Below are 144,179 nucleotides of genomic sequence, written 5' to 3' on the forward strand. Positions count from 1 at the left end.
TTAAAAAAATAATAATAATAATAAATCCCTCAGCACTATTTTAAAACAATATGTGTTACGTTTTATCAGCAGTGTATCACTTCCCATCATGCTTTTATTTTGCGCAGCTGGTAAACTGCATACCTGCATCTTGCGAAATTACTGACACCACAGCAAGTCAGAGTTTTGAATGAACTGGTTTTGTTCTGTTTCTGCAGATGGTTCTTCATCTGTGCGTCTGCAGTACTGATAAATAAAGGTGAGTATCTGAACAAAATGTATTTGAAAGATAAATTCATGCAACAACATATTTATAATCTTTTTTTTTCTGTGATTTCAGTCTCTCTGCAGGTCAAAGTAGAGGGTTTCATCGGTGGTTCTGTTGTCCTGCCGTGTGCAAATGAACATGATCTTACCCTTCAAGATACTGATGTGCATTGGAGAGACAAAGACAGCAAGATTGTGTTTGATATAGTTAAGGGTGAAGATTCAGTAGCAGAACAAAACCTACAGTACAAGAACAGAGTTGAAACTTTCCCTGATGTGTATAAGAGAGGAAACTTCTCCATAATCCTCACCAATCTTCAACACACTGATGCAGGAGAGTTCAGGTGCTTCATCACACCCTCAGATGAACAGAAGACTGTGGAGCTGATCATCACAGGTGTGTAAAAAAAAAAAAAAAAAAAAAAAAAAATATATATATTTATATATATATATATATATATATATATATATATATATATATATATATAAAGATAAAAACAATTCCAGTCTGAATGCTACTGTATATAAATTAGAGGCACATCTCTTGTCTTTATCACAGTGCAGTAATTTTATTTTTTAATATTCTGATTTTGCAGAATCAACAGCAGAAAAAGGAAATAACTTATGTACTATCTGGATGACGATATTGACCTGTGTTTTTCTCTGTTACTTGCATCAATTGTTCTGTCAGTAACCTTTTTTATGATTAAATGGAGAAAAGAGCTCAAGCTGCCTCAGAAGGAACAGTTGCAAACTTTTAGTTACATTTAACTAAATTAGTACATCTTTCATTGTTTCTGTATGGTGCACACTAACTTTAAGGCATGTATTACAAGTTTTAAACCTTTTGTTCTGTTATGCTCTTACTGTTTTGCAATACATTTATTTTTATTTTTATTTTATTTTTTGCTTTAGGGCATTTTTTGGATGAATTATATGTTGAATATTAACATTATTATAAGGTGAAAGAATAGATGTATATGAACGGCCAAAAGAACATGCTGTAAATACCAGATGATGGTTTTTTTTATTGAAACCTTCATATCTTTCACACACCCTTGACCAGAAAATCAGCTCATGTTCATTTTCAGTGGCTTCTCTCATGTATTATTAACTTTGTGCTTTTAATGCTGACTTTACCATGAGATTTGGTCAAGTTGCATTTCAAATGTCACAGTGAAACATTTTCAGTAAACATTTTGTGATGCAAAAGCCACAGGATGCTTTCTAATTTATTAGAGACTTATTTTGTTCCTCTTGTACATATTTCCTCTTGGTCAGATAATTAGTCAGTTTAGTGACATACCATCTCCTCTCGATTAGACTACTGTAACAGCCTTTTTATCTGTTTGAATAAGAAGGAGCTTTATCGTCTCCAGGCTGTCCAGAACTCTGCTGCAAGGCTTTTAACTCACATTAAGAAAAGAGAACACATCACGCCGGCTTTAGTAGCACTTCACTGGTTACCAGTCCAGTATAGAATTCATTTTAAAATCCTGGGCCCTCATTTATCAACAGTGCAGGTTCTATATTTTGTCCAACGAATGAAATTTAGAATGTGCCTAAGTTAGTGCTGTCAACGTTAACGCGTTAACGCATGCGATTAATCTTTGTCTGGTTTAACGTGTCAAAATATTTAACGCAATTAACGCAGCATCCGTATTTTCTGCCATCCGTTGGCTAGCTTTACATTATATGATCACGCTCTTATTCATTTAAATGCTTTTAAACATTTCAAGCGCGGCAAGACAAAAGAGAATGCGCTGTCTGTGAATGCCCTTATGTGACACACACACACACACACACACACACACACACACACAATGCATAGACAGGGCGCCAGAATCCAGTTCTCTTAAGTGCTTGAACTAACAATAAACATCCCAAAATGCCAGTTTTGTCGATTATCCTCATAAGAGCAATCTTAAATGATTTATATAAAGTCTAAAATGAACAAAAAGAGTTGTGAGAGAATGAGGCGAGATCCATAGACAGTATATAAACGGTGAGATCCGCATGTCTGTCTGCTCTTAAAGGGACAGCAGCCAATAAAGCTTCCTGTCAGTAAAGTTAAAGAACAAAGGGAACAGAGAAAATGACTCGCTGCTCTTGACTAAATAACTTTTGTAGCTTTAATAAGGATTAACTATTTAATTTATAGTTTATGCAGTGCAGACTGCATATAACTTTGATAACTTCATTAAATTTCTGTATATTTCCTAACTGTTAAGACAGGAAGGGCAGGAGTAAACATGACATTTATTATGGGTTTATGTTAGCATTGTTTTAAGTTTACTTAAATTAAAAACTGTTATATTTTTGAAGCCATAACCATAACGGGGAAGTCGTGGCCTAATGGTTAGAGAGTCGGACTCCCAATCGAAAGGTTGTGAGTTCGAGTCCCGGGCCGGCAGGAATTGTGGGTGGGGGGAGTGCATGTACAGTGCTCTCTCCACCCTCAATACCACGACTTAGGTGCCCTTGAGCAAGGCATCGAACCCCCAACTGCTCCCCGGGGGCCGCAGCATAAATGGCCGCCCACTGCTCCAGGTGTGTGCTCACAGTGTGTGTGTGTGTGTGTGTGTGTGTGTGTGTTCACTGCTCTGTGTGTGTGCATTTTGGATGGGTTAAATGCAGAGCACAAATTCTGAGTATGGGTCACCATACTTGGCTGAATGTCACTTCACTTCACTTTAAACAAGTATTTAAATTTAACTGTGAAATTATTACATTAAAAAATATATTAAAAACGTACAAAAACATTTCTTTTTTTATTGCGATTAATTGCGATTAATCACAGAAAAAATGTGTGATTAATCTAGTTAAAGTTTTTAATCGATTGATAGCACTAGCCTAAGTACAAGAAAATCCGCATTTATCAAACGTGCGCACGCAATTCTTACGCACATGAGTAAGCAATCATTGTTGATAAATACCACATGTGCGTAAGTACCATGCTCATTCACATTCATGGTCATTAGCATTCGGAAACGCCTCCAATTAACCATATATGGTGACAACACTTCCCTTTAAAAATTACGTGATTGTGTTTTTTCCTCACTGCAATAATGGCAAAGAGAGCAAAGAAGAGGAACTTCACAAACACAGAATTAAAGATACTTGTAAATGAAGTTGAATCAAACCAACAGATATGGTTTAGTTCATTCACTGCAGGAGGAATTACAAATAAAAAGAAAAAATGCTGCATGGGAGAATGTCACCAATGTAGCTAATTCTGTTGGGTCTGAGGAGAGAACTGTCCCAGAAATAAAAAAAAAAAATGGTTTGATATTAAAGTATTGGCTAAAAAAACGTGTCACAGCACACAGACGAGAAATGTCCGCAACTGGAGGAGGACAGACAACAACGGAACTTTCCCCATTGGACAACCGCATAGCCTGCATCATCGGAGACACGGCTCTGTCCGGGATTACTAAGGACGGTGACACTGATGCTCTTGCGACAGAACAAACCGAGCCATCTAACACCCAAAGTGAAGGTAAAATAAACCAACTGGAATAGGATATTGTGTTTGCATACATTTTATTTCAATTTGTAAACTTTTAATGAAATCATTCATAGGATAAACTCAATTAAATTAATGTGAACATGTGTTTCCTTAATAGCGACACCCGTTGTGCCTGAGGAGCCGGGCCCATCCATTGCCCCTTCCAGTGAGGCGGTGCTACAAAATCAAGAGGAAACAACAAAATCCATTAATGACCTAAAGGATCAACTGAGTAACATAACGAATGTATTGATTCAAATCAACGAGTCTCTGAAACCGATTGCCTCTTGCGCAAATATAATTGCTAATAAACCATAAACCGCTGACTAATTTGATTTCAGTTATTTGTTTCCACGAAGCTGCAAAACACAAAAGGAAATCGCTGTAATGTTTCTGCACTCGACCAATGGCCAGACTTACCTAAAATGTCTGTATGATCCTCGGTCTTGTCTGAATGCCAGCGGCATTAGGAGGTGGCAGCATCGGGCATAGGGCCGTCTGGTCTTGGGGGTTCCTGCAGAGGGATGCCCTGTCTGATGGCCAAGTTGTGTAGCACACTGCAAGCCATGATGATTTTGCATGCTTTTTCTGGCTGATACTGCAGTGTCCCTCCCGTGCTTGACAGACACATTCATCGTCCTTTCAGCAGGCCTATTGCGCGCTCAACTGTGCTCCTTGAGCGCGCATGGGCACGGTTGTAAGCCTGTTCCTGCTCGGTCCTCGGGTTGGTTAGGGGGGTCATTAGCCACGGCTTTAGCGGGTAACCTTCACCTAATGATGAAATAGTTTTAAGTAATTGTACATAGCCCTACAATAGCATTTTAAACATGTTGTAGCCTTAAATTCACCAATGAGCCAGCCATCCTCAACAGCGCCTTCTTGGACACCCACAGAGCGATTCTGCAGAACGAACGAGTCGTGTGTTCCTCCAGGCCACCGCGCAACGACGTTTAATAACAACAAATTTGCATCACAAATTATTTGCACGTTAACAGAATGAAACCCTTTTCTATTTACATAATTAAATTTGTTGGTTGATGGTGCTTTTATGGCGATGCGGGTGCAGTCTGTAGCTCCAATTATGTTTGGGAATCTAGCAATGGCATGAAAGTCCCGTTTTATTGCGGCTTGTTGAGGATTTCGATAAGGGAACTGGATGTAGGTTGGGGCCAAGGAAATAACTGCATCCAACACTGCCGGCATGATCCTACTCACTGATGGCTGGGATATACCACATATGTCTCCAACCTCACGCTGAAATGTGCCAGTAGCTAAAAATCCAAGGGCGGACAGGAGTTGAATGTGCACGGGAATGGCTTTCGTGCGATTTGTTTCTCTCTCCAACACTGGTCCTAAATCACGACACAAATCCAGCAGTACATTTTTGGGAAAGCGGTACCTACTTAGAAGCCACTCTGTGCTCTCGCCAAGCAGATCAGCGCGATCTTGGAAAACGCGCTCTCTGCGGAGCGCATTGTTGTCACGTTCGCTGATACAAGAAACAAGGAGAGATCCAATTGCAGGTGTGAGATTTATTACAAGGGCAAATCCAACGGGGTAAACAGTCCAGGCAGGGTCAAAACCAGAAAATCCAAACACATAGAAACAAAACAAGAACACATGGGAATAGCAGACTCTGGGAAGTATAAAACATACAACAAGGACTCCGTGACAAAGACTCAGACAGACCAGGTATAAATACACAAAAGGATAATGGGAAAACAGGAGAGAGGTGGGGAACAATCAATTAACTAAACAAGGAGGAAGGTGACCATATAAGGAGACAGGAAGTGATAATATGATAGACACCGTGGAAAAGGAGGACACCTAGCACCTAATAAAACACCTAATAAAACTCTTGAATCTTGAATCTAGTGGAAACCCAGGGAACACAACCCAGACACTGTGACAATTGTTTGCCACTCTTCCAATAACGCAAGATAAGACATTGCACTGAGACAAATATATTTCACATCTGTCTTTTATAGGGTTTGACACCAATTAAGCATCGTGTTTAAAACTAGACAAATTATAAATTGAGTGTTTTAAATGAAACACAGGACATATGTGGATTGCTTAATGCTTACTGTGACACTCTTAAATGCTTTTTATGTGTAGTGTTGCTATTCTACCACTAGATTATCTGCGTAAGCATGCTAAGAGGTGTGCTTATATTTACACACATTTCTACGTATAAGTACAACTTGGTGAATCCCACACTTTGCGTGAAATTGTTCTTACGCACTCACTACGCACAAATCTGTCCGTACGCACCATTGATAAATGAGGGCCCAGGTCCTTACTTTTAGAGCCTTGCATGGCCAAGCCCCCACATACGTCACTGACCTGATACAGCTTCATACTCCTACCCGGAGTCTCAGGTCATTTGACCAAAGGCTATTAGTCGTTCCCCGTACTCATTTTAAAACTAGAGGGGACCAGTCATTCCAGGCAGTCGCTCCTAGGCTGTGGAATGCTTTGCCTCTTTCTTTGCGTTGTGCAAACTCTGTTGATTCTTTTAAAAAACAACTGAAGACTCTTCTCTTCAAGCAGGCTTTTGGTTAGTTGAGGGTATTTTTATGGTTGTTTGTTGTGTTTCCTGTTTGTTTTTGTTTTTTTATATTGTTATTGTATTACACCTTATTGTGAAGCACTTTGTGATTTTTATCTGTGAAAAGCGCTATATAAATAAATTTTACTTACTTACTTAATTTCCACTTCTAAGATCACTTCAAAAAAATTTACTGACCCCGCTATTGTAATAACTTAGTACTCAGAAACTAGATTGTTAACTGTATTTATTGAATGAACTATGGCTGTGTGGTATGGACAAAAAAAAAAAAAAAAAAAACTATCGTGATGTCTATAATCAATTTTGCGATTGTGACACACAGCGATATGCTTTTACAGTCAGAAATCAGGATTAATTTGAAACATATTTCCAAAAGAAAACCAATTAGAGCTTTATCAAAAAGTTGTATATATATTGTATAGACTTATGGCAAAAAATAAATAAATAAAAATAAAAAAATCCCGTGTACAGGGACTTTTTTTTTTTTTGCCATGCATTGTTCATAGAGCTCAGGTGTTTGCAGTGTGTATACAGTATGTGTATGCGGTCAGCAGCGAGAGCGCATAAATATTACACGAAAGCACATTAAAATAATGCACGAGCGCAAATCTCTCTGTTCGTACGCAGATTTCCTTTGCTCTGTCACAAAACCAGTCGTGGTTGCTCAGATACACACTGCTCTGTGCGGAGAGAGTGTGCGCACTTAAAACGTGTCTCCTCTCACTTAAACTGCGTCCTGTGCACTCACAACTCATGCTCATGTGTTAGATATAAATTATTTTCGCACGTTTTTATTTCTAGCCTTTTACCGAGTGCAGTGTGAACGCTCTGATCTGTTAACATTGGCTCAGAAAAGAGGCGCATCACAGACAGTGTGTGAACCTGGAGTTAGGCATATGCCCAGTCTGTTCTGATCTCGCGCTAGGCGCAATGCATTCTGATTGGATCGGATAGCATACTACAGGAGGTCAGGGCCCCGGAAAAATCGTGGTATAAAACGATTTAGAAATCGCGCACGCTCAAATCGTGATTTTATGATGATTTCTTTTAATTGCACAGCCCTAGAATGGACTGCAAATGAACAGAAAATAATTGGCGGCCCACCTGCAATACCACCACGACCCACTAGGAGGCCACGGACCACAGGTTGAAAACCACTGCTTTAAGCATTGTTCACAATGAGGCTGTTAGGAACCTATAATAATCATCAGAAATACTATGTTTCAGAATAACACTATGTCAAATTAAAACTGTTTATTTAAGGCTTCAGACAATATTTATTACATTTAAAACACTGCCACAGTATGTTAGACTAAAGCCATATTGCTTAATGCTTTTTACTTGAAAAAGACACTGCACTGTAATAAGTTTCAGTGACTTTACAAACTAGAGCAATTGATTCAATTAGTTTAAAAACAGTAATTCTGATATAATTATGCCACCAAACCAAACTAAATGACAGTAAGATTCTGTGTGACAAAATTCCCAGTAGTTATTTACCAGAGCAAATATTTACCAATGAATGACTCAGTCCATTAGGTATATTTCCTTATCACGTGTCTCTCACATGTTTTTTCTTTTTTTTCTTTTTTTTGGTGGGTAATATGAGATTTAACTGATGTGCATAATCACACAAAATGGACAATTTGATAAACAATATTGTCTGAACAAAATATCTATATCTACAGAACTTCACAAGGAATGGACTGAGGCTGGGGTCAAGGCATCAAGAGCCACCACACACAGATGTGTCAAGGAATTTGACTACTGTTGTCGTATTCCTCTTGTTAAGCCACTTCTGAACCACAAACAATGTAAGAGGCATTTTACTTGGGCTAAAAAGAAGAAGAACTGGACTGTTGCCCAGTGATCCAAAGTTATCTTTTCAGATTAGAGCAAGTTTTGTATTTCATTTGGAAACCAAGCTCCTAGAGTCTGGATGAAGCGTGTAGAAGCTAATAGCCCAAGTTGCTTGAAGTCCAGTGTTAAGTTTCCACAGTCTGTGATGATTTGGGGTGCAATGTCATCTGCTGGCATTGGTCCATTGAGTTTTTTGAAAACCAAAGTCACTGCACCTGTTTACCAAGAAATTTGGATCATTTCATGCTTCCTTCTGCTGACCAGCTTTTTGAAGATGCTGATTTCATTTTCCAGCAGGATTTGGCACCTGTCCACACTGCCAAAAGCACCAAAAGTTGGTTAAATGACCATGGTGTTGGTGTGCTTGACTGGCCAGCAAACTCACCAGACCTGAACCCCAGAGAAAATTTATGAGCTATTGTCAAGAGGAAAATGAGAAACAAGAGACCAAACAATTCAGATGAGCTGAAGGTGACTGTCAAAGAAACCATGGCTTCCACCACCTCAGCAGTGCCACAAACTGATCACCTCCATGCCACACCGAATTGAGGCAGTAATTAAAGCAAAATGAGCCCCTACCAAGTATTCATTGAACATACTTTCCTTAATGGGGAAACAGTAGCCCTCCCTGGGCTTGGATGTGCATGTGGCATAGAGTGCATGTGCAGCATAGAGTGCAGTGTGCAGTGATCCAGAATCCATCTTATATCTTTGTAATCCCTTAGTTAAATTTGATAGTGTACTAATTTTTGAATCAAACTCTACTTGGGCAGCTTCTCCTTTGTCAATTTGCGGATTACATCACTATTGATAGGTCTTTTTGCTGCAAACAAACTCAAGAGGCCTTTGGGCCATCAGGCCTCAACAGGACTAAGAGCATAAATACATTCTAGCATCGTCGTCCTGCATCATCCACTATTGGGAAATTGGGGTAAGCACAGTATTAGTGTTAGACCATCATTGGGGTACATCGTGGTAAGAATATCATGCCTCCCAAAAAAAATACGTCATCATGTGAGGATGAATCTGCTGCTACCATGGCCATGGTCACACAATTGTTGGAGCAGCAAAAAGAATTCTACAAGGAAATGCTAAACCTGCAGCAAGAGAACTTCAAAGGTTTCATTCAAGTGATGATTGATGGAACTAATAAGAGGCTGGATGGCGTTATGAAAGATGTCCAGGAGCTGAAGACAAGTTTGGAGTTCACACAAATCAAAATGGAGGAGGAGATGTCAGGGCATAAGGAAATTGTAACTAAAATAAAATCCTTTGAAAGCGATATTATGAAGTCAAAACAGAACATTGATGAATTGCTTACAAAGTTGGATTACATTGATAATCAACATAAAAGGAAAAATATCATCATTGATGGGATACCTGATGTTGGAGGAGAAAAATGGAATGAATTGGAGCTTAAAGTTCAACAAATGTTCTCTAGTAATTTAGACCTCGATTGTACTAAGATTGAGATGGAGCGGGTACAGAGGATTGGTCAGTACCAAGAAAGGGGAAGGCCAAGAAAAATCAGGGTGAATTTGCTGCGGTTAAAAGACAAACAACATATCCTCTCTTCTGTTAAAAAGCTGAAGGGGACCAACATCTACATAAATGAGGATTTCTCTGGGGCAGTGCAACAGAAAAGAAAAGACCTCTGGCCAAAGCTGAAGGCTGCGAGGGAAAGGGGTGAAAGAGCATGGCTGAGGTATGACAAGTTAGTTATTGGGCCAAAAGATGGACATACAGAAAATTTATAACTTAAAGGGCATTTTAGAACTTGAAGCATGTTATTTTAAATTATCTGTACATTTTGACATCCTTAGCTATGAAAATAGGCAGAAAGAAAATCCAATCATCTTTGCTAAAGTTTTCTAAAAAGGGTCTAGTCCTGGCCCACTTAAACATATGTAGCCTCAGAAACAAAGTTGAAAAAATAACTACACTTTGTCAATCGGAGAATATTCATATCTTAGCAGTGACAGAAACCCATTTGGATGACAGTTTTGATAACTCTGTTGTTGCAGTTGATGGCTATAACCTGTACAGAAGAGACCGGGATAAACATGGTGGAGGTGTAGCATTATACAGATAATATTGTAGTCACGCAAAGAAATGATATAATGTGTGTTGATGTTGAAATATTATGGATACAGATACACATCCCTCACTCTAAGCATTTTTTAGTTGGATGCTGTTATCGTCCCCCAAGCGCTCATGTAAGTTACTTAGACAAAATATGTGAAATTGTAGATAGAGTGTCTGATGAAAGTAAAGACACTTTTCTGTTAGGGGATTTTAACATAGATTGGTTCTCTAAAGTTTGTCCATTACGCAAAAAAACTGTCCTTAATGGCCAGTCTCTGTAATTTCACCCAGCTTGTTATTCAGCCCACTAGAATCACTGTAGGTATTGATGCCAGGAATACATCTACATGCATTGATCTGATATTCACTAATATACCAGAGCTTTGTTCACAAACAGTTTCCAAAGCTGTGGGGTGTAGTGACCACAATCTGATTGCTTTATCAAGAAAAACTAAATTGCCTAAATCTGGAGTCAGAATTGTTCTCCGCAGGTCCTTTAAAAGGTTCAACCCAGATTTATTTATATTAGACATCAATAATATGCAATGGTCAGATGTTCTTGAAGAACAGAATGTCAACACTGCTTAAATATGTTTATGGATAAATTAATGAAATTGGTTAATATGCATGCTCCCCTTAGGAAAAGGTCAATAAGAAGTAACAGCGCTCCATGGCTGGACAATGAATTGAGATCATTGATGCTTCAAAGGGATAAAGCCAAAGCAGTTGCTCAAAAAACAGGGAAGCCTGAAGATAGGAAGACGTACTGCACATCAAGAAACAAAATCACTAAACTAAATCATAGTAAAAAGAACGGTTATTTTAAACAGAAAATTTATAACTCTGTGAATGATGGGAAAAAACTGTGGAAAATACTGAATGTATTAATGTGTAAGAAGTCAAAGTCATCCCCAAAATTTGTTGAATGTGAGGGGCAGTTCATTACGAAGCCACATGATATTGCAAATTATTTTAACAATTTTTTTTTACAAGAAAAGTGGATATTTTAAGATCTGACATGAACAAAACTGACAGTGATGCATGCCAGAAATTGGTTGATAACATAATGCAGGGCAAAAACTGCCATCTCCAATTCAATACTGTAACTCAGGATGCCGTAGAGAAGCTGCTACAGGGTCTATCTATTGATACAAACGCAGGTATAGATAATTTGGAAGGAAGAATACTTAAAGTAGCTGCGACTCAGCTTTCAAAACCTATAAGTCACATTTTTAATAGATCCGTTTTGAGTGGTACTTTTCCTGAGCTTTGGAAACAGTCAAAAATTATACCCCTTCTTAAAGATGCAAAAGTGGGCTTTACTGGACCAAATAGTAGACCAATCAGTTTACTCCCAGTGTTAAGCAAAATTTTGGAGAAGATCATCTTTAATCAAATAATGGATTATTTCAATACAAATGAATTGATGACAAAGTTCCAACATGCATATAGACAAGGCTTTTCCACAAACACTGCCCTAGCACAAATGACAGAGGAGTGGCTAACATGTTTGGATGAAGGGAAACTAGTAGGAGCTGTGTTTTTGGATTTTACAGCAGCTTTTGATGTAATAAACCATAGTCTTCTCATAGCCAAACTTAAAGCATATGGTTTTTCACACTCAGCACTAACTTGGGTGCATAGTTATCTTTCCAATAGGACGCAACAGGTTTATTTCAATGGTAGTCTTTCCAACTGCTTAACAATATCATGCGGCATAGCACAAGGAAGCTGCCTGGGTCCACTTTTATTCTCAATATTTATAAATGATTTTCCACATGTTTTTAGAAAGGCTAGTGTTGTTATGTATGCTGATGATGCAACTTTGTTCACTGCAGCATCAACATTACCTGAACTCAATGAGAATCTCCAGCATGAGTTAAACACAGTAGTGGACTGGGTGAAAAAGAATAAATTGGTACTGAATATTTCCAAAACTAAATGTATGATATTTTGCAATAGATACATGTTACCAAGTATCACCCCACTTAATCTGCATATAGAGAGCAATGTGGTCGAGCAGGTTATTAGATTCAAACTGCTGGGTGTTAGACTAGATAATTTATTATCGTGGTCAGACCAGATTGACCACATTGTCAGTAAGATGGGTAGGGGTATCGCTATGTCCTGAAAATGCTCTGTATATTGTCCAACTGCTACATTGAAAAATGTCGTCCAAAGTCTTGTTCTGTCTCACTTATATTACTGTCCAGTAGTTTGGAGTAGTGCGGCCCAAAAACATCTAAGAAAACGTCAAATTGCACAGAATAGAGCAGCCAGAGTAGTTCTCCACTGTTCTTTTCGCGCTAGTGTGCGTGAGATGCATATTAACTTATCTTGGTTAACAGTAGAGGCAAAAGTAAAATATAATCTTTTGTTGCTTATGCACAAGGTCATGGCTAATGAAGCATATTACTTTATAAAAGAAAAAATATTGTTTAGTGGATATGGTCATGAGCATGTGACACGCTCAGTCAGCAACAAGATATTGATTACTCCCAGTCCAAGATGTAATTTTATGAAGAAAACTATTGCATACAGAGGGGCTGTAGAGTGGAACTCACTTCCATCCAGCGTCAGGGAACTCAAAAGTACATTTTCTTTTAAGAAAACAATAAAACAGATATTACAGGTGTGAAAGTATTATTTATTTGTATTTTTGCATGTTTTGTTCTAAATTGTTTGAATTGCATGTTGAATAGATGTTGCTTTTTGGATAACTGCATAATTTGTACTTCTTTCAAATGTGTGTCATGGTAGCTAATATATCATATAGTTTTTATAGATTTTATTGATGTATTGATTAATTGAATTTTGTATTTTTGTATTGTGATTTCAGTGGACCCCAGGAAGACTAGCGACCACCATAGTGGGAGCTAATGGGGATCCAAATAAAACAATAAATAAAACAATAAAACAATAATGGGGGACCAGGAGTCCTCTCTGGGCTTTACAGGAAAACAGGAGCCCGCCCTGGACTTAACTCGGGTTCAGGAGCCCTTACCGGACGGAACTTGGGATCAGGAGCCCTCCGTAGGCTATAGTCGGGAAAGGGAGCCCTTCCTGGGCTTGACTGGGGAATCGGGAGCCCTCTGTGGGCTACACTTGGTAACAGGAGTCCTTCCTGGGCTTCATTTAGGATCAGGAGCTCTCCGTGGTGTGTACTCGGGAATAGGCCGACACTGGAGTGAACTCTGGGGCTTGAGCCAACACTGGATCAAACTCTGGGGCCTGGGCCAACACCCTTCTCCTTGCCCCTAGTTTCCTCTTCTGGATCAGGGAGTAAAGAAATTGTCTGGGCTGACACTGGAGCAAACTCTGGAGGAGCGGACACTTGAGGGCACTATGAAGGGTGTTTTAGAGGATGGGGCACTGGAGTGAGCTTTGGAGCTGGCAGGCTTGCCACATTAACATTCTTTGGGCTTGCCATATTAACTTTTCTTTGTCCTTGCCATTACGGTGAGCATGCCATATGAGCAAGCGGTGGGCTTGGGTTAGCCGCGGATAGCAGTAGGCTTGATTTGGTAACGGATTAGCGGACTCAACCGCAGAAGGGTTCTGGCTCAGGACTGGACACTCCTCAGAAACTGGAAGACACCTTCCCTCCAATTTAGTCATGTGATGTCTGGGAGTCAATCTAACACACATACTTAGGCCCAATCCCAATTCTATTTTATACCCCTGTCCCTGCCCCTGTCCCTGCCCCTTCCCCTACCCCTCCGCCTAGCCCTTCCCCTTGTCCCTTAAAACAGAGTGTCAAGGGGTAGGGGAGAAGATATTCCCCTAAGGATTGGGACACCATTACCATGACGTCACACGTCATCATCGTTCGTCGTCTAGCTCTTACATATACTGGTGTGCTGGTGTGCATTAGAGCCTTTAATTATCGTCCTGTATTATTGAGCTGCTTACTGACACACACACATATCGGAAATCGCGCAGCTCACACATCTAGAAGAAAATAAACTTGTCAACGCTGCCCCACGACTTTTATTAAATACTGTTTAAATACTGAATTGCTACATTATATTTTCCAGCGACGAGAGGACACAATCACTGTTTTTAAGTAAACTCACTATAAAAAAGATAAAACGCACAGACGCGAATACATGCAACCTCCATTTCTCTCTCTCTCTCTCTCTCTCTCTCTCTCTCTCTCAAATAGGCAATATTTGAGAAAATGGTTTAGGTTTCTAATTATTGGGGGGATTAATCTACGGCAGTCATCGCCCTGATCAGACATATGCTGTGGCACTATCATGCAGTCTGTAATGATATGACGTTAGCAAATATTAGCGATTTTTTGCAAATATTTCTTTGAGTAACCATTGACCATGACCATTAATATGAACTCACAATTGAATGTAACATAAAACAAATGATTACTTTTCGTTAAAATCTTTATTTATGCCAAAAAATGCTTACATTTATGTGTCTTTTTGTTCGCTGTAGCAGCCATGTTGCCAAGATAATTCATACCCCTTCGTTTGAAGTGTGGTCCCAAAAAATCTTCGTTTGAAGGGCTATCTGGCCCTTCCCCTTACCCCTACACCTCAAACCAAAAGAGAATTGAAACAGCACTACCCCTTCACGTGAACGCGCGAAACGGAGGGGTAGGGGAAAGGGGAAGGGCTAAGGGGTAGAATTGGGATTGGGCGTTAGTCTACATTTCAATTTGCACATAATTGACCTGTACGTACAACTGTCTATTATTATATACCTGCACATACAATTGTCAATTTATATATTTTTATTACTTATTTACTTGTTTTATTATTATTATTATTTATTTATTTTTTTTCTATTATTTGTGTTTTTTTGTTCTGTCACTGTCATTCTGTTACACTGTGGAAGCTTCTGTCATAAAAACAAATTCCTTAAATGAGTAAACATACCTGACAACAAAAGCTTTTATGATTCTGATTCTGTATATGACAAAATTCTGGGTGCTGAGGACACGCAAACACACAATCACTCACTCACTCACTCACACACACACACACACACGTGCAAGCACAAACACGTTGTTATCTTTTTCACTTCGGCGCTCTCCGTCTCGGCAGCCGTAAGTGTGTGCGTAACAGTTTACCAGTTACTCAAATCCGTGCAAATGATGAGTTATAACAAGTGTTCTGAGTATGCTGCTTTATTGGTCTCTCTGGCATGCATCCACATGACCCACAATGTTGCAGTGAACACAAATACTCAGCGCATCTCTAATGAAAAAAACAGAAAACAAGGAAACATACATCTCCGCTCGATTCAATGCTGTACACACAAGCATGCGTGTTCCGGACTACCCTACCCATAATTACCTTCCGCTCATACTACAATTTACGTCCTTACGACATTAAAGGAACAGCTCCCTATTTCCCCTTTGTTCCACAACACTACCCCCACTCTGGATGGTAATTAACTACAATACCAATCCAGCAGCCCTTGCATAACAACATAAAATGTATCAACATTTCACAGTGAAAATAACAGAAAGAAATTCATCCAACATACTGCCTCCTGTTTCTTTTTTTTTTTTTCCCTGAGGCAACTCCACTTGATGGAGCACAGTCCATGTTAGCGAACTCCACTCAATAGAGATACTAGCCTTCGTAATCCAGCCCCACGTAACAGGGTAAACAGTCCATAAGGCAGAGGGTAGCACGGTGCTTGGATGGGAAAAAGGATGGCATAAAAGTTAATTGCACACAGTCCCTTTTTGAAGGAGGGAATAGCAGCTGAGCGTTTGCACACAAAAATGTTAATAATAATAATACTTTGTTGTTGATGAACTCACCCATAGGCACAACAAATAACATCCACAGGGTCAACATAGAAAATAAAAAAAACATTAATGCAACATTAATTCTCTTTTAACAGTAGAACAGTTGGTATGCTTGTCAAAGTCTCTTTTCCTCAAGCACCAGTTTGTCCAGTCACCAAACCACTTTGGTGGTCTCTTAACTCGTTGCGGCCTACCCCCGATTTGGCCGTTAACAGTCCATGGTTGACTTGGTTGCACCGTGCTACCTTCTCCACACTGCACATTTCTATCCTCCTGTTTAGCCATTGGCACATCAAGTACAGGCACCTGCTCCATGCCGCTGTCATTTACAGTTTCCTCTGCAAAGAGGTGAGTGAGGCCAAGGTCAAGGTCACTAAAGTTAGCTCCAAGACTGGGAGTAGGAACCTCCTGGGGTTGCCAGGCTTCCAAACTTTTAAACACCCAGCTATTTTCCAGGGGTTGTCGGGAATGATACAGCTTGAGCTTATCGTGATGAACGACCTTCACTTTTGTCTTTGGACCTTTCTGGATTCGATACACCATATCATCCAAGTGTCCTAGAACGAAGTAAGGACCCTCATAAGCAGGTAGGAACTTCCTGATCTTATTTTTCCCCCTTTTAGTCCCTTTTATGAGGTACCAGACAGCATCACCGACCTTATAATGTGTCCTCGCCACATTCTTGTCATATTGCTTTTTGGCACGTTCAACGGAACGACCCAGTTGTTCTCTGGCAATTTGATGTGCCAACTCCAACCTTTCTCTCATTTCAGCAACATATTGTGGGGGAGTTGGAGCTGAGGTTTCACTAAAAGGCAGCCCTACAACTAGATCAGCAGGCTCCGTCAACTCCCGGCCGAATAGCATCATGTTTGGGGTGAAACCAGTGGAGCTATGCTTGGTAGCTCGGTAAGCCATCACAGCCATGGGAACCATGAGATCCCAGTCCCAGTGACACCGCTCTGAAGTGGTAGCCAGTATTTTCTGGAGGGTGGCGTTAAATCGCTCCACTTGTCCATCCGACTGGGGGCGGAAAGGTGTCGTTCGAGTCTTCTCAATTCCTAGTAATTCACACATCGCTTGGAAAACACAAGATTCGAAGTTGGAGCCTTGGTCACTATGCAGTGTCGCCGGTGCTCCGTAGCGACAGACCCATTCAGTAACTATAACCTCCGCAACAGTGACCGCCTGGTCGTTGGGTAGGGGGTAGGCTTCCACCCACTTAGTGAAATAGTCCTGCACCACAAGAATATAACTGTTGAATCGTTCTGTTTCATTCATGGGGCCCATCAAATCGACAGCAATCCTCTCCATTGGAGCCCCCACCCGAACAGTGCCCATTGGCGCTTGCGGGGTCTTTGTGGGTCGAGCCTTCGCAGCACAGCTGGCACACGTGCGACACCAGAGTGTAACATCCTCCCGCATCTGGTACCAGTAATACCGTGACTGTAATCGGGACAGCGTCCGCTCCACCCCGAAGTGTCCACCCACTGGTCCATCGTGCATCTGATGCATGACATCCCTCCGAAAGACTTTTGGCAAGATAATTTGAGGATAAAACTCTGGGCCCTCCATCAGGTAGAAACGCCTTACCAAGATGCCATCTTTTAGATACAATCTCTTCCACTGGCTCCAGTAAGCTTTAGTCGCCGGTCCATAAGGCAACACATCACCCCAGGGGGCCCGTTCCCCACCTTCCTCCATCCACCTTTTGATTGGGGCAATATCACTGTCAGTTGCCTGAGCGGAGCGAAGTTCCTCAGCAGTCCACCCTAGGAATGGAGCAGTATTTGCAGTCATGACAGGCTGCACTACCCCCACTGGACAGAACTCGGGATTAGCATTTCCAGGTCCAATGTCAAAATCACACTGAACTGCCTGATGACAGACCTGAGGGTTACTGGAAGAGGGTTCTTTAAGGCTGCAGGCACAATTTGAACGACATGGTCTCCTGGATAGCACATCTGCATTTTCATGTTGGCGCCCAGGCCGATGCACAACCTTGAAATCATACTCTCCAAGCTTTTCCAACCACCGAGCCAACTGTCCTTCTGGTTCTTTCATGTTTATCAGCCACTGCAGACTACTATGATCTGTCCGCACAACAAAAGGTCTGCCCAAAAGATATTGACGGAAATGTGCTGAGAACTCCACTACAGCCAACAACTCTCTCCGTGTGGTGCAGTAATTCCGCTCCGTTAGTGTCAATCCTCGACTGCCATAGGCTAGTACGCGTTCCTCGCCATGTTGGAGTTGGGATAACACAGCTCCGATTCCAAAATTGCTGGCATCCGTATCGAGAATGAGGTCGCCATGATCCATAGGATACCCCAGAACAGGAGCGGTGGTGAGTAGCTCCTTCAGTTTTTCAAATGCTTGATTACTTTCAGGGGTCCATTGAAACCTGGCATTCTTTCGCAACAGATCATGAAGGGGCTTGGCCACTGTGGCAAAATCTCTGACAAAGCGCCGGTAGTAAGATGCTAAACCAACGAATTGTCGGATTTCATTAACACTTGTAGGTTGTGGCCATTCTCGAATCTTCTCCACCTTCTGAGGATCAGTGGCGATGCCTTCCTCTGAAACTACATGACCCAGATAGATCACCTGGCGGCGGAAGAGGCAGCACTTAGCAGGTTTCAACTTGAGGTTGGCCTGGCGCAACCTTTCGAATACCTGTGCTAGGCGCTGAATCATTTCTTTGGCATCCCTCCCCAGAACAATTATGTCATCCAAATAGACTAAGCAAATTTCCCATTGTAGTCCAGCCAGGACCCGATCCATTAAGCGCTGGAACGTCGCTGGGGCGTTGCACAGCCCAAATGGCATCACGTTCCATTCGAATAGCCCCTTCCTGCTGCAGAACGCAGCAGCCTGCCGTGCCCTCGGAGTCAACTCCACCTGCCAATAGCTTGAAGCTAGATCCAGGGTGCTAAACCATTTTGCCATAGACAGAGTGTCCAAGGTATCCTGGATTCGCGGAAGGGGGTAAGCATCCTTAATAGTGCGTTCATTCAGGATTCTATAGTCCACACACAGTCTGTATGTCTGATCTTTCTTCCGGACCATAACAATTGGCGAAGCCCAGCTGCTATGGCTAGGGGCAGCTAAACCAGTGTCAAGGTTTTGCTGGATCTGTTCGTCTGCACTGCGCTGTTTCTCAAAGGCCATTCTTCGGGGTTGCTGTTTTACCGGTGGACATGGTCGTGTTTGGATGTCATGTTGTACCAGGTTGGTGCGACCAAGGTCCATCTGTCCAGCCGAGAAAACGTCACCATAAGTGCTCAGGAGTTCTGCTAGCTCTTCTTGATCCGATTTCCCCAGATGCACTATACTCTCAGCATATAAAGACTGCAAATGACTTGGAACAGTTGCGGTGGTTGTGCTTGCAGTTGGCAGCTCAGAATTGGCAACCTTTACGACATTTGCAGGCTGTAGAAACCCGGCAATGGCCCCCTTCCTTACTTGCACGGCATCGGTGCCTGGGTTATACAGTCTTATTGGAATCTGTTTATTGGGATGAGCATCAACTACAATCCGTGCCACCAACACTCTGTGTTTCTCCATAAACCCTTTTGTTGGACTCAGTAACACATTGCCCTGCACAGGCTCTCGGAAATGTGCATTTCCTGGCACGATATATTCACGTCCTGCTTCCAGAACAGCGGTGCGTGCTATTCTAACAACGTGTGCCCTGGGTTTATTTTTGGGATTAAAGTAAGGTATCTGCTCCCCGAACAGTACAATTTTCTGACTGCCAAAGTCGAGACGTGCTCGTGCTTGTTCCAGGAACGGGTGTCCGAGAATTGTTTCTGTGTCCTCTGTTACATCGGCTACAATGAAGTTAACGCTGACTGTGTGTGTTCCGACCTGTATCGGCACGTGGACCTCCCCAAGAACATTCACATTTATAGGGCCTATTCCTTGCAGAGCCTGTACTGTCGATAGTTCAAGTGGGGGTCGAACTCCTTCATTAATAGCCTCATAGCAGTGACGGGGTAGCACATTCCTTCTCGCTCCGCTGTCCAAGAGAGCACATAGCTCCATGCTGTATAACAGTGTGTGTATACACATCTCAGGACCAGCGCCCTTTACCTGGAGAACGGTGGAAGTAGGTTGGATGTCAGCAGAATGGTGTAGTACTGGAGTTACACGAGGCAGATCGAGCCTGGGTGAAGGGCAGTTCCGTCTCATGTGTCCAATGCCTTGGCAGTTGTGGCATACAATCTCTCCCCAATTAATTTTCCCTCGTTTGTTGAATCTTAATTGGTGCGGTTTGGATTCCATTCTGAATGCTTTCTGTCTCTGATCAGAGTGTGGCGACACTGAACCCTCTCCTTCACTTTCACTCGGTTCGGGGCATTCACGGACTGCTGCAGCTCTGGCTCTCCGTTCACTTGGCCTTGTGGCTGACTGCATGAGTTGTGTTACACTGGCGGCAGTTCGTCGTGTGGTCTCGTATCTATGAGCAATATCGTAAGCACGACCCAGCGTACGTGGGCGCTCTTCCAGCAGTCTTTGCACAATGTCAGCGTCCCCCATGGCATTAGTGAACACTTCAACGCTGATGGAGTCCTGCTCTCTTTCAGAGCGATCTGCATAGACAATGGAGACTTTCTCATAGATATCATCTCTTAGCACATGTAGCGGCTCACCTGCCTTGCGGACCCTCTGCCTTAGCTCTATCCCGATGGCAGCTGCATGCTCGGATGACGGCCCGTACGCAGCATCCATTTCCTCCACAATGCGAACGTAATCCCATCTACCCGACCTGGGGTTTTTATGTATCACAGCACCTGCTGCTCCGACCAAACAAAACCTCATCTGCACAGTCATTGTCCTTTTAGACCAGTGATTAGCTCTGGCACAATCCTCAAAACGATTTAGGAACTCTCTCCACGACATTGAACCATCAAACTGACCTGGTCGGAGAGTAGGAATTCTTTCTCTTGGGGTACTGCATTCCTCTCCACTGTCAGATGATAGATCGTAACATGCCTGACGTGGTTTTCTTCCCTGCAGGCTGGGTCTAATAAACTCAGGAAAACAACTCCCATCAGCATTCATATAAGCAGTTTTATTTTCAGCCTCATGAACACTATGCTGGACTGTCCCACTCTCATGTGGAAAGCGATTAATTGGTGACATATATTGTGACATTGGTTTAGCAGTTAGGTCTTTGTACACTGCTTGTGGGTAGTAGTTCAGATTTGCTGGCGTGCTCTGTATGTAACACGGTGTGTCAATTCCACTGTCATATGTAAACTCACTTTCCACAACACTTTTGAAGGGGTTGGTTTCACTCATGGTCTGTGGTGGTATTTTTGATCCGTTAACTGTAGCTGATTGAGGGCAAGGGACAAAACTTTGCTTGAACGGATTATTTTTACTTTCACTATTGGACACTTGAACATCCAATTCATTTAACCAATCCGCGAATGAGATGTGCGTCCGTTTTTCCTCATTCCCCGTCATTACAGACATAGCAGGGTTCAATTGACTGCTCTTATTTGTATGAGAGTATTTTCCCGTCATCCCCGCTCTCTCACGATCTGTCATGTTGCTCTCTCTCTCTGATAACATCTGCTTCAGTTTACAGATTGTCCATATAACTCACCAAATGCGACGAACAAGATCCCGGACGATGCCCCCAATGTTATCTTTTTCACTTCGGCGCTCTCCGTCTCGGCAGCCGTAAGTGTGTGCGTAACAGTTTACCAGTTACTCAAATCCGTGCAAATGATGAGTTATACCAAGTGTTCTGAGTATGCTGCTTTATTGGTCTCTCTGGCATGCATCCACATGACCCACAATGTTGCAGTGAACACAAATACTCAGCGCATCTCTAATGAAAAAAACAGAAAACAAGGAAACATACATCTCCGCTCGATTCAATGCTGTACACACGAGCATGCGTGTTCCGGACTACCCTACCCATAATTACCTTCCGCTCATACTACAATTTACGTCCTTACGACATTAAAGGAACAGCTCCCTATTTCCCCTTTGTTCCACAACAACGTACATATAATATCAGTATACAAGCATACTATCCATTATATCAAACCACATAAAAACAAAGTACAACTGTAATGATACAAAAGGCTCCAGTTTTATCAAAAGGCTCATATTTCCAGAATGAATAATATGTTAAACTGAAGTAAAGATTAAAAGGATAACAATGAACAAATATAGATAAAAGTAAAAAAAAGAGTTCAGAAGAGTTCAACTGAATGAGAACAAACAAGCAACAAGCAACCAAACCTGTTTACTTATAAGCACTGTTTGAAAAAATACATAAAATCATTACAAAACTAAATGTTTGTGCCTTTGTTTGTGCAGTGATCTCTTGTATGATTGTTCTCCTAGGTTTATCTGTATTCTTCTTGTTGATGAAAAAGAAAACTGACATGACAGTGTGATAGCAGCTCACTCACTTGCTCTTCTGGTCTGATAACAATTCTCCTCTCATCAGTTTGAGAATATTACAGTCTCTGTACAGCACTTGTACAGTTTGTCTGAATACAAATGAGAGAGGGGAATTGTGAGACAGATCTTGCTGAATTGAGCCCAGACATGAGAAAGAAAGAGAAAAAAAAGAAAAACAGTTGTTGTCAACTGGTTGTTTTTATTGTGGAAATCTGAAAGACAAATTCATTATTGACCCTTTTGTTTTTTAGTTCCCTCTCTTTCAGTTTACAAAGAGAGAACAATGTTTGTCTGTTTGTGTAACATTATTATTATATATGTATTTCATTGTCAGAGGGAGTTCAGGTGCATTTATTCTTAACAGAAGTTGCTGTCTTTTGTTTTTAGAAAACATGATCTGCCCACTCAGCTGCTCATCAGGTCTGGCAGCTAACTCTCCTCCAACAGATTGACAATCAGTTTTTTTAACAGCTCTTTTTAACAGGTCTGTCAAGATAATGACAAGTGACAGAAACTATGAGCCAGACCTTTCTGGATTGAGCCCAGAAATGGAGCAACAAATAAATAAAATAATTTATAAAAACCATGTAACCATATGAAAACCATTTGAAAGACTCATGAATGTCCCTGTCGTTTCAGCTCCCTCTCTTTCAGTTTATACAGAGAGAAAAGTTTTTGTATGGCTGTGTGTGTAATGTATATATATATATATATATATATATATATATATATATATATATATATATATATATCAGAGAGGAGTTCAGGCGCATTCATTGTTAATTGAATCTGCTGTCTTCTGTTTTGAAACACATGATCTGTGCACTTACCTGCTCATCAGGTCTGACAGCTAACTCTCCTCCCATCAGATTGACAGAGTCAATCCAGTTTTTTAACAGCACTTGTTCAGTCTGTCAGGATGAAAGCAAGTGAGAGAAACTATGAGCAAGACCTTTCTGGACTAAGCCCAGATATGGAGCAAAAACAATTTAGTGTGTGTAAAATTTATCTATATTCTCCTCAGAGATTAACTGTTTTTCTGGGGGTTTTTTAACTGCATCTGTTGGTGTTGTTAATATCGAACCAATTTTGAAAGGCATTTCAAAAATTTCTCTTTTGGTTTCTCTACAACTCACGAATGGAAATGTAACTGGAAGCTCCTCTGCGATCCTACCCTCCTCTTACAGTGACAAACAAACTGAAGTCAAGACAAGAAAAGACTCAGTGACAGCAGGAATAAGACATTATTCAGATAAATGATTCACTTGAGAATCCAGAATTTTCTCAGAGGAGTTTAAGAAAGGAAGGATCATCCTCATACTCATGTAAGTTACTGATTTAATGTGCTCATTTCATTTATTCCTTTTAATTTCGCTAAAATGAAAACATGTAATGATAGCTGCCAGCTGAAAATACTAACTAATGCAGCCAGAGATTGATTATGTTGGTCAGAAGAGATGAAAATGTCATATATGCCATAATTTCCTCAGCCGTTGTTTAGAAACTCCTACACAGCATATTTAATTTACATTTTATAAATAAACAAAATTTGTTAAAAAAGGAATATATTTATATATATATATATAAACTTAGCTACATTTTATATGCTATTAACTGTTGAAACACTTAATGACAGTCTATTAAAAAAAATTCAGTGAAACTGGCACAATATTTTGTAGTTTAACTAAATAATATTATAAATAAAATTACAAATAATAGCATTTTGATGAACTGGAGTCCAGATACAGACAGATACGAACTGCAGAGACATGTAGAAGTGAAGAGTACATGTGAAATGTGTGTAAAAGTGAACTTCTCAGGTGTCTTGAATATACTGAAGTTCATTTGAGTTTCATTAACAAATATCTGCTGCACATTTCTGATCACGTGGTTGCCATTGTTAGTGTTGACGTCACTTATGTCTGATGTCATCCATAGCACACGGCATATTGACACGGTAGTGTGTACGACGCACTCTTTTGTTTGAAAAAAATAGTATTTAATTTAAATTTGGGCCATATCTATAACAATACATTTAAATAATAATATTAATATCACTCGGGCACCATGATGATCAGGTATGTTGGATGAATTCTGAATGAAATATTATGCGTTCAAACAGGGCCTATAGTTAGCGAACTCGTATCTGCAACTAGCCTGTCGTGTTTTGGTTTCAAAGGTATCATTAATACATAAATGTATCATTTATTCCTAATTAACAAGTTTATCATATGGCAAATAGCTGCAATTATTATTGTTTTTAGCAAGAAGAAATAGCAATTTTGTATCATCATCTTGAATCTCGTTGATTGTGCAGTTAATTTTTTTTGATAGTAATTTGATAGTCTTACAGTGCATTCAAGGTATTTAATGTTGTATCAGTAGGATTAGTGTGAAGATGCTCCCCTAATAAATATTAACTAAAAAGATTCAATATATTTAATATATTATTAAGAGAAACAAATGTATATATTTGTTAAATTAGTTGCAAACACTTTGGGATGTGTAAATAATCATTCAGCCATAAAATCTTAAGTGATTGCTTAAGTATTTGCTTATTTAAATACAGATGGTGATTTAAACCATACATTAAGGGATCTAAAATATGGTCATTCAGAATAAGGCATTAATATGTGCTTTATAAGAACTAATAAACAGGCAATATGCTATTAATATGCATGCTAATAACCAAGTAGTTAATAGTGAGAACTGATCCTTAAAGTCTTAGATTATATTATTACACTATATATATATATATATATATATATATATATATACACAGTATCTCACAGATGTGATTATACCACTCACATTTTGGTAAATATTTGAGTATATCTTTTCATGTGACAACATTGAAGAAATGACACTTTGCTACAATGTAAAGTAGTGTGTGTACAGCTTGTATAACAGTGTATTTTATTTGCTGTCCCCAAAAAATAACTCAACAAAACAGGCATTAATGTCTAAAGTGCCCACTGGGGCCCAATTAGCCATTTTCTCTCCCCGGTTTCATGTGATTTGTTAGAGTTAAAAGGTCTCAGGTGTGAATGGTGAGCAGGTTTGAATTTGAATTTGGTGTTTTCGCTCTCATTCTCTCATACTGGTCTCTGGAAGTTCAAGATGGCACCTCATGGCAAAGAACTCTCTGAGGATCTGAAACAAAGAATTGTTGCTCTTCATAAAGACGGCATAGGCTATAAGAAGATTGCCAAGACCCTGAAACTGAGCTGCAGCATGGTGGCCAAGACCATACAGCATGGTGGACCAAAGAAGTTTTGTGCACGTGCTTTAGCATCATATCCATAGGTTGTATTTGGGAAATAGACGTATGAGTGCTGCCAGCATTGCTGCAGAGGTTGAAAGGGTGGGAGGTTAGCCTGTCAGTGCTCAGACTACACGCACACTGCATCAGATTGGTATGCATGGCTGTAATCCCAGAAGGAAGTCTCATCTAAAGATAATGCACAAGAAAGCCAGCAAACAGTCTGCTGAAGGCAAGCAGACTAAGGACATGGATTACTGGAACCATGTCTGGGGTTGCATGAGTGCTGCCGGCACTGGAGCTACATGTACTGTGACATACTGAAGCAGAGCATGATCCTCTCCCTTTGGAGACTGGGCCGCAGGGCAGTATTCCAACATGATAATGACCCCAAACACACCACAGAAGCTGAGGGTAAAGGTGATGGACTGGCTAAGCATGTCTCCAAACCTTAACCCTATTGAGCATCTGTGGGGCATCCTCAAATGGAAGGTGTATGAGTGCAAGATCGCTAACATCCACCAGCTCCATGATGTCATGGAGGAGTGGAAGATGACTCCAGTGGCAACCTGTGAAGCTCTGGTGAACTCCATGCCCATGAGGGCTGAGGTAGTGTGGGAAATAATGGTGGCTAGTGGCCACACAATATTGACACTTTGGGCCCAATTTGGACATTTCACAGGGGTGTACTGACTTTTGTGGCCAGCAGTTTATTTTGAGTTATTTTGAGGGGACAGCAAAATCACACTGTTAAACAAGCTGTACACTCACTACTTTACATTGTAAAGTGTCATTTCTTCAGTGTTGTCACATGAAAAGATATAATAAAATATTTACAAAAATGTGAGGGGTTTACTCGCTTCTGTGAGATACTGTGTGTGTGTGTGTGTGTGTGTGTGTATATATATATATATATATTTGTTTGAAAATATCTACATATACTTATCCCATGTGGGAATTAAACTCATGATTATCATTACTAGTGCCATGATTTACTAATTTATTTTTCTGTTTCTGTAGATGCTGCTTCATCTGTGTACTTTCAGTGCTCATAACCAAAGGTGAGAACAAAACAAACTAAATTTAAGAGTTAAATCGATGCCATATTAACATATACTGTATTAATGGAAAACCTTTATGTTTACAGTTAAAGTATGTGTTTTTCCAGTCTCTCTGCAGGTCACAGTAGAGGGTTTCATCGGTGGTTCTGTTGTCCTGCCGTGTTCTTCAGCTGAACATGATCTTACACTTCAAGACATTTCTGTGCACTGGAGACACAAAGACAGCAAGATTGTGTATGATATAGTTAAGGGTGAAGATTCAATAGAGACACAGGACATGCGATACAAGAACAGAACCAAAACTTTCCCTGAAGAGTATGTGAGAAGAAACTTCTCCATCAGACTCACTGATCTCACTCACGCTGATGCAGGAAAATACATCTGTCTCATCACACCCTCATCTGAACAGGAGACTGTAGAGCTGATCATCAACGGTGTGTGAAAGTAACTGATGAATGTGTGGTGATTTTAATTAATTGTAAAGAAAATTTTAGAACATCTTAATACAGTAAGTGTTCAGATCTGTAATTTAGGACAGATTTGTTTCATTTATCACAGTGCAATGATATTGTTTTTTTCTTTACTGTTTTTATTGCAGAATCCACAGCAGAAACAGGAAACAGATTCACTAATCAAAGAAACCGAGGAGAAGATACAGTGACATCACCATCATTGCTCTGTGTTTACATTGTAGTGGCTGTATGGCTAAATTTTTATTATGATTTAATCGTAGCACCCATTATGCATCTGTTCAAATCAAGTAAACTTGGACTGCTTTGAATATATGAACACAATGTACATTTGTAGATAAAACATGATTTAGATGTAACTTCTTTGCAACTAATTGAATCAAAATGTCTGTATTGTGTCTGTCTAATTAAATTCATTCTTATTCACTCAATGTTTGTAAAGCACTTCAATTCAATAAAATTCTGCCTTTTTACATCAACTAGTTAATGTCTTGTTCATGTATGGTTTTGGTAGTTTAATGGATATCCAAATTGTTGTTTCAATTAGATTTGTTTTAGAGGACAGCACTAAGAAGCAAAACATTATCAAAAGTTAAGTGATCTACAGAAAAAGAAAAAAAAGCACTAAAAACAGGCAAATAATTTTTTAAGGCTTTAACATGCACCAACACAGTTTAAACTGCTTTCTTCACTTTAAGTCTTTTTATCCATTTTAGTGTTTGTAACACACTGTATAAGACACATTTAGCCAACAAAATCTTGCCTCTTGAGAAAACAGATCCCCAAACAATGCTTGTAGGACTTTAACGCACTTTCGATCTTAAAACTTCTTAAAAATTAAGCCATTTTAACAGCATATATAAATATATAAAGTAATATATATAATATATAAAGTAAACCTTGGTCTGGCAAACACACACACACACACACACACACACGCAAAAATAGCAGCCGCTTGCAGTCAGGGGCGGAGTTGAAAACAGACATGTCAAGCTGGACATCTTCTGCTCCGGTTAGTGACACTCAGGTGGTGTTTGCATATATCACAGATGAAGTGAATTAAATGCAATATTTGTAAAATACACAGATGTTTTAGAAATCTTTTAATGAGCAACAGAAATTTTACATACTTTTTACATACTGCTTACTACAGCGCAATATTTTCAAGAATAAGTTCAACATAATCTCATATTTAAATAGGAACACAGTGCTTTTATCAGTGTTGAATGATAAACGTGACTCAATACAACAGTGCGGAAAAAAAAATGCTTTTACCATTCTAAAAACACAGATTTGTTGCCATTATTGGAACTGAAAAGGTTCACCCAGAGCCATCTATGGAGAGCCTTCCCACTCCCTATTATGTCCTATTGTACTGAATTTTGGTTGCAGTTCCACCAGAGTTCCACTGGGGGCGATCACCATGAGTGCAAAATGAATGGGAGTCTATGGGGCTAGACGGCTAAATTTGTCCCTTTCACCCAATTGCCGTTGAGAAATCTCAGATCTGATTGTAGTTTTTGCAAGTTCAACATGGGTTATAGGTCGAACGTTGAATGAACGAGTTCTTATGTCCTTTCGATTTCTTACAGGTTTAGTTGTTGTTGCCCGTAACAAGCTAGCATTCTGCTAATGAACGCTGATTGGTTAGTGAGGGACTGATTACGACCAGAGATACCGCTTGATGGCATCCGAATCAGAATGCCCAAGTTTTTCTTTTCAACGCAGCAACTTTTTCTTGGTTGCTGGCACTTTTACCCGCCAATTGTTGTGTATGTACTGTGAAATTTACACAGAAAATAAATTTAATTTGAGTACTTGTTGTGTTATTCTTGTGTTAAGAAATACCGGATACATATGGTATAGTATTGCCACTTTAAAAAACACAAACAAATATCACGCTCAATAGTGCTAAACGTCAATAAAAATTGAAAAAGGAAAAAAAATTGCTTCGCAGGTGTGCATTGTTCTAATAGTGGGCAAGAGTTGTCCTATTTCTCATTTCCCAAGGATGAAAAAAGGTAACCCATGTGGACTATGTTAATTGTCAAATCCTACCTGAATTTACGTTGGGGGCAGTGAAATGGGTGGAGATGTTAACGTGGATGGCGTGGCTCTGGCGCAATTCAGTTCTGGGGAGGAGGACAAGCGTAGTGGTGGAATTGATGCTTACATGGAGGCCTAGGTCGAAGCCAAGGCCGGCTTACCACCGTTTCAGCCGTTTTCACCTAGTTCTGTTGATTCACGGGAAGGAACGAGTAGTAGTATACCTTAGTGAACAGAAGGTGACTACTGTCACACGCAGCTGTTTCCTATCGTCAACATGTCTTGTGCTTGGTTCATGATCACCAGCTTGCTGGTCATTTAGGAGTTACCAGTGTTGGGAAGGTTACTTTGGAAATGTAACAGGTTACAGATTACAAGTTACCCTATTTAAAATGTAATAGTAGGGTATCTTTTTTAATTACTTTAATAAAGTAATGTAACTAATTACTTTTGAGTACATTTTGATTACTTTTACAAATTTCTAATGAATGTTAATTTGCAACTGTAAATCATTTTCAACCATTTTACACCATGCAGGTTTAACCTTAACAGTAGTGCTCAATACTGTCAGACTTTCACCGTCCTTCATCACTTAAATTAAGATGATCACATTTGAACACATCCACCACACAATCAGACTTTACTTAGAGATTGATCTGAAGTTCAAAGCAGATTTAAAATCAAAAGAAATAGTTTATAGATACTGTTTTGAAACCAAATCTTTGCATAACTACAGGCATCTAACTGCATCTAACAATGGTTTGGGGGAAAATAGTTAATAAAAAAATAAAAGCATATACATCAACTCAAATACGGTTATCTAATAAGCATGTGTCCTATTTTGTGTACTAAACTCCTGAAACATTGGTGTCTTTTTGAAACACTGCTGTCTCTTTGTATATGATATGATGATAGTTTCTCAAAATAAGTAAAAAATGCTCATGAAGTGACTGTTCTAGAGATTAATTTCCATGAGAGGCGGACTGGGGAAAAAATAGGCTGGGAAATCTCACACTCATACACCCACAACCCATTCTGAAACATGGACAACCCTATTTTTTTTTGGACCTGACATCAAAAATATTTGAATCCTTAGGTTGGGGGACTTGCAACATAATTAAGAGTTCTCTCCTGAACTGCACCTTCACTTCCATTATCCATCCATCTCTCTCATGACTTTAATACTGAAGATTTTTATTTGACTTTTACCATGTTTTGTAAGTGCAATTTTGTTTTTTGGCAAATGAATAACCACTTGTATTTATTTTTACTACAAATTCCATAATTAAACCACGGTTAGTGCCATACCATAGGCTATATTAATTTTCCTAAGGGTTGTGTTTTTGTATCCACTAGCTCCCCCTAAACCTATGATAAAATATGATGATTTGTCTGCTAACTTACTACTGTAACATTACAAAAGAGAATAATGACGTCGTTTATACAGTATTTTGAGTGATTGCGAGCAATGTGCTGCTGCTGCTTGACTAATTAAACAAAGACAAAACTACATTAGCATATTTACAGATGAAACTGACCTGCACCTGAAACCCTGAACAGAAGTGTCGCTTCTCTGCTCCAGCTGTGCGCTTACACAGTTCACTCCGGTCTCTATCTCTCGCATTGATTACTCGGAGTCTGATCCAAACCGTTCGGCGGAGACGCAGAGAGCGCGCGAGCCCAACCATTGCCAGTCACGACTAACCGATTCATGATTTATTAGAAATTGAATTATCGAATGGCGGTTTCGGAAATAATGGCTTTAGTATATTCAGCCTGCAATTATACAATAACAATATTAAAGTAGAAGGCCAAATCGTCTGCCAGGCCACCGGGAATAATCCCGGTTCTCCCGATGTCCAGTCAGCGCCTGATTTCCACAGGCACGCAGAACGTGCAGGATTCATTTTCAGTCTTTTTGCGGCTTAATATTCACAGACATCAGTCCATATCGGGTTTTGATTCAAGTGTACTGACCTACTTTTGATTTATTCGTCCAAAATGTGGCATATTGCGTCCGCGTTATAGGCTGAATTCCATTTTTATGACTGGATTCTACGAATGTGTTTTCCGCGTCTCGGAGATTATGGTCCATATGTCTTAGTGCAATTTGGGAAAGAAATAAGCTGTATGTGGATGTGTGTAAATATTCAAATGTAATCCTCTTTGTAATCGTTACAATTTTCATAAGTAACTGTAATTTAATTACTCATTTTTTCTTAGTAACTGTAACTGATTACTGTTACATTTATTTTGTAATTAAATTACGTAACGCCGTTACATGTAACTAGTTACTCCCTAACACTGGGAGTTACGAAGACCTATAATAGGATTTTGCGCCATTTCTTTTGGCCAGGATTAAAAAAAGATGTCACTCATTATTGTCGTACTTGTCATACCTGTCAGATTGTGGGGAAACCGAAACCAGAGAATTCCACCCGCTCCTTTGTCTTCTATACCTGCGATTGGAGAACCGTTTGAACATGTGATGGTAGACTGCGTTGGTCCATTACCCAAAACTAAGTCTGGTAACCAATTTTTATTAACCATGATGTGTGTGGCTACCAGATTCCCTGAGGCGATTCCACTATGAAAAATCACTGCCTGTGATCATAAAAGAATTGGTGAAATTATTTTCCATGTTTGGACTTCCAAATCCTATTATCGTAGCTTCTGTAAGAAATTCCCCACTGTCGTGAGTCCTCTTACTTCACTACTCAGTCCATCTAAATCTGAGTGGTCTGCTGAGAGTAAGCATGCTTTTGATTCAGCCAAAATTTTGATGTGTAATGCACCTGTTTTAATGGCACCTGACTGTACTCGAGTTTTTAAATTGGAGGTTGATGCAAGCGCCGTCGGTGCTGGTGCTGTCCTTATTCAGGAGGATGGGAATGGGATAGAATATCCTATTAGTTATTTTTCTCGTAGGTTTAATAAACATCAGCTGAATTTCTCAACAATTGAAAAAGAAGCTCTTGCTTTATTGTTCACGTTACAACAATTTGAAATCTACCTTGGTTCCAGTAGTCTTCCGATTGTGGTTTATACAGATCACAATCCTCTTGTGTTTTTAACCTTGAATGTGCAACCACAATGAGCGTTGCCCAGAGCTACAATTTAGAAATCAGACATAAGAAGGGTTCAGAGAATGTCTTAGCTGATGCTCTCTCGAGAGCATAGTTGGGTATGGTGTTTATTTTTACAAACGAGTTTGTTCTTAAGGGTGGGAGTGTTACATCCATAAATATTCCTGTTGAGTGCCTGCTCTCTCTCACTCTCTTTCTCTCCTTAACTGTCAATCTCTTAGGCCGCCTCCCTTGTCTGCTGATTGGCTCTGGAAGCTGTCCGTCTTCATTAATCAATGTGCCTCTAACCTATCCAGTGCCAGTAAAGTTTCCACCAGCAGATAAAAGGACGTGCAAGGAAGTGAACTGGAGACCTCTTTTGCTTCCTGGGTTTTTGCTGTTATGTTACTTGTCTCTTGAGTTGATTTGTTTCTTTGTTTATGCCAAATTTCAATTTGTTTGTTTTTACATTTTTCTTTTTAACATGACCTCTTCTTGATTTGCCATTTTGTTTGTTTTTGTCACTTTTAGACTTGGATGGCGTTGCTCTTTGAGCTTTGCTGAGCTTAGGCTCTAGGACGTTGACTCTTTACCCAAGAGGAAGGTGGATAGGAAAGATGTCGTGCGACTTCCATTGTGCAAAATTTTGGGTCGTAACGCTTTATATTATATCACTTTTGCATGAAATCCCAATGCGAGGGTGTTTATAATGCAGTGTCTATAGAATGGACAGTACATTTGTGACCCTGGACCCAAAAAAAAAAAAGTCATAAGGGTCAGTTGTTTGAAACTGAGATTTATACATCTAAAAGCTGAATGAATAAGATTTTCATTCATGTATGCTTTAAGATTTAGCAATAGTTGGCCAAAATATCTTCATGTAACATGATCTTTACTTTCACTAATATCCTAATGATTTATATATTTGACATCTACAAGACATTTTTTTAATTTTTTTTTTGCTCATCTGCAATACAGCTATAGGACGTCTCCTATCAGATGTCAAATCGAAGTTTAGATGTCTTTACGATTTTTAGAATGTGTGCAAAACTGACATCTTACAGACGTCTGCCAGATGCTTGTTCACCGATGCTTTCCAGATCAAGTTATCTTTAACCAACATCTTGCAGACGCACATGTGCTATCTGGGTTCAGTTAAACATTTAAAAAGCTTTAAGTAACCAGTGCTTTATTGGGGTTCATAATTACATTTATTAATGTAAAAAGCTCAACCTGATTCACTGACTGCACAGTAATTCATAACATTCACCAGCAGGGTGCAGGATTTAAACATGAATGTCAAAAGACATTGCTTTTTCTGACTTAACGAAAAATGTAAACTCTAACCAACGGTGATCATTTCCATTTTCTGGGAAAAAGGGGTGGCTGGACGGACCGAAAACCAAAGAAATAAACAAAAAGGACCCCACCCCTAACCTATACTAGTCACAAATAAAATAAATAATTACAATTCCTATCTGGCACGCGATCAAGGCGCGCTAATCAAACTTTGATGACAACAGCTGGTTGTCCGCCCAGGTCTAGCTGGTGTTTCTAGACAGAGAAGTATACCTACGGGTGATATATGTATACCCCAGGGCAGCTCTAAATCTACTCCCCAACTCCCTATAAACAACAGAGAGAAAAGGAAAACAAAACTAATTAGTACAAATTATAAGAATCCACAAACACACAAGTGCTCTGTCCTGCAACTACAAGTTCCAAAAAAAAAAAAAAATGGAACATAAGTTAGGTTTACTAACACGGAGAAATAGTTTAAAACTATTCTCAAATGTTTCAATCAAAAAATGTCACACACACACATACACAGGGTACAAACCAAACCAAAAACAGGAACAGAGAGACCAAACTGATCCAAAACTGAGCTTTTTAAAGAGCCCACAAGCAATACCAGAACAAAATGACTATAAAACGAACTGGGGACGTAACAATGCAGCACATATTTCTATATAAATCGTGTAATTCATCTATGCTATAGTCATAAAAGAGGCCCATAGGATATTGTGTTACTGTTTGGCCACTTGATAGAGCTACTGTACACACATTATCTTCAGAAAAGGCTCATTACTGAGAAAGCCTGCAGTGTAGTCTTCAGGTGCTGCAGGAATGCAAATAAAGTGGCTAGTGATTATATATTAGGCTTCAAAATTCAGAAAGCATGTATTGATTTGTAAAGTTTATGTTGATAAAATATCCAGGAATCATAAACTTTTGTTGGTAAAAGAGTTTATTTCCGTATTCTTCCAATGTAGAAATGCTTTATTTTTTTTATTTTTTTGGAGGGAACAAGGGTGATGAGTTGGCTTGCTTTAAAAAATTAAAAAGGATATTAGTTACTGAGATCACAGTTTAAGAATATGAACCTTAAAAGTAAAATGAAACACATAGCTCACAAACAAAAACAGATATACATAAAAAAAAAAGAAAAAAAATAGAAATTATGAATCTGCAGGTTCACTAAATAGGCCTACTCTTTTTAGACTGGGGAGGCACATTTGAGTTACAAATTTCACAGAACATTGAGCATTGATCTAGGAAACCTTTTTTTTCAGCAATACTAAAAGTATAATTAAGTTATGAAACAAAATAACCCACAAAACCAATGCACATAAATCAAACCCTTGTTCTGGCCAACAGAAATGGTAAATTAATTAGTTTACAGTTTCAATATACAATGTAAATATGACACCAGTTACTTTTGCTTTTCAAACACAGTTTAACTTTTCAATTAAATTTGGGTTTTCAATTTGGGTTGTAAGCTTTTGTTGACTTCCGGTTTCGGAGAGGACGTTGGCGCACGTTTGGCTGCCACTTCTCCTGCCGTATTTTTAGTTGTTTATTATTTTAATTAATTTTAAACTCTTCTGAATAATTTTAAACTCTTCTGAGTCTTAACCTGCTGCTGGATTTCCATATATTTACCTTTACTGAGCCAGCGTTTTAAAGTGTTTCCCCCTGGTCTATCTGCTGCTGCTCACATCTGGTTGCCGTGATTCACCTGCACTGTCTCTGCCTGTTGCTGCTGTCTCCGTGTGAGATCAAACGAGTCACTGGAGTTGCGTCAAGTTCTCCGTGTGCAATGGCTGTGTAACAACTCTTGGATGTTATCATGCGACTTCATATGATCACCTGGATTATTTGCGATCTGATTTTATCAGGAACCAGCGTAAAGCAGTGGACCGTACTTCTGGACTTCACCATGCTGAGGTACTCTCTCTCTGATCTTTTGTCCCTGGGACACCATTACCGTCCAGATATCAGCGTCATACAAACTTTGCGTTCCATGCAGCTCCTCCGCCGGCCTAGTTATAATCATAGAGGGTCTCGTCAGAGTCGCTCTACTGCCGGTGCTGGAGTCACTGCACTTTGGTCTAACCGCAGGCGCTCGCTGCGTCGTACTTCGGGTTCCCGTGGAATCGGCCATAGTAACCTACGCTATCCAGAGGTTCTCTCTCAAAAACCCGCGGCGAATGTGTGCTGTAGCACTATGCGACTCGCTCACTTCAACACGAGGTCAATAAACAATAAAACGGCACTTATCACTGACACTATCCTTGACAGGAAAATTGATATTCTCTGTCTCAGTGAAACTTGGCATAAAGACAATGACTATCTTAATTTGAACATGTGTGCCCCATCTGGATATAAATATATTGACGTGCCTCGAGCTTCGGGTAAGGGTGGTGGCTTGGCTGCAATATTTGTATCTAATATATCAATTGATGTTATTGATGCTCCTACTGTTTCATCATTTGAATGTCTGGTTTTTAAAGTCAATGGTGCTTCACCTATTCTTGTGCTGCTAATTTATCGTCCACCAAAACCTAATCCTTTATTTTTTTCTGAGTTTACTGAGTTGCTGACACTTCTTAGTCCACTCTGTCCGTCTATGGTCTTGACTGGCGATGTCAATTTCCATATTGATAATCCAAACTGTGTCAAAACTGCTACTTTTTTGGACATTTTGGATGGTTTTGACTTTAAACAGCATGTTACTTTTCCGACCCATAGGCTGGGCCATATATTGGATGTGGTATGTTCTGCTGGTGTTGGTATCCAATCTCTGGATAGTATCGACATGAGTATAAGTGATCATAGACTTATTACTTTTGACATAAATGTTATGTCTTCACGATCTATTTCTGAGCGCACTATCAAATTCCGTAACATCAAGCACATGGACTTCACTCTTTTTTCGACTTTTGTCTCTGGGCTTCCCACTACTAACTCCGTGGAGCACTATAATTCCATGCTTTCCTCACTTTTGGATGAGTTCGCACCTGTGCGAGAACGGCTTGTTACTTTTAGGAAACCCTGTCCATGGTTTACCCCGGATTTACGTTTAATGAAAGCTGCCGGAAGACAATTAGAACGGCAGTACAAAAAATCTGGCCTGACGGTGCACAGGCTTCTTTACACTGAACAACAGTCTGCTTACCATTCTGCTTTGAATACTGCACGTAAGAGCTACTATTCAAGCATTATTGGTAACGCTGCAACAAATACTAAATCGCTGTTTAAGACTGTTGACAATCTTCTCAAACCGACTAAGGCCGTTGTTCATTCCTCTGTTGAACAGTGCAATAAGTTTCTTCATTATTTCACTGGTAAGGTTGAGGATATATATAGCACTTTAAATACCATCACTCCTCTTGACCTAGTTAATATCCAGCCTTCAAACTTCCCAACTACTACCTTTTCAAACTTTGAAATGGTCGGAGATGATTTTATTATAAGTACAGTGAAGTCCATGAACTCTACAACCAGTATTTTAGATCCGGTTCCCTGCTCGGTCATCATGAACTGCCTTGCATCAATCTGCCCTTTTATGACTTCAATTGTGAACTTGTCATTGACCTCTGGAATTGTTCCTCCAGAACTAAAAATAGCTGCCATTACACCAGTCCCTAAGAAGAATGGTTGTGATGTATCTGATTTATCCAATTACAGGCCGATTTCTAACCTCCCATTCTTGGCTAAAGTTCTTGAGCGTGTTGTGGCTGTTCAGTTAAATAATCACCTAGCTCTTAACAGTCTCTTTGAACCTTTTCAATCTGGGTTCAGAAGAGGGCATAGTACTGAAACCGCTTTAATTAGGGTCATAAATGATCTTCTTATCACAGCGGATTCAGGTGCATACAGTATTTTGGTCTTGTTAGACCTCAGTGCTGCTTTTGACACTATATGTCACTCTCTTCTGCTTGACAGGCTGGAAAATTGGTTGGGTCTTTCTGGAGCTGTCCTCAATTGGTTTCGGTCTTATTTAACTAAACGTGCCCAGTTTGTTGGCTTGGGTAACTATAAATCAGATACCGTGCCTGTTCGACAGGGAGTTCCTCAGGGTTCAGTACTGGGTCCAATATTATTTAATATTTATATGCTTCCACTTGGGCAGATCATTAGGAAACATGGTCTTGGGTATCACTGCTATGCGGATGATACGCAGATTTACATCACCACTAGTCCTGATGTCCATTGCTCATTAATAGCTTTACGTGGTTGTTTAGCAGAGATCAGTAACTGGATGCATAACAACTTCCTGAAGCTGAATGGCTCCAAAACTGAACTGATGCGGATTGGTACAGTGGCAGCCACACGTAAGGCCGAGCAGATCAGTTTGATTGTTGATTCCTGCACGGTAATCCCCACTTCACAGGTGCGAAATCTTGGTGTCATTTTTGATTCACAATTATCATTTGAAGCACACATAAAACACATCTCTAAAACTGCATTTTTCCACCTGAGAAACATAGCTCGACTTAGACCTTTTCTCTCTTTTGCAGACACAGAAAGGCTTATACATGCCTTCATAACAACTAGGTTAGATTATTGTAATGCCTTGTTCTCTGGCTTTCCAGCTAAATCGTTGAGCAAGCTTCAGTATATACAAAATTCTGCCGCTCGTGTGCTCACTTGTACTTCTCCTCGTGAACACATTACACCGGTTCTTTCACAATTACACTGGCTTCCCGTAAATGCGAGAATTGATTTTAAAATTCTTACTTTAACATACAAGGCACTTCATGGGACTGCACCTGAGTATCTTTGTGAACTCATCAGCCCTTATATTCCATCACGCTCTCTTCGCTCTACTAACTCTCTTTCACTTAACCAGCCATCATGCAAGCTAATGACCATGGGGGGAAAGAGCCTTTTCATATAAAGCCCCTAAGCTATGGAATGTACTTCCTCTGCACGTCAGAAATGCACCAACGTTGGATGATTTTAAAAAGTTGATTAAGTCACATTTATTCAAGACTGTCTTTCTATAATGAATTGTTGTATTGCTTTTGGTGTTTTGTTTTACTTTATTTATTACTTTATTACTGTAGCGCTTTGGGTCTAAGAAAAGCGCATTACAAATAAAATGTATTATTATTATTATTATTAATTAAAATTGTTATTATGTGGAATGCTTCTTTTTTGTGTATGTATACATACAGTATATACTTTTTTGTTAATTTCATAAAACTATAGATTTCAATTGAAAAGTTGTAATAGAGCATGTGAAAGGTTATTGTAATACTACTATACAACCATTTTTGTTCTTTTATTTTTCTATGTAACAAACATTGCTGATTTCCTTGATATTTGTTCCTCAGGTGGAGTGCTGTGTTTTTAAAACCCTGTTTCATGGTAAAAGAAGTTAAACATTAAAAACATGTCTCAAGAAGTTCTTCCACAGGAGTGTGTGTTGCGTGAGTGGCTCCTCAGACGATCCCCTGGCTCCGTCTAAATACAGTCACTATGTCCACATGTGTATGTCATAGACCCAATCTCAGCTTTCAGACATTTACAAAATGTTCACTGACTGAGGCCTTAAATAGATTTATATTTTAAAACATACATTTGTTTGTTTGTTTCTTTTCTTTTTTTTTGTGCTCCAGTACTTTTATGTGGGCCTCTTTACATCCTTCCAAATGTCTATTAACTGCTTTGGGGAACTCAGGATTGTCGTGATAACTCTGAGAAAATCTTCTCGATTATATTGTTCCAGAAAGAGTTTAAATTGTGAAGGGTTTGGGGGAGATGAGGGTGCAACGCCCAACTGTTTCAGACAAGCGCCCACATATGCATCTTCTATGTTAAAGGGCTTTACTTTCTTTGATGCCTCAACTAATTTTTTTGGCAGGTCATTGGAGAAAACATAACCCATTCCCAGTAGGTATGTGGGGTATTTCTGTTCAGGGTACAATTCCTCTGCCACATACCATTTAGAGTTTATGTTTCTGACAACAACCTCGTTCCTCATCAAATGGCCTGTGATGTAGTTCTGTCTGGATGTGTTGGGTGACAACAGCAGGGTCATCAGGTTCTCCAGGTTTATGTACATATCAGAATCAATCTTCATAGCATAAGCTGCTTGAGGGCAACGAGTGGCCAGCCAGTCCATGATCACCATGGTCTTTATGGTCAGATTGAAGTAGGAGTCCACAAAGTTGCTCTGCAGTAAATCTCTGTGTTGTCGACTCTCTTCCTCCAGCTGATGTTGAGCTTCAGCTCCTCCAGTCAAACCCACCAAGAACAGAGTCAGCACTGCTTTTCCCTGCACTGAGCTCTCAGTCCCCCATGTGCTGCGGATGGCGTTACGAGCCTCCAGCTGATGGGGGGCCACAGGGACCATCAAGACCAGGAACGGATCCTGCTTACATTTATCAGGTTCATCCAGGATGAAATGATAGTTGCTTGGATGAGCCACATGATGATAGATAGTTGTACCTCTTGGTTGGATTTGTTGATTGGGCAAAGGTGATAATAAATTATTTTCAGAACGATCAGCCGAAGTGCTTTTAATTACCTTATAATGAGTCAGATTCATTATTTTATTCAACCAGGTTTGAGAATATGCAGTTGTCTCGAAGACATAAGCAACAGCAGACAATAAAAATGCTAATGTGACCAGCAGAATAAATGTCTTTTTAATGTGACGCATAGATAGACCACTATCTTGAGCCAAACTGCAAAGAAAAAAAGAGAAACATATCAAAGATGGATTTCATAGTGAAAAAAAACAGTTGAGAAGTGTTTTTAAATAGGCCTGTAATTCATTTATTTATTTTTTATTTGAAAAAAACAGTATTTAAATTTTTAATTGTAAAATTAGTTCCCTTTCAGTTGGTCTCTCTTGACGTCACGTCGGTGACCGATTAATTGGGATAGTGCTTTGATAGACCAATCTACTTTGAGTGTTAACTAAACAAGCCAATGCACATTGGCATGCAATTACTACGTCCAGCTGCCACTGATCACAGCATGAGTATAAGGCAGCAGGTGCAATGCATAACAGCAAACTGTGTCTAGCTTTGAAATACGAGAACAGCACACTCTCGGAAGCTTTGTGTGTTGGCAAGATGGTGCTTCAGCGCTGGTCATTCCCGAGTCGTGGGTTGTGCACTTCGGGCTGCACTGCCCCCTCTAGTGTTGCAAGAGCCCAAACACATTGTCAGGTACATCCGTCCCCAGGGTTGGTTTGCAGCGTTCGAACTGAGGGATGCATACTTTCATGTGTCAACCCTTCCGCACCACAGACCTTTTCTGCAGTTTGTGTTCGTAGGATGGGCATATCAGTACAAGGTTCTGCGCCTTTGGGCTGTTACATTTTTTCTCCCTCATTTATTGTTCGTGGCTGTTTTTGCCCCATTGACTTCCATTATAACTTCATTTTTTGATTGCAAAGCCATGACAACATAATATCATGCATTCTTGATGGTCGGTGTGTGTGTGTGTGTGTGTGTGGTCTCTCTCTCTCTCACACACACACACACACACACACACACACACACACACACACACACACACACACAATAATTTGCTGTAATACTCCAAATAAATCCATATACAAGCCAGAAACGCACAGGCCTATCTAAAGGGTTAATGGTCCGACCTTGTGATCAACTGTAAAAAATAACAAATTTTGCCTCTTCCCAAAAGAGAAATCCACAAACAATCAAGAATGCATGATTTTATGGTGTCATGGCTTTGCAATCAAAAATATTTGTTATAATGAAAGTCAATGGGCCAAAAACAGCCACAAACCATAAATGAGGGAGAAAAATTTGAAATCTAATGCTGCACAAAAACGAACAATGCGTCAAAGCCAATGTTATAACTAATCTTCGACATGTTCAAGACTGTGATAAAAGGTAAAAAAATTCAAATCAGTGATTTTATGAACTTGGTGATTAAAGAGTTAAGATCTTTGATTTTTTTTTTTTTCATTTATTTTTTAACATTTGGTAGTTTTGATCAGGACTGAGGTTGATTAATAGATTTATGCAAAAAAAAAAAAAATAGAAACAAATATTTATCTGATACATTTTTACAGCAATTTAATTTAGTGGATGTTTTCATCCACGAACATAATGAAAGGTTAGTGAATTTGCTCACAGTGTATTGTGAAGTTTTTTTTTTACATTTTCAAAGCATTTTCCCTGAAATCATTCCATTTGCTGAAATGCAGAGAAAGTTGTGGCCAAAATAAGACTCAACTTTACGCCCTAGTGGACGAAAAGCTCCCCAACAACGGTAAACAATAAGGGTTAACGAAAGTCATGGTGGTGGCTTTTGTTGCCCTCAGAAAATATGGTGTTCACATTCTCAGCAATCTAGATGACTGGCTTACACTAGCACAACATCGGGACCAGTTGTGTGAGCACAGGGACCTGGTGCTCTGGCACCTCAGCCCTGGCCTTCGGGTCAACTGGAAAAAGAGCAAACTCTCCCTGATGCAGAAGATCTCTTTTCTCAGTAAAAAGTTGGATTCAGTCGAACAGACAGTCTTCAGCCACAAACAGACATACGTTGTCTGCAGATATAAGGTATTTCATTGCACTTTAACAAGTAATCTGAACGGCCTATATATTTTAAACGAGCCCTGAGTTTAATGCCACATTTATGTTAGAATGCATCTCCTTCTTGTTTCTGTGGTGGTGCGTCGGGCGCGTCATGAGGCGCACGGTCCAGAACGCTGTATGACGAATGCATCCATTCAACTTTATTCCAAATATATGAACTTACCCGTTTTGAATACTTTATATTTAACGTGTTCTTTTATGTCCAATGTTAGTGTTAAACTGTTGGAGTTTAAATGAAATCTACTATTGATTTTCACCATTGACTGATTTTGTAGAACATTTGGACTGATAACTTCTGTGCGCCGATGCGGCAAATTTGTCACTGGACACGCGATATGACAGTTGCGTGCGACTTAATATGAACTAGCTGTTTTAAATGCAGTATTTTTATATTTAACGTCAGTTTATCAGTATGTTTGAAAGTATATTTTTTCGATTATTGGTGATTCCATAGGCTCTCTATCACGCACTTGTATAGTTTAAAACACCAAATAGTTAAGAATAAAGAGTATTTCTCTTGCTCCACTCATGCACGATAATATCGTGTATCGTCGATCTCACATGCTGATGATATGATGATTTGAAAAATTACCATATCACCCAACACTAGCGCCTACTCTGACCTGATTCCAACAACTAGTGATCCTCGTGTAAGCCCCTCCTTGGCCGATTCCTCTGAGGAAGGATTTACTGACTACTGAGAGATGGGGTACCATGTGGTACTCGCATCCAGACCTTTGGAAACTCCATGTCTGGTCCCTGGATGGGATGCAGAGGTTCTAGGTGACCTAGCCCACTACATAGCGAACACCATCACTTTGGTGAGAGCACCGTCTACTAGACACGCTTATGCTTTGATGTGGAACCTGTTCTTCGAGTGGTGGTGTTCTTGCAGAGAAGACCCCCGAAGATGCCTGATTCTGGTCATGCTTTCCTTTCTGCAGCAAGGGCTGGAGCTAAGGCTGTCTCCCTCCACCCTCAAATTCCAAGTTGCTTCTATTGCTGCGTACCATGACCCCGTTAATGGGAAGTCTTTAGTTAAGCATGACCTGCCAAGCCCCTGCCTACACCATATAGGGACAGAGCACTGGTAGGGGCAGCACCCATGGCACTTTGGTAGGGATTCCAATTCATCGGTAACCAACATGAGTTTGAGAGTGACCGATTGAAAGTGAAAAGTCACTTCACACCGCCACGGTTGCTGTACCACCACTGAGCAGGCGGGTCGCCATCTCGGCTCCTCAGCGAAAACCTGGTATGTATTGCACCTGCTGCCACAGTAATACTCACGCTGTGATCAGCGGCAGCTGAATGCAATAGCTGTATGCCAATGTACGTTGGCTCGTTTAGTTTACACTCAGAGTAGATTGGTCTATTGAAGTGATATCCCAATTAGTCAGTGAGACATTACCCAATTCGTGACTGAGACATTACAATTTGACTGCCAGGATTGTTATGAAGTCTCAAGTCCTAATGTGTTACTTTGTTCCCTGCTTTAATAATACATTTCTTCTTCCTCTGCATCATCTTATATTCATCGTTCAGTTTCCCTTTTCTATTACAAACTGAAAGACACTGAACAAAACAAAGTGAAGTACAACCCGAATTCCGGAAAAGTTGGGACGTTTTTTAAATTTTAATAAAATGAAAACTAAAGGAATTTCAAATCACATGAGCCAATATTTTATTCACAATAGGACATAGATAACGTAGCAAATGTTTAAACTGAGAAATTTTACACTTTTGTCCACTTAATTAGCTCATTTAAAATTTAATGCCTGCTACAGGTCTCAAAAAAGTTGGCACGGGGGCAACAAATGGCTAAAAAAGCAAGCAGTTTTGAAAAGATTCAGCTGGGAGAACATCTAGTGATTAATTAAGTTAATTGATATCAGGTCTGTAACATGATTAGCTATAAAAGCTTTGTCTTAGAGAAGCAGAGTCTCTCAGAAGTAAAGATGGGCAGAGGCTCTCCAATCTGTGAAAGACTGCGTAAAAAAATTGTGGAAAACTTTAAAAACAATGTTCCTCAACGTCAAATTGCAAAGGCTTTGCAAATCTCATCATCTACAGTGCATAACATCATCAAAAGATTCAGAGAAACTGGAGAAATCTCTGTGCGTAAGGGACAAGGCCGGAGACCTTTATTTGATGCCCGTGGTCTTCGGGCTCTCAGATGACACTGCATCACTCATCGGCATGATTGTGTCAATGACATTACTAAATGGGCCCAGGAATACTTTCAGAAACCACTGTCGGTAAACACAATCCGCCGTGCCATCAGCAGATGCCAACTAAAGCTCTATCATGCAAAAAGGAAGCCATATGTGAACATGATCCAGAAGCGCAGTCGTGTCCTGTGGGCCAAGGCTCATTTAAAATGGACTATTTCAAAGTGGAATAGTGTTTTATGGTCAGACGAGTCCAAATTTGACATTCTTGTTGGAAATCACGGACGCCGTGTCCTCCGGGCTAAAGAGGAGGGAGACCTTCCAGCATGTTATCAGCGTTCAGTTCAAAAGCCAGCATCTCTGATGGTATGGGGGTGCATAAGTGCATACGGTATGGGCAGCTTGCATGTTTTGGAAGGCTCTGTGAATGCTGAAAGGTATATAAAGGTTTTAGAGCAACATATGCTTCCCTCCAAACAACGTCTATTTCAGGGAAGGCCTTGTTTATTTCAGCAGGACAATGCAAAACCACATACTGCAGCTATAACAACAGCATGGCTTCGTCGTAGAAGAGTCCGGGTGCTAACCTGGCCTGCCTGCAGTCCAGATCTTTCACCTATAGAGAACATTTGGCGCATCATTAAACTAAAAATACGTCAAAGACGACCACGAACTCTTCAGCAGCTGGAAATCTATATAAGGCAAGAATGGGACCAAATTCCAACAGCAAAACTCCAGCAACTCATAGCCTCAATGCCCAGACGTCTTCACACTGTTTTGAAAAGAAAAGGAGATGCTACACCATGGTAAACATGCCCCGTCCCAACTATTTTGAGACCTGTAGCAGAAATCAAAATTGAAATGAGCTAATTTTGTGCATAAAATTGTAAACTTTCTCAGTTTAAACATTTGCTATGTTATCTATGTTCTATTGTGAATAAAATATTGGCTCATGTGATTTGAAAGTCTTTTAGTTTTCGTTTTATTAAAATTTAAAAAACGTCCCAACTTTTCCGGAATTCGGGTTGTATATATATATATATATATACACAGTACAGACCAAAAGTTTGGAAACATTACTATTTTTTATGTTTTTGAACGACGTTTTTTCTGCTCATCAAGCCTGCATTTATTTGATCAAAAATACAGAAAAAAATGTAATATTGTGATATATTATTACAATTTAAAATAATTGTTTTTAAATTTATTATACTTTAAATTATCATTTATTTATGTGATGAAAAGCTGAATTTTTAGGATCATTATCACATGACCCTTTAGAAATCATTCTAATATGATGATTCATATCAGTTGGAAACAGTTCTGCTGCTTAAAATTTTTCAGAACATGTGATACTTTTTTAGGATACTTTGATGAATAAAAAGTAAAAAAAAAAAAAAGAAGCTATGTTTTTAAAATATAAATATTTTGTAATAACGATATACACTACTGGACAGTAATTTGTTCTTTCTTTTTTTAAATAAAATCAATACTTTTATTCAGCAAGGATGTTTTAAATTGATAAAGTGATTTTGATTTTTGTGTAGAATTTTTTTTTTTATTTTGAATAAATGCAGTTCTTTTTAACCTTTTATTCATCAAATATATTAGACAGCAAAACTGTTTCCAACACTCATAATAAATCAGAATATTAGAATGATTTCTAAAAGTTGTAATAATATTTCACAATATTACTGTTTTTTCTGTATTTTTGATCAAATAAATGCAGGGTTGATGAGCAGAAGAAACTTCTTTCAAAAACATTAAAAATAGTAATGTTTCCAAACTTTTTGTCTGTACTGTATATATTTATACACAGGTTCATCTTAGTAAATTAGAATGTCATGGAAAAGTTCATTTATTTCAGTAATTCAACTCAAAATTATGAAACATGTGAAATTCAGTGCACAAGGATGTCAGTAGTTTAAGTCTTTGGTGATGTTTTTGACTCACATTCAACAAAAACCCACCAATTCACAAAAACAAACATCAAACAACATTTCAACAAACAAATACTTCATAAGTTAAAAAAAAGCATTTTTAGTGAATTGTTGGCTTTCTGGAAAAGTATGTTAATTTACTGTACATGTACTCAAATGCAGCGTGGCATGGAGGTGATCAGTTTGTGGTACTGCTGAGGTGGTATGGAAGCCATGGTTTCTATGGCAGAGGCCTTCAGTTCATCTGCATTTTTTGGTCTCTTGTTTCTCATTTTCCTCTTGACAATAGCCCATAGATTCTCTCTGGGGTTCAGGTCTGGTGAGTTTGCTGGCCAGTCAAGCACACCAACACCATGGTCATTTAACCAACTTTTGGTGCTTTTGGCAGTGTGGACAGGTGCCAAATCCTGCTGGAAAATAAAATCAGCATCTTCAAAAAGCTGGTCAGCAGAAAGAAGCATGAAGTGCTCCAAAATTTCCTGGTAAACGGCTGCAGTGACATTGATTTTCAAAAAACACAATGGAGCAACACCATCAGATGACATTGCACCCCAAATCATCACAGACTGTGGAAATTTAACACTGGACTTCAATCAACTTGGGCTATGAGCTTCTCCACCCTTACTCCAGACTCTAGGAGCTTGGTTTCCAAATGAAATACAAAACTTGCTCTCATCTGAAGAGAGTACTTTGGATCAATGGGCAACAGTCCAGTTCTTCTTCTCCTTAGCCCAAAAAAGACGCCTCTGACATTGTCTGTGGTTCAGGAGTGACTTAACAAGAGGAATACGACAACTGTAGCCAATTCCTTGACATGTCTGTGTTTGGTGGCTCCTGATGCCTTGATGCCAGCCTCAGTCGATTCCTTGTGAAGTTCACTTAAATTCTTGAATCAATTTTACTTGACAATCCTCATAAGGCTGCGGTTCTCTCAGTTGGTTTTGAATTTTTTTCTTCCACACTTTTTCCTTCCTCTCAACTTTATGTTTACATGCTTGGATACAGCTTGGATACATCACTCTGTGAACAGCCAGCTTATTTGGCAATGAATGTTTGTGGCTTACCTTCCTTGTGAAGGGAATCAATGATTGTCTTGAACTGCCAAATCAGTTGTAATTGGTGGGTTTTTGTTAAATATGAGCCAAAATCATCTTAAACTACTTAAACTACTTCAGTCTATGTTTAATACACAAGTTATCAGTCAGTCAGTTATAAGTCAGACTCATTTCAAAGCACATCAAGTTACTAAGACTTTAATAAGATTTTGTATGTAAATAACACAAATAACCTAAGCCAAATAATAATAAAGGAAGAAATTGCTTACCTTTGCCAAATGTTTTTAGTAGCCATTCTGAGGAGTTCAGCTTAAATCTTGCTGCTTCACAAATTCCATGCTGGAAAAGCCTGTCTCCCATACCTAGCAACAGGTTAACTAGAGGTGGAGCTGGGAGGCAACTTTTTTTTGCACCTGTGATACCCTAGTGTAAAAAAAAATAATAATTACTTTATTGTATTTGTAACATTCCCTATTTTAATAGTGCATTACAAATGTACTAACATAAAATTTACTCTCTTTAAATATATAAAAAGTATATTAGCATTGTGCTTTTGCCTATTTTCACAATACAACTTTTAACACTTTAAAACTATTGTAATTTAATATATTTTAAGAGTTTGTTTTCCAAAATGCAATAAACGTTATATACTATATTAGAAGTATCTAATCAACCAATCACAGCGCACCATTCCATGCAGAAAGTAATGGCGGTAACGCGTTCATTAGATGAATCGCATTTGATTATTTGATTTTGTGAACGTGATAATTGTGTAGCTTCTCAATGTTAGTGTTTTTATTAATGAAATTTATGTTTTTGTTAATACAGCACATAGTACTGGTCAACTAAAATGATGGCAAAAATTTGAATCTAAGGGAAATCTCATATAGGAGATTCTAATGTGATGTTTTTCATGTTCTTGTTCATGATGAAATTCTATTTTATTGCTGTAATTGATTTATAGCATTAACAAGATTACCTGTTGAATTCATTTCGGGAGCAAAGATTGAAACATCAAACGAAGCATTTACGGTGACCGGAGCAGACATGTTCGGGTTCACTGAGGCTAGTTTTGTGGAGATAATCGTATGGAAATTATGACATGTATGAGTTGCTACTTTCTCTCGTAGTCGAAGTGTTTTGTGCAGTTCCAGGGAAGACATTGCCATTGTCTCTATATGGCTCTGAGTGTGGCTATCTTCTAACGTTATTTTGTTCCTGAGGGATAAACAGGCTGGCTCTGAGGAAAATTAAGTAATTAGCTGGTTATCTACCATACTGTTATAAGAATATTATTATCATTAGTGGTTTAAGAACTCAGGAGTTTAACAGGTAGCTCAGGTTACGTTAATTTCGAATCTGTAGATACATTCCCAACTTTACCGAACTTTAATGCATAATGCAGTGTTTTTAATCAGTTTTTATATACATAATCGTAGGCGTCATGTAAAAGCTGAAAACATGCTATTTTCCGAGGCGAGATTGGATGAAAATTATGAATTCAGAAACAGATTCATCAGGACCAGCTCTTAAAGTGACGCACGATTTGAAACGTTAGTAACGTTACGTTCGTCGACACTTTTTCCTCTTCAAGCACTGGTTATTACGCTTGTATAATTAAATTCACTTAACTAATATTTAATTGGACTGCATGTTTTACTGTTTTACTTCCAGATATAGTCTCACGGATGGTCTGAAATATCATTTGTAATGTTACAGTCAGTATTTAATCACTTTTGAATAAATTATTTCTGTTGGTTACTCCTTTATATCTGTCTATCGGTTAAGCAAATATTAAAAGTATTTTAAAAAGCTGGTGACTCAACCCATTTACCAGTTAGACCTTGAAATGGTGCATGAAAAACAATGTCTGTAGTGTGTCATCTGAGTAATCTTGTAATAGGGAAAAAGTTTCACAACTTCTGTTTCATGACATGACAGTTTTGATCACCCTTCTAAATGAAAGCACTGTTATTGAAGCTTATAGGTATTATTGATAGACTCACTGATAGGGATGAACAGGTGACGCAGATAAGGTTCAGAACTATGGATATAATACATTTATCAATATATTTCTTTGTATTTTTGTAGATTTCCTAAAGTTTTACATTTACATGCTTTTTTTTTTCTCCTTACAAAAAAAGTTATGTGTGCGGCTAAAACCAAGGGTGAAAGGGTAAGTTGCACAATGCAAAGATGTTCACAGATTACACTTGGTGTTTCTTTGAAAACTCACAACATCAAGGGCTACACAGAAAAGAGGCACAATACCTATTAGCTTGTTGCATAGCATTTTGCACTTACGGTTCAGAAATTACAATGCATTTAAAAGTCACGTCTACCTTCATCATATGCAGTTATCAACAGGAAGTTCCTCCTTTGACCCCAGAGAACTTTATGTTTTCTGTTTACCAAGTCATAGTTAACAGCCACATCATCAACTTCTGCAACGCTCTGAAGTTGATGTTTGCTTCATACTACTGCTTGAACATTTTATACCCAGGAACCCAAGGAGAAACGAAAGAAATTGTGCAAAGGTTAAAATGCACACTCATACACTCACTCTAACACGTATCGCACACTCACATCCACATTTTCTCACATGCATTCTCACACTCACATACAGCCACACATGCATCCACACACTCTTGCCTAACCTAAACTCAGCCATCAAAACCTAACAAAACCTAACATTCCTTTGTCAAAATCTAACTGATGACAAAATGACACATAATTGCATCATATGCATACTCTTTCAGATCAGGGGGAACACACTAGTCTACTTTATATAAAATACTGCATTCTTTGATTTTCACTGTTTATTCAGAAGGCATATTTTCAGGAGGCACATCAGAAATAGGGGTCCATGCATGGCCTCCTCTACCATGACCTTGTCCTCCCCCTCCTCTTCTTCCTCTTCCTCTTGCTCTCCCTCCATCCATGCTTGCAAAGTTCTTGAAATGGCTAAACTGAGGGCTTTTTGTAGCTGGCTGATTGGTGTTCAGTTTTGCAAGTAAGTGCCATCTCAGTTGTGCATTTGAGTGGTAGCAATTACCTGATGTGTATTGCATTTTGGATACATGTGTTTTCCAAATGGCACCCTGAGATTTCATTTTTGTAGTATGCAGGACCAAGTGTATTGCAGAATTGTAACTAGAGTGCAAAGCAGCACTTTTGTTTAAGGTATGGGTACATGTGTTTGAGGTATGGTAACAAAAGCTTCAAGTTGTGTTACTTTAGTCTAAGCAGGGGTCTATAGTGTTCAAGCAACGGGTGAAGACTGTAATCGTGCAGCCCTACAGGCATCCTCACACTCTCATCTTACACAACACACTCTCTTACATTGTCACAACTTTCTCAGTCAGCCTCACATAGAACAATCTCTCACATACTTCTTTATTGCAAACATCCACCACAAGCACGCCCTTTACAAGTTCTTATTCTTCTGCTTTTATTTCAGATATATCCACAGCATATGTTACAGCCCATGTTTTATTACTAAGGATTTTTTTCCATTCAACAGATGCCTTTTTAAGATGAACTCAGAGAAGTGATTGAAAGTGGAAAAGACCATATCGGCAGTTAGTCCAATGGTTTTTTCACTGATTAACAAGATTGCAGAATGGATGGAGTAAAAACTTTGAGTGTCAGATCTTCCTACATTGCCTAGCAGAAATTCTTGACAGTGTCGCAGACTTAAAATACTTGCTGATAATTTGCTTTCATGGTTGAATTATTTTTTTTTTTCATGCATCATCTGTTGTCGAGATGAATTAATCTGTTCACAAGTGGTTCAGTTTTAAGGACAATTGAATTATTAATTGTTATTTGTTTACCAAACTGCGATATTGTTGCAGTTTTGAACAATTATTTTATTGTGTGTTGCTGCAGTTATTAAATTTTTTGAATATATATTTTTATACTGTTGCAGTTATGAACAAACTGAATTTGTAAGTTGTGATCTAATTTTAACTTTTGGGCTTATTTTTTAATTGGAATATTGTTGCAGTATGATGATCATTTGTAATAATATTTTTTTTATTGCAGTTACGGACAAACTATTGGAATATTGTTGCAGTTGTGCTATAATCTTTATACTTGTATATTGTTGCAGTTTTGAACAAAGAATATTAGTAAATTGCAGTCCTGAACAAACTATCGGTATATTCTTTCAGATAGGTCAATAAATTATTAAAACACATTTTCGCACTTACAGCTGATTATTTGAATTAAAGAAGTGTTCAAATTTTATGATAATTTAATGTTTTTGTTTTTTTTCTTAACTTTCCACAATATTTATGTAAAACATCTTATTTAACATTAAAAGCTGAAGAAAATACAGAAAATCTCATGTAAAGTTACAGCAAAAAAACTGTATTTTTGAATAACGGAAAATTACCGTTACTTAATTTGCCCGCTTTTTTATGGTATTTTTCCAGCACCCCAGCTGTCGGAATTTTAGTTTTTTTTACAGGATTTTTTCTACAGTTTAGATGCAAAGGAAATAAAGAATGTGGGACAACATAGAGCATGTAAAAGAGTTGCATGAAAGAGAGAGAGGGAAGCCATCTGAATATATAAAACTAAATTCACAAATGAACTACTTGAAGGATAAAAAGTGTAGAAGGTGTCAAAAAGGGCACATTAGGAGAGTCTACAAAATGGAAAAGCAAAGACGCATGACACACAGACAAGTATAAAGTGAAACGTAAATCTGCCAAAAAAAAATTAAACAAATACAAGTTCAGTACGGATTACTTTTCCTGCCTGAATCTGCTTTATCTGCTTCCACAGCTCATAACAAGCGACTGTTCTTAAAAATACATTATGAAAGACATCAAACAACAGCAGCCGGACTACGTGTTCAAAACGGAAGGTGTGCATTGTTTGAATGTGAATGGCAGAGGAATGCTATTAAAAAAAACCCTGGACATGTGCCTAAAATCACAATCAAAGACATATCTCCAAAATTGATTTGGGCTCGCCCAGGGCCTTATGCAATTTGTTCCAAAGTGGAGGTAGAATTGGAGTAAAACATTTTTTAACAAAGGTAGAATGGAGTGAATGGGCACAAATACCAGCAAATTGACTACCACAAACCTTAGTAAATCATGTTGAGTGATTTATTTAAATATTATCTGGCTCTGAAACTGATGATAACTCATTTTGCTATGAGTTAAATTTATTACTAGGGCTGCACTGATACTTTTGCTTCTGTAAAAATGCCCCGATACCAAAAGCCACACAGCGTGTGAACAGATGCGTGTCCAGAAAAAGAAACCCTGACAACAAAACAACAGAGAGTAGAAGGGAGTTATAAGAAATGAAGCATGACTTGAGCGCGCGGCTGCACAGGTGCACGATCTTGAGTGAATATCTCACAGACATCACTGGAAAGTTGGTAGTTCGGTCGGATATTAAAAAAAGAAAGCAAGCAAAACATTGCACAAGTTACTAAAGTTATTTGATTGTGAGGAGAGAGAGAGCAGCATTATACTTTTGCATTATACCTTTTAATGCTGACAACCATGTTATTAGCTTGTCATGTGTTTTAATATAAATGAGATGCATGTATTTAAGAACAAGTCTGATCACTGTGAGAAAATGTCCCCACCAAAAGACTTAATATGCACAACTATATTAAAAAAAACACACACAAAAAAAAACAGGCTTACATAAAAGAACAGGCTTTTATGTTGCTAAAGAATAATCAGTCCAGTGTTGCATGGCTTACTCCAAGTAATACTGGGTTTAGAGGCTGACAAAGCAGCAGGCCAAAAAGGGCAACTATGGCAAAAATACCAGGAGATTACATATAAGGCCCTTATCCTTTTACTAAAGATCCGTAAAAGCATCAAATTCTTTCTAATTTCTTAAAAACAGTAGAAAATATTCAGATGGCATTCAGACTCACTGAATGATATTCAGATTCAGTAGTGGCACAGGAATAACTATTTCATAATGTCTCAGAGAAAAGTGATAAAGGAGCAGTCAGTAACTTCAAATGGACCTGTTTAGACCTATTTATTACTTCAACAGTAGCAAAAGGATGAAAAAAAGCTATCAGGCTGTGATGATACTATAGAGATGAAATCAGGTATTATACAAAGAGTGCAAGACAACTGGTCAAACAGGATATAATCTTTATAATAGTTCATAAGTTTATCATAGGCCTGTCCAGGAGATTCTCAAAAGTCATTTACTCATTTATCCATAACAGCTCTCAGGTGATTTCAGGAACCGGTGGGTGAAGACATAAATAAACAAATTGTTTTCAGGATTGTTTGAGGAGTAGAATGTTCAAAAGAAGAGCATTTATCTGAAATATCATGTTTTGCTGTCACTTACTGTCACTTTTGATCAGTTCAACGAATCCTTTCTGAATAAAAGTATTCATTTCTTTAATTTCTTACCATCCAATAAAATAATTTAAATTCTTATAATGATACAAATAATAAATGTTTCTTGAGCAGCAAATCATCATATTAAAATGATTTCTGAAGATCATGTGAAGAAAAAAAATATTATTTTTTAATTGTAATGATATATCATTATATTACTATTTTTTTACTGTACTTTGGATCAAATCAATGCAGGCTTGGTGAACAGAAATGACTTTTCAACAGTAATGTACGTCCAACAGAATAATTCTAGAATTATTTACAAATGTAGTACTTATTATTTTCCCTAAAGACAACTGGATGATTGAAACTTTGTGATGATGTTTGTTCCAAAAGGCTTGTTTAAATGCAAGAAACTAGTTTATTAGATATTAAAATTATAAATTGTGACAAGACTAGCTGGGATTTTTCAATGATTTCAGTGCAGTTTACATAGTAATGTCTAGTAGATGATGGCAAGGGACTGTTATGAGTTAGTCTGTCAGTCTGGAGACTATTCAACCATTTCAGTCTAAAACTCTGCTTTATTCAGTAACTAACTATGGCTATCAATATGTCAATCATAGCTATTTCAAGAGTGAATCCTGCATTTATACGCCAATGTAATTCCCTAAAATTGGCAGAGTGTATGTGGCTGTTGGTCTTTAGCAGCATGAATAACAAGTTTTATACAATTCTGAATAGATTATATATAGAACAGAAACCTCACAACAAACTCTCCCTTTACAATTGCTAAAAAGTTGTCAGTCATCTTCATTGAGATCTCTAGCACCCCTGAACCAGGCCTAATTATAATTTACGAAATAGAAAAGTCCCAACATGGAGTTGATAAATATAGTGGGAAGATATATTTATAGAGAGAGAGAGAGAGAGAGAGAGAGAGAGAGAATTTCCCCTCAAAAAAAAAGCTTCCTCTTCCCGACTGCGAGTGGTGGTTTATTGTTCTCCTTTTTTCTTTTTTCTTTTTTTGCTGAAGAAAGCTTCACTGGAGCGGTGCCAATCAAGCAGCGTTTAAAATTTAAAGAGACATGAGAAACAAACGTAATATAAATGATTGTAAATAATGAATTCACAAAATTTACCATATCCATTGCATGAATTTAATCACGTTTGTCATTTTACTCAAATAAAAATATCTGAGGCACCCCCAAGTCTATTTTTTACTTCTAATGGGGAGGGGGGGGGGCCCTTATGCCTTAAATGCACCCCACCCACCTCTTCAATTCGAGCACTGGTTATATTGTTATAATACAATACAAAATGCTCTGCTTTTGCACACAAGGTATTTGTTAGATGAATATGTCTGAAGACGAATATCAAGTGTATTGTTATTTCTGGCAGGTCACATTAGTCAAGCTTGCATCAGCTGATCCCCATCCACCTTTAGGAATATGACACCTACAGTATATAAGCATTCATAAATAAGGTTCATCGGTATTATCAGCAGTTTTCACATTGCTCAATAGCTCATTAAATGGCTAATTCAGCACACATATCACCATCTTCACTAGGAATCAGAATTTACAGAAGTGGAATTTGTTTCTTCAATGGACTTATAAGAACATAAAAAAATCAAGTACTTTTGTGCTTTCACTCAAGTAAAATTAAAAACGGATCTGTACGTTTACTCAAGTACTTGATTTGTGTACGTCGTCCACCACTGCCAGCGGGACAATGATCACAAACACAGCCAAGGAAATTCTTAAATGGTTTCAAGGAAAGAAAGTAAAGCTGCTAGAATGGCCCAGCCAATCACCTGACTTGAAGCCAATAGAAAATCTGTGGAAAGAACTAAATATTAGAGTTTATACATAGAAGAGGCCCATGGAAACTTCAAGATTTGAAGACTGTTTGTGTGGAAGAATGAACCAAAATCACACCTGAGCAATGAATGCGTCTAGTTTCTCCAGACAGGAGGACTCCTGAACCTGTCATTACCAACAAAGGCTTTTGTATGAAGTATTAAAATAGATTTCAGTAAGCATGTTCAATACTTTTTCCCCTGTGTCATTCCATTTTATTACAAAGAGCTTAGTTTCTGAACTTATCATAATTCTTATTTTTATTGTTATTATTATTATTATTTGTGTGTATGGATTACTTGGGTTGTTACCGACAACTGGTGAAACTGTCATGTTAACAGCACCTTTAGAAATATATTTACTGAGAAAAATGGTGACGTGTTCAATACTTATTTTATTCTGTTAATGCACATCAAATTAGATATTACATTGTACAAAATGAGATGGTCTAAAATGCAAATCCTCATTCTGGTTTTATAAAATCAAGTATGCAGCATCCTGACCTGTTCCCTGACCTTTTCCACCTAAACACAGTAGTTTTTTTATAAATAAATAAGTCAAAGTAGTTGAAGTAGTTTCTTTAAATCAAGAAACAAAAAATTGTATGATCTGTATAATCTGTATTTTTTTCCTTGTAGTTTTATGCATCAATGAAATGCATATGAAATACGCAGGTATTTATGCACAAAACTATATATATACAGTATATATTGTTGTCGCTGATAGCCTGGTGGGCAAGTGCTCAGCCTGTATAACTTTGATGCATTACAGGCGTCTCAAGTTTGAATTCCAGTTCAAGGATCTTTCCTGTTTATCTTTCTTCCACTTCACTTCCCGTCTGCTCTCAACTGTCTTATCATAAAAAAAGGCGAAACGCCCAAATTAAATATAAAAAAATAAATTAAAAAATTGGTGCCACACAATGTGGCTGCTAATTGTGAAAAACTTAAAGGCATAGTTCACCCAAAAAATGAAACTTTGATGATTATCTGCTCACCCCCGGGGGCATCCAGGATGTAGGCGACTTTGTTTCTTCAGTAGAACACAGACTGCAATAGTTTGAGTTCAAAATCTCAGTTTAACAGTCTTGTGTAAGTAGATAGGAATCATGACTTTTGGAGTCCAAAAACATACACAAACAAAACCAGATTAAACACTGTCATTTAAACACTCAATGGTGTCAGTGATTTGCATACTGAAACAGGAAGTGTTTGACTGATGAAGATAGGTTCATACAGGCAAGCAGAGGTGGAAAGAGCACGAAAATATTCTACTCAAGTAAAAGTACCATTACATTCATGAAATTGTACTTAAGGACAAGTAAAAGTACAACCCGAATTCCGGAAAAGTTGGGACGTTTTTTAAATTTTAATAAAATGAAAACTAAAGGAATTTCAAATCACATGAGCCAATATTTTATTCACAATAGAACATAGATAACGTAGCAAATGTTTAAACTGAGAAATTTTACACTTTTATCCACTTAATTAGCTCATTTAAAATGCCTGCTACATGTCTCAAAAAAGTTGGCACGGGGGCAACAAATGGCTAAAAAAGCAAGCAGTTTTGAAAAGATTCAGCTGGGAGAACATCTAGTGATTAATTAAGTTAATTGATATCAGGTCTGTAACATGATTAGCTATAAAAGCTTTGTCTTAGAGAAGCAGAGTCTCTCAGAAGTAAAGATGGGCAGAGGCTCTCCAATCTGTGAAAGACTGTGTAAAAAAATTGTGGAAATTTTAAAAACAATTGTTGCGGCAATCCGCCCGTTGCCACGCCTCTCGTTACACGGAAATGAACGGCAGGTGAAGTTTGTTTCAATCAGCGTGACGTGCACCTTGGGTTTGAAATGGTGCTCGCGCTGCTCTTTTCATTGTGTACACTGTGAGCAGCGTGGACGCAGTGGGAACGTTGGGTCAAAGATTTGATTTTAAACTGCACGGGATCGTTTGATTCTGAAGAGACTGCCGGTAAATCTAAATGTTTACATTTGCGTGTGGTGGCTTTGTGTGGATGTGCATGTTATGGACTTAGGTATTTATTATTGTTATTTTGGTATCTGTGATTAGGTTAGTGTTTGAATTGTTGAGCCCAAATGCCTAGCAGTGAACAGTTATTTTAAAGTATATTGTCAGGAAATTATTCACATATTCAATTTGCTAAAATTAATGGTCTGTCTGAAATTCACTGTCTAGAAATGTGTAATCAATTCACTTGTTGGAATATTTATTATGGTAAAAATGGTTTAATTCCCTTCTAATGAAATGCAAATCCAGTGATTAAAAGCTAATTCTTTAAAACGTATTTGCTATGGTGTAGAATAGTATTAGTAAAAAGAAATAGTGTTATGCTAACGCTTACAGAATTAAAACGGTGTTATTAATGTACGATGTGAAATTGTGGTGGTTTAACTCATGTACATTGCTGTAAATATTTACACTGCTTTGTGTGTGGGTTTAAAGGTTTTTCACCTACTGGAACATACAATAAATTGAGAAAAGGCAACTTAAGTCTCATTCTTGAGTGGAACCCAGTGTTCAATTCAGAAGTAAAGAACCCTTGTCAAGTGGGGGACCCGTGCAGCTTGCAAACACTTGACAACAATGTTCCTCAACGTCAAATTGCAAAGGCTTTGCAAATCTCATCATCTACAGTGCATAACATCATCAAAAGATTCAGAGAAACTGGAGAAATCTCTGTGCGTAAGGGACAAGGCCGGAGACCTTTATTGGATGCCCGTGGTCTTCGTGCTCTCAGGCGACACTGCATCACTCATCGGCATGATTGTGTCAATGACATTACTAAATGGGCCCAGGAATACTTTCAGAAACCACTGTCGGTAAACACAATCCGCCGTGCCATCAGCAGATGCCAACTAAAGCTCTATCATGCAAAAAGGAAGCCATATGTGAACATGGTCCAGAAGCGCCGTCGTGTCCTGTGGGCCAAGGATCATTTAAAATGGACTATTTCAAAGTGGAATAGTGTTTTATGGTCAGACGAGTCCAAATTTGACATTCTTGTTGGAAATCACGGACGCCGTGTCCTCCGGGCTAAAGAGGAGGGAGACCTTCCAGCATGTTATCAGCGTTCAGTTCAAAAGCCAGCATCTCTGATGGTATGGGGGTGCATAAGTGCGTACGGTATGGGCAGCTTGCATGTTTTGGAAGGCTCTGTGAATGCTGAAAGTTATATAAAGGTTTTAGAGCAACATATGCTTCCCTCCAAACAACGTCTATTTCAGGGAAGGCCTTGTTTATTTCAGCAGGACAATGCAAAACCACATACTGCAGCTATAACAACAGCATGGCTTCGTCGTAGAAGAGTCCGGGTGCTAACCTGGCCTGCCTGCAGTCCAGATCTTTCACCTATAGAGAACATTTGGCACATCATTAAACTAAAAATACGTCAAAGACGACCACGAACTCTTCAGCAGCTGGAAATCTATATAAGGCAAGAATGGGACCAAATTCCAACAGCAAAACTCCAGCAACTCATAGCCTCAATGCCCAGACGTCTTCACACTGTTTTGAAAAGAAAAGGAGATGCTACACCATGGTAAACATGCCCCGTCCCAACTATTTTGAGACCTGTAGCAGAAATCAAAATTGAAATGAGCTCATTTTGTGCATAAAATTGTAAACTTTCTCAGTTTAAACATTTGCTATGTTATCTATGTTCTATTGTGAATAAAATATTGGCTCATGTGATTTGAAAGTCTTTTAGTTTTCATTTTATTAAAATTTTAAAAACGTCCCAACTTTTCCGGAATTCGGGTTGTACCAGTCTAAAAAACTACTCGAGTAAAAGTAAAAAGTATCTCATTTAATATTACTCATTTACATTTTACAGAGGGAGGCAAAAACGGGACAGACCAAGAGCGATAATTAAACACATCTGATCCAGCTGATCTAATCATTCAGGCTTATCTGAAAACTACATGGTATGTGTGTTTGAGCAGGAGCTGAGTTTGACACCCTGGGATAGGCCTGTAAATCTCAAACCAGTTGTTTTTAATTAAAGGAATCAGTTTTTTAGAATAAAAAAAAAAAATAATCAGTATCAACAAAATTACATTTTTCAGTGCAGAGGAAACACAGAAGCGTCATTGGAAGTGGGATTCCAATGTATTTGCCCGCTGTTTAATGCAGGACATGAATGCATTTAACCTGCAGTTACAAATGCAGAAATAATGTTTTGATATATAAGACATACAATGTTAAATACTCATTTGAAAAAAAAAAATATAAAAAATAATAATAATAAAACCATAAGATAAGTCAATAAGTGAGTCATTGATTGAACCAAATCATTTAAACTGGTGATTCATTCAGGTACGAAACACCGTCATTGCGAAACCTGTTTTTGGTAACAGTTTATGGGAGAGGCTCAAAACGGTACCATGGTGGCTGTGTTTGGAATTACTTTTGTTTTCGAAATAGAGCAAAAACAGGCAATATGCTGTCTAAAGAAATCTCAAGTCTCTTAATTAACTTCTTATTCATTAAACTGTTGTATTGTTATTAATATAATAATAATATGTGTGTAATCACGCTGATTTCTGAAGGAAAACACAGAACTCTTCGTGTGATATTGATTTACTATGAAATGATTTAAATGTATAAATATTCTGCCCCTATATGTTCAATTTTGTGATCATTTTAAATGCATTTAAACAGACTAGACACACTCTATATGCACGCGCACTTGTCTGATCTACTAGACTTCACCGCACTCTGTAGAAGTGCTTTGTTTGTTTTTTGGCAAAATACTGATAACGTCAAATCAAACATTGTTAAAATAGCAACTACGGTATTATCACAGGTGATATATATCACACACGCTAATTTGTGCAAACCCTTTTGCTAAACTGTCAAAGCTTTATTTTAATCACCAATGCAATGAAGTATTTCTCTTACCTCTACATGCTTGCAAAGGGTTGATGTCAAGATTTTATAAGCTGCTTGTTTGGTCTTTCCACGACAACACAGCTTACACTGAATAATAGAGCATAAGGCCAGGGCTTCACCTCATTTCCTTCCTGAGTTTAACTTCAGCAGAATACAACGGGGTTTCGTTTTCAGCTGGGGATTTGTTTTAGATGACAGCACAAGAAGCAAAACATTATCAAAAGTTAAGTAATCTACAGAAAAAGAAAAAAACCACAGAAAACAGGCAAATAATTTTTTAAGGCTTTAACTTGCACCAACAAAGTTTAAACTGCTTTCTTCACTTTAAGTCTTTTATCCATTTTAGTGTTTGCAACACACACTATAAGAAACATTTAGCCAACAAAATCTCTTGAGAAAACAACGCTTGTAAGACTTTAACACGCTTTCGATCTTAAAACTTGTAAAAAATTAAGCCATTTTAACAGCACCCTTTTTTGGGAATATATAAAGTAAACCTTGGTCTGGCACACACACACACACACACACACATGCAAAAATAACTTCTAACATAACCATGAATAAACATAAAATAAAACAAACAATTGTGAGTGAAACAATTTGAGCTGAAAAATCCTGTCATATGCACATAAACTGATCACCACATATAAGCTACTTATAAATATTGTAGAAACGTAATTTTCTGTAACGTTGCTTTGCAATGATTTGTATTGTAAAAAGCACTATAAAAATAAACTTTAATTGAATTGAACTTGTTCCCTTTTTAAAGGAACTGTGAATAACAGTTGTCTAAAAAAGACAATTTTAATTAGTTTATATCTAATTACAAATGTGCATCTTCCTGAAGTACACCAGACTTGTTCAAGCTCAATTGCTCCAGTAACTTATTTGGAGGAACTGTGGCACAATAGAAAAGAAGAAAAAGAAACAGAAAAAGAAACCTTGTTGTCCATATACATAAGGAACTCCAAGTGCATTTTGTTTGACTTTTCTGTCTTTTTCAAACTCACTCACTCCAAAAGCTTGTTTTTTTTTTTCAGATCAATTTAAATATTTAGTATTGGTTTACACAGTTTAGTAAATTGCCGTTTGTAAGGAAAGTTCAACTATATGCTCGACTGCATGTGCATCATGTGCATTTTTGGATACTGTATTCAATAAGCCGGGTAGCATTATGTGGCATTTTGAAACTCTGTTTGAAAAGACAAAAATGTGTAGTTATAGATCATTTAAAGTTATATTTTGCTGATATCCATGAAGGGCCAGGCCAACGTGAGTTAATTTAGCAAATAACAACAACAGTCCCTCCGTTGGCACATTAAACCAAATAAAAAAAAAGCCCTATAAACGTTATAAAAGACCCTATAAATTGAAAAGAGCGAAGAGACGAGCACATTGATTCTGGTGTTTCAGATATACAGTAATGTTAACCAATAGGCCAAGTTAAGTAAATGTACCTCAGAACTGTAGAGACAGCAATGAGATTTCTTTACAAAGGTAAATCAAGAAAGGTGATGTATCACATTTTCCACATATATATATAATGTTTTTCAACAATAGTAATAATCAGAAATGAGATTAAAAAAAATTGCATATTAGAATGATTTCTGAAGGATCAGGGGCCTCATTTATAAAGCGTGCGTACGCACAAAACGGGGCTGGAAACGTACGTACGCCAGTTCCCACGCAAAGGTTGTGATCTATAAAAAACAAACTTGACGGGAGAATGTGCGCACCTTTAAGCAAACTTTGAGCCGTGCGTACGCACATTCTGGAGACAAAGGGAATTGGCGACACCGATGGTGAGGTCGTGAACTGAAGTTAGATTGTAGAAAATAAATGTGAGAAGAACGATTATAAGAATGAATGACATTTAATTTTCACTCCATTTCATACGTTATATCCACATTATCATGAAGATTAAATCCAACAGTGTTATTTGTGCCGATTGTTTTAGGCTATATACATCTAGTAAAATCCAAACGTAATTCAAAATGTATTAAAAGTAAAATAAAATAATAATCAGCGCTGCCTTACAGTCACATTGTCCACAACGGGAGCACAGGAGGACATGGCGCGATACATGTGATAGCCTACAGAATAGCATGAAATACCCTTTTATTAGAGAACTGCAGAACACAGTGTAAAAAGGAAATATTTTCCTTAATGTACATAGCCTATATCATAAAATGTCAAAGTCTGCAAATACAGTCATGAAGCACAATCGCTACTCATCATCGGTCCTAACTATTACGGTGTTCATTACAAAACCGTCAAGAAGCATGTGTTCACTATAACATTTTCGTCTTAAATTTTCGCCCACAAATTAATTAAGTGATTTTGTCAAGGTGTTAACGATCAGTCTATTTGCTAGAAACATATAAATTCTCCGGTGACCCGGGTATGTAATGCTTCATGATGGCACTCCTGGCACTGTTGGAGGATTACGCTAATGGCAGAATAAGGAGAGAACGAGTTTTCAGGGACCATGATGATTTCCTGGCCCATGATGATGACTGGCTAATAAGCCGATTTAGATTCCCTAGAGCTGTGCTCTTGGATCTATGTGCTGAATTGGGTCCAGTATTAGAGAGGGCAACACGCCGGAACCATGCCATCCCAGTCCAAATACAAGTCCTCACCACTCTGGGGTTCTTGGCAACCGGCTGTTTCCAGCGGGAATTGGCAGACAGGTAAATTAATAATATAAAAAAACTATAAGTAATCCTCAAATTTGTCTCTAAGACCTTTTTGTATATGAAATAATTCTATTGGAATCTATCATCTCACCCTATAGGTCTGGTATATCACAGCCGTCCCTGAGTGCCATAATATCTGTCGTTTTAAATGGTATACTTAATATGGTTAGTCGATACATCAGGTTCCCCTACACTGTGCGAGAACAGGCCGAAATTAAAACGCAATTTGCAGCAATGTCTGGTTTCCCAAATGTAATCGGCGCAATTGACTGCACTCATGTTGCTATAAGGGCACCATCTGAAAATGAATTTGCTTATGTTAATAGAAAGCATGTGCATTCTATTAATGTGCAAATCATATGTGACTCCAACATGACCCTCACAAACATTGTGGCACGCTGGCCTGGTTCAACACATGATTCCTTTATCTTGACACATAGCAGTGTAGGGAACAGACTAAATGCAGGCGCAGTACGTGATGGCTGGCTTCTTGGTGAGTTTAACAATATTAAAAAGTAGAAACTGTAACAATTTTGTTTTTAATATAATTATAACCTGCAGGCGACAGTGGCTACCCCCTGAGACGCTGGCTCCTCACCCCATTTTTAAACCCGCAGAGCGCAGAGGAAACTCATTATAACGAGGTCCACTCTCGTGCCCGCGCAGTTGTGGAGCGTGCCATCGGCATCCTGAAATGCAGATGGCGTGCTCTGGATGCCTCGGGTGGCAGACTTTTATACCATCCAGCAAAAGTGTGCAAGATTGTCAGGGCGTGTGGTGTTTTGCACAATATAGCACTGAGAAACGGTATTCCTCTCCCTCCTGATCTCCCTCTACCCCAGCATTACGACCCCGAGCCACAGCCCCCTGGCCGACAAGAGGGATATCAACGAGGTGCAAGAATCCGTGAGGATGTCATGCGGCGTTTGTAAAGAAAGACAAAACTCAAGGTTCATGTTTTAACTGCATCTTTTAATGATTGTGCAATTTCTTGCATCACTTCTCTCATCTGCCGTAGCTCATCTGCAACCCTGTTGACAGCGTTTATTGTCTCTCGCTGTAACTGCAGGACTGCGTCAGTGAGTACCCGACCACTTTTGGACGTGCCAGACGCAGAAGGGGCACTGCTTTGAGCCGGACGCTGTGCATCTGCATCTGAGAACCCCTCACCCTGAACCTCCTGTTCATTTACAGCTTCAGACTCCGGAAGGACTGGAGGACAAACAATTGGCAACATTTATCCATTTATCACCCCACACACTCAAATGTACAGCGTTAATGATTAAAAATCGGTTTAACCTTGCTCCTCTGTGGTTTGTCACGTCAGAGTCTCCCTCCTTTTCCGACACAATACCACACACGCTGACCTCCCCAATTATAGCCGCGATTTTGCTGTCCACTGATGTGAGATCAGCTGTACATGGGCCCCCACCAGTTGCAGCCACGCTCTGGCGGTGGGAGGACAGTTTTCTCTTTGCCTCCACCTTGAATGAATGAGAATCTTTATTTCACATATTTTGCATACTGTAAGCACATGTAAATAAAACTTTTTGAAAATCAATATTGCTATTTATATAGGTATATAGCCTAATAAAACACAAATGTAATATGTTGGTAAAAAAAAAATTTGTATACCTTCAGGTCGGACCATTTTTTCTTTAATTCTGCAACTGTCCGTTCTGTCCCACTGACACAATTGACGGCAGAAGCAATACTTTGCCACTCGCACTGCTTCTTTTTATTAGTGACCCCACTGCTGTGGCCACCAAATAACACAGTTTTCCGAGCCTCCACCTCCCCTACAAGTGTTTCAATCTCAGTATCTGAGAAATTACGTTTTTTTCCTCTTTTCTCACCTGTCGCCATTATTAAAATTAGGCTAACAGAAATGCACGTTTTCACTTTCTTGGATTAATTAATTGGCGGGTCGCATGCCAGTTTTCCAGGTATATATGGGATTCCACTCTCATTTACATGCTGATCAGCAATCATGAGGTGATTTGCATTGACTATTTATGGTTAAAAATGGGCGTGTACAGGGCGGGATATGAGGCTGGTTCACGTACGCACATCTGCGGGTGATCTGTGATTTATAAAGGGAACATTGCTTACAGGTGTGCGTACGCACGGTTTTATAAATCGGAATATTTTTTGGCGTACGCCATTTTTGGCTTTTGGGCGCACGTAAACTTTTAGTAAAGATCCTACGCATAGTTTTATAAATGAGACCCCAGGTGACACTGACGACCAGAGTAATTATGCTGGAAGTTCAGCTTTGATCACCAAAATAAACTGTTTACTATATATTTACATAGAAAATATCTATTCTGATTCGTAACTCTATACAGTAGGAAAGACAAATTATAACTTAAAGAAGTATGATAGTCATTCATTAATGTCTATGATAATGATAATAATAATAATAATAATAATAATCATGTCTATTGTTTATATTTGTATGTTAGTAAATGGTGTTAAAAATATATCTAATGAGCTGCGGTGGGTTTATGGTGTGGTGGGCCGCTCTGTGCTAAAAGTCCATGGCCACGTTTTAGCCCCAGTGATATATATACTGCAAAATTCAATTAATAAACACACAAGTCCTGTTGAAAACTCCAGCATATGCTGGTTAGGGATGTTTGAAGCATGGCTGGTTTAAGATGGTCCTGAGCAGCAGCTAGATACTCAGGACCAGCAGATGACCAGCTAAGAACCAGATTAAACCAGCTCCTGATCAATTTAGGACCAGCTTAAACCAGCTCAAACCAACAGCTATGCCTCATAACATATCTAACCAGCATATGCTGGTTTTTTATTTATTTGTATTTTATTTTTTATTTTTTATTTTTTTCAACAGGGAGGACACACAAATACACACTATCTACTCCTAGATCTGTCACAAAGTTTTTAATATATATTTTTTTTTCATGTATGTAGCCTACATTTATAATACTATATTTTATATTATATCACTTTTGCATGAAATGCGAGGGTGTTTATAATGCAGTGTCTATGGAATGAACAGTAAATTTGTGACCCTGGACCAAAAAATAAAAAATAAAAAAAAAATCATATAAGGGTCCATTTTTTGAAACTGAGATTTATACATCTAAAAGCTGAATAAATTAGCTTTTCATTAATGTATGGTTTGTTAAGATTGAGCAATAGTTGGCCAAAATATCTTCATGGAACATAATCTTTACTTACAGTAATATCCTAATTATTTATACCGAAGCAATGTATTGTTGTATATCGCAACAAATATAACTGTGTGACGTAAGAGTGATCCAGGGTCACATTTAACATCATTCTCTCTTCTGAATGCAGTCTCTCTCAATTTTTCCCCATTTTTGAGAGTCGTGAAAACACCATCATGGAGTTTTTCTTATGCTGTTTGAGCAAATTGAAATGCAAAAAAAAAAAATGTATTTGTGGCACTCTCCCATTCTCGAAGTTAACCCAACTACGATGACTTCCACTGCTGAGAAACCCAGAAATGTGAAAAAGGTCCATGATCACTATGGTGGTTGTAATAATTGTTTTTTTTTTTTTTTTTCATTTGATCCAAATGTGTGATGCCATTGTTGTCAGATTCTGTTGGTAATTTAATTAATCCTTGACAAACAGCTTTTGAGTTTTTTTGGAAATACATTGAAAACTATATTGATGTGCTTTATACAGTGCTTAATTAAATTTATTTTAATTTGTAAACAGCTCTCCCTGATTCACTGACTGCACAGTAATTAATAACAGTCACCAGCAGGGTGCAGCATTTAAACATGAATGTCTAAAGACATTGCTTTTTCTGACTAAACGAAAAATTAAAACTCTAACCAACGGTGACCATTTACTTGTAGGATATCAACATTTTTTCATACATTTCATGAGTATGCAAGAAATATTCCTATATAGATTGTGTAATTCATCTATGCTAGAGTCATAAAAGAGGCCCATAAGATATTGTGTTACTGTTTGGCCACTTGATAGAGCTACTGTACACACATTATCTTCAGAAAAGGATCATTACTGAGAAAGCCTGCAGTGTAGTCTTGAGGTGCTGCAGGAATGCAAATAAAGTGGCTAGTGATTATATATTAGGCTTCAAAATTCATAAAGCATGTATTGATTTGTAAAGTTTATATTGATAAAATATCCAGGAATCATAAACTTTTGTTGGTCACAGAGTTTATTTCCTTGAGTAATCCCATCTAATGCCAATGGAGAAATGCTTTAGCTTTTTTTTGGAGGGAACAAGGGTGAGGCGGTGGCTCAGTGGTTCATGTAGGTTGTCTACAAACTGTAAGGTTGGTGGTTCAATCCCCGGCTCCACCTGACCAAGTGTCGAGGTGTCCTTGAGCAAGACATCTAACCCCAGCAGCTCCCGACGAGCTGGATGGCGCCTTGAATGGCTGACACCGCAGTCGGTGTGTGAATGAGTGTGTGAATGGGTGAATGTGAGGCAAATTGTAAAGCGCTTTGGATGACCATGTGGTCTGTTGAAAGCGCTATATAAATGCAGTCCATTTACCATGAGTTGGCCTGCCGCCCACTCAAACAGGAAGTTTTTCTGCCCAAAATTATTAGTTACTATTTAAATGAAATGTCTCATATAATATTACATTGCTTAGAAATGTAGAAACATGTGCGCATATTACCAGCTTTATAAAGGCAATCTAATTCATATTACTTAAATACTTAAAATAAATGCAAGGATGAGATCACTGTTTAAGAGTTCACAAACAAAAAAAAATAAATAAAAAAAAAACATAAAAAAAAAAAAAATAACACATATACGGCACATTTAAGTTAAAAATTTCAGAACATTGAGCATTGATCTAGGAAAACTTTTTTTCCAGCAATACTCAAAGAATAATTAAGTTATCAAACACATAATAACTCAATATGCAATAAAAATGAAAAACAATGCACATAAATCAAACCCTTGTTCTGGCCAACAGAAATGGTAAATTAATTAGTTTACAGTTTCAATATTCAAGGTAAATATGACACCAGTTGACAACCTGCCCCAAAAGAGATTTATGGAAAAATACTTTTGCTTTTCAAACACAGTTTAGCCTTTCAGTTAAAAATATTATTATGTGGAATTCATCTTTGTGTATGTATACAGTCTATACTTTTGTGTTCATTTCATAAAACTATACATTTAAACTTAAAAGTTGTAATAGAGACTGTGAAAGGTTATTGTAATATTACAAAACCATTTTTGTTCTTTTATTTTTCTATGTAACAAACATTGCTGATTTCCTTGATATTTGTTCCTCTGGTGGAGTGCTGTGTTTTTAAAACCCTGTTTCATGGTAAAAGAAGTTAAACGTTAAAAACATGTCTCAAGAAGTTCTTCCACAGGAGTGTGTGTTGCGTGAGTGGCTCCTCAGACGATCCCCTGGCTCCGTCTAAATACAGTCACTATGTCCACATGTGTATGTCGGTCTGCTAACGCATTCTCATCCCAAGGCGTCATATACTGACACTCTTGACATTTCGTCAACATCCTACGCATATGGCACCCTCTAGCGTCAATATGAGACACAGATTATGGGTTAAGGTTAGGGTTAGGGTTAGGGTTAGGGTTAGACCGCTAGGAGGCGCCTTCTGGCCCATTTTTATCTGCTTCTAATATTGACGCTAGAGGGTGCCATGTGCATAGGTTGTTGACGAAATGTCAAGAGTGTCAGTATATGACGCCTTGGGATGAGAACGGTCTGGTATGTCATAGACCCAATCTCAGCTTTCAGACATTTACAAAATGTTAACTGACTGAGCCCTTAAATAGACTTATATGGGCCCCTTTAAGTCCTTCCAAATGTCTATTAACTGCTGTGGGGAACTCAGGATTGTCGTGATAACTCTGAGAAAATCCTCTCGCTTATATTGCCCCATATAGGCTTTAAACTGTGAAGAGTCTGGGGGAGATGAGGGTGCAACGCCCAACTGTTTCAGACAAGCGCCCACATATGCATCTTCTATGTTAAAGGGCTTTACTTTCTTTGATGCCTCAACTAATTTTTTTGGTAGGTCACTGGAGAAAACATATGCCATTCCCAGTAGGTATGTGGGGTATTTCGGTTCAGGGTACAATTCCTCTGCCACATACCATTTAGAGTTTATGTTTCTGACAACAACCTCGTTCCTCATCAAATGGCCTGTGATGTAGTTCTGTCTGGGTGTGTTGGGTGACAACAGCAGGGTCATCAGGTTCTCCAGGTTTATGTACATATCAGAATCAATCTTCATAGCATAAGCTGCTTGAGGGCAACGAGTGGCCAGCCAGTCCATGATCACCATGGTCTTTATGGTCAGATTGAAGTAAGAGTCCACAAAGTTGCTCTGCAGTAAATCTCTGTGTTGTCGACTCTCTTCCTCCAGCTGATGTTGAGCTTCAGCTCCTCCAGTCAAACCCACCAAGAACAGAGTCAGCACTGCTTTTCCCTGCACTGAGCTCTCAGTCCCCCATGTGCTGCGGATGGCGTTACGAGCCTCCAGCTGATGGGGGGCCACAGGGACCATCAAGACCAGGAACGGATCCTGCTTACATTTATCAGGTTCATCCAGGATGAAATGATAGTTGCTAGGATGAGCCACATAATGATGGATAGTTGTACCTCTTGGTTGGATATATTGATTGGACAAAGGTGCTAATAAATCATTTTCAGTACGATCAGCCGAAGTGCTTTTAATTACCTTATAATGAATCCGGTTCATGATTTTATTCAACCAGGTTTGAGAGAATGTAGTTGTCTCAAAGACATAAGCAACAGCAGACAATAAAAATGCTAATGTGAGCAGCAGAATAAATGTCTTTTTAATGTGACGCATAAATAGACCACTATCTTGAGCCAAACTGCAAAGAAAAAAAAGAGAAACAGATCAAAGATGCATTTAATAGTGAGAAAAAAACTGTTGAAATGTGTTTTTTAAATAGGCCTGTAATTAATTAATTTTATAATTGTTATTATTATTTTAAAACAACAACATTATTTAAATTTTTAAATGTAAAATTAGTTTCCTTTCAGTCGGTCACTCACAACGCCACGTCGGTGACTGATGAATTGGGGCATTCGCATCGGTAGACCAATCTACTTCGAGTGTAAACTAAACGAGCCAATGCACATTGGCATGCAATTATTGCATCCAGCTGCCACTGATCACAGTGTGAGTATAATAAGGCAGCAGGTGCAATGCATACCAGCTTTTCGCTTCAGAGCCATTTTGCTCAAACTGTGTCCAGCTGTGAACTACGAGGTCAGCACACTCTCAGAAGCTTCATGTGTTGGGGGGATGGTGATCAGCGGTGGTTGTTCCCAAGTTGTGGGTTGCGCAGTTCAGGCTGCACTACCCCCTGTCGTGTTGCAAGTGTCCAATTTCACTCTGTGCCTGAGCACTAAAAGAGCATTTCCTAAAGAGCAAATTTCTCTAAAAGAGCTTAATGTGTATGGACATCAAGCACGCTGAGGTGGCCTTCGTGGATGAGTCATGTTCCCAAAAGATGTGAAAAGATGACCATCTCGGAGCTGCAAACCAGGCTTCGTTACCTTCAGTGGGGTGGAGTCCCATTGCCGCTGCCGCCAGGGGCGTGTCTAGAGCATTTTCAGTGGGGGGGCCATGCTGGGGCACTGCCTCCAAATGGGTTGGCTGCCAGTGACAAAAAATAAAAAATAAAGAGCTAAATTCTACAGTATATTACGTAAATCCTATTGTTTTTATTTTTATTTTTTACTTGAATATAGTTACTTGTAAACAAATGCAGTAATAAAGCACATTTTTGATTAATTTAGTTTTTTGTCATCCCAGTATATATCCATTAAGTAAAATTTCAGAATAAATAATTTTTTTCTTTTTTTCTTTGAAAGAAACTCCCTATATCTTTACTTCTTTTCATGGATTGGCACTGCTCTCTTCCCTGCCTTCAAAAGAAACACTTATTTGTGTCTGTTATTCTCAATCTCAAAAAAAAAAAAAAAAAAATCTAATTGTGAATGAAATGCACAGAATGCATCCATGTCATGTGTAAATGACTAAGTTAGGCCTGACAATTTGAAATCAACCACGACCAACATGAGCAGAGCCTGACGGGGTAAAAACATTGATCTGAGAAAACCATACAAACCATATATAAAGGTTACCTACCAGCACTTTGTTTGGTGTCTTGTGATGTGTCGTTCTTGAACGATTCGTTCGAATCTTTAACGTGACTAGGGAAGAACAAGTCGTCTCTGTGACGGCGACATCACTTGGTGGTTTTTTTTGTTTTGGTTTTTTTTACAGTGGATTCTAATCTTCAAAAATTACTTTGTTGTATGATTTATGTCTTTTGAGTTCACCCTTCAGATTAGTCTATAGAACTTTAGTGTTACTTGTTAAGGATTCAAAATGTTATTTGCTTTTAATTTATGTCATTATGTCCTTTTTGAGCAAGCATCTTATACATATATTAGACCAATTTAAGCAATTATTATACCAGCAAACTCAAAATTGGATTAAAAATTAATCTAGGCTATAAATACTTGGATTATAATATTATTATATAGTCTAGTGTTTATTTACTGATAGACAGTCAAAAAGACAAATGAATCAATATTTTATTTATAACAAGGTTTTATTTATTTATAAAATAATTACACACCACATATCCTCAAGAATCAGTAACAAAAACACAGTGACAGAAATCGCGCATGGATATGTAACTTGATTAAGGAATGATTTGAACCCGAAGACTTGTCAGACAAGAGTCTGAAGACCCAGGTAAAGAATTAATTCATCTTTTCTGTATCTTTATAGCATTTTAGTTTTGTATTGTTTGTAGTGTGATCAACGTTTGCATAAGTACTAGATGTGTTTGGGAAGTAACACGTAACATTTTAATTACATTTTGCTAAAATGAACGAAATGACTCGAAAAAAGATTCGTTCATTTTGCTGAACGCGACTCAAATGTCCGAATTGGTATAATGATCCGAACTTCCCATCACTTTACTGTCTATGGTCTCGACTTCCCACACTTGATAAAGTAAAAGTCCAAGTCCCCGACGAGCGACGAGACTGGACACAAAGCTTCAGGACCTCAGACCAGCTCTTTGTCTGTTACGGAGGCCAGCAGAAGGTTAATGCCATCTCTAAGTTGGCTCATGGCGCCTTGCTGACAGATATTTGTAGAGCTGAGGGCTGGGCGATCCCTAACACATTCGCTAGATTCTATAGCCTTTGTGTGGAGCTGGTATCCTCCTGTGTTCTCACCTCTAACGGGTAGTGGCACAGATAGGCCCCAGTTGGAGTCGGCTTGCTAAAACTGCTCCAGAGTGTCCGTACTGTAGATCACCCTAGGCAGTCAGACACAGCAGAATGTCCGGCACCAGGCTTCATGATGAATCCGCGAGAACCATGGAAGGCTGGGTTCCATATTGAGACCTAAGCGTTACTCATATGTGTATAGTCCACGGTATAGCCTTAGAGCTTGCCCCCCTCCCCCCCTTCTTTCTGACTTCTGCCTTCTCAAGAGGGTTTTAATCACCTCAAGTTTCTCCATATACACCTAAATAGATGCCATATGTGTATTTGCTTCCGAAAATGGGGCTTCTGCAATGTCCCTGTTCCAAGTGAAACGTGTACGTTTTCCCAGTGTTATCCAATCTCACCCAGTGAGGTAGTGCTCACCCAGTAGAGGCAGTCCACATGGCGCTTTGGTAGGGATCCCAATTCATTGGTCACCAATGTGATGTCGAGACTGACCGACTGAAAGTGAAAAGTCACATCACGTCGCCACGGTTGCTGTATCACCACTGAGCAGCCGGGTCACCGGCTCAGCTACTCAGCAAAAACCTGGTATGCATTGCACCTGCTGCCTTATTATACTCACGCTGTGATCAGCAGCAGCTGGATGGAATAATTGCATGCCATTGTGTATTGGCTAATTTAGTTTTCACTCAAAGTAGATTGGTCTATCGGACCGATATCCCAATTCGCAGGTCACAGATGTGTCTCTGTCCCCTCCTATATATATATACATTACAGACCAAAAGTTTGGAAACATTACTATTTTTAATGTTTTTGAAAGAAGTTTCTTCTGCTCATCAAGCCTGCATTTATTTGATCAAAAATAGAGAAAAAAAGTAATATTGTGAAATATTATTACAACTTAAAATAATAGTTTTCTATTTATTATAATGTATTCCTGTGATGCAAACCTGAATTTTCAGCATCATTACTCCAGCCTTCAGTGTCACATGTAACATCCAGTCTATCACATGATCATTTAGAAATCATTCTAATATTCTGATTTGTTATGAGTGTTGGAAACAGTTCTGCTATCTAATATATTTGATGAATAAAAGGTTAAAAAGAACTGCATTTATTCAAAATAAAAATAAATTCTAATAATATATATTCTAATAATATATTTTCTTTACTATCACTTTTTATCAATTTAACACATCCTTGCTGAATAAAAGTATTGATTGTACTTAAAAAGTTACTGACTCGAAATTATTGACCAGTAGTGTATATTGTTATTACAAAATATTTATATTTTAAAAACATAGCTTCTTTTTTTTTTTTTTTTTTTTTATTCATCAAAGTATCCTAAAAAAGTATCACATGTTCTGAAAAAATATTAAGCAGCAGAACTGTTTCCAACTTTGATAATGAATCATCATATTAGAATGATTTCTAAAGGATCATGTGATAATGATCCTAAAAATTCAGCTTTGCATCACAGAAATAAATGATAATTTAAATTATAATAAATTTAAAAACAATTATTTTAAATTGTAATAATATATCAGAATGTTACATTTTTTTCTGTATTTTTGATCAAATAAATGCAGGCTTGATGAGCAGAAGAAACTTCTTTCAAAAACATTAAAAATAGTAATGTTTCCAAACTTTTGGTCTGTACTTTATATATATTTATATATATACACACACACACACACACACACACACACACACACACACATGATCACCTTCTAATTAAAGCAGACATGCTCAGTATTAGCACAGATAATTGTTCTAATTTGATTTCAGACAGATTTCAGACAGAAGGAAGAAATTGCTTACCTACTTTTTAGTAGCCATTCTGAGGAGTTCAGCTATGATCTTGCAGCTTCACGTATTCCCTGTTGAAAAACCTCTCTCTCATATCTAGCAACAGGTTAACTAGAGGTGGAGCTTGAAAGCAATCATTTTTTTGTTGTTGTTTTTTGCACCTGTGATACCCTAGTGAAAAGAAAAAAAAATGTATTTGTAATATATTCGCTGTTTTAATAGTACACTGCAAATATACTAACCAAAAATTTACAATCTTTAAATGTATAAAAAGTATATTAGCATTATGCTTTTGCCTATTTTCACAATACAACTTTTAACAAACCTTAAAACAATTGTAATTTAGTATATATGAAGAGTTTGGTTCCAAAATATGATAAACGACATTTAAAAAAATAAACAAATATGAGTTTCAGCCAAAATCAGTATTGTTTCTGGTCAGTATTGAAAAGTACATTTTTAATTGGCAAAGATGAATGCACTTTTGGTTGAAAGTTGAATGTAAGGGAAATCTCATTTTGGTATTTCTGCCAAGTCAAGTCACCTTTATTTATAAAGCGCTTTAAACAAAATACATTGCTTCAAAGCAACTGAACAACATTCATTAGGAAAACAGTGTGTCAATTCAGTTCAGTTCAATTTAAATAGTATATGTGCAATCATTTGCAATCAAGTCAACGATATTGCTGTAAATGAAGTGACCCCAACTAAGCAAGCCAGAGGCAACAGCGGCAAGGAACCAAAACTCCATCGGTGACAGAATGGAGAAAAAAAGACTTGGGAGAAACCAGACTCAGTTGGGGGGCCAGTTCTCCACTGACCAGACGAAACCAGCAGTTCAATTCCAGGCTGCAGCAAAGTCAGATTGTGCAGAAGAATCATCTGTTTGTTGTGGTCTTGTCCCGGTGGTCGTCTGAGACAAGGTCTTTACAGGGGATCTGTATCTGGGGCTCTAGTTGTCCTGGACTCCGCTGTCTTTCAGGGCTGTAGAGGTCCTTTCTAGGTGCTGATCCACCATCTGGTCTGGATACGTACTGGATCCGGGTGACTGCAGTGACCTCTGATCTGGATACAGACTGGATCTGGTGACCTCGGAATAAGAGAGAAACAGACTAATATTAGCGTAGATGCCATTCTTCTAATGATGTAGCAAGTATGTGTTATTGGAAGTGTTCCCCGTTCCGGTTTACCTAATGAATGCAGCCTAAAAATCCTTTAATGGATTTGGATATTAGAAGCATATTAGTGTGTTATGTGTAAGCCAGGTTGAAGAGATGGGTCTTTAATCTAGATTTAAACTGCAAGAGTGTGTCTGCCTCCCGAACAATGTTAGGTAGGTTATTCCAGAGTTTAGGCACCAAACAGGAAAAGGATCTGTCGCCCGCAGTTGATTTTGATATTCTAGGTATTATCAAATTGCCTGAGTTTTGATAACGCAGCGGACGTGGAGGATTATAATGTAACAAGAGCTCATTCAGATACTGACGTGCTAAACCATTCAGGGCTTTATAAGTAATAATTATTATTTTAAAATCTATACGATGTTTGATAGGGAGCCAGCGCAGTGTTGACAGGACTGGGCTAATATGGTCATACTTCCTGGTTCTAGTAAGAACTCTTGCTGCAGCATTTTGGACTAGCTGTAGTTTGTTTACTAGGCGTGCAGAACAACCACTTAATAAAGCATTACAATAACCTAACCTTGAGGTCATAAAGGCATGGATTAACATTTCTGCATTTGACATTGAGAACCTAGGCCGTAATTTAGATATATTTTTGAGATGGAAAAATGCAGTTCTACAAGTGCTAGAAACGTGGCTTTCTAAGGAAAGATTGCTTTCAAATAGCACACCTAGGTTCCTAACTGATGACGAAGAATTGACAGAGCAGCCATCAAGTCTTAGACAGTGTTCTAGATTATTACATGCAGAGTTTTTAGGTCCTATAGTTAACACCTCTGTTCTTTTTCAGAATGTAGCAGTAAGAAATTACTCGTCATCCAGTTTTTTTATATCGACTATGCATTCCATTAGTTTTTCAAATTGGTGTGTTTCACCGGGCCGCGAAGAAATATAGAGCTGAGTATCATCAGCATAACAGTGAAAGCTAACACCATGTTTCCTGATGATATCTCCCAAGGGTAACATATAAAGAGTGAAGAGTAGCGGCCCTAGTACTGAGCCTTGAGGTACTCCATACTGCACTTGTGATCGATATGATACTTCTTTATTCACTGCTACAAATTGATGGCGGTCATATAAGTACGATTTAAACCATGCTAATGCACTTCCATTAATGCCAACAAAGTGTTCTAGTCTATGCAAAAGAATGTTGTGGTCAATAGTGTCGAACGCCGTACTAAGATCCAATAGCACTAATAGAGAGATACAACCACGATTAGATGATAAGAGCAGGTCATTTGTAACTCTTAAGGAGAGCAGTCTCCTGACTGGAAATCCTCACAGATACCATTTTTCTCTAAGAAGGAATATAATTGTGTGGATACCACCTTTTCTAGTATCTTGGGACAGAAAAGGGAGATTCGAGATTGGTCTATAATTAACTAGTTCTTTGGGGTCAGGTTGTGTTTTTTTTGATGAGAGGCTTAATAACAGCCAGTTTTAATGTTTTGGGGACATATCCTAATGACAATGAGGAATTAATAATAGTCAGAAGAGGATCTATGGCTTCTGGAAGCACCTCTTTTAGGAATTCCTCTCTGCTAATCATGACGTTCATTTTATTAAGTAGTATGAGTTTAATACAGGATATTTATAGTCTGATGTAGTAAAAATTAAATTTGTATGGTGTTTTCAGTAAAATCCAATTAAACATAATTATATTCAAGATCACAGTTTATGCTCACATTTGATCCCAGATCAGTTAGTAGACCTGCCACTTCATACTGACAACAGATTAATACATCTGTAAGCTTAAAAAATAAATGATTACCCACGTGTAATGCATAACATAAAACTGTTAAATTTTAATAAGCTTACAAAGCATATAAATACATTGTGTGTGTGTGTGTGTGTGTTCACTGCTGTGTGTGTGCACTTAGGATGGGTTAAATGCAGAGCATGGATTCTGAGTATGGGTCACCATACTTAGCTGTATGTCACGTCACACACTGGTAAAAACGATGTGTTGCATTTACTTAAAATATATATGCACCATTTTTGCAACACACTTTTTAAGTAAACCCAACTTGGAACAATTTTACTTAAAATAAACAAGATAATCTTTGTTATATGAATTTAAATATTTGAGTTCACTCAACATTCTTTACTTAAAATATTCAACATTATGTAATCTACCAAGTAATTTCAAGTTGTGTTAAATTAACATTTAAGCTCATTTATATTTAAAAAATTTAGTTGAACCAACTGAACATTTTAACTGAATTTAGCTCTTCAGCTATTGGTCTGCTTACAGTACATTTAATACCTTAAATAAATGAAACAAGCAAATTACACAAAGCATTTTAGTTAATTTTTTTGACAGGCTGCAGTGCAACGGTGAAGCATAAAACCGCACATCATTAATATTCAACAAAATGTGACAAATATTCAAATGGAAGTTCACTTCCAACAGGTTACTTCCTTGATTTTTCACCCTTTGCAACTCTTTTTATAGGATTTAATTTTTTCCAACATTTACTTTTGTACAGAATTCCTAATAAAACTAGAAAAAAGCATTTTTCCTTTCTTTTTTTTTGTTTGTAAGACAGAGATTGCAATCTTCACAATTGGTCACTTTTTTTCACCCTTTCCAAAAATTGTTCTTACATTTACTTTAGAACATGCACTCTTTGGGGTAACTCAGATTAATTAAATAAATTAGGCCAAGTAGAAAAACACAAGCCTTTGCAACACCTGCCAATTCTGTCATCACCTTCCAGCACTATCCCAGTCTGTAATGGATCATCTGTTGAGTCACCTTTCATGATGATTTTAAGTGTGAGCAGTTCCAGTTTCTCCTTATTCCCATGAGTATCCTTAAAAAGCAGAACAAAAAACAAATGTGTGTTTACTAACAACACCACTTGATATTTTTTCAGATAGTTTCTCAGTGCAAAAAATACATTGCAATGAAATAACAACAAAAAAAGATTTTGAAATAGACATTTATATTTTAAAAATAAAATAATTTATTTTTAAAATAAATTCATTTTATTTCTATCTTTGTTGGTTGAATTTAATTAACTGCCTTTATATAAGTTGTTTATTTAGATTTGGAGAGTAACTTGGTTGTTGATCAATTTCAGATGCTCACCTGATGGTGCTTGATGAGATTTTGAGGATTTTCAGAGAGGCAGACTATTAAGCATCGAATTGCAACTTCTCTATGTTGTTCCACAGGGCTGGTCTGAAAAGTAAAACAAAATGTGGCTTGTTATGGTGCATACACACAAAATCACTATACAGTGACTCCACAGAGTTTGGGAATGAAGGCTTTATTTGACCAACTCATCTATAATGACGGTGAAACTGCTGATGGAAAATGAAGTTGAAAGAAAAATTAATTTTGAAAGAGAAAATAAAAATCTATACACCACAACAATGATCAGAAATGTATAAAGTGACAAGAGTTTTTTTTTTTTAAAGCTAATTGGAGAATGGCCAAGTCTGTCAGTTGATCCACCCAAAATGTTTTCATCATTCACTCATCCTCACACTGTGCCCGATTAATGACTTTCTTTAGATAAACAGATAAACAGAAAGTGATTTTCAATCCTGGTCCTGAAGAGCCACCGCTCTGCACATTTTTTATCTATCTTATCCGTTACCAGTGCTCTCTTTGGATCATTGGCAGAGGGAACGCAGGTTTAAATTTAGACATAGGAATAGTTGTCATTTAGAAATTATTTTGCATGTGTCTGAATCGAGATCACCATTACTTAATTATCGTACATATTGACATGTAGCATATATTTTAGAATATTATATAAACCAAACCTCAAAATTAACCTGCGCCCAGGCCCAGACTGCCACTTATAGAGAACATGAGAACATTGTGACTGAACTTTTTTTATTTTTATTCTGGAATGGGTTTACACGTACAAACTCAACGTTTTCAAGTATTCATAACACGTTTCTAATTACTGAAGCATTATTCTAAGTGATTCAGAACTTCAATTTAAAGGTTCTTTTTTTGATCACAAATGCAATAAACGAGTAACGTTATACATTAAAGAGACAAATTAATTAAGCTTACCTCTTTTTAGCATCGACATCACATTGCGTTTCAGAAATGCATTTCTTCACCCACTAACACACACACACATTTGTTTTTGTGAGAAGTGGGGACATCCCATAGGCATAATGGTTTTTTATTCATTCATTCAATCAGATTCAGGAAGATAGACCGAGTCAGAGTCAGGAAGACATCCCCAGCTTTGATTTTGACATATTTTTCAAGTTCCATACAGTGGTTGTCATACAGTGAGGAGAACCATGCATTACACTGCTTCATTTGTATGGCATTTGCAAAGCCCACAGACACCAGCCCCTTTATATCTGTAATGGTAGATTGGAAGCATGTTCATCAAAAAATAGAAGAGCATGAGAAGAGCAAAATGCACGGAGATTATGCTTGAGGCCTATTTTCTGAGGGTCTCCAAAAGTAACATTGAGGGTCTGCTTATGAGGAGAGAGAGACACAAAGTCTGAAGCAGCATACACCCTTGATGATAGAAGTCTTGGCCATGGCAACTTTTTAGAGTTGATAATCCTGTTGGGGAAATATGACATTTGTATGAATGAGCATCTTGTTGATTGTATAAAGAAAAGCCAACCACTCCACAAGTCTGTGTCAAGAGGGGGAAGAGGTGCTCTCATCACATTGTTGTCCAAAACTACTGTCAATAACGTTATTACCACCATTCACCAGATGATGCAAGCCACCATGGGCAGACAAATTAAGAATGCAGGTATGTTTTCTGTGCAGATTGATACAACACAAGACATTACAACACAAGACCAGGACAAGCCTGGTATTGGCGGACACTACAGAGAGTGTGTTGGCAAGTGATCACTTTATTCCCTTTTGAATGACAGTGCTGTTTTCCTTTGAGAATCATACCAGAGGTTGAGCATCTGGGAGAACGAAAGCAAAGACCCAAAACACAAACACCTCGCTCTAATTGGAGAAACAAGGTATTGGTCCAAAGACAGCATGTTGAGGAAGGTATTTGGAGATTTTGGTAAGCTAGAGAGTTGAATGTATGTTGCTTTTCTCTTCACACTTTCAGCCATAAAAGACCAGACAAATTTCAACACAAATGCACGGATAAGGGCACAAAGCTTCATCGAAGGTCTTCTGAAATATGAGACTATCCTCACAGCCCAGATATTCCTGAGAATATTTGATGTAACCTCTCCAGTGTCTAAATATCTCCAGACAAGTGGCATGGATATCCTTTCTGCCCATTGTATGATTGTCTCCATAGAGGAACAGCTGAAAAGAGTGGCATGAGATTTTGAGAGTGTCAAAGCAGCTGCAGGCACATTTGTTTAGCGGGCCAACAGGAAGACACTGGAGTGGGATGCAGAAACAGACCTGGAGCTGCAGGTCACTCTGCCATCAAAAAGGATACAGAGGAAGAAAACTATGCCTGGAAAGATGGCAGAACATGAAACTTTTGCTGATGCAGAGAGTGCCTATAGAATTGATGTCCAAAATTTGATCATGGATACAGTTATTGAGAGCCTTCATCAATGATTTCTGAGTAGTGGCACTTTGTATGCTGACTTGGCTCTTCTGGACCCTAAGAACTTTGACCAGATTTTGGCCAGCACCAGCGATCTTCCGCAGACCAAGCAAATGCTTGCTTAACATGGACAGTACAGCAACAGTGACCAATTTACAAAGTGAGCTCTCAAGTCTGGCTGAATAGTGGCCTAGATTGAAAAGATCAACATTTGATGAATACACTATCAGGACAACAGAGGATGTACCTCAATGAGATGATGAGGTGGAGATTGTGAACAAGAGCTGTTCATCTTGCAAGAGCTGTCCAGCGTGTTGTTTCCGTATTCTTAGTCAATTCAACCTATTGACCAATGCATACCCCATTTTGGGACTTGCTTAGAAGTTCTTACTTACACTGTCAGTCACCCAGGTAGCTTGCGAACGAAGCTTCACCACTCTTAAATTCATAAAGCATTGCTGAGAGAAGTGAGCAACTATGGAAATTGCTCACCTAATTAAAAGGAAAAGAAGGTAGTCATTTTCAGATGTGTGTACAATAAGCCCTGTTTAACCATATTTCTATGTTTTCTTGGTTACTTGCTTTACACTTTACTTTACACTAACAAATATTTATTACATAATGCTGAATAATCCCTAATCTGTTTTGTCTCCTTCACAGGAATCCTTTCATCTCTCTTTCAAATGTGCACATACACAAGCCATCTCGTCCTCCTCATAAAACTGCTGCTGCTCCCAGAAGGTTCCCTGAATCTTGATGACCAGCTGATATACTTTATTGATAGTTTTATATTAATAATGTTGTTTGTCTTGTATGTTCTTCTGTTTGTTTCCCTTTGTTTACAAATATTACCTAATATATGAGGCGTTAATTAAAAAAAAATGTTTAAATAGCATTTCTGTTCATTTCTCATTTCTTGTATTTTGTTATATTTTTATGCTGTAAGTGGTGTTAAAAATTATTCTGCACATTAATGAGCCAATGCGTTATGATGTGGTGGGCTGCTGTGGGCCAGAAAGTCCAGGGCCACTTTTTGGTCCCAGTCCGTCCCTGCACGCCTGTATAGCGGACGTGCGCGAGCTGATAAGCAGAGCGCGCTGAGTGGATTGAGCGTGTGGCTACGGAGCCCCTAAAGGGTCATTATGGTGTAAAAAAATCAGAGTGAAAAAATTTGGGGTGGGAGGAAAAAAAAATATATTTTATTTTTTGCGTTCTCTCGCAAAGATATTTGCGTTCTCTCGCAAAACTTTTGCGTTTTCTCACAAAACCAGCTGAGTTCAGACAAACACTTCCTGTTTACTTTACAGCTTGTAGTGGTTCATACAGCTCCATAAATCCACAATTGAGCGGTTCAAGTTTTGTTTTGAACTCAGGAGCTTCGGAGGAGGGACTGATGACAGTGTTGGACAAGAGAGGGCCAGGCTCAGACTTTATTTTGGGTTTTGGTTCTGTTAGTGTGTGACAGTCGTCCATGAGAAGGGTCTGTCGTGCTCTTTTAGGTATATCGTATTATTAAAGTTTTGTTTGAATGTTCACCGGTTCCTGCCTCCTTCTTCCCGACTACAAACGTTTATTACACACTGGATGACTAAATTCAGTACACACCCTAGGCTATTCCTAGAAAGAAAACGCTTTATTAATGGACTAATTAGCCTATTCTAAGACAGTGGTATAAAACGGCAGAATTCGGTAAACACTTTATTTATAAATTCTAGGCTACATGAAAGCCCAGAACAGTTTTATTTTAAACTTGGACTCAAGTTCAAATAGGCTACAGTCAGCTTTTAAGACCTGGTTTTGGGACATTCTAAAACGCTTAATGTGGATAGCTAATAGTGACATTGGAGGCCCAATTCGGTAAATCCTAATAAATACTTTTAAATCTAATAACAATTTTAATATTAATAACCTTATTAATAGCTATCAGTAAAGCAAATAGCAATAATGCAATGTTTCTCCCCCATTTAAAAACGTCAGGCTATAGAAAGGTTATGCTTAAGGGAGGTTAATGGACAAATACAGTATAGGCTTAAACCAAAATATGGTAAACCGTAATAAAATATAGCCTATTATGCACAGGAAAGCAGTCAAGCCCAGAACAGCTAGAAACGAGCCAAAACCTCTCGTACCGCTCTCATTCATCACAAATCCAAATGTTTCCATATTCGCAATGTATTTGAAGCTAAACCATTATTGATTAAAATAACTGGGCTCTGTAAGTTCCAATATCGATGGGAAAAAAATCATAATGAACAAAAATGTGCAGCACTTGAGTGGGCCGGGGCTCACGATATACGGTACAGACATAATACAGATTAATTAAATTTACTGTGTAACATTATATCTGTATTGGTGATTCTTTATTTTAATAATGAAAAGACCGCACTTGCAATGAATATGTGCGCATGAGGCACTAACGCGATCAAATCACTTAGGCTACAGTAGGGCATAATTGGATTTTGAATTCAGTTTGAAGATTCAATAATATAAAAGATTATAATAGAAATGTTAAAAAGTGAACACTTCATCATTTCGCTCTGGAACCTATACGAGAATTTAATTTTCCCTGAGTACATTTAAAATTTTAAAAGAAGCCTACATTTAAACACAATATTGTCCATATTGTATTTTACAATGAAATAATAGTTCCAATGAAATCCGCAACAGAATGTGCGTCTCAAAGCAATAGCGGTGTTTAGTCATAAAACATAACATATACATAAAACATAAATATAACATAAATTAATAAGGCTAGAAATAACTGTGCCTCTATAACAGTACAAATGTATCTATGAATCAATTTAAGGGGGCAAATATTGTCCCTTAACGGAAAAGGTGTGACTGTGGTAATAATGTTAGGCTAAATGCCCTAGGGGGGTACACCATTGTAGAAGGTTTAAAAAACCACTGGCTTAATTGATTACAGTGTTAATTGCCTGTAGCCTATTTTCATACAATATATATTTTTTCTTATATTATGCCTCGTTAAGCACGTTTTTTAGGGAAGAAAATGCTTATCTTGCAGTTCTGCTTGCATGCACACAGAATATACTATTTTAATAAATTCTATAGCATATTTAGGCTTTTTTTAAAATCACGTCTTCATTAAACAGCGTTTTCTTTATGGGAGGAAAACACTGCTGTTCTTCTGGGCTTATCTGATTTCATGTAGCTATAATTTATTAATAAAATGTATACCAAATTCTGCCTTTTTATACCACTGTCTTATAATGGACTATAATTAGTCCATTAATAAAGCGTTTTCTTTCTAGGGATAGCCTACGCTTAAAGTGCAGTTTACCGGGTTACGTTCATATTCTTGGCTATCCTGCTTGTCTGTATGCTTTATTAATAAAATGTTTACTGAATTTAGTCATCCAGTGTGTAACAAACATTCGTAGTCACAGGAAGGAGGAGGCAGGAACCAGCAAACATTCAAACAAAACTTTAATAATACAATATACCTAAAAGAGTGCGACAGCCCCTTCTCGTGGACGACTGTCGCACACTAACAGAACCAAAACCCAAAATAAAGTCAGAGCCTGGTCCTCTCTCGTCCAACACTGTTATCAGTCCCTCCTCCGAAGCTCCTGCGGGACTCGATACCGGTGAATGGCGCAGGTGCTCCACCGGCCTCGCTCAGTTCCCTCGGCTCTCGTCACAAAGTGTTTTACATTAAGCGTTTTACTATGTCCCAAAACTGTACCTTAATAAGCATGCACTGACTATTTCTCCGAGTTCAAAACAAAACTCTATGAACTGCTCCATTGTGGACTTATGGAGCTGTATGAACCACTACAAGCTAAACACGAAGTGTTTGTCTGAACTCAGCTGGTTTTGCAAGAGAACGCAAATATGTTTTGCGAGTAAACGCAAATATCTTTGAGAGAGAATGCAAAAGTTTTGCGAGAGAAACCAAATATCTTTGCGAGGGAACGCAACAGTTTTGCAAGAAAACGCAAAAAGTCAAAAAAATTCCTCCCACCCCAAACTTTTTCACTTATTCTGATTTTTTTTCCCACCACAATGACCCTTTAGGGGCTCCGTACATGGCTGCGCAGATGCGTGATCTCGTTGAGTGAATATCTCACAGACATCACTGGAAAGTTTAGTTCGGTCAGATATGTAAAACGCAAGCAAGTAAAACAGTACACAAGTTACTAAAGTTATTTGACGGTGAGTATAGCTAGAGATGCGTAAGAGAGCGAGGGTGTGAGAGAGAGCGAGAGAGAAAGAGAGAGCGCACTTCTGTTGCATGATCGAGATTGCTGTTCGCTCCATTAGCGCATCATGCATTTTGATTAAAACTAAATCGTAAATATAAAACAAACAAAAAAACATATATGGCCATTTTACTATGAACAACATTTATTTTAGACGTCAAACATACACGATTAAAGCAAAAGTGAAACTAGCAGACAGTGTGAAATGCGCTAAGCTAAAAGTGTCTCTCTCATTCTGCATACATTTAACAGGTATAATTAAGTGTGTAAATAACAGAAGGAAATCTCTATTTGGTAATGAAGCCAATTCACATAATGATTCTTCTTATTTTTCTTACTATTATTATTTTGTAAACATTTGTAAAAAAAAGAAAAGGAAAAAATGTGAAAATACAGGTATCGGTATCGGTATCAACGAGTACCAAAAAAGGAAAGTATCGTTATTGGACTTGTTCTGGAAAAAGTGGTATCGGTGCATCCCTAGTTATTACATTAAAAAAATAATAATAATAAAACACACTTATTGTAGGATTGATATGAAACAAAAATTTTACAAAATATTTTAAAAGTTACTCAGCTAATTTTGTTTATTTAAATGTAGCTAAAATAAATTGATTACAATCACTTTCCTTAAAAAAAATAGTAAATTCAATGTAAAATGTTTCAGGGAAATATAGTAAATATTAGTAAATGTATTTACTATTGTTTATGTATTTATTAGTTATAATAACATATAGCCCTATACTCTATACAAATATTTTTTTTCTCCAAATACATTGTAAAATAATAATAATATATATATTTTTTTAAAGTAAGAGAAAAAATTTGTTTCAAGTCTGTTTAACATGATGCAGTCGTGTTTGAACAGGAACCTGATATAATGATGTAATATTTTTTTGAGCAGTGTTCTTTATCATTCCTGTAATAACAAGACTCTTAAACAGAGAAAATAATTCTGTTGAACAGTTAAGTGTTGGAACATTATGTGAAATTATGACACGGTTTATGTTAAGTGTGAGGATGGGGCATCTTCTGCATCCACCACAAACGGATTCTGTGTTTTAACTAAAGAGCTTGCATGGAGGAACATATTGTTTTAGACATATTCAGCTAAATACAGTATATCCTCAACATGTATATAGTGTATCGTGATATATTTGCTGTCCTCCTCAATCACTCAAATGTAAATGTGTACTTATTAGGTCTATAGACAAACTGTATGACATTCTTCTTCCAAACAATATTTAAATAGACTAAAAATGTATCATGGGGAACTACTTCTGCAGCTTTATACAGATATCAATGCCAAATGTTGTTCTTCAGCTTTATTTCTCCATAAAATGTATAATGATGTTATAATAATGCAGTGTTATAATAATGCAGGGATACAATAATATTATTGCAGAGTTAGTGTTTTAGCCATGCAATATAGACAGTGTTAACTTGACTGCACACTTTATAATGCATTCACTTTATTTATTTGTTTTATTACTCTCTGAAAACAATGTATCTCCAAGTAATTTTAGAAAGCATACTAAATTACAATTGTTTTAAAGTGTGTTAAAAGTTGTATTGTGAAAATAGGCAAAAGCATAATGTTAATCATTTTTATATACATTTAAAGTATATGACAGTCTTTTTTTTTTTTAAATGAATTAAGTATACTTTCAGTAGGGAAAGCGTGATTTAAACAAGTACTACAACATACACAAACAAAACCAGATTTAGCACTGTAATGTAAACACTCAATTGTGTTGGTGATTTGGATACTGAAACAGGAAGTGTTCGACTGATAGGTTCATACAGGCAAGCAGAGGTGGAAAGAGCACGAAAATATTCTACTCAAGTAAACGTACCATTACATTCATGAAATTGTACTTAAGTACAAGTAAAAGTACCAGTCTAAAAAACTTCTCAAGTAAAAGTAAAAAGTATCTCATTTAAAATTTACTCAGTGTAAAAATTACTTCATTATATTTTAACAGTGAGAGGGAGGCAAAAACGGGACAGACCAAGAGCGATACACTTAAATTAACACTTTAGAAAGTTAATAAAGTAAGAAGTTGCAGTTTAAATAGCAACATCTGGCAACATTGCATCACCGTCATATCTGGCAGTAATCAAAAAAAGGCACCGGCTATTTACACTAAGTGCAAATATCTATAGATTCTATTATACTGTGTTAAAATAGCAGGATTTTCTGCTATACTACTTACTGCAAATAGTGGCAATTATCTGCACCTCAGTATTGTAGTACATTATAAAACAGTATGCAATAATAACTAATTGAGTTTAATTTAATGGATGCCACCTTATCGGGACAATAAAGCCGTCCCTACACCTACTCTTAACTTTTTGATTATTTACTTAATTTTCATTGAAAATAAATGCTTTTCTGATGTGATTTGAAATTTGAAAAGGGAGAAATTTTTTTGCCAAAAGGCGGATTCGAACCCGGGTCAATCACGTCAAGGTATGTAAGACACACAGTTTACCTTCTGCGCCCCTGGAACTGACTGTCATGTCTTGTCTTTTGTAATCTTGTCTATCCGAAAATAACACTTTTGGTGGCCAATATGTGTTTGCATGAATAATAAACAACTGATAAAATGATCCACCCCATATAGTATTAACAAACTTTGATGCAATAAATAGGGTATGATTTAAAAATGAGCATCCCTCCAAAAACATCTAAATGTCTGTCTCTTTTCAAGTGTTAGTATATAAAATTAGTTGTGTTTATAGGGGTTATTATAGCACAATTCTATAATAAGAGGGTTATTATAGAAACCCCCTGGACCTCACTAATTTTCAAACCCTTGCTACGGCCATTCTCTCTGTAGAAGTGCTTTGTTTGGTTTTTGGCAAAATACTGATAATATCAAATCGCAAATCATTAAAATAGCAATTATGATATTATCACAGACGATATATATCACACACTCTCTACCACTGTCTTTTTTTGCTAAATTGTGCAAAACATTTTGCTAAACTGTCAAATCTTAATTTTAACTACCAATGCAACGATGCAAATATTTATCTTACCTCTACATTCTTGCAAAGGGTTGATGTCAAAATTGTATATAAGCTGCTAGTTTGGTCTTTCTAGTCAAACACAACTTACAATGGATAATGGATCCTAAATATAGCAAAGGCTTTACTTCATTTCTTTCCTGAGTTCGACTTCAACACAATAATACATGGCGTTTCGTTTTCAGCTGGGTCTGCATCATGCACCCGTCTTGTCCGTCTGAATCTTACTTGTGATTTTAGCGCCAGTTTGATCTCCTGCCTTTTATTTACTGCAGTAGTTTCCAGGGAGGGATTATTTAATTTTTTTTTTTTTTTTTTTTAATTTTTACTCAGTAATTAAAGGCACAATATGTAATTGTTCTGCTTTAAAAATAGCAGATATCACTATATCTATGTTATATATATTTGTTAGTTGTGTACTTACTTTATCCCGAAAGTTTCCACGAACTTTCAAATCCAGAGAATTTATAGTTTAATTAGAAGACACGGCACGTTTCTTTATTTCCGTTTTGTCGCCCGTCTATTGCGTCATATAAACTTTGACCCCTCTAGTTTATCTAACTTCCTGCGGAACCGCCAAATACAAAGGTGAACAGAAGCAAAGACGAGACGAAGAAGAAAAAGTAGTAGCTAGTCTTGATCGAGACTATTATATTTTATATTTATATTGTTTATATTCGTATTTATACTTCAATCAATAACTTAGTTATGGATCATGATTATGCTTTGACTGCACGTTCTGTGAAGCGCAAACGTACGGGTGAAATAAATGAAATATTGGAGTTGCATTTCCAAGATAGAGAGAGCTTCGTGACAAGCTGAAACTACAGAGAGATGCTTGCATTATAATAAACAGGTATGCATCCATTCAGCTAACTGTATCTATCCGTATATTTTGTGAAACGATGATGTCTTGTGTAAAACGCAGACGGACTAGCTCTCATGTAGAGTATAATGTAAATCCACATGTGTTTTATATCTAGCTGTATAAAGTAGCTTTTTTTAACATATATTGTGTTTTATACATATATTACTACTAGCTAGATGGAATATTGATTTGATAGGGGTCTGATAATTCATATATCTCTCCGTTCGAAAAGACGTGATTGTCAAAATACTAGGCTGCTGCTGCAGGTGAAGGGAGACTGCTGACAGACCAGGCTCTTGTCTTCATGACAACAATATCTATACTTCATGTTGAACATAAATATAAAGCCTACTGATAAAGGACACCGTCAACAGTATTGACGGCAAAATAGACGATGTTTGACAGATGCAATATTTGAAAAGCGATAATTATTTATTTATTTTTTAAATTACATTTATATCTGAATTTATGTTAACCTATAGACTTCAAACATCAAAATGTCATGAATTAATATGTATTTGTGTACAAAATTACATATAAACATATTTTCCTATTATATTTTGCCTGGAAATGCTTCCAACACGCGTGCGTGTCACGTGAAAAATAGGCGTCGGTTCTATTTCTAGCAAGCACGCATTTTCCGCGCGCCTTGAGTCGCGCCTGAGACGCGCGGCTCACGCAGGCAGTCTGCAAGCTCTAACCTATTAACATGGGAGCCGAATTAAAAACTGATACGCCACGCAGCTGAGACGCTTGCGCCACGCATCCAGTGTGTCGCCGGCCTCAGTTAAAATGAGTGAGGAATGTGGGGAGCGACAGAGCGCGTGTTCCAATGAACAACAACTCCCATGAGCCTACGCTCTTTCCCGACGTCATCAAAGTACGTCTTATGTTATTATTTTGATTGATGACCCCTGGTGGCCAAAAATTCCATACTGTGCGTTTAATGTGTTTTGAAATGTAGCGAAGTACAATACTTCAAACAAAATAGAAGTAAAATTAAAATTACAGATTTTAAAAACTACTGTAAAAAGTAGAAGTACACAAAAAAAGCTACTCAGTTACAGTAACTCGAGTAAATGTAATGCGTTACTTTCATAGGTGGATAGAGTACCCAAAAACTGCACTTAAGTAAAAGTACTTATAGAAGTATTTACTCAAGTAAAACTAAAAGTAATAGTCTGAATAGTTACTTGAGTAAGAGTAAAAAAGTATCGGATTAAAAAAAAAAAACCTACTCAGTTACTAGTTACTTTGGAGCAGGGGTTCTTAACCTTAACCCAAATTTTACAGTACAAAGTGGCCCAGGGCCCAATCAAATATTAGCACTGTATTGGTTTATTGATCTCTATTCAATATAGGATTCGCGAGACCACGTGATTTGCCTGTCAAACACTACAGCCTATGGTCCAAAATTGTTTTTCTTGATTTCTGTGGGATCTAACATGGTTGGCTAAATGTTAATGTTTTCTCCGATTTAATTATGTTTATTCCAGTCATGCAACTCCTGCAGTTAAACTCCGCACCACTTCCTTTTTTTAATTGTCCTTGTAAAAAGGATCTGTGGTGTCATATAATAATGTGAGGTTTTTCAACTTTAAGGATGAACCTCTTGTCATCTAGCCGCATGAATTTAGTAATGTGAAATACGATTGGGAGTCTGCACAGGGTGTTTATTTTGAAATGCACATGCTTTTTTTACCTCTATTTTGTATTTGCTGTGCTGTTTGGACGCGGGGTGCGTCAGAAATAGATTAGGCGCCTATCTTTAGCGAAGCGGCGCGGAGAGCTACTTCTGGGACGCTTTTGAAAAGTGCCATGGAGCGTCTGGTGTAAACACAAGTATAGACTAATGTGACCGCGAACAGCTTCGGTAGCCGCGTCGGAGCCGTAACGCGCCGCAGACGTGTGCAGTGGAAATCAGGGGTGAAACAGGCGTAACTTCTCTTTCAGGCTACGGTTGACTGAGTGTCTTCTTCTGCTTATTAGCGTTTGTTAAACAACTGAGGCATTACTGCCACTAGTGGTGGGATAGTGTATTGTAACTGTCTCATGGATAACAGTGGTCATTCTGGTGTCTTCAATTGATAACTTGTTTGGTCCCGCGGCCCTCGCGGCCCACACGTGAAAAACGTAAAGTTTTTTGCGGCCCTCCAGGTGGCGCTCACGGCCCAAGCATGGGCCGCGGCCCTATGGTTAAGAATAGGTGCTTTGGAGCATATAGGCCTACTGAATAAAATACGAAACCTTTAGAGCGTATACTACAATTGTGCCTCTTTCGGCAAAAGGACGCTTTCATATTAATGATTTGTATATGGAAGCATATGGGTAGCGATATTCAATTTGGAATGTAATATGCAAAATGACAATGCAATATGTAAAATGGCAATGCATTTCTGTATTTACATTTACATTTTCCAATACATTTGTGCAACGTTTGGTGCAAAATGAAAATGAAAATTAAATTACATAATTTTCATTTGCCATTTCATACACCAGTTTTAATATGTAAAATGAATACTAATTTTAACGCGTTATAAGTTGCAAAATTAAAATGAAAATGTATTACAGAAATGATTAGATATGTATAACATGTTCAAGCAAAAACTGTGGCAAAATTATCATTTAAATGCTATTTTTCTTAAATGCATTAACACTCACAGTCAAGAGACTTCAATTGCATTTTCATTCAGTGTCCCGCAATGAATGTAGCAAAATTCAATGTGCACATTGAAAATGCATTCCGAGCCGATCACGTGTCCGCCCCCTCCCGCCATGTCAATCACTGCGTGAACAAGGCGGGGCTTGCAGAAGGTCAGAGACTCAAATCTCAAGAAGAGTATTCAAGTGAGAGAACATGGACAAGACCATTGGTCCGTGTACGTTTTGATCATTTCGGTTTATGGCTTCAATATTTCATTCGCACTTGTGGGCGGAGCTGAAACGCTGGTTTCATCTGATTGGTCGAATCGCTCCACCTTCAGCTCGGTCTTTTCATTCTTTCAGACAGAATAAGAGTCAGTGCGAGTGAAGCACTGTAATGTCTGAAACCACCGCTCACTGTTAATTAGCATAATATTTGAATCAGATGTAGCTGGCCACATAATTCGTGCTGCTGCGACTTGCAAGAGACCCTGTTAAATTATTTCTAGGTTATAGTATTGTATAAATATTGTCCCACTGATAAAAAACAGTGCAAATAGTTCTGTCTCCTTGGATAACAGTGAAGTGGAAATAAATATAGTTAAATTTATGAAATAAAATTAAATAGGATTTTTTGGGAAGATAAGTCTGGCCAGTTATACAGCAACACGAGTCAGACGAGTCTGAAGATTTGAGCTGAATTTGGTGAAACATTAAAGTTCTAGTCTGTGTCAATTACTCTCATAAATAATAATAATAATAATGTTACCCGTATTTTTTGGTATACGTTGCATCAGTCCAAAAATACGTCATGACGAGGAAAAAAACATATTTAAGTCGCATTTATTCAGAACCAAAAGAACACATTACCGTCTACAGCCGCGAGAGGGCGCTCTGGGGTAGGCTACAGGAGCACTGAGCAGCATAGAGCTTATTTTACTATTTTTATTTCAGAAATGTAACAATATTAATTTGTACAATTATTTATTAATGTCACACACATACCTAGTGCCTTGTGACTTAAAAGATGAGAGTGGTAAATGTTACAGAAATGGTCAAAACGTACATGGGCCAACTGTCTTGTCCATGTTCTCTCTCACTTGAATCCTCTTCTTGAGATTTGAGTCTCTTGACCTTCTGCAAGCCCCGCCTTGTTCACACAGCGATTTTTGCTACATTCATTGCGGGACACTGAATAAAAATGCAATTATAAGTGTCTTGACTGTGAGTGTTCATGCATTTAAGAAAAATAGCATTTAAATGATAATTTTGCCACAGTTTTTGCTTGAACATGTTATACATAATCAATCATTTCTGTAATACATTTTCATTTTAATTTTGCATCTTATAAAGCGTAAAATTTGTTTTCATTTTACATATTAAAACTGGTGTATGAAATGGCAAATGAAAATTATGTAATTTAATTTTCATTTTCATTTTGCACCAAACGTTGCACAAATGTATTGGAAAATGTACATGTAAATACAGAAACGCATTGTCATTTCACATATTGCATTGTCATTTTGCATATTACATCCCAAATTGAATATTGCTACCCATACGCTTCCTTTGTACTCTCTTATCTGCATTATAATTCGGGTTTCGTTCAGGTGGTAGAGCATTGCATTGTTCGACAATATGCATAAATCATGCGATTGTGGGTTTGATCTCAAAGAATGCATGTTCTCATAAAATGTAAATGCCACTATAAATAATGATTTTTCTCGATTTCTGTGAGGGTAGGTTTCGTATGATTTAGCCACCTAGTAAAATAGGCTATGTACAGATTCCAGTGAGATCGGGAGTCCATAAATTGCATTTAAATAAACATGCTTTTTAATTGCTAATGACAGTCATACATCATTTTATGACGACAGATGCAACACAACACTGTGGTTATTTCTAACTCTAAAACATAAATATAGGTCGTAATAAGTTTTTTTTTTTTTTCTTTTTTTTTTGGAGGACGGTCTGAAATATAATGAATGCATGGGAATCCGTTCTTTTCACTTTTTGAGTTTATAAATTGTGTGTACATATGTCTATAATTTAATGATAGCAATGTTTTAGCACTGTAAAACTTTTATATATCAATAATATCATTTGAATATTCAATCTATTAGCATTAAAGCAACGCAAAAGAACAAATTCACGTCAATGAAATAAAAAAAACTGTTTGAACAAGGCTGTGAGACTTTTGCTTTCTTTCTCTTTTAGTTTCTCGATTTCAGAATGAGGATATGAAAGTAAACACGCACTCTACTTGCGCAATCGTTCGCTCATTTTGAAATCGAGTTTCACCTTAATATTGGTGGAAATTCAGTTGAAGATCAAGATCAGAGTAGGCTATATGTGAAAAATGCATGAAAGTCAGCCTGTTGTTGAAGTAAATCTGAAGAAGACTTTTTTTCGTGTCAGCTGTGGATGTAATTTACATCTGATAATATTACACAGAAGTAGAAGAGTTTATAATTTATTTATCAGTTTATCACCCTAATTCGTGAAAAATGTATAAGTAGTACTGTCAAATTAAACTTACATTGATATTATTGAGCTGCCATGATGATCATCGATGAATTCTGTATGAAACGCTGTTTCTTGTAGTGTACTCGACATCGTTCTAAAAGCTATTTTACCTAGAAATAGATGACGATAGATGACGTTATAGCTAATATCTAGTACAGACCCCAAAAACATAAACAAAAGACGTGGGAGATTCACGTTTCTTTTTGTTGACGTAATAGTATTTCAGAAATAAATTCTCTCTCTCTCTCTCTCTCTCTCTCTCTATCTATCTTTTTATAAAGAGTTTGGATCCACAACGCATTAAATCCATTTTGATTAATTTGAGTACAAATGTGTTTTCTTTACCAAGAACAGTTTAACGATTACTATTCCAAACTTTCACATAGCATCTTTAGGTTATAATAACAACATTAAGAATTCTAATCTAGATTTTGACTTTCAAATAATTTTTTTCACAAAATGCAATCAATCCATGATAGTAGTTTTTTTTTTTTTTTTTTTTTTGTAAAAGCTGAAACTATTATTTTGATCTGGCATTAGCATGTTGTATTTTTGTTTTTGTCGTGCATTGCATTTGTATTTTTATTTTATGTTCATTTCAATGTCTTACAGGCCATTTAAAACATTGAACATTTTACCAGTAGGGTAATTTGGTGACGATCCTCCTTCATATTCAGAGTTAAACATATTCAGGATTATTTTCTCTGTTTTGTGAAAATAGCACAATATTTTGTAGTTTAACCAGTGAAGAAGAGAAATTAAAACTAAGCTTCATATTCATTAAACATCAGTCAATTTAGTTTTTCTTTGTATATAACATGGTGCTCAGGGATGTCAGCTCTGCAGACTCACATTGGAAAACAAAGGTTTCACAACCACAGACCTTCTTTTTATTATTCACAAATCATAATATCCCACAAGTAGTTCATGAGGGAACCAATGTGCAGAACATTTTCTCCCACGTTTCAGGAAAACAAACAAAACAGCTCTTGTAATGAGTTGTTCTCGAGATCAACAGCTTTGTTTATATATAATTATTTTTATTTGTTTGATCCTGGAGCAACATTTCAGTCCAAAAAAACACGTCCCCTATAAGATTAAGGGGCAGTTATTGATTGATAAGAACAGTTCACATGCCCTAACATTAACCCCAGCCTAACCCTAACATTTTAGCCCCAAACCCAACCCTGAAATCGGACTGGTTGACAGGGATGTTGTTCCATGACCAACAAGGATCTTAACCCAGGACACATATCCTACTTGGCAAAATCACTTTCACTTCATTTGACACATTACTCAGGGAAAGTCGCAGATGTGCTCTTTGCCAACTTGTATGTCAAGATATTATATATATATACAGTTTAAAGGGTTAGTTCACCCATAAATAAAAATGTCATTAAAGACTCACCCTCATGTCGTTCCAAACCGGTGAGATCTCTGTTCATCTTCGGAACACAGTTTAAGATATTTTAGATTTAGTCTGAGAGCTTTCTGTCCCTCCATTGAAAATGTATGTACGGTATACTGTCCGCGTCCAGAAATGTAATAAAAACATCATCCATAGCCATCACGTAGTCCATGTGACATCAGAGGGTCAGTTTGTTAAAGCATCGAGAATACATTTTGGTCCAAATTGTTCAGCATTGTCTTCTCTTCCGTGTCTGTTGTGAGAGAGTTCAAAACAAAGCAGTTTGTCATATCCGGTTCGCGAACGAATCATTCGATGTAACCGGCTCTTCTTGAACCAGTTCAGCAAATCGAACTGACTCATTTGAAATGGTTCGCGTCTGTTTTGGAGAGTCATCGTTCTTGGTCTTCCCCCTTAAAGGTAAAGTTCACTCAAAAAATCATTTACTTGAACTCATGTCATTCCAAACCTATAAGACTTGAATATATCGAAAGGAATATATTTTTAATTTTCTCATAATTTTGTTAATCCATTTATAGTCTAGATAATCAGTATTTTCAAGCCTCATAAATACAGAGTTATTGTAGAAGTAATTCATTCCGATATTTATATATGAATAAATCTTAAATTATAATGATAGCAAACATGTATGTTCAAAATAAAATACTGGTCTCCCAGACTAGCAATGGAGGACACAAATTAAGAGAATATTAAATATATTTATTTGTTTTCCAAAAATTAACAGAGTTTGTATGAGTCTGGAACAATATGGGGAGAGTAAATTATAACCATTTTTATTATTTGGTGAACTAACCGTTTGAAGAGCAGCCGTCTACGTACATGAACATTTGTGAGGTATGTGAATGTCATGACTGTTTTAATGTTTCAGTAAAAAGCTTTCTGAAAGCAATATTTATTCAAACAATATGACATGCCCTCACTAGTGCTGCCACTATAGCCTTCAGGAGCGCTGTGGTTGACCGAGACATTAAACAACCACACAAAGTGTTGAAACTTTAACACAGGTTATTTACCTATCCCTACGGATGTGAATACACCTCTACCTGAAAATGGATAGAGTTTAATTAAATGTTTTATTTTTTCAAATGTGTCTCTCTTTCTAGGCCACTGATGAAGAACAGGTGGTGACTGGGATGAATGCTGGTCAAAGAAGAGAACATCCTTCCCTCTAAACTGATGCAGCAGTGGTTTTAAAGGTGGACGCTGACCTGGAGGATGTAGAAGATGTCACATGTGCTGATGGGGCTTCTTCATGACTACATCAATTATGCTAAAGAGATTATGATCAAGTTGACAGTGATGAATGATCTGTATTCATGGACTATGAAACAAACTGTAAGTGTATAATTTGTAAAAACAATGTTAAATGCTTTTTCTGTGTTGTTTAGTAGAAGAGTTTACACAGTCATTCATACACATGCTCACATTCACACACACACACACACACACACACACATGCGTCTGTTAAATGTTATAATATCAGAGTTAATGTTGTGGTTTATTTGTGTACTGTCATGCCAGAATAGTTGGTAAAGAACCTAACTTATTGTACATTTATTGTATAATAGTGTTTTCGTACAATATACAACCCGAATTCCGGAAAAGTTGGGACGTTTTTTAAATTTTAATAAAATGAAAACTAAAGGAATTTCAAATCACATGAGCCAATATTTTATTCACAATAGAACATAGATAACGTAGCAAATGTTTAAACTGAGAAATTGTACACTTTTATTCACTTAATTAGCTCATTTAAAATTTAATGCCTGCTACAGGTCTCAAAAAAGTTGGCACGGGGGCAACAAATGGCTAAAAAAGCAAGCAGTTTTGAAAAGATTCAGCTGGGAGAACATCTAGTGATTAATTAAGTTAATTGATATCAGGTCTGTAACATGATTAGCTATAAAAGCTTTGTCTTAGAGAAGCAGAGTCTCTCAGAAGTAAAGATGGGCAGAGGCTCTCCAATCTGTGAAAGACTGCGTAACAAAATTGTGGAAAACTTTAAAAACAATGTTCCTCAACGTCAAATTGCAAAGGCTTTGCAAATCTCATCATCTACAGTGCATAACATCATCAAAAGATTCAGAGAAACTGGAGAAATCTCTGTGCGTAAGGGACAAGGCCGGAGACCTTTATTGGATGCCCGTGGTCTTCGGGCTCTCAGACGACACTGCATCACTCATCGGCATGATTGTGTCAATGACATTACTAAATGGGCCCAGGAATACTTTCAGAAACCACTGTCGGTAAACACAATCCGCCGTGCCATCAGCAGATGCCAACGAAAGCTCTATCATGCAAAAAGGAAGCCATATGTGAACATGGTCCAGAAGCGCCGTCGTGTCCTGTGGGCCAAGGCTCATTTAAAATGGACTATTTCAAAGTGGAATAGTGTTTTATGGTCAGACGAGTCCAAATTTGACATTCTTGTTGGAAATCACGGACGCCGTGTCCTCCGGGCTAAAGAGGAGGGAGACCTTCCAGCATGTTATCAGCGTTCAGTTCAAAAGCCAGCATCTCTGATGGTATGGGGGTGCATAAGTGCATACGGTATGGGTAGCTTGCATGTTTTGGAAGGCTCTGTGAATGCTGAAAGGTATATAAAGGTTTTAGAGCAACATATGCTTCCCTCCAAACAACGTCTATTTCAGGGAAGGCCTTGTTTATTTCAGCAGGACAATGCAAAACCACATACTGCAGCTATAACAACAGCATGGCTTCGTCGTAGAAGAGTCTGGTTGCTAACCTGGCCTGCCTGCAGTCCAGATCTTTCACCTATAGAGAACATTTGGCGCATCATTAAACGAAAAATACGTCAAAGACGACCACGAACTCTTCAGCAGCTGGAAATCTATATAAGGCAAGAATGGGACCAAATTCCAACAGCAAAACTCCAGCAACTCATAGCCTCAATGCCCAGACGTCTTCAAATGTTTTGAAAAGAAAAGGAGATGCTACACCATGGTAAACATGCCGCGTCCCAACTATTTTGAGACCTGTAGCAGAAATCAAAATTGAAATGAGCTCATTTTGTGCATAAAATTGTAAACTTTCTCAGTTTAAACATTTGCTATGTTATCTATGTTCTATTGTGAATAAAATATTGGCTCATGTGATTTGAAAGTCTTTTAGTTTTCATTTTATTAAAATTTAAAAAACGTCCCAACTTTTCTGGAATTCGGGTTGTATACAATATACACAATATACAATTGAACAAAGTCCAATTTGATCTCTTAAGTTATATTCAACAAATGTTCAATGCTTTATTTATGAACTCTGTAGCTGTTAATGCCATCCTTTTCTGCATTTCTTCTTACATGTTACTTTTTGACTTTTCTCTTGTTTTTGTCTCCTGTTTTTTCCTTTTGATAATTATTATTTGTGTGTAAAAGTGATATTTAAAATGAACAATATTTGTAGGTTTAATGTCTAGCTCAATTTGGGTTCATTTTAACGTAGCAATGTATTGTTTTCCACATCCTTACACTCAATTGGTGGCGGCACTCTGCGAGTTCATTATCTGCCAGCAGGAGGCGCTAATAGCGGGAGAGGTAGGTTTCGACAGTAACGGCTGCAGAGCGGCGCTGAGCTCACAAACTCTGCCTTATCAAGCATTACATGCTAAATGAATTTGAACATTTTCTAAATACAGTAGTTTTCCTTCTGAAATACAGTGATAAAAAACACCCGCTCTGGTTTTTGAAACCCTGCAATGTATTCATTTTAAACCATAAAAAAGCAACCCAGCAGGTTGGGTTAAACATGATAACCCAACTGGTTGGGTTAAAATAACCCAGCGTTGGGTTCATCCCTTTCTGACCCAGCACTGGGTTGCCAAAATAACCCAAATTAGGTTGTTTTCAACCCAGCAGTTTTTAGAGTGTTACCTCTCCCCCTCTTAAAGCACGTCCTGCTAGAAGAAAATGAACTCGCGGAGTCCCGCCATGAATACAGTGCAAGGCTGTGGGGAAATACTGCATTGCCAGGCTAAAATGAACCCAAATTGAGCTAGGCATTAAACCTACAAATATTGTTCATTTTAAATATCACTTTTACACATAAAATAATAAATGATCAAAAGGAAAATATTTATTAAAAACAAGAGAAAAGTCAACAAGTAACATGTAAGAAGAAATGCAGAAAAGTATGTTATTAACAGCTACAGAGTTCATAAATAAAGCATTGAACATTTGTTGAATATAACTTAAGATCAAACTGGACTTTGTTCAATTGTATATATTGTACGAAAACACTATTATACAATAAATGTACTATTAGTTAGGTTCTTTACCAACTATTCTGGCATGACAGTACACAAATAAACCACAACATTAACTCTGATATTATAACATTTAACAGACGCATGTGTGTGTGTGTGTGTGTGTGTGTGTGTGTGTGTGTGTGAAAGAATGTGAGCATGTGTATGAATGACTGTGTAAACTCTTCTACTAAACAACACAGAAAAAGCATTTAACATTGTTTTTACAAATTATACACTTACAGTTTGTTTCATAGTCCATGAATACAGATCATTCATCACTGTCAACTTGATCATAATCTCTTTAGCATAATTGATGTAGTCATGAAGAAGCCCCATCAGCACATGTGACATCTTCTACATCCTCCAGGTCAGCGTCCACCTTTAAAACCACTGCTGCATCAGTTTAGAGGGAAGGATGTTCTCTTCTTTGACCAGCATTCATCCAGTCACCACCTGTTCTTCATCAGTGGCCTAGAAAGAGAGACACATTTGAAAAAATAAAACATTTAATTAAACTCTATCCATTTTCAGGTAGAGGTGTATTCACATCCGTAGGGATAGGTAAATAACCTGTGTTAAAGTTTCAACACTTTGTGTGGTTGTTTAATGTCTCGGTCAACCACAGCGCTCCTGAAGGCTATAGTGGCAGCACTAGTGAGGGCATGTCATATTGTTTGAATAAATATTGCTTTCAGAAAGCTTTTTACTGAAACATTAAAACAGTCATGACATTCACATACCTCACAAATGTTCATGTACGTAGACGGCTGCTCTTCAAACGGTTAGTTCACCAAATAATAAAAATGGTTATAATTTACTCTCCCCATATTGTTCCAGACTCATACAAACTCTGTTAATTTTTGGAAAACAAATAAATATATTTAATATTCTCTTAATTTGTGTCCTCCATTGCTAGTCTGGGAGACCAGTATTTTATTTTGAACATACATGTTTGCTATCATTATAATTTAAGATTTATTCATATATAAATATCGGAATGAATTACTTCTACAATAACTCTGTATTTATGAGGCTTGAAAATACTGATTATCTAGACTATAAATGGATTAACAAAATTATGAGAAAATTAAAAATATATTAATTTGTTGTAAAGACAGACAAAAGTCTTGTAGGTTTGGAATGACATGAGGCCAAGTAAATGATTTTTTGTGTGAACTTTACCTTTAAGAGGGAAGACCAAGAACGATGACTCTCCAAATCAGACAACTCCAAAGTTGGTTTGAGTTCTGTAATCAACACAGACATCAATGGTTTTAATGAAATGAGCACGTAATCACACTGTTGTTGCATCAAAATGTGAAGTAAACAGGAAGGAGACAACAAACATTTATTTTCTAAAAACTCACATAAAATCTCAAAAGAATGATGATCTCCCATGTCTCTGGCTTCTAACATTTACAAAAACAAACATTATTTTACTCTTAGTAAAAAACACAACACAACAGGACACAACAGAAACATTAATTTTCTAAAAAAAATAAATCACATCAGTCTCAAAGGAATGAAGTTATCTTTTCTCTGGATTTCAACATCTACAAAAACAAACATTATTTTAGTCTTAGTAAAAATAAAGATAACTTGATAGAATTCTGAAGTTTACTCATCTTAAACCCGTCTGTCCCTGTCTTCAGAAGAAGCTGAGAACACCTCCTCCTCCTCCTAATCACTTAGTCTGTGACTCCTCACACAAACAGCTTCTGTGTCTTTAACTCTCAATGCAGACACAGTGAAGACACAAGCTCAAAAAGTCTGAAATATCCAGCAGAAGATATACTTAGCGTACGAACGTGTCAGGAATCGTGCCATAAGGTTAAGAGCGAGGTTAAGGAATAGGTTAAGAACTACTTAGCGATAAGAACGTTTTGGGGAACTGGGCCCAGTTCGGTTCAGATGCGCTGTGTGTCATTCTGCTTCACACTGAATCACACATGCACAGTATCATCAGCTCCTCCGATCTCGAATCGGACACATCTGACAGAAACGGTTCTTGACTCGAGAACGAGTCAGTCTATTATTCTTTATCTGGCTCGGCTCGGTGTTCATCTTCAGTTATCTCTTCACAGCAGTTCAGTCAGTGTACTGTTTGAGTAAATGAATTACTCCGGGATATTGGTTTGTTTGAACTCAGAGGGAGTGTCAGCCACATTAAAAAAGTTAACAGCTTAAGTCATTTGTGGATTGATACGTATTGGAGACGCGAACCGTTTAAAACAATTCAGTTCGATTTGGTGAACTGGTTCAAAAAGATCCGGTTAAATCAAATGATTCGTTCACGAACCGGATATGACAAACTGCTTTGTTTTGAACTCTCTCACAACAGACACGGAAGAGAAGACAATGCTGAATAAAGTCGTAGTTTTTGCTATTTTTGGACCAAAATGTATTTTGGACTAATTTACTTGGACTACTTTGATGATGTTTTTATTACCTTTCTGGACATGGACAGCATACCGTACACAAAGCTTCATTGGAGGGACTGAGAGCTCGGACTAAATCTAAAATATCTTAAACTGTGTTCCGAAGATAAACGGAGGTCTTACGGGTTTGGAACGACATGAGGGTGAGTCATTAATGACATAATTTTCATTTTTGGGTGAACTAACCCTTTAAAATGTCTAAACATTCCTAAAACAAGATATATTCAACTGAGAAGCAAAACTGTTTAAGATATTAAGTCTTGTTTTCTGAGAATTTACTACTTGAGTTAAGTCATCAGCAAATCAGATTGTTCTTACGCATAAACAACAAAATAAAATACTGAAAAAAATAACAAATACACAGAATGTTGTTATTTAGTGCGATAACAAATACAAACCTTCATTTTAATTGTACCCCAGTTATTTAACTCAGAAAGTCTTATTTTAAGTTACGAATAATTCTTATTTAGCCTAAATAGACTTTTCCAGTAACTCCCGAAGAATTCTGCATTGTCATTAATGCTATTCCTGAAAGAGCTGTTATGCTTTTAAGGGACTCTGTTAGATCATCCAGCACATTATCTTTATCTTTAGACCCATTTGAAATCCCAGTAAGAAAACTATGCTTTTTGTCACATCCTTCATCACGTAACTATAAGATAAGATCACTTTTTCAGAAGGAGCTTGTAACAACTCCATATATGGTGTCTTACTGGAGGAATGTGTTACACAGATTTTACCCAGCTAAAGTTTTTCTGAAAAGGTTTAAATCCGACATCGATACCAATGTTCTTTTTGTGGGGACAGTAATGAATCTGATATGCATATCGTTTGGGATTGTCCTCATACACAGCTACAGTATTTTGGATTGAATTCTCTAGTGTTACTACACTGTTATGACATTTGTCTCTCTGTTGTGTGGCGTCCTCTACTGGATAAAGACCTGAACCAAATCTTTGAGGTTTGCAGTGATTCCAAATATCATTTGGATACTCGAGTCATACTTTTATCACTCCAAATTATTTGAAGAAAGAGGTTCTATACTTCCACTTAAGTAATCTTTTCCTTTTGTTTCCCAGTAATAGCATAATTTAGTCTAACCTATACAATGCATAAAGAAAAATGCCAAGACCCTAAAACAAGCCCAACAAGACTACGGACCCTTCCTATTTCTCTACTTTAGTGTTCAAGTATTAGCAATGGTGCTGAAATCAGACTCTGTCTCTTAGATGTTTAACCTCTTCTTCCTGGTCCTGATTTTTCTGATTCTGCCAGTTCTTTTGCATGGACTCGAGCCTTGAACCCTCAAACAGCCGTGCCAAGAAGTCCAGGCCTTCATGTTTAATGTATGACTTTCCAGCAAAGGTGTAGAGAACAGGGTTTATGCAGCTGATAATGGAGCTGAAGCCTCTGAATGATAACCAGATTTACTGTAGTCTGTGAGGAAGAGGATAAATTAGTTGCTTTTTAGATCCTTTATACACACAATGAAATTAATTCAGAATAATATTTCTCTGTGTGCATTCAGCTTAGGTCACCTGGCTTTTGCATGGGAATCTTCTGGGAGGAAAGTCCCAGCAATCTGTGCAGGAAAGTCATAATCAAACATGTTATCAAATACGATAATCTCATTTTAAAGGTATCTACTTTGTAAAATAAAGAGAATACAATTATGTGCCAAATGTACAAAAATTGTTATCAACACGATAAGATACATTTCATGATTTCCCATTATTTTTTCCCCACATTATCCTCTGTTTGAGTTGTGCACAGACACCTCCACCATATTCATGGTGTGGAAGGGAAGCCAGGTAAGGCGAAGGTGATGACAATCACCAGGATGAGTTTCTCACTTCAAATGTTAGCTCGATAGGTCATTAGGAATCAATCTCTTGCTCACCTTATATATGCGTGTTAACACAATTCAGCAGCAAATGAAGACTTTAGTTTTAAAATATTATCGGATGTCACTGTTCCCACCAGTCGTTGCACAAGTTAAGGTTACGAAGATGACGAAAGCACGTTAGGGCTAGCCCCCTCCCGGAAGTCACTGAGATTGCATTGCAGTGCCTGCAGTTCAAAAAAAAAATTAGCTTTGAATGGAAGTCTATGAGAGCACTCGGGGCGATTCTCAGTTTGACAGAAATCGCCCAAAAAGGGGCGGTACTACACAAAACGCGACTCAACGCTGATTGGACTATTTAGAGGCAGCACAAACAGTCTAGAACAGTGAAAGCTAGCGTAACACTGTGGTTGAATGTGAAAGAAAAAAATCCCTCCCTTTCCATTGGTGGTGCGTCGCCCAAACGCCCGAATGGAAAAACCGCCACTGCTTATAGATAGATAAACCACGATGCCCTTGCTTCAACAAGGTTTCTTGCTAGCCAGCTAGTTTCTGCTTTATACTGTATTAGGCCTTATGTGTGTCTATAGCTGGAGCAAAAATTAATGACATATTGAATTCTGTCTTCAGAACAGGAAAAGACGTAGTAGTGGACTTTACCATTGTGTTTAACCTTCTATGACAACTTCGGTTCGAAAACACTGAACACAAGCTGAAATAGGACCATTGCATCAGAAAGTTCAGTTGTAAGGCTACATGTGCAATTCAGTTGTAAAAATGGTACTTAAAACAGCAATATAGCATTTTGACACATTACAGCACAATATCTAGTTAATGGAAACACATCAGTAAACATCTGAGATACTGTGGTATAAACATAGGTAAGTATTTAGCATAGCTACTTTCACTCATGTGACCCTGGACCACACAACCAGTCATAAAGCTACATTTATTGAAATAGAGATTTATACATCTTATGAAAGCTGTCTATTGATGTATAGTTTGTTAGGATAGGACAATATTTGGCTGAGATGCAACTATTTGAAGATGTGGAATATCCGATAATTTTGACCAATACAGTTTGGCCATTGTGGTCCAGGGTAACATATATTGCCCCATATTGCTGCACACATTGAGTTACTATTCTTTATAATTGTTACTAAATATTATTCATTTGTAAATGTTTATCTGGCAAACATAACTCACATCTTGTTGCAGTGGATGTTTACAAGAAGACATTAAACACTTTGGCTCTTGCTCACTCCAGAAAGTGGTCCAGAAAACAGAGTTAGGTACTGAAATTCCCAGAGCAAGAATCCACAGTCCTATCAACACCCGAATAATCACCCTGCGATCTGTCAGGACACCAGTATGTTTCCACCAAACTACAGCCACCATCCTGTGCAGACTCATTAGCGTTATCAAAAATATTGAAGCGTACATGTTGGCACTGCAGAGGTACAGCAGAATCTTGCAAAAAGGGGCAAGGTAAAAATCCAGTTGTGTTTTAACAAATTAAACAATGAAAAAAGGTATCAAAATCCATCCGCAAAAGCTAGGTTTAGGATCAGGAGGGTTATGATGGAATGGTGCCGGGTTCGAGCCAGGATGCTCCAAATGATCAAGAGTTTTTCAGAGACACCAATAGGTAGGAAGAGGCAGAGGATCAGAGCTCCTGTGATTGATCCAGCGATACTTCTCATGGCTGTGTCAGTAACATTGTTCATTCCAGAGTTTGTGGTGTTGGTGAGAAAGTGATTGGACATTGTATTGTATTGAGATTAAGTGCAAGAAGAGAGTAGTACCTTTTTAGAGATCACCAGTCGTCTGAGTAACTCTCCACTTCAGAATGTCACCTGGAGCAACATCAACAGAGACTGAACAAGGGAATACATCTGTCTGTTCTGCAACTTACTTGTCCTATGTAGGGTTACAGGGATGCTGGAGCCTATCCCAGTGTCTTCTGCCGAAGGCATTGAATCACTCTTTAAGGATGGCCAGTGGTAATACATGATCTGATAAAATGTCTAATGTAAATTGCTTTGGATAAAAGTGTCTGCCAAATGCGTACATGTAAGTTGCAAATCTGCACCCTTTAGGCCAGGTGTTCTCAAATCTGATTCAGGGTTGATAACCCCTGCTTTAGGCATTTAAAAGGTACAAAGGTTACCTTTGAGGCATTGTCCCAGTGACAAGCATTTTCTCTGAGTGCACAGAGTTAGGATCTCTCCAAAAGAACAGTCCCTTTTTTACACTACAGTGTCTCTTTTCAAGTCCTTATCCCAAATTGTGCTCTTGGCTAAGAGTAATGAAGGCTTTTTCTTTTTTTTTGTAAACCCACTGTCTTGGGTACGTTCCAACCTGTGTGTAATTTCCATATGATCCTGAAGACCTCGTTTGTTCAGGTATGTTTGATTGGGGTTGGAACTAAACTCTACAGGACACTGGGTCTCCAGGGGCAGAAATGAAGACTGAGGGAAGTAGTCTTCTATCAAGACCATGCCTGTGTGGACCTGGCATAAATCTTGAAATCTAAAGTCCCAAAAGAGAAACCTAGTGTTTAGTGTACTTCACACATACATACCATCAAAACTTCACAATTAAGACAGGGGCGTACTGGGATAGTATGACCCATGATGTTATCTCCATCTTACTATCACCTATCACTGATTTTGTCAGGTAGGACTCCCACCCAGGTACCGACCTGGTTCAACCCTGCTTAGCTTCAAAGTGCAACTGGTTGTGAGGTATCAGGTGGCATTAGTTCATTTTAGAGGACAGGTATACAAAAAATAAAAATAAAAAGTGGCAGAGTGAGTAACTTCAGGGCTGAGTGAGCAACTTCAATAATTACTCACCCTCATGTCATTCCAAACCAGTAAGCTCAATCATCTTCTGAACACAAATTAAGATATTCTTGATGAAACTACGTAACTAGTGTTATGTCCCCAATGCACGTGTTGCCGCGGATCCCGCGGGTAACCCGCAGGTTGGTTTGGGGCGGGTAAAGAATTTTTACTTTATTTTCGGGGCGGGTTGCGTTGAATTAAATAATTTCATAAAATTATTTGGAAAAAAACCCGACCCACACATCACTAAAGCTTCTGAAGCTACGAGAATACTTTATGTGTGCAAACAAAAATAACTGTCATGATTCTGCCTTCGTGTCCTGATTTTCCTGGTCTTGGGGCAGGATCATGACAGGCCCATGTTTTATGTGCAAGCACATGGCCATTTGTTTGGGCCATGTGCTTGCGTTGTCTTGTCACCTTACCCCGCCCCCTTGTCATCATCTCGTAATCATTTGATTGTTGCTTTCACCTGTGTCACCTGTTCCTGATTAGTTTGCTCCCCATTTAATCTCCTCATGTTCTCTGTCCTGTGTCGGTACATTGTCTAACCTTGAGCTGTCCGTGAGTAAGCCTGTTGAGAGTCTTGTCAAGTTAATAGTTTGTTCCTGTTTCTGTTGTAGTCTAGTTTGTCAAGTGTTAGTCTAGTTTAGTCATCCTTTGTCTGTCTAGCCCTTGTTTTGCCCCCTCGTGGGTTTTGTTTTTCCTGTTATTTGTTCATTAAACCGTGTTGCTGTGACAACTGTCTGCAATTGAGTTCATCCCTCCACCACCCATCCTGACAATAACAACATTATTGTCACATTTCGACACATGCTTACTTTTGGAGTCTATGGCAATGGTGACTGAACTTGATGAGTGTCTCATTGATGTCAGTGTGCTATATAATGATAATTTTTTTCTAGGGGTTCATACCCTATAAGAGTTACAATCTCTTCATTTTAAGAATCATCTCTGTGGATCACCTCTAGTCTATACAGCATATGTTGTTAAATTACAGATAAATCACACATTAATATGGTCCCTTCTGCTAGCCAACAACCCAAGGTGTTTCCCTACCTATGGCTTGAGATGCTAGGATAGGCTCTATAAACCACAGTTTTATGTAAATCAGTTTAGAAAATAGATGGATGATGGCCCCAGAGGTCAGTGATAGTATTGCATTTTAGTAGAAAATTCAAACTTTGAAAGAAGCTTAATAAAATTGCCAAAACATGTGTTAAATTATATTTAGAGTGTACTTGTATAGCACTTTTAGTTGTCTTTTGTCATTAAAAATGGCCAAAATGTGGTAACCCATATGAAAATGTAATATATGTGCATTCCTTATAACCCTTTTAGAAAATGGAACAATTTCATACTGTATATTAACATATAAGTCTACCCCATTAAAAAAAATATGTTTATGTATGTATAATAAATTTATTGCCATTACAGAATATGGAATGTATATAATTATTAAGATATGTATTTTTATTATGTTTTACATACAAATTAGACATCAGTAAAAGTTAGATTCTTATAATATAATTAAAATGTATGAATGTACTAGGCCCAGAATTACGTTTGAACTCAAAAATATCTTAAAAATCAAACTGTCTGAAATTTGTATTTCAGTGCTCAACATTAAAAAGCAACTTTTTCCAACACTGTATCAAAGTTTAATTTTGCTTTTTAAGTTAGAACGGTGCCTATAGCTTAAAGTGTTTAACTACTTTTAAGATGACAAATGTATATATTAGGGTTGGATCTAAACTAAAAATCTTTATATATTTAAAGATAAAGATTATTTACAAATTATTTAAGAACACGCTATTGAAATTAAAACCAATAAATAAATAAATTTAATATGAATACACTGTATCAACCTCGTGGTGTGTCTTTCTATTGTTTTCATAAGAAGATTTTTTATATTTGTTTTAGTTACAGAACTATAACAGAAATCATGCTATTGAAATTCAACAATTACGACAAAGCTGGCAAAGAGTGTTGTTTTGCAGTTGTTCTGACTTGAATTTGAAAATCTACATTTTTAGAAATTAATTTATAACAGTTTTATTACAGCTTCAAAGGCTGTGTCTTGTTACAGATTTCTTTAAGAACATTGAGCAGTAATTTTCATTGTCAAAAGTGATGCAGAAGCCTTCTTTCAAATTAATTTAAATTGAATACAGTCTTCTATTTCAGCTTCAAAGTGTCATGTTACTGTATCCCAGAAGACCATTTCTAAGTTTTATGGTCATATATAAATCAGGATACATGTTATTGAATTAAATTCAAATATGTTAATAAATTAATTTAAATTGCATGCAGCTTTCTTTCTCATATCCATAGGTTGTGTATTCTTGGAGATACAAACATTTTCCAGTAGTTTTCATTGAAGTCACGCTATTGACATTCAAGAATTGCTTCCAAAGCCTTTCCAAAGAGTGTCCAGTATTACTGCCCCCTAGAGGAAGATACTGCAGATGTTTTGACGTTCAAAATATTAAAATGTATATAGTTTTTCATCTCAACTTCATAAAGTGTGTCTTGTTACCTGGGCCTGAAAAGCATTTTCATGCAGGTTTTACTCGTATTTCTAATCCAGGATACATGTTATTGAATTAAATTCAAATATTTTAATAAAATGAAATGCATGCCGTTTTCTTTCTCAAATCCGAAGGGTATGTCGTATTACTGGATCCTAGAATAACATTTTGATGATGGTTTTAGCCACATAACTATAATATAACACATACTATAGAAAATGAAACCAATACATAATTTAGTTTCAAATAAATAAAATCTTATATCCCAGCTACAAAGGCTGTGTCTTGTTACGGATTTAATAAAGGATATTTCGCAATAGTTTTCATTGTCAAAATTGATGCCAAAGTCATGCTATTGACATTTAAAAATTGCTTGCCCAGCCTTATTTGTGGCATTACTGCCCCCTAGAGGAAGATACTGCAGTTATTTTGAATGCGTTTGACCGAATAAATTCATTTAAAATCAATAAAGTCTTATATTTCTATTTCAAAAGGTGTGTCTTGTTTCTGATTTCTAATTGAACAGTTCAATTCAGGTTTTACTCTCACATGTAGTCCAGCACACATACTATCCAATAATAAAAATTAAAAAAAATCCATTCAATTCTCTTTTATTTATTTATTTTGATAGTTGTTCATGAGTCCCTTATTTTTCCTGAGCAATTAAATTGTCAACTATATTTTATAAAAACACTATATATATAATACTCATAGTCTTTTTACATGGTCTTCTGATGCAGTTTTTATTATATATTTAACAAGACTGAGTTTTTTTAAATACTGTCTGTAACATGATTTTTTTTTTTTTTTTGATGGATTGATTACAGTTGTTTCCTGTTCAAATATTTTCTGTATTTACATGACATTTTAATTATTGAACAATATAATTTATTGTTTGAATATATTTTCTGTATTATATGTCACTGAAATAACATTCAGGACTGTCCTCAACAACCTTTGGTTTATAAAAAAGCTAGGATAATATATGGCCTCTTTTAAGAGTGCAAGACTACTTTTGAGGGGTTGATCGTAGTAATGCATGGACAGAAATTTTGATTTGGTCAGAAATGCTGATTATTTATTTGTGTGTGTGTGTATGTATATTTATAGATCTATAGCTACATTTTAATTTGTGTTGTTCCATACTTATATGCTTCAAAAATGAATGTACTATACAGTATGTCAATACAGTAATATATCATATATATGGGCTGTTTTTTCTCTTTTGGATTAGCATTTCATATACAGTATGCAGTGGTGACCAAAATTATTTGGACACTAGTATTTTCACCAGCTAAAAATGGTTTTAAGTAAGTTAATTCTATCTTTTGCTGTAGTGTGTCAGTAGGAAATAACCGTTTACATTTCCAAACATTAATTTTGCCATTAATTGTAATAATCCAGTGAGATTTTTGTCTGACAAGAACTGTGACCACAACAACAAGATGCTTCAAGAAACCTCCAATTAAATGTATTAATAAATTAATGTGAGGGTAACCTGAATTGAAATGTTAATTTATAAATCAGAAACAAGACACACCTTTTGAAATAGAAATATAAGACTTTATTTATTTTAAATGAATTTATAAGTTTGAATATCAAACTCATTCAAAATAACTGCAGTATTTTCCTCTAGAGGGCAGTAATGCCACAAAGAAGGCTGGGCAAGCGATTTTTGAATGTCAATAGCATGAATTTGGCATCACTTTTGACAATATATATATATATTAATAGATTTTATCTATTTTAAGTTGCTTTGAATGAAAGCGCCCGTCTGCCAAATGATTATGTAAATATTAGGGTGGAACAGTTCAACTTTTACACAGTTCGGTTTGTTTCACGGTTTTAGAGTCACTTTTTATATATTAGAGTATTTATATATATTATTAAGAATATTCTAACTACAAGCAACAGCACAAATAATTACAATAGAGTAAAGATACAAATAAAATAAACTGACTCTCGGAGTTTTTTTAGGGAGGTCTTGCATTAGTTTTTAGGTACAGAAATTTAATAAAGTAATCATATTTAAAACTGCATAGCATTTTGTACTATAAATGAAAGATCATTCTTCATTAAAGTTACAAAAGCTTTTCAATCAAGAGCAGTGAGTGATTTCTTTGTTGCTGCTGTTCGATTAATATAAAGACTGTCACTTTAAGAGAATGCACTTTTTTTTCATCCCTGTTGTTGTAATGTCTGGGAATCCAGAATGCGCATGCATCAACAAAAACATATATTCGCTGAAACCTGTTTGTTTTACGTGATATTTATAGTAAACCATATTACAGATGCTTTGTCAGATTTAAGTTGAACAGCGGTCCCGGCGCGTGCCGAACCTTGTGTGGTGAATCGTGCAGTTCGAATTTTTTCAGTGAACCTTCCCATCTCTAATAAATATAAATGTAATTCTGACCGACCTGCTCCCTTACTGGCGAACATGGCTGGGATTTTGCAGCAACTTGCTGCGTCTGTGGCCAGGGCTTTTCTCCTTTTTGTCTCTAATGCTCCTTTTGCATTTACGCTCAATTTTTTGCGCGACTTTCTAAGATAAAGTCTCTGGATAAAGCCAATTAGGCAGTGCTTCGCTGATGTTTGGTCATGTGGTGGTGTCATTTTCACTCCGCGATCGCCTGATTCGTAGATTCATAAGTCCGTCAATTAATTCTCAGTTGCATACCAGCCTATTGCACGTCAGCCCGATCGACTGCACAGCGGCAGCCGGCAGACCAGAATGACCGTCAGGCCACTGGGAAATGTCCCGGTGCTCCCGATGGCCAGTCCGCCCCTGGTATTGCCTATCCTGTGAAAACAATGAGCTTACAGTATCTCTATACATATGAATCTATCCAATAATATATAGTTACACAAATAACTTCAATACAAGTAAATTGCAAATCACATCAATGCAGCTGTAATCATAACATCATATAAAACTCTGATGGGAAATATTTGAAACTGATCTATATAGGGACAGAGACTCTTGCAGTCCAAATAGTCAATCCTGACTGTACTGTCTCTGTTTCAGCGCTGGTTGACTCGGGCTCCTTGGGCAACTTCATCTCACACAGCCTCCTAAGCCGTCTCCAGCTGCTGAGCTGTCGGCAGGCTCCGAGTGGAGACCATCCAAGGAAAGTCATTAGGACGTGGGCGGTTAAAGTTTCAGGTACCTCCGCTAACCCTCAAGGTTGGTCTTTTCCATGAAGAGGAAATTAATTTCCTGGTACTGGAGGGAGCCACAGTAGATATCATCCTGGGATGCCCCTGGCTCGAATTACATTCTCCGGTAATCAGGTGGGACTCAAGTGAGGTAGTCCGTTGGAGTCGGTTCTGCCATCAACACTCCCTCACTTCTCTTCCTCGTCCAGTAACACATTCTCCAGGGTGTCAAGTGGCTTCCACCTTCATCGAGAGCTCTGAGCCTAATGTTGCTCCAATGGTCCCACCTGATAATGTGGCATTCCAGGATGTTTTCAGCAAGCAGGCATCCACCCACTTATCAACTCACAGGCCATGGGACTGTGACATCAACATGCTGCCTGATGCTAAACTCCCCAAGGGTTGTGTATATCCACTGTCCATCCCGGAGTGCAAGGCGATGGAGGAATACATCCAGGAGGCCCTCAAGCAGGGATTCATTTGACCATCTAGCTCACCGGTTGCCTCCAGCTTCTTCGTGGGCAAGAAGGACCGGGGCTTGTGGGCATGCATCGACTACAGAGCCCAGAACTCACAGACTGTTAAACTCCCTTATCAACTTCCCCTGGTCCCTGCCGCCCTCGAAGAACTCGAGCCAGCATCTTCTCCAAACTGGACTGTGTGCCTGTAACCTCGTTCACATACGCAAAGGCGATGAATGAAAGACGGCCTTCATCACCCCTTCTGGACACTATGAGTATTGCGTTATGTTGTGTGGACTCACCAACACCCCCTGTCTTCCAAGGGTTCATGAACAAGGTGTTCCTGGAATTCCTCCACAAGTCAGTCATAGTGTACATAGACAATATCCTAATATATTCCCAGAACCTGGCTGAACATTGCCTTCATGTGATGCAGGTTCTACAGAAGTTACGACAATACCATCTCTTTCTGAAGCTGGAGAAATGTGAGTTCCACCACTCCACGGATCAGTTCCTCGGCTATAACATCAGCCCAGAAGGTATCCAGATGGACCAGGGGAAGGTAACCCCCATCAAGGAGTGGCAAGTTCCACAGTTCGTGAAGGAACTCCATAAGTTCTTAGGATTTGCTAACTTCTACCAACGCTTTATTCAAGATTTCAGTCTTCATACTGCTCCATTGACCTCTCTCTTTCGAGGTGAGGCCAAATCCCTGCCCTGGACTTCCACTGCCCACAAAGCCTTTCAAGCTCTTAAAGAAGCCTTCAGCATGGCTCCCATCCTTCGCCACCCGAATCCAGAGTCTCCATTTGTGATCGAAGTGGACACCTCCACCACTAGCATCAGAGCCGGCATCCTAGCAGTTCCGTGACCCTCCACCCCTCCAGCCTTGCACTTACTTTTCCAGGAAACTGACCCCAGCAGAGCAGAATTACGACATTGGAAAACAAGGAACTGTTAGAGATCAAGCTCGCTCTGGATGAATGGAGACATTGGCTGGAGGGAGCTGACCACCCCTTTACTGTCATCACAGATCATAAAAATCTCCAATACCTCTGTGAAGCCTTGGTTGCCCTAGTCGTTGCATCAGGGTGCCAGGAGCCACCCCTGGAGGAAGGGGTAATGTCAGGAACTCACAGTCACAGCCACCCCGATCATCACCCACACCTGATCCAAATCACGCCCGATCCCAATTGCCGGAGTTCTGATCACCTGCACCTGCACCCTGCAATCACTCACCTAGATAAAGCCACCATCACACCAGTACTCCGGCATCCGGTCTACCGTTCACTACCCTGAACTGGTGTCCGACCAATCTATTCTAAACCTATTCTGCCCTTAAGTCCCCTTGGACAATCTCCCCTGATTCCCCATTGATGTCTCCCTCTAACTCTCCAGTAGAGGTCTGCATTCCCGCCGGAAGTGTGGATGCGCTGTCCTTGAAGGGCGTTCAACTGTGTTAACAGCAAAATGTTACGTATTTTGACAATACGAATAAAAATAACAAAAAGGCTTTCATTTTTGTACATTTTTTTTTCTGCAACATTTTTCCCCTAATGTGTTGACTACATTTTTATTTTCTCCGTGGCAATGTAAATGTGAAATTCTGGAAACGAAATCTAAATTTAGCGAAATAGTCGGGTCGGGAAGAAAATTATTCTAAGCAGACAGCGGGTGAATAAAGACTGTATATATATCGGGAACGGGTGGGTGCGGATATAACCCCAGTGGGAGCTGGCGGGTGCGGGACTTAAAAAACAGTCCCGTGCAGACCTCTCTCCAGAGCTCTGGGATTTATCCATTAATCATATCATTGTCACTCTACTTATTGTAAATAAACTATCAGCTTTTATTATACCCTCTGCCTGCATCATGGTATGTGACATATAGCGTATGTGTATTACATTTCTGTATGGTGAGTTCATTCTGACTTCCTGTGGGTGGTGTGGTTTTGATGAGTGAAGGACAGGACATGAGAATTTTGCATGTTCATTTCTGTGCAAAATTGTGTTGGACATTTCAGAGGGTTTGCTTGTTTGTGTTCACATAATGTTAATTATTTCCTAAAAGATAATCAACATCAAATCTGTGCATGCAAACCTTTGGCTCCCCTTTGCAGAAGTGTTTGCAGTGTGGTTTAGCTGAAGTAAAATGTTAAGTTAAGTTCAGTAGGCTACTTAAACCATTCAGTTAAGTGTAATGAGTTCCTATCTGCTTTAGACATATCACCATCACATGATTTTCTTAACCTCAAATGGAAAAAGTATGGCAGTGCAGTCATATATATATATATATATCTACAAAACAAAAAGCTTCATACTGTTAGAGGTTAAACCACCTGGCTTTGCAGTTCACTGGTGATCAGATGACCATGTGTGGAAAACTTTACTGAGCTTATCTGTCAAAGGCCAACCACAATACCTATGTTTGATCTGCAAAGAAGCATTTGGCTTACCATCAAGTAGGTGGATGATTCCATTGTTTATTTAAAAAAAGACAGAAAAGTTCATTTTTGCTGTCTATTTCTGTTATTTTTTATTAATTGAGCAAGTAAATATATGTTTTGGAACTTTACATTTAAAACAAAAGTAAAAGCAACCTGCTGATATAAGGTCAAGAACATGCTTTCCTGTTTATTATTTGGGCTGCAGGAGAAACGCACTGCTTTTGTTCAAACTCTTCACGCATCAAGGAAAAGACCACCTCAGTATACTGAAAGAGCAACAGGGCAATCATCAATATTAATATATCAACATTTGCAAGTGTATTTTATGCATCTGTATCTGGTTTGTGATACAAACAGCGATAAAAAGTCAAAGTAATCTTAATTCATAATTAAACAAATAGAAGAAAAAAGAGATGGTTTTGCATAATTTACCATTGTCTTTGGCTCTTGTTCCAGACGTATAAACTGAGTCTGCTCTATATCTGTTTCTCTATGTTTTAATTTTTCTCTAGAGTAGCAACATACACCTATAAGAGAAGAGAATAATGGATATATTTTACAGATGAATTTAAATGTATAATTTAAATATTAAAGAACAGAATTTACCAATGACTACAAAGACCAGAATACCATGCATCAGACCAGATAGGATGATAATAATCATCCACAGTTGCTGAATTTGGTCAGTATAATTCCCCACTGTATGATTCTGCTCAACATTCTTCAGCACAGTGTGATTCTGGCACTCAGGTGATTTAACTGGTTCTGTAAAAAAAACATTAAAAAAAAAACATTATAAAAATAACTTTACATTGAAAGCACTAAATATTAATATGTCCTGATTACTGAATGCTCACTCACCAGTGATGTGAAGTCTGATGCCGTCGCTGAATTTTGGAGGTACTTCTGTGGTCATGCAGTAATAAATGGCTAAATCATCAGCAGTGACATTTTTTATGAATAGACGATTGCTAGGTTGCACTGAATATTTGGATCTGAATCTTACATCGTAGTAAAAAGGAGTTGGTGAAGTTGAAAATAACCGCAATATCATAACTGGATGATTTGGTAGTTTCTGTAGCATCCAATAAATCTCTTTTTCATCAAGATCACAGTTTATGGACACATTTTGTCCCAAATTTGTTAGTTCTGTTAACGTTTCTACAGCTTGACACCATGCTAGTAGATCTGAAATATAAAAAATTTTAATAAAAAATTGTCTTCTTTTGAAACATAGTGTTTGACAGTAAACTAATCAAGCTACTCAAAATACTTACAGATAAGATGCTGGATGATCTTTGTCATTTCCACACCTGAAATACATTGAGATGATGAAATCTGGTTGCATTAAAAAGGCTTTAAGGTGGATTTTTAATTAAGAGTTTTGAAATCAACAGAGGTCTATTTTCTACAAGCCACTGAAAGGAAGTGACTCTCACACCACAACTCTCAGATCTAAAGGAAGAGTTCACCCAGAAATGAAAAAGATGAAGAGGAGTGTAACATCGAGGCTGAGGCGGCATTAGAATCCATTTGTAGAAGTTTATTTAGAGAAGATATCAATGACAGAATCGTTAAGCCAGGCATAGAGTCAGTGCCGCGATAACAGTCCAATCTTTCAACATACACAACGGGAATCCACAAGGCAGAGATGAGTAGGCAGGCAAAATGTCCAAACACAATCATCAGTCCAAATCAGGCTATCAATACAACGGGGCAATCAGTGGCGGAGCTAGAGTTTTATACATGGGGTGGCCAGGGGCTGGCTAATGCTAATTCAGGAGGTCCATGACAGAAAATCAGTGTGTAACTCCGACCTGGTATAAAAAAAAGGGAATTATATAAATTCATAATTTTATTTAACAAAGATGTTTTAAATTGATCAAAAGTGATGATACAGACATTTATGTTACAAAAGATTTATTATTTATTTCAGATAAATGCTGCTCTTCTGAACTTTCTATTCATCAATGAAACCTGAAATAATTATACTCAGCTGTTTTCAACATGATAATAATAATTACTTTTTTGAGCAGCAAATCTGAATATTAGCATGATTTCTCAAGGATCATGTGATTGGAGTAATGATGCTAAAAATTCAGTTTTAAAAATCGCAGGAATAAATTACATTTTAAAATATATTCAAACAGAACAGTTATTTTAAATAGTAAAATATTTCACAATATTACTGCTGTTGCTTTATTTTGGATCAATGAGCAGAAGAGAATTCTTAAAAAAAAAAAAAAAAAATATATATATATATATATATATATATATATATATATACACACACACACACACACACAAGTTTATATAAGACCATTTTATAATAACGTTATATTTATACATTTTTATTAATTATAATAAAAAAGCAATTATGAGTTAATATATAAATTATCTTCTAGCTGCGTGATTACATGATACACTATATATATATATACATTCAGTACGTTGTAGTGTAACTTTCAACATGGATCGGATGTTCATTCAGTGTTTACTTCATGCTAATAAGAATGCAGCTTGAACTTGAGGCAAAGCGGGAGTGCGCATGATCCTGCACGCCACTAAAAATCTCCAAAAATATTTATCGTTTGAAATTCTTAATAAAACTTGAATGAAGATTTTGAATGCTGAGACTTAGTTTCCTGCTGTGTCGTGTCCGTCAGCTCGTTGTCTGTGTTCTCGCTGCTCTGCGATGTCATTCTATGTATGTAGAAATGTATTTCTACAAATCTGATCAGATGAACAAACAAACTTATCTACATCTTGGATGGCCTATGGAACAATTATTTTAACAGTATGATTTTTACTTTATTTTTATCAGTGTGTGATGATGGTTTTATTGCTTTAGTGATTGTGTTTTAACTATTCTAAGTTACAATACAAAAACTGCATGCCAAATATTGCCTGAAGCTTAAAGTATATTGGTCTGCCAACATTAAGCCTGTAGATTTGAACAAAAGCCCAAAGACTGATGTGGAAAAAGCGATAGACATTAAGCTATGCTTAATTCATCATGTACTGTTTTCACTTTTTATTACAACAGGAATTAAGAGTGGCACACTTCTCTCTTTCTGTCTCTCTTCATTAAAATCTTTCCTGTATGAAACCTGCCCTTCAACAAAGTAGAAGTTAAGATTTGGGAACATTAACATTTTCCACTAGGGGGGGAGGAGTTTTGTCTTGTAAATGACTGACTGACTAAACACAGAAGCAATTGGAAATCATTCACTATCAGTGATATCTGGCTCATACTGCATGGTTTCTCTGAATAACAGCACATGTACAGCCAGCTTAAGCTCTGTAAACTTGGTCTGTTTAAAAGGTGTTTTATTGTGTATGAACTGAATTTGAGGAATGCGTATTTAGCATTGGTCAAAGAGACGCATCATGTGGGGTTGTGTGGAGTCAGGACTGTAGCAGGGGGTTATGGGGCCAGCTGTTTGTGAACCCTCCTTTGAAATTGTGTAAATAGCACAAATAAATAAATATAACCATGATACAAATTAAACAATGTTTACGTTTTTTCAAGTTAGCAGGTGTCCAGGTCCAGAAATCGAAAAATCAAATGTAAAATAGCATTACATAGTCTTCACGGTATAAATTAAATAAAGATTAATTCTTGTTAAAACTAAAAAGTAATTCAGCCAAGAGCAGTGAGAGATTTTCTCTCATTTATTTTCTTGGTTTAACATTAAAGGGTTAGTTCATCCAAAAATAAAATTTAGGCTGCGTTTTACTCACCCTGAGGCATCCTAGGTGTACATGATTTTGTTCTATCAGTAGAATCTAGTACTCCAATAATAACTTTAATGTAGCTTGCACTCACAGTTGTAAACTAAGTAGTCCTCGGGGAATGACGTATGAGGTCCGTGTTGCACATGCGCCGATGAGTATTGTGAAAACCAATGTTTGTTTACAGGATCAAAAGAAGCAAAGTATCCATACTTTATCAAAGGAAAACCAATTCTCCTCTTGGCTTATATCGAAATCCTCTGACATCCTTCTTTATAAATCCTCGTTTTATGCTTCTAATTAGTGACTGCGATTTTGTTTTGATCTCTAGCTATGTTTCCACGTGCGTCTCTTCTGAGCAGCGCATGTGCAACACTGACCTCATACGTCATTCCCCCGGAACTATGAGGCGCCGTGTAGGATTTAAATCAAACTTCGCTTATCAATAAATACATAAAACACGTGCATATACACCTATAAATTACTCACATACATGCATACTGCTGGATGTTCAAAAATACATATATAAAATACACGTGAACACTAATATGAAATCGATACCAATACATATAATGTTAGCAATGTATGCATACACACTTGTGAATAACTTGCGTATACATATAAACTTGATCCGTGCATATACACCTATTAAACACTCGCACATACATATAAACTCGCTGCATACAAACACACCTGCACATACTCGCACATACATATAAACTTGATCCGTGCATGTACACCTATTAAACACTCGCACATACATATAAACTCGATGCGCGCATACATAAAAAATAACATTAACTATACAGAAAAAAAATTGCATTATTTGTGTACATATATATATGCAAGTGATTTCATATATGGATGTGCGTGAATTTTCAGTGTAAACGGAAGACATTTCAGTGTAAAAGGAAGTCGTTTAACCGTGAACGGAAGTAACCGTATTTGCAATCATGGACAGGGATCTGTCGCTGAGTCCCAATTCGCATACTATCCGTCCTAAATAGTATGCGAAACTAGAATTAGTATGTCCCAAATTGTAGTATGTTGAAAAGAGTATTCCAAAGATACCCAGATGGTCTACTATTTCCGGTTAGAATTCGAAGTGCAGATCAATGCACACTCTAAGTGCTAATATTGCCCACAACCCAGTGCGTGCGGGAGGGAGGAGCTTTGCGATAGCTTTGCGGTGATGTAAACATGGCAGCCGGATGCAGCAGCGGAGATGCGCCCTCAGCTTTTAAGTGTAAGAATTCAAATGTTTAACCCTAATTAAAGTTATATTTTAAAAGCATGGTTCATTTTCATCTGGGTATTTTTGAGTTATATACATAAGTATAAAATTAAGTATAAAATACAGTAAACAATAGTTATACTATAAACGTTAAATATTTGAACTTTAAAATAAGTAGCTTTCGTTACACACATTGCACATGAACGTCAGAACCAGCCGCCTCACAAACGACCTGCGTTTGGTTCTACGACGACGCCACCCTGCTTCTTCACTCCTCAACTTGGTAGAAGAACACATTGTAAAATGTATTGTAAAAAAAAAACGATGAGAAAAAAAGATGGGAATAGTAAATAAAATTTTATTGGACATACAAGAATAAATGAAATGTTAACAGTTGTGGTGTGCGTAACTAGGCAACCACGTTGTCGTTCACGTTGCATGACGTCATCGAAGTATGTCCCAGAACGTGCATACTCTTTTGCTACACACTCAAAAGTATGTACTTTTTCCTCACAAAAAAAGTACATACTTTTAGGTCGTAGTATAAGTAGGCGAATTGGGACTCAGCAGTGTCATTCCTAATCGTTTGGTCAATCATACAAAAACAAGTTTTTAATAACAAAGTGAAAGCTGAATGTTTTTTTTTTAAATACACACATGAACTGGAATATAAAGATTTTTAATCATTTTTGTCCAAAACCGATACATTTAGTAGATAAAATGTACTATATAGTTATACTATATAACTATATAGAAAGGTTGTAAAATGTCTTTACTTTGTTTTTGTCTTTAATCATATACTGCATTGTGGTGCACTTTGAGATTAATTATCCACGGACCATGATCTTTTGTACAATACCCTTTATTCACGAAACATGTTTTATTAGGTTGTGCTTGATTTGATTACCTTTGATTATCTTGATTTCAAAAGTGTGGATTTCAGGAACAGAATGTAGTAAAACTTTAAAACTGGTTAATAATACAACATTTGTATCAAATAGTAGGCTATACAAGTTTTTTTTTTCATATGATGCTTAACTATCACACTGATAAAGTACACATCCACCATCCCCTGCATCAAAGAAAAAAAATAAATAATAATTGTGTGCAATAGTGGCTCATATATAACTTGAGAAAATGTAAGTCTCCCCCATTAGAAGAGCTTCTGCAAACCAGCAACAAAATAACAGGCAGAAGTGCAAGTATCAAACTCTGCTGATTTGTAACATATACATTAATTACAAACAAACAGCTTCTCCACATGAACTGTAGGCTCTCATGCACTTCCATGTGAAACCTTTTTTTAAGGAGAAAAAATGTTAAATAGTTGTTACTGCATACGAGTCTTTATATATAGTTCTTTATTCTCAATGACACCAAATATCTCAGACACTGAACATTTCAGAACACCGGCGAGTTCACGGACCATGATATCACACTCACCAGCAGTAAGGTAACTGGCAGTTTCGATCTAGAAAAAGGTGAGAATTTCACAATTTCACTTCTATGCAATCTTCACGAAATACCATCCGAAAAGCTATACAAATTACAGAGAGAGTAAAATGTCCTGCCTCTAGTTAAAAAAAATATATATAAAATGTGTCCCCAACTAAGTCCCAGCTCCACTTGAGCTTAGCCATTTTCAGAAATAAAACCCTTTCGCACATGAGTTCAAAATATTCTAGTTGAGCCCCAGCGTGAGTTTCTTTAGGCGACCGTTATTTTAGAATGTACCGCCTTAATGTTTCCATGGCGACGCGTCATGCTTGTCATGTGACAACACAGCCACAATAGATCTGTATGACACATGGATCGCTTTTATTGTATTTTTCCTGTTTTATTCAAAATATTTGCAAACATACTCACTATATTATGAAATATTCCGATTCTGAAATAGATGTAAATAGCTTAAACACTTTTATATCGACCGTGTTAGTCGATATATACCTTAATTGTGAAAAATGGCTAAGCTCACTAGTGGGACTGGGACTTAGTTGGGAACACATTTTGTATTTTTTAACTAGAGGCAGGTAAACTCTCTGTGTGTGTGTGTGTGTGTGTGTGTGTGTGTGTGTAACTTGCATAGCGTTTGGAAGGTATTTCGTGAAGATTTCACAGAAGTGAAATTCTCACCTTTTCTAGGTCGAGACCGTTACCTTACTGCTGGCGAGTGTGATATCATGGTCCGTGAACTTCGCCAGCGGATGATGATGTTGGCATCGTTTGCGTGTTATTTGCGTGTTGATGCTTTGTATGCCAGGGCTTTTGAAGGCCGAAGCAAAGTGCGCGATTCAGATTGTGTTTCTGACTGCAGGTGAGCAGGCAACACATTCGATTAAACTGATGGTAATTGATCTTATAATAGTAGGCGAAGAAAGAACATTCTGCAAAATGCTTCAGGTGAAGCACGATCCCTGTCCATAATTGCAAATGCGGTATATAGACAGGTTACTTCCGTACATGCTTAAACGACTTCCTTTTACACTGAAATGCCTTCCGTATACACTGAAACGCCTTCCGTTTACACTGAAATGCCTTCCGTTTATACTGAAAATTCACGCACATCCACATATGAAATCACTCGCATATATATATGTACACAAATAATGCATTTGTTTTTCTTATCTGAACTGTATACGTTACTAAATGTTATTTTTTATGTATGCGCGTGTTTTATGGATGTGTATGCGCATACCGAGTTTATATGTATGTGCGAGTGTTTAATAGGTGTATATGCACGGATCAAGTTTATATGTATGTGCGAGTGTTTAATAGGTGTATATGCACGGATCAAGTTTATATGTATGTGCGAGTGTTTAATAGGTGTATATGCACGGATCAAGTTTATATGTATGTGCGAGTGTTTAATAGGTGTATATGCACGGATCAAGTTTATATGTATGTGCGAGTGTTTAATAGGTGTATATGCACGGATCAAGTTTATATGTATGTGCGAGTATGTGCAGGTGTGTTTGTATGCAGCGAGTTTATATGTATGTGCGAGTGTTTAATAGGTGTATATGCACGGATCAAGTTTATATGTATGTGCGAGTGTTTAATAGGTGTATGCACGCGTCAAGTTTATATGTATATGCAAGTTATTCACAAGTGTGTATGCATACATTGCTAACATTATATGTATTGGTATCGATTTCATATTAGTGTTCACGTGTATTTTATATATGTATTTTTAAACATCCAGTAGTATGCAAGTATATGTGAATAATTTATAGGTGTATATGCACGTGTTTTATGTATGTATTGATAAGCGAAGTTTGATTTAAATCCTACACGGCACCTCATACGGAACTGCTTCCATTTACAACTCTGAGCGCAAGCTAGATTAAGCTGATTATTATGTTTTGAATAAGGATATTTATCTTACAAAAATGCATCAATTCACTACAGGAGGCCTTTGTTCACCCCCAGAGCCGTGAGAAACACTTTTTTTTATTCTTTTTATTTCACTTCTTTTGTACTGATGCATGCAACACCCGCTGAGTGCCACTGAACAGCTTGTAAAATCAAAGATAATTTTGAATATAACTCTTACTGCATTAGTCTGAAAGATGAAGGTTATATAAACCTAGGATGCCTCGAAGTGAGTAAAATGTAGCCTAATTTTAATTTTCAAATATTCAATGACATTGTATTATACTTTATCAAAAGTTAATACATTTACAGCTTACAGCTTTACATTTAATACTGGTTCATGGGTTCACCTATCAACCCGTCTACTTTCAAAGTGTATTAAAAACAGCATGAGATAGTAATGTTTCATTTGGTGTCAAATCACATGAATCAGGCTGATTAATATGTCCTCTGGAAGCACTGATTTGAAACAAAATATTCATATGCAGTGTTTCATGCAATTAGTATAGGCCTTAAATCCCCCTCCAAATAAATACTTAAACATCAAATGTGTTATGATTATGTAGAGATTTGTGGTGATAATTGTAAGTGGGTTTGCCAGTCCCTTTTTTGCATGTCTTCTTTTTGCATTTCCTTGTCTTTTACATTTCAAACTTTCAATCTCATGTCTTGTTCAAGGAGTTTTTGTGACTAAACCACATTTGAATTTTAAACTTTGACATTTTGTCTTTTCCATTAATTTTCTTTATGTTTATGTTTTTTAAGTTTCCATATGGTTTTGAGATTTTGCTTGAGGAAAAGGACTACATGAAACTGAATATAAAATCAACCCAAATTTATGCTGAAACAAACAATATTTCCCCTTTGGAGTCAACTGAACAATCAAGAAGGATGTATTCCATCTACACCGAGTGAGCACAGTTATTCGTCAAGGTGTGTAAAACATTTGTTGCACTGTATTCCATTTGTTAAGTCATATTCAGTGATATATAGTCACTGAACTACAGTCAGCAGAGATTGACACAAAACTACAGGCAGAAAGAACTAACCAGGGAACACCAGCAAGGATTCTGTGAGCAGTTGTGTTTTTAATAAATAATTCTAAATTGTAGAACATTTGACTATTATCCAATATTGTAAAAAAAAATATTGTACAATAATTCAATGAAATATGGTAAAAATATATTTTGGAGTAGTATGACGCAGTTTCGTTTTGGGAATATCAAAAAGTGGGTAAATCACTACAAACAACAATAGGCTGTTAATGGTAAATCAAATTATATTTATTGCCAACCATAATAGATGAATACTTCCGTCTCTTTCTACCTGTAAAACATCGCATACATACGCATGCGCTTGAGCATTCGGCTTAATTCATATGGATGCCATTTTGACTCAAGAGGCATTTTTGGTAACTTAGTCGCCGTAAGTTGCACTTAAGAAATTGTTTTGATTGTTGAAATTGTTCAAGTACCATGTTTACATTCAAGTTCTTTGACTGAAAGAAGAAAAAACGAAATACCATGGGACAAAGGTAGGTTTGAGACAAAAGATTGAGATCATAAACGCCATTCACTATCATTAGTGTACCATGAAGCTAACAGCTACTGTACATTGTTTGTAAAATATAATTTATTGAAGCATGCAGTTAAATATATTAATATCCCCATTGTCATAAACTGGTAGACGAGTTTTTAGAAAATTGATTGGTTAGAAGGCTTGAATGTATTTTGGTCGAGCTTTACAGTGCAGTACGTCAAAGAGAGAATGGATGAATTAGGTGTGTGGATCTATTTGGTGCTGTTTTTCCTACTGCATACTGTTATTAATAATAATAATTAATAAAATAATAAGTCATTGTGTATTATTTCTGGACCTTTTAAGTAAAAAGCTCATTTTGAGTCCCATGTTGGTCCATGTTTTATTCAAACTAATTATAGACGAGTGGTAGACTTTCTTGAATGACAGGAAGAACCTGATTCACAGTGACCACTAGAGAGTAGATTCAGCTCCTTTTTAATAAGTGTGAATATTACTGAGATATGAGGGCTAAATGTAGGTTAGCAAACTATTGATTTCTTTTCATCTTCTCTTTCTACAGTTGGTGCATCATCATCATCTCTGTGTTTCTGCTGTATATCACAGGTGAGAATTTAAACATTTTAAATGTAACTTCAAGTCAAGTCAAGTCAAGTCAAGTCTGCTTTATTGTCAGTTCTTCCATACAGTACGTACATACAGAGAATTGAAATTGCGTTACTCTCCGACCTATGGTGCATACAGATAACACTAAAAGTAGAGCCTAAAAATCTAGATCAAATATAAAATATAAAATACAAGTCAACAACAATCTCTTTTGTCTTCTCCACGTTCAGAGAGAGATTGTTGTCACTGCACCACCCGGCTGTCACAGTGTCTGGTCTGTGTTTCCCTGGGTGTCTACTAGTGGTCTCACTTCCCCATAGTCACCCCACTGCAGGCACTACATTTCCCATGAGCCTTTGTCCCATTCATCACTGTTAATTGCACACCTGTTTTTGCACTCAGCTGTCTTCACTTTCATCGTCATCACCTGTCCATATATACCAGCCTGTCTCATTCTGTTTCATGGAGTCCTTGTTTTCCGTCACCCAGTTTTCTCGCATTCTCTTGTGTTTTCTTGTTTCTTATTTCTTGTTTTTGGACTGCTTTCCCTGTTTTTGACCTCTAGCCTGTTTTGGATTTTGATATTGGATCACCCCATTAAACACTGCAATTGGATCTTTCGCCTCCTGTGTGCAATCTTTACAGAAGGACTCCATCCATGCCCAGATCCAGCGGTGTGGGATTTAATATCCGTTCCCCAGCCACCATGGAGGAGCGGATGGGGAGACTTTCAAAATTAACCACCCTCCGTCAAAAGGGAAGTGAGGTGGGTGGTTTGGCACAATTATTCCAGACCATGGCGGTAGGCATGGGGTACAATGATGAGGAACTTAAAGACCTTTTTAACGCCTGCCTGGATAAACTTGTGCCTGAGTGGGGAATGAACAGAGGTGGGTAGTAACGAGTTACATTTACTTCGTTACATTTACTTGAGTAATTTTTTGGGGTAACGAATACTTTTCGGAGTATATTTAAAGATGGGTACTTTATACTCTTACTTGAGTAAATTTTTGGGGAAAAATCTGTACTTTTACTTCGTTACTGTGGGCGACGCTCCTCTCCTTACTTTATCTTAATGCAATAAATGTTATAATGCTTCAGTTTATTCCAAACGCGCCGTCTACTTTTCTCTGGGCAATGAGCGATGCACATTCGCGAATGATTGCTTCTTTTGAGTCAATTCTGTTCAAAGGCTTGATCAAACCAATTGGCAAACGAGTGAATTGGTTCATGAATCAGTTTGAATGAGTCGTTCAGTTCCCTGCCGCACTCGCTGAGCGTCTGAAGTGGTTCACTCGGAGTTGTAACGTTTAAGAACAGAAAGAGCGTTGAAAACGTGGCTGGAACTGCACTGAATTGAAATCTGCAAAGGCTATTATTTGCTAGCGATGGAGATCCTTATTAGATGAACACCGCGTGTGCCGTCTACTGTTTAACAGGTAATAACTTGGGCTACAATCGATTACAGTACACGATACCACTGTGACATTAGTTTGTTGTACGTGTGTGGCTTATAACAGAGGGGAGTCAAGTTGAATGCAGCTTCCAAAAGACAAAAAATAGCCGATTAAGATTTTATTAATTTTAATACAATCACACTGGTGCAAGTACGTTCAGCGAGTCATATTATCAGCTGCTAAATTCAGATCTGTGATTGCTTGCTGGCGCTTAGCCAGAGATAGATGCGTTTATACAGCGCTGCGCATTATAACAAATCACACATGATTCTTTTGAGCTTATTAAAGCATTGGCCAATCAGATGTGTTCAGAAGAGTCATCGCTGAAATGCCGGTGCTTCCTTCACTCGCTCACTGACTGGATACCTCTTTCTGGCAAATTATCTCGCAGGAACAACAAAGTGCAGATGTGTGTATGAATCTTTAATTAAGATATTGATTTCACAGTGTTAACAGTTTCAGTGATTTTAATGGGAGTTTCTGAGAGTGATTGAAATGTAGACTGTCAGTGAAAATGATCTTTAATAATGTAAATGTTATTTGCTCTCTTTCTGAACAATGAAAGATTAGTAGCAATATTTATATCACATTAACTTTCAATGTTAAATTCACATTTAATATAAAGTCAGTCGTATTAAAAATATGTTATGGCATGACACCTATATCTGTTACTTAAGTAAACAGACAGGGTTTTATAATAAATTACATAAATTGGAGTAAAGGCTGATGAAATATATACATTTATACACGCACACATACATTTTATCTATATATCTAAATAAAAATAGGCTCAGTACAGTATACATGACCCAAAGTAACTAGTAACTAACTACTTGAGTAGATTTTTTTTTATCTGATACTCTTTTACTCTTACTCAAGTAACTATTCAAGACTAGTACTTTTACTTTTACTTGAGTAAATATTTCTAGAAGTACTTTTACTTTTACTTGAGTACAGTTTTTGGGTACTCTACCCACCTCTGGGAATGAATGAGCTGGAGATCTTGGATCTTGGGGGGTTCACAATGTACCTACAACATCGGTCTCAATGGGTTACCCCAGCCACACCTGTATCTTCAGGTGTGATGGCCAACTCTAGACCTGTGTCTCCAGACAGGATGAAAGCCAGCACAGCGCCACAGCACAAGTTGGTCGCTGACCCAGCACCACAGCACAAGATGGCCACCGGCCCAGCGCCGCTGCACAAGGTGACAGCCACAGGTGACCGTCCAGAGTTAAGTCAGGTCTCCACTGACCAGGTCCCCGTGGTCCCTCCAGAGTCGAGTCAGGTCCCTGTGGTCCCTCCAGAGTCGAGTCAGGTTGCCGTTGACCCTCCAGAGTCAAGTCAGCCCCCGTTGACCCTCCAGAGTCGAGTCAGGTCCCCGTTGACCCTCCAGAGTCAGGTCAAGTCACCATTAACACTCATGTGTCAAGCACTACCACAGTTAGACCTCAGGAGTCAAGTTAAGTCACCAGTGTTCTTCATGGGCAAAGTCATGTCACCAATGATCTTCATGAGCAAAGACAAGTCACCAATGATCTTCATGAGCAAAGGCACGTCACCAATGATCTTCATGAGCAAAGTCAAATCACCGTTGATCTTCATGAGCAAAGTCAAGTCACCGTTGATCTTCATGAGCAAAGTCAAGTCACCGTTGATCTTCATGAGCAAAGTCAAGTCACCGTTGATCTTCATGAGCAAAGTCAAGTCACCGTGGATCCTCTTGAGCAAAGTCAAGTCACCGTGGATCCTCTTGAGCAAAGTCAAGTCACCGTGGATCATCATGAGCAAAGTCAAGTCACTGTTGATGTTCCTGAGCAAAGCCAAGTCACCGTTGATCTTCCTGAGTCAAGTCAAGTCACCGTTGATCTTCCTGAGTCAAGTCAAGTCACCGTTGATCTTCCTGAGTCAAGTCAAATCACGAAAATGATTCGTTCACCTAAAATATTTGTTCACGAACGAACCATCATAGTGCAATTACCTATAGCCTATATTAAATATTTGGAATATATATTTTCAAATTTTATTAGGTTCTTTGATAAGGTTACAATACGAAGGTCTAAGTAGCAACGTAACTTCCGTGATGTCCCCGATGCGCGGGACAGGTCGGGGCGGGTTAAGAAATTGTACTTTTTTTTTGTGGGGCGGGCCAAATAATTTCAGAAAAGCAGACCCGCGCATCACTACTGTATCCCCCTGCCACTGGCTCCAAGTGTCTCTGCTGTCGCTGAATTGATGGGCTATCCTCCTGGAGTGCTATCTCTTAGCCTCTCTGATGCCGCGGGACAGGTTGGCCCTGGCTGTTCTCAGGCCCAACTCATCTCCAGCTCTGGAGACAGCGTTCCGCATCTTCAGGAGACTGTAGACCTCCCCTGTCATCTATGACTTCTGGTTGGCCCGGACAGTGATGGTTTTTGTGACCGGTTACATCATCAATACACTTGTTGATGTAGGCAGTGGCAGTCTCTGAGTACTCTTAGAGGTCTGTGGTGTTATTGTATGTGGCAGCCTGCTTAAACATATTCCAGTCAGTGGTGTCAAAACAGTCTTAAAGAGCCTCTGATGACCCTTCCTGCCACACTTGAATTAGTTTTTTAACTGGTTTGGTGACTTTAATGAGCGGTCTGTATGCAGGCATTAGCATGACAGTGATGTGATCTGAGGCTCCGAGGTGGGGAGGGGGAGGATTTGTAGGCTCCTCTCTGTGTGGTGTAAATAAAGTCTAAAATGTTATTACCTCATGTTGGAAAGTTAATGTGTTGGTGTATTTTTGGAAACCCACTTGAAAGGATGAAAGAACCTGAGATACTTTGATCTCCTGAGAAACAGACAATACAAACATACACGGGCATCTTCGAGACACCCCACAGAGTGGAGGAGCCGGAGACCTCCTTCCCTTCTGTCCATTTGTTTCATTTTAAATCCCTTCACCCCCTCTTCCTTCTACTCAGTCTGCTCGAAATTATTACATAAAAATGTCAATGCAAGTGAACTAACAATCATGTCTGCATCAGTGCAACTGGTACAATGGTCTCAATCTTACAAAAGTAGATAAGAAGATAATACAGATCCTAAGAGTTAAGAGGTATCTTGATTACTGTGATGGGCGTGCCCTTTTCCAGGGTCTTCCATGTAAATTACCTTCAGTTCCCATTGAGGTGTAAACTACCCTGGTCTGTGACCTGACCTAATCAAATTCCAATTGTTAGTTTCTGTCTACATCTCGGGAGATGTTTGTCTTGGTCTGATGTATTTAAAGGATTGCAGCAAAAGGAACAGGGCGATTTCTGTAGCCAGAAAGCCCGTAGTGTGTTGTGGGTCTCTTCACTTCATACCAGGGACGTGCGGTCAGGGCAGGCAGGGTAGGCAGTGCCTCACCAAAGGAAATGTTGACATTACATTTATTAATTCCAAGAGCTTTATTAATTCACCACATTATTAATTGCATTAATTTTATTCCAAATATTATTTTTTGTAACAAAAATCTTCAGGAATACACATAATATACTCATTTTGCCATTGTTTGCTCCTAAAAACCGTTGTTTCATGCAGGAAATTCAAAAGCCATGGCCATTGAGGCAGAGGTGAGCGGTGCCTCTTTGGTTCATAGAACGTAGTTTATGTAGATTTGCGCATGCGCAGTCAGTTCTCATGCTGTCTTGAATTATCAACATTGAGGCAGAGACCGAGCTTGCTTCATGTCACGTGATCTACTCGCTCTCACTCAATCCGCGCGCTTCCCGAATACTAGCATCTAGTATACTTGCGTGTCGGTGTGTGCGCCTAGCAGTTTGTAGGAGCGAATAAGCTGTTTTTGTACTTTAAAGCTGTACTGCTGACGCAATGTTTTCTGACTGTAGCCTGGTGCGCCGTCACCAGACCAAAAGTGTGTGTGTGTGCGCCGTGGCTGTCTGTGCGCGTTTGCGCATTTTGATGGAGTGACTAGGCTGCCGCGCCGCCTCCTTCTCTGTGTCCCGCACAAAACATTTGTTTGTTGTATAAGTCATAAGATAGATGTGTCCATTAATTTGATTATTATATTTGATTGTGCATTAGCCTCACATGACTGACTTTGCTGAATGCAGGCAGCGATCTGATGATGCCTGATATGAACTTGGGTTGCTAAATTAACTGAATGAATATATGAACATATATTCCACACATTGATAGGTCACAGCCTACCCATGACAAGATTTCACCGCACGTTACAGCTTCATACTATGTATTTTCTAAGGTCAGGTATGCATATTTTACTTTTAGATTCATCTTTGAGAATTTGATATTTTGTATTGATATGATTTGATGTGTTTCAACTGGATATGTAATTGGCAGAATACATATTTACCTGACTGATAATAAATTGTTACATTTGATTTTATTCTGTTTTACTCTGTAATTATTGACTCTAGTAGATTACGTTGAATCCTTGTTAGAGACATGAACATCCGAATGAACAAGTTAATATAGATTAAAGAGTTTAAATAGAATAATCAAATGTCAGAAGAATAGGCCTACTAATTAGAAACAGACGTACAAACAATTTGCATTCCAACCTTAATTCGAGGTCATATTAAAATGGAGTCAGATTAAATAATTAAATGGAGTCAGATTTGAGTTGAACCTAAATTGAATAACTCTACGCGCTGAAAGACCGAACACGCAGGAAACCTTCATCCAGCACCGGATATCTTCCTTGGGCCGAGTGCCTTGACCTTACACACTCTTTAAGTCTGCATGGTTGAAATCCCCAGCTATGATGAGAAAAGTATCAGGGTGGGCTGCCTGCTGCTCACTGATGTGCTGGTACAGTTCATTTAGTGTATCGTTCCTGTTGCTGTTGTTGTTCTTTGGAGGAATGTACTTCATGTCACATACAGAAAGAAGAACGATGTGTTTGCTATTTTTAGGTTCTTTCTCGGTTCCTGTGACATAAAAAGTTGATGGTTTTGTTGGAGACTCGGCTATCTTGTCTTGTTCGATCCCTAAAAGTGAGATTCAAGACAAAATAGAAAAATTATACGTAAACTGGAGAGACAATGAAGGCAAGACAGTGTGTGACATCATTGGAGGCAGCATAGTTGAAGACCAAGAGCCAGAGTACAAGGTCTTGTCTTCTTGCCTTGTCTTCTTGTTTGGTTTATGTTTGGATGGATGTTTTTGGTTACGACTCATGCCTGGACTGTGTATTCTCTTTGGATTACCCCTTATTAAAGACGTACTCGCAATTGGTCCTCCTCCCTCCTGGTCTTTCTGTGTTGTGTTTACATTCTGGTGCCTGTTCCCCATGTTTTTCTTTTCTGGCCCTCCGTCCCTCCCCCTGAGCCTCCACCTGTCCGCCTCCCTCCTGGTCTCTGTTTTGTGTCTGTCTTGGAGCGTCTGGGAGCCGCTCCGTAGAAGGGGGGTACTGTCACAATGTCTGGGTTGTGTTCCCTGGGTTCCCACTAGGTGTCCTCAGTTCCCACGGTGTTTATCATATTATCACTTCCTGTCTCCTTATTTGGTCACCTTCCTCCTTGTTTAGTTAATTGATTGTTCCCCACCTGTCTCCTGTTTCCCCATAATCCTTTTGTGTATTTATACCTGGTCTGTCTGAGTCTTAGTCACGGAGTCCTTGTTTCATGTTGAATGTTAATTCATGTCCGTCAGTTCTTGCTCTTGCCTTGTCTTCTTGTTTGGTTTATGTCTGGATGGATGTTTTTGGTTACGACTCATGCCTGGACTGTGTATTCTCTTTGGATTACCCCTTATTAAAGACATACTCGCAATTGGTTCTCTCTCCTGTGTTTTCCGTAACACCGATCGTGACAACTTCAGTACGTTTTTCAAACTGAAAAAACAACAACAAACTTCTTTGATATTTCAGCCTGAACATTTGAAACATAATTTCCAGTTCAAAATCAACTGAAGGATCAAGAAGGATGTGTTTCATCTTCACCAGTCGAGCACAGTTCTTCATCAGAGGTGTGTAAACATTAGTTGAACTGTATTTCATTCGTTCAGTCTGTGAGCAGTGATATTAATACTTATTCTGCCTTGTTTGTAACATTTGCTTAGCCAATAACAATATTGTATAGTAATTAAATAAAATGTCATACAATTATTTTTGAGTTGTATAAAAAAAAAAACAACAGACAAATGCCACAAATGCCTTTTGGAAAGTATTATGCTGATCAAAAAGTACATAACATACATTATTAACAGTAAACCAGATTAAATGAGCTGATACTTCCGTCTCTATCTACCTGTAAAACGTCACACCTGCACGCATGCGCTTGAGCATCCGGTTTCATTCATACGGATGTCATTTTGACTCAGCAACCATTGTTGGCAACTTACTCACTGTAAATTGCCATTAAGAAATTGTTTTCATTTTTGAAATTGTTCTAAGTGCCATGTTAACATTCGAGTTCTTCGACTGAAAGAAAAAAAACAACTAAATACCATGGGACAAAGGTATGTTTGAGACAAAAGATTGAGATCATCATCGCCATGCGCTATCGTTAGTGTAGCATGAAGCTAACAGCTACATTGTTTGTAAAATACTATTTATTGTCTATTAAGAAGCATGCAGATAAATTTATTAATATCCCCATTGTGATAAACTGGTAGACGAGTTTTTAGAAAACTGATTGGTTAGAAGGCTTGAATGTATTTTGGTTGAGCTTTACAGTGCAGTACGTCAAAGAGAGAATGGATGAATTATGTGTGTGGGGTGAATTTGTGTTGTTTTTCCTACTGCATACTGTTATTAATAATAATAATTAATAAAATAATAAGTCATTGTTTATTATTTCTGGACCTTTTAAGTAAAAAGCTCATTTTGGGTCCCATGTTGGTCCATGTTTTATTCAAACTAATTATAGACGAGAGGTAGACTTTCTTGAATGAAAGGAAGAACCTGATTCACAGTGACCACTAGAGAGTAGATTCAGCTCCTTTTTAATAAGTGTGAATATTACTGATATACGATGGCTAAATGTAGGTTAGCAAACTATTGATGTCTTTTTATCTTCTCTTTCTACAGTTGGTGCATCATCATCATCTCTGTGTTTCTGCTCTATATCTCAGGTGAGAAATTAAACATTTTAAATGAAAGTTCATGTCACATGCAGAAAGATGAACGGTGTGTTTGCTGTTTTTAGGTGCTTTCTCTGATCCTGTGTGGGTAAAAGTTGAGGGTTTTGTTGGAGACTCAGCAATCTTGTCTTGTTCCATCCCTGAATGTGAGATTCAAGACAAAATAATCGAATTCAGTGCACCCTGGAGAGACGATGAAAGGAAGACAGTGTGTGACATCACTAAAGGCAAGAGAACGTGTAAAGATCAAGATCCAAAGTACAGGGACAGAGTCGAAACGTTCCCAGAGGAGTATAAGAAGGGCAACTTCTCCATCAAACTCAACGGTCTTCAAAAAACTGATGCAAGGAAGTACATCTGTCACATCACAGGACCATCTCAGAATCACACCATCACAGAGCTTCATGTTGAAGGTGTGTATAATCTGAAGAGTTTCATTGACAAAATTGTTAGTGATTAATCAATCTAATGTTAACTTTGTCTTTGTTGTTTTGTAACAGAGGGACCAGGAGGAAGAGGCAAGCACAGAGGACTAAAGACTGATGGAGAACTACAATCAATTGTCTTGTTTTTATTCAGATTTTTCTTAGCTGGCATACTGGTTTTTATGTCTGTAGCAATCGCTTTTTGTGCAGCAAGGATTGTGTTCAGTTAATAGGGTAGAATGAAAGTAGTTTCAAGTATTGCAAAAAAAATTTGTTGGTATTTTAACCTGAACATTTGAGACACGAAGAACACAAGCACAGTATTATATAAAGGAAACTTGACTTTACTAGATGATTAAAATGGTCAGGAAATATTGATCATCACATGGAATGACAAATGAAACGATAGCTGCATATACACAAGTTAACTACAAGAGACTTTTAACGTACTTGAACATCAAAATAAAAGTATTTTAATTCATGCAAACTAAACAAATTATTACAACAATTGTCCTTACATCCATTTTAGGAAAAAAAAAATCTAATTTTCACAATCCTTATCCAAACGACATTTGTAAAGACTAAATCTAAATTTACTGAATCAACTTAAAACAGCACAAAACGACTCACTCAGTGTAATTAGTCCATCCATTTCATCCTGTTTGACCCATTCATTTCATCACAATTTTCAGACAAATAAGTGTTAAATAATGGTGATATATTGCCACCCTCCACAAGACTTTACACAAGTATGTTTTATTATTATTGTTTGCCTCCTGTATTCATTTATTTGTATAACTATAAACTCATCTTTCAATTGAAAACTTGAATTAAATTAAAATAAAATCAGATTCATATTCTATATTCTTCATTCTTCTTAATCACGGCCCAATTTAGCATAAACAGTGTTTGTAACTGGATGTCAGTATCATGTTTCCTGTTTACAGTGTCATGTCAACATGTTAATAAATGGCTAAATATACATCAAAGTGTCATTTTATTGGAGTTGCATTTAAGTAGAAACATACTGTGATTAATTTGATTATTGAATTCTTATATTGTTTTGAAAATCTTTCCATCAGGAGTAGCGTTTTCTCTCTCTCTCTCTGCCTAACTCTTGGATAATTATTTTTTTAAACAATGTCAGTGTCATATCATGAAGTCCCCAATGAACTGCTATTTAAAACCCAAGTATATGTATCATGTACTGTATGTAGAATGGTGACTTGGAATGTCGCGGGTGGATTCTGCTCCTCCCATCAACAAGATCAATTCAGTGTGTTTCCTCATCAGCTGAACAGTCTGTCAAAACTCTGACAGGAACACATGAGAGAGAAAGAAGCAAGACACTAAAACAGTGAATTAGCTCAAGGTAAGCTATAAATCTCACAGTTTTTTTCAGAGTTGTTATTTTGTTTATTATATTTTGTATTTCTGTTGCTGTGTTTATGCAGCTAAGAAACATTTTGAAGGCAAATATAAACTATAAAATAAATAAACAAATAGTATCCAAAGTTCTGTGTAAGTCTTTATTTTATTTCATTTTTCTCTTCAATGTTTTCAGATCACTATGAGGAACTTAAAGAACAAGGCTGAACACTCCCATGATGGAATCTTAAAAATGGAATTCATACGATGCTTTCTTCAAAACAAAAAAAAAAAAAGTGGTAATGCAAGGCAAGATTTTGCCTGAGGTAAAGGACTACATGAACCTGATTACAATTAAACTTGAATGAACTACAAAACAAACATAATTTCCAGTTCAAAATCAACTGAAGGATCAAGAAGGATGTGTTTCATCTTCACCAGTCGAGCACAGTTCTTCATCAGAGGTGTGTAAACATTAGTTGAACTGTATTTCATTTGTTCAGTCTGTGAGCAGTGATATTAATACTTATTCTGCCTTGTTTGTAACATTTGCTTAGCCAATAACAATATTATGAAATAAAATGCCATACAATTATTTTTGAGTTGTATAAAAAAAAAACAACAGACAAATGCCACAAATGCATTTTGGAAAGTATTATGCCGATCAAAAAGTACATAACATACATTATTAACAGTAAACCAGATTAAATGAGCTGATACTTCCGTCTCTATCTACCTGTAAAACGTCACACCTGCACGCATGCGCTTGAGCATCCGGTTTCATTCATACGGATGTCATTTTGACTCAGCAACCATTGTTGGCAACTTACTCACTGTAAATTGCCATTAAGAAATTGTTTTCATTTTTGAAATTGTTCTAAGTGCCATGTTAACATTCGAGTTCTTCGACTGAAAGAAAAAAAACAACTAAATACCATGGGACAAAGGTATGTTTGAGACAAAAGATTGAGATCATCATCGCCATGCGCTATCGTTAGTGTAGCATGAAGCTAACAGCTACATTGTTTGTAAAATACTATTTATTGTCTATTAAGAAGCATGCAGATAAATTTATTAATATCCCCATTGTCATAAACTGGTAGACGAGTTTTTAGAAAACTGATTGGTTAGAAGGCTTGAATGTATTTTGGTTGAGCTTTACAGTGCAGTACGTCAAAGAGAGAATGGATGAATTATGTGTGTGGGGTGAATTTGTGCTGTTTTTCCTACTGCATACTGTTATTAATAATAATAATTAATAAAATAATAAGTCATTGTTTATTATTTCTGGACCTTTTAAGTAAAAAGCTCATTTTGAGTCCCCTGTTGGTCCATGTTTTATTCAAACTAATTATAGACAAGAGGTAGACTTTCTTGAATGACAGGAAGAACCTGATTCACAGTGACCACTAGAGAGTAGATTCAGCTCCTTTTTAATAAGTGTGAATATTACTGAGATATGATGGCTAAATGTAGGTTAGCAAACTATTGATTTCTTTTCATCTTCTCTTTCTACAGTTGGTGCATCATCATCATCTCTCTGTTTCTGCTCTATATCTCAGGTGAGAAATTAAACATTTTAAATGAAAGTTCATGTCACATGCAGAAAGATGAACGGTGTGTTTGCTGTTTTTAGGTGCTTTCTCTGATCCTGTGTGGGTAAAAGTTGAGGGCTCTGTTGGAGACTCAGCAATCTTGTCTTGTTCCATCCCTGAATGTGAGATTCAAGACAAAATAGAAAAATTATACGTAAACTGGAGAGACGATGAAGGCAAGACAGTGTGTGACATCATTGGAGGCAGCATAGCTAAAGACCAAGATCCAAAGTACAGGGTCAGAGTAGAAACGTTCCCAGAGGAGTATAAGAAGGGTAACTTCTCCATCAAACTCAACGGTCTTCAAAAAAATGATGCAAGGAAGTACTACTGTTACATCACAAGGGACATTGCATCACATGACACATTTCAGAAAGTTGTAATCACAGAGCTTCATGTCAGAGGTGTGTATAAACTTAAAATTCTGAATTTTAGTCTGCAGTTGTTAGTGACTGATCAAACTAATGTTTAAACTCAAGCAACAGTGTTTGGGCCCTCTGTGGGGAAAGAAAAAAAAACATAGTTGATGATGGAAATCTGCACTCTTATATCAAACCAACTGTGAAAAGTCTGGGAATAATTCTGAACTCTTCCTATAAGTTTGATCATCACATCAATAAAGTCAGGCTTTTTTTAATCTGAAACTTTTGTCTAGAGTAAAGCCGTTTCTGTCACCCAAAGAACTTGAAAGAGTCACACATGCTTTCACTTTATCTCGATTGGACTATTGTAATTCTTTATGCTGGAATCTCCCAGTCCTCTATTACAAGGCTTCAAATGATGCAAAACACTGCAGACAGATTTCTAACGGGAGACCGCAAACGCCAACATATTACTCCTATTTTAATGTCTCTTTATTGGTTGCCGGTTCTTCATAGAGTTGATTTAAAATGTTGATGTTTGTTTTTAAATCTCTTAATGGTCTAGCACCATCGTACCTGTCTCAACTTTTAAATCTGAACACATCAGTCAGGTGCCTGTGGTTGCAAGCAAATGTGTGTTTGCCGTTGTTGGCTCTGGAACAGTCTTCCTTTTTATCTGAGATTCCTGTCCTCTGTTCATGAGTTTAAATAGAAGTTAAAGTGTTATCTTCTGGCCCAAGGTTGGAGCTTTCAGCAATTCTTAATTATGTTTTTTTTTTATGTCTTATTGCTTTCTTTCTTATTTGCATCTTAGTTTTATATTCTGTAAAGCACTGTGGTCAACTTCTGTTGTGTTTATTTGTGCTATATAAATACATGAAATGACAAACTTTGCCATTGTCATTTTGTCTTACAGATAAACCAGAAGGAAGAGGAAACCATGGAGAACTATCATTGATTGTGTTGTTGATCAGTTTTCTTTTCACTCACATTTTGCCGTTTATCTGAACAATATTTTATTCAGTTCTGTAAGTGTTGCACGGTTGAGTGCAGATCTGATCAAGCAGCCAAAATACAGTATGGTCATTTTGGGTAAATTTCATTCTACATTTCAGAAAATAACATGTTGATCCTTGGTTTTTCAGTCATTACATTACTTACAGTATTCCATTTTATTTATCGTAGTCATTGCACAATTTGGCAAACCTTGAATGCATCAGTGTTTATTACTAAGGATGTAACAATTTCAGTCATTGTCATTTCTGTCAGTCGTGTGTGCAATTAAAATGGTATAACACCAACCCTGTTAATAAACTGAAAAATAAAATATTTTACAAATCTGACTAAGCCTCACTTTACTTGTGTTGCATGTAAGTTATGAAACATTTGGATTACAAAACAATTTATAAACGTTAACTGAAATAAAATATAAAAACTGTTTTATTACAGCTAGTTGCCAGAGCAACATTTCTCATTTGTATGAATTTCTCAACTTGTACATACATGAAAGATAAAAACCATTGACAACGACAAACACATAGTACTAAAAAAGTACTTTAAAATTAAAACTAATACAGAAAACATATTTATTAGTATTCAAAATTTGTATAAAATTAATTATTAATAAAATACCAGTAAAACTTGTGACACTGAATGTTTGTCAAGAAGTTTGCCACATACCACTTCATCAAATATCAAATACTGATATATGTTGAATCATATAGAAAAGGTGCACAAAGAAAAGAGTAGTTTTGACAAATATTTTAAAACATAAAATAATGCATGCTTATTATAAGATGTAAGGGGCTTAGAGAAACTGCTTTACTACAACATGTGTTGTCCAGTGGAGGCTGTCATGTTGAGATCACATAACCAGATTAACTTATTTTTATCTCAGTAACCCCCCAATGACCCTACAGTTTCAGTTGTGGAACAGATTGATGAATAAAAACATCTACTTAATACCTAAGATAGAAGGATAAAATGGAGCAAGGACTACTCTTAATACAAGACATGAATTCTTTGGCTTCTGGTTATTTTGCTTTATAATCTGCTATTTTGTTTGTCCTACTGGTTATATTATTATTATTATTATTATTTTATAATCTGGTTCTTTGTCAGACTTTTTCATTATTATTAGTTGATGTTTAGTGTTAGAATTTGTTATTTTGTTTGTCAAATTACTGTAGTTTTACTTCCTACAATATGTTTATTATGTAGATTTTTTGTGTTTTTGAGAATTTTTTTGGTTTGGGACTTTTGTTTTCTGTTGAATTTTTGGGTCTCATTCAAAATTTGCTCTTTTGAATTTCTTGTCACAATACACCTTCACTAAATGGCTTATTACTGGTAGCCCCACCCCCAGCCCACGCCATTGGTTAAGGCAGAAAGTATGTGTAGTACTACTTAAAACAAAAACTGAAAATATCACAGAGTGCCATTTGCCTTTGCACATTAACTTGGGATAAGATAAAATTATAAATTGTGATATTAATACACCTCTCAGTAGATTAATATAAAAAAATAAATAAATAATAAAAAAAACAATATGCTGACTTGATTATGTGCAGCAGACAGCAGTATAAAAAAAATGTTTCCTTGACATAGTAATAAACACTTCCTGGTGTTAATATGTCAGGTGAGGAGTGGACAAACAGCTCTTTATTTAGTTAAAAACAATGTTTTTATTCAAACTAATTCTAGACAAGGCATCCTAATCAACATTGGTTGCTGCATCTGAAAATAAGCTGCTGTTAAATGTAAATATTTTATGCATTTAAATTAAAATACAAAGAGATGTACAGTATTTAGAATGACATAGATGTTCTTGAATGGCAGGAAGAACATGATTCAGATCCAGTAAAGGCGTGTGTGCCGTACACGGTGCGAATTCGGATGGTTGGAAGATTGTATGTCCACGCACACGTCACGAGTGAGTTTATCTGAAAATCGTACGGACGAGGTGATACACAACATGATTTTACGACCTGCCAATTTCCGAAGCAATCGCACGAAGTTGATAGTCGCTTTCGACTTGAAGCAGCGCTGCACAGAAGGATCACTTGTATGACATTAAAGTACCACGAGAGCGATAAGAAAGCACACGGATCCAATGCATTCAAATCACTCTCGCGGTACTTTCATGTCATACAAGTGATCATTCTGTGCAGCGCTGCTTCAAGTCGAACTCGCCTAATATAACTGCTCTTCCCTCTCTCATAACTGCATATAAAATAATGATACAAGCCGTGACTGTTTCCTACACATACAGGTTCTTTTTCAGCAAAAGGAAACTGGGACGTCTGGTCACTCTAGTGTGTGTGTGTGTGTGTGTTCTTGTATATGGTTTATGGGGACACAAATATCTATTTATGACATGGGTATTACAATGTAAACATGGTTTACGAGGACACTTCCTGTGCCCTCGTAAACCAAATGGCTTAAAAAAAAATACTAAACGGTGTTTAATTGAAATTTTAAACATGCATTTTTTCGTGATGGATAGAGGTAGTGTATAGGGATAGAATATGCAGTTTGTACAGTATAGAAAACCGTTACGACTATGGAGAGACCCCGTAAACTACATATGCGTGTGTGTGTGTGTAAGAGAGAGAGAGAATTAAAAAGCATGGTACACGCTGCTAGAAACATCATACAGCGCTCGCTGTTCCTGTCAGAGTTCAGCGAGTTTATCCTCCTGGTCAATAGTTCACATTTGCCGTGGCACTGCCGTCTTTGTCTTTCTTCTTCTGTGATTTTCCTAGTTTGTGATTGGTCAACTTCAGATAGATCAACAAATCGGCTCGTTCAACCGCACACACGGGGAGGCGTTTGGTGACCCGATGGCGGAAGCTTCAGCGAGAAGTCGGAAATGGAACGCCGGCAAGGCACAACTGCTCCGGGAATGAAGCAGAGAGGTTTGAGTGAGGGGACAGTGAAAGAAATATGGATGTAGGAAGTGAATGATCTTTAGGTAATGGATGGAAAGAAGTAAGGAGTAATCGGGGAGAAAAACGGAAGAAAAGGAGTGATGTAGATGAGTCAAATAAAAGAAGAGTGGGGAAAGTATAAAGTGCATCGTAAGGTTTGGAGATCAGATTGTGGTAAGCAAAATTAATCCATTAAAAGATCAAAAATAGAGATATAGGATATATTGATTTTGCTAAAGTTCTCTGGGAATCTTCTAACTGGATGTAATAAAGAAGAGCAAGCAAATAAAACTCTCAAAATTAAGGAGATATGAGGGATTAAAGTTGTCAGCACAAACAGAGTAGGAGTTAAAAGTAAAAGTAGTGACCGAAAAGGGATCATTTTTGGTGTTCCTCTTAATATAGGTATGGACGAGTTAAAGGTAACTTAAAGGGAGGGAAGATAATAAATGTGCAAAGGATTAAATCAGCTGCATATGGAAATAGAAGAGACACTGAAACAGTAGTAAAAGAATTTCAAGAGGATGAAATTCCAAAAAGAGTAATGATGGGTGTGACGAGCTACATTGTAAGAGAATACTGTATATACTGGGACCAGTGAGATGTTTTAATTGCCAAAGGTTTGGGCATGTTGCTACAAGATGTAGAGAACAGTGTAGATGTGCTCGATGTGGAGAAAACCATGAATATGGCAAGTGTGAGGAAGGTGTACAACCAAAATGTTGCAACTGTGGAGATGCACATAGTGCAGCATTCAGGGGATGTGAAGTATTGAAAATGGAAATGGAGATCCAGAAAAGAAGGGTGGAGAAGAAGCTAACATATGCAGAGGCAGCAAAACAGGTTAAAGGACAAACTAAAGAGCAAAGAAGTCAGTCAGGGGTTGCAATTTAAGTAAACAAAGTTCCGGAAGAATTTATGATGACTGAAAAGAAAAAAAATAGTGACATTTATTGCAGGAGTTATAAATAGTACAGCTGGATCAAAAACACAGAAGACTCAGTTAATTGTAATTGCATCAATACGGCATCTTGGAATGACAGGCTTGACCTGGAAAGAAGTCAGAGATGAACTTCAGATAAGATCAAGTCAAGAAACATGTGGGTAATGCATATAGATGATTTCAATAATTCAGTGGAATGCAACATCTCTGATAGCAAATGGACAGGAATTCAAGCATTTTATTGAAGATTTAATTATAAAACCGGATGTAATATTTGTTCAAGAAACTTGGATGAAACATTGTTTAGATTTTGTTATACAAGGGTATAGTATAGTACAGCAAGATAGGGAAGAAGGGATTGGAGGTGGGTGTGCAACATTTATTAAAAAATATATTTCATATAGAATACTGGGAAAGGGAAGGGATCAAGAATATATTGTTTTGGGTATATGGAGTAGAGGACAGGAGATAGTTATTATAAATTATTATAACCCATGTAAAAAACATTGGAATAAGAGAAGTTCATGGTCAAGATAGATTTAGAGTAGTATGGTGTGGGGATTTAAATGCACATAATACACTATGGGAAGGAAGTTACATAAATGCTAATGGTAAAGTAGTAGAGGAATTAATAGAGGAGAGAGAGCTGGTATGCTTAAAAAATGGGAGGGGAACAAGGATAGACATTCATACAGGAATGGAGTCTGTTTTGGATCTGACACTAGTTTTGAATAATTAAGTGTAATTGGGAAGTTTTGGGGGAATCTAGTATTGGGAGTGATCATTATCCAATAGTATTAACATTGAATATAGAGGCAG

The 144,179-nt window shown here is 37.6% G+C and overlaps 2 protein-coding genes and 5 long non-coding RNA genes across 8 annotated transcripts; 3 read left to right on the forward strand and 4 right to left on the reverse strand.

Annotated features, from left to right (window-relative positions):
* Positions 1-23,666: 23,666 nt before the first annotated feature.
* On the forward strand, positions 23,667-27,575 carry LOC132160021 (uncharacterized). The gene is made up of 4 exons (XR_009437930.1): positions 23,667-23,804; positions 26,762-26,802; positions 26,910-27,236; positions 27,401-27,575. It is a non-coding gene; the product is annotated as an uncharacterized LOC132160021 (long non-coding RNA).
* Positions 27,576-34,737: 7,162 nt separating this feature from the next.
* Positions 34,738-70,147, reverse strand: LOC132160039 (beta-1,3-galactosyltransferase 2-like). Of its 2 annotated transcripts, XM_059569734.1 has the most exons (3): positions 68,976-70,147; positions 68,082-68,690; positions 34,738-34,944 (listed from the first exon to the last, which is right to left on the reverse strand). In XM_059569734.1, exon 1 carries the CDS (start codon positions 70,071-70,073, stop codon positions 69,033-69,035), a length of 1,041 nt encoding a protein of 346 aa, XP_059425717.1. In that variant the 5' UTR covers positions 70,074-70,147; the 3' UTR covers positions 34,738-34,944; positions 68,082-68,690; positions 68,976-69,032. The 2 variants fall into 2 exon arrangements, with proteins under 2 accessions (XP_059425717.1, XP_059425716.1); XM_059569733.1 differs by lacking the exon at positions 34,738-34,944 and having other exon boundaries at positions 67,983-68,690.
* LOC132160036 (beta-1,3-galactosyltransferase 2-like) lies at positions 39,280-60,658 on the reverse strand. The gene is made up of 3 exons (XM_059569731.1): positions 60,547-60,658; positions 47,694-47,847; positions 39,280-40,362 (listed from the first exon to the last, which is right to left on the reverse strand). The coding sequence occupies exons 2-3, from the start codon at positions 47,717-47,719 to the stop codon at positions 39,297-39,299; spliced, it is 1,092 nt and encodes a 363-aa protein (XP_059425714.1). The 5' UTR covers positions 47,720-47,847; positions 60,547-60,658; the 3' UTR covers positions 39,280-39,296.
* A 29,652-nt stretch (positions 70,148-99,799) lies between the features above and the next one.
* On the reverse strand, positions 99,800-101,419 carry LOC132160044 (uncharacterized). Its single transcript, XR_009437937.1, has 3 exons — positions 101,359-101,419; positions 101,174-101,238; positions 99,800-100,462 (listed from the first exon to the last, which is right to left on the reverse strand). It is a non-coding gene; the product is annotated as an uncharacterized LOC132160044 (long non-coding RNA).
* Positions 101,420-115,805: 14,386 nt separating this feature from the next.
* On the reverse strand, positions 115,806-116,430 carry LOC132160048 (uncharacterized). Its single transcript, XR_009437941.1, has 3 exons — positions 116,325-116,430; positions 116,151-116,245; positions 115,806-115,984 (listed from the first exon to the last, which is right to left on the reverse strand). It is a non-coding gene; the product is annotated as an uncharacterized LOC132160048 (long non-coding RNA).
* Positions 116,431-126,161: 9,731 nt separating this feature from the next.
* On the forward strand, positions 126,162-135,408 carry LOC132160047 (uncharacterized). The gene is made up of 4 exons (XR_009437940.1): positions 126,162-126,204; positions 132,569-132,770; positions 135,009-135,151; positions 135,239-135,408. It is a non-coding gene; the product is annotated as an uncharacterized LOC132160047 (long non-coding RNA).
* Positions 135,409-136,425: 1,017 nt separating this feature from the next.
* LOC132160045 (uncharacterized) lies at positions 136,426-139,639 on the forward strand. Its single transcript, XR_009437938.1, has 3 exons — positions 136,426-136,535; positions 136,728-138,530; positions 139,405-139,639. It is a non-coding gene; the product is annotated as an uncharacterized LOC132160045 (long non-coding RNA).
* The last annotated feature ends 4,540 nt before the right edge of the window (positions 139,640-144,179 follow it).

This window comes from Carassius carassius, chromosome 16 (assembly GCF_963082965.1).
Source record: "Carassius carassius chromosome 16, fCarCar2.1, whole genome shotgun sequence".
NCBI classification, from domain to species: Eukaryota; Metazoa; Chordata; class Actinopteri; order Cypriniformes; family Cyprinidae; genus Carassius; species Carassius carassius.

What these genes read in the sequence shown, in the direction of transcription:
- LOC132160036 (XM_059569731.1), bottom strand. Translation starts at nt 47,719, where the DNA reads ATGGCTACTAAAAACATTTGGCAAAG. An exon ending in ACTAAAAACATTTGGCAAAG is followed by an intron (nt 40,363 to 47,693) that starts GTAAGCAATTTC and finishes TTTTCTTTGCAG; the next exon opens with TTTGGCTCAAGATAGTGGTC.
- LOC132160039 (XM_059569734.1), bottom strand. Translation starts at nt 70,073, where the DNA reads ATGCGTCACATTAAAAAGACATTTATTCTGCTGCTCACATTAGCATTT.